Source organism: Phaethon aethereus, assembly GCF_964289735.1.
Source record: "Phaethon aethereus genome assembly, chromosome: 1".
NCBI classification, from domain to species: Eukaryota; Metazoa; Chordata; class Aves; order Phaethontiformes; family Phaethontidae; genus Phaethon; species Phaethon aethereus.
The window spans coordinates 99,461,724-99,605,902 of NC_138575.1; the positions used below are offsets into that span (position 1 = coordinate 99,461,724).

General features: G+C 41.0%; 1 protein-coding gene across 1 annotated transcript; it reads left to right on the plus strand.

The window, feature by feature from the left end:
- Positions 1–11,441: 11,441 nt before the first annotated feature.
- NECTIN3 (nectin cell adhesion molecule 3) lies at positions 11,442–115,092 on the plus strand (the record flags this gene model as incomplete). The annotated part of the gene is made up of 8 exons (XM_082007226.1): positions 11,442–11,658; positions 41,613–41,951; positions 49,048–49,344; positions 51,210–51,327; positions 54,174–54,325; positions 62,128–62,710; positions 113,866–114,160; positions 115,054–115,092. The coding sequence occupies 8 exons, from the start codon at positions 11,442–11,444 to the stop codon at positions 115,090–115,092; spliced, it is 2,040 nt and encodes a 679-aa protein (XP_081863352.1).
- Positions 115,093–144,179: the final 29,087 nt, after the last annotated feature.

Below are 144,179 nucleotides of genomic sequence, written 5' to 3' on the forward strand. Positions count from 1 at the left end.
AATGGACTTTTTCTGTGTATTTTTCTTTGAAATGTTGCATTTTGTTCTCAGATTATAGACCTCTAATTATTTTGTCTTCAAAAAATATAGACCACTCGGCAATGAAAAATGTTGTTTGAAAGGAAAAGCCAAAATGATTCATTAAAAAAATGTCAAAATAAGTAGTTGGTGTTTCTGAAATGAAACATTTCAGGTCTTTTTATACTGCTTCCATATTTTTTCAGTCGTAATTATTTGCCAAATTACACTCATTGGTGTGAACAATTTCAGTCACTTTAGAACCTTACTTTCAGTGACTTTTCCAGTAATTGAAAAAAAAAAATCTATCCCTGCTGTTATAACAATAAAGGATGTAAAAATATTCACTGTAAAATGGAGCAGGAACAATAGACACAGTCGTAACAGCTGAATAAGAAATAGTATTTCTGTTTCATGAAAGTAATCCAGTAGGCATTTTCCAAGCTGTCTACACTTAACAGTCGTGCACGGTCTATAGCTATAAGTAAAAGCAAGCCTCCTAGCATCCCACGTAAAATATTCCTTCATCTCCCAGGTTGAAGTTCCTCTCTTGTGTGAGTTAGATTCTGCATATCCCTGCATCAGTACTTCCACTACTTCGTTATCAGTGCTGATGCCGTCTTTCTCCGTCTACTGAGGATATCTAATGTAGTAAACATAATTCAGTAAATAAGGTTTTACATGTTTCAACTAACTTTTAGTCTTGGAGATTCTCACTTGCACCAGAAATCCAGCCTTTTTGAAAATGGTTTATACTCCCTTGTGGGAAAGTCTGATTTAAATTCACCTACATTTTCTCACTAATAAAATAGTTTCGGTGAAATTTGCCAATTCACTGTAATCAAGTTAGATCAGGGCTTCTATATTGCTGAGGTTAACACACAGGCTGAACTCTATATGTGTCAGTGACATGGTTTTGGTCACACCAGCTACATAAAATAAAGCGTATGCATAAGTCTTTGCAGGATCACGTCACTCATAAGACAAGTTGCATCTAATATACCTGCTTAGATAAATACATCCATACATAGGTAGATAAAAGCTACATATTGGAGTGATGGCTGGGTTGCCACTGTTATTGAATTTTACTTAGAACACAAGAAATGTTCCTCTAGTAACATATAACTACAAAACCTTAAATTACTGTCTGTCTTCTACCTCTGTGCCCTCAACTCTTAAAAGACATACTTACGCATTACTGGTCAGGGACATATAAATATTTAATGGCATAAATCTCTGCTCATAATACATCGAAATTAAGGACTATAGCATTTTTCCTCCTGGAAAGGAGTTGCACAGTACGTAATTTATACTGTTTTCCACACATATGAGAGAGAACGCGATGTCTTCTGTTTATTGACCAAACAGGCAGAGACAGCACGAAAATCACCCTTCCATCTCATATGACCTGCCAGAATGCCAACATCCCAATTCTTACGCAGGGTTCATATTCTTACAAGTGAACTGTTTATTATTGTCTCACATGAGATGGTTTCCTTCCTCATTTCTAAGATTATTCATAAGAGTATTATTAATAAGAATACAAGTAATTCTAATTTTAGAGAAGCTTTTTTATTCATCTGTGTTTCCGAGAGCTTATGACCTTGATGAAGGCTTCTCATGGCAAACCAAAGTGACGCGACCAACATGCGATGCAGCTAAAAACGGCTGTGAGGGTTTGGACAGAGTATTTCAGATTAGTCTCAGCCAAGGATCCATGGAAAATTTGATTACAATTGGTGACACATTTTGTCCTATCGAAGTGTGAATATTTTCTGTCCTGGTGCAAATCTGCTTGCTTTCTCATTGAAATTCTACATGTTTTGGGGGGTTAATTTTTATGTTGGCGTTTATCCTTGAATACCCCTTCTCCTCAACAGGATCTGTTAGAATCGCTATGTTCCTCATATAACCACAACTATTTATGCAGTTTATTTAAGCCCGGGGATAGTAAAACCTTTCTAAAGCACTGCACCATTATTCAGCTCATGGAAAACCATCAGTTTCTGAAATGCTCAGAAGAGTCAGACTTGGGGTGGCAGCAGTTAAGGATGATCAGGACTATCTGTTACTTCTCTGTATTTCCTAATTTGTTTATTGTGAGTTTCATTCAATCGATTGCAAGCAGAGGAAGAACGTAACTGATAAAATTAAAGAAACTCTAAAAGTAACATAAAATAGCCATTTCAGCTTGAAATTATTAAGTTAAATACCCAGCCCACTCAAGGTAAACGGCAGAAGTCTATAGCAGGAACATGGAGCCTTCTCTGAAAATGCCTCTCATGAACTGGATGCTGCCCTTCCTGAACCATGTGAAGTCATTTACACAACTAAATTGTAAATATTAACAAATTTTTGTGTTCGTATAACTATAAACAGGTAAAAAATGAAGAGACTAACAGAAAAATCATGCAGTTCCACAAACTTGCTTCTAGCCCTGCAGAACCACAAGATAATGGGGCTGATGGCTCTAACTGCCCCAAAAGTGAGTACTGCCACCGCCGTGGTGCTTCCTGAGCGGGGAACTCCAGAACAAAAATCTGGAAAGCAGGATTTGTCAGATTGGTTCTTCACGCTCATCAAATTGTTTAGAGAGCTTAGCTGAAGCAAAAAGTGAAACAGGATAGCAGCTGGTGCAAAAAGATCCTTAAACAACATTTGATAGACGACGTACATGAGAGAAAGCAAGGCTCTTTGGCTGAGGGAGGGAAATTGCAACAAAGACCTCAATTTATTTTGGCCATTCTACCTATTATACCTAGGATTACCGCAGAAAACAAAGAAATAATGGCATTGTTCCTTCCAAGTGCAAAGCGTGACTGACTGCATTTCATTCTGCTCTGTTCCTTCCACAGATTAAAGCCCAAGAGTTACAACTACGTTTTCACACAAAAAATATAGATACCTGAATAAATCGGTAAGTAAAAATGATCATCTGCTGCAGGGCAGATGTTAACAAAGCACTTGTGGTACAGAAGTGAAACTGATATCAGAAACATTTGCAAACAACTCTAGGATTGGCAACCATCAAAAGCCAAGACATTCATATTTAATGCTGGTACTTTTCTCTAATTCAGATGTATTAAAAAAGGAGACTCCATATGCTTAGGGGTGGGAGCAGGGTGGATATACCAAAGTAACATTATACAGAAACTATAATAAAATCACGGTTGAAGAATTGATCCCAGATGACATGCTGTTGAATGTACTTGGATGTAAATGAGCTGACAAAAAATAGATAAATAAATATATATTTAGGCCTTGGAACTTGCTATTTAAGGATAATATTGAGGATGCAACTAATTTCACGAGGCATTAGCGGGTGTGAGTTTGTGGGCAGAAGAAATATATTTTACAGTCTTTGTTTCTCAAGGTATTTACATGCATGTGCAATTTAGAGCAAGTTTTCTTTCTTTTAAATGGGTTCTTCTCATACTTCGAGTTACACATGTGTGTGTTTTACCAGTTAAGCCTGTATTCTTCCTCGATTGTGTCTGCTAAAGGATGACATTAGAAGAACGTCAGGTGTTTCAGTATTTCAGTACACCTCCCATAAAATATTCCTTTGAACTGATTTATTTTGTGTAAGGTGAAGAGAGGACTGTTGTATTTCTGTTGCAGGGTGGCCTGTTTTGGATTACTTAATCCTTTCTGAGTGGATTACTATAAATTAAGGGAAAAAAATTCACAGGCCTTGTGAACTCACAAATAAGGTGTAGGCACACCCTTTCTCCTCCCTTTTCCCCCTCCTCCAGTAATATTACTCCAAACCTCATTTTTCCAGAATCTCAAAGCATTTGTGAATTTGGGACAATTTCCAGCAAATGGCAGAATGTGTCATTCTGGAGGACTGAAACAATGAAACAGTAAATATTTCCAAAATGAAACGCTGATACTTCACATTTAAATGATGCTTTTGTTTATAAACTGACCTAATTTGAAAGGGTCAGAAATGTTTAGAAAAGCCAAAAAACTGAGCAATATTTTTTTTTTGGCACAACTGAAATCACATTTTTCCCATATTATGGCCGGATAACCAAAGGGAAAAAATCCACTATCCATGTGCCCTTAATCTACGCAGATTTTTTCCTTGTTACATAACAATTTTGATCATGAGATGGTTTCTAGGTAAACCAGTTACATAGTTGGAATTTACCTCTAGTTATTATCAATAAAGGTGCTCTTTTTCCTTATAGGAATAAGGGTATTCATTTATTTATAAATGCAACTTCTGCTTGTATATGGGAATAGTTGAAGTGGTGCAAGATATTTATGCAGATGAAGACTTCAACCTCAGCAACGCTTTCTATGCGCACCAGTGTACTTCTCTTCATGTAAAGACACGCCTTGGGACAGACCAATGAATGCTGAGGTTAAAGCAGAGATTTAGAGATCTTCTGTAGGCTTCTAACAGCATCTATTAAAAAGCTGTATAGAAATGAAGCACTCTTTGTGCACAGAGACTTCTTTTTTAAAGTTTAATAAGGTTCCTTCAGTTTACAAATTTTTTTTTCAAAGGATCAAAAGCGTGTAGGTGCATTCTGGGCTAGTCTTTTCAGATTGAAAGTAGAAGGGCAAATTCTGAATTCAATTATACATGTAAAAGTGTAAAAATAGCTGCCTAAAATTAATACGCATTCCTCTTTGCCACTCAAAGTTTTAAAAGTCTTGATTTGTATGTGACTTAAAAAGTGCTCAAAAATCATTGAGAGACTCAAACCTTCCGAGGCTGAAAATCATTCAGAGACTGAAAGTTTCAGGCTGACACTATTTTTTATAGGTATTTTTAAAATGGCATAATAGAAACTGCAATGTACACAGGCTTCGTATCGCAGAAACTTACAGACATAATAAGGCGACTTTTTCTTAGTGAACCATGGCATGTTTCAATCTTACAGTGGTTTTTGAATCCGTGGAAGTTACTATGGTTTCAAGTACAAAGCATGGATGTAAGCAGCAGGAATGAAGCATGTTACTGCAGTTACCTTGTGACTTTACCTTGATGCATCTTTCATATATTACATACCCAAGCCGTATCCCTAGGACACAGGCAGGCACAACCTTTGGGTTCGTGTACTCAACTCATCGTACTGTGGAAAACCCGCTGCATTTAACGCTCAATCCACAGAGGAAAAGGCAGTGGAAAAGAAGAAAAGCAAAGTAATAAGATGACACCATTTATAGTAGTTAAAATCTCGCCGAGATGTGCTCATTTCTAAGGATAAGAATAAGCACTCTGAAGGAAAATGAAAAGACGAAGGGAGGAGCAGTTGAGAAGATGAAGAGAGTACGTCTGAGTAGAAAAACCAGCAAGTTCCTCCGGGGAATTCTAAACTTGCTTCTTCTCCCATAATTAAGTGAAGCTGTTGTAACAGTGCTGATACTAAAAATGAATAAAGGTTCCCATTAAAATGAGTGTTAAGACTCCCTTTTCCTTGAATCAAGAACTAACCTCCTGCGGGGGCTGGGATCATGTCAGTGAATCGGGACAATGAAAACATCACTGTGAAATGTAGGTATGCACTGTAAAATTGTGACCTCCTTGGGATACAAATTTTTGTTTTCGGAAGTCATCGTTCCTCTTTTTGAGCCTAGAAAAGCAGATCCATTTTGGGGTTTTTTTTTAGTTATGAGACAACATCTACCGGGACAGCAAGAATCCTCTAACAGAGCTGAACCAGGACTGTCTTGGGTAATTACCTCTCCTCCACCAGCATACCACGGAGGGGCTGGATGAAGGGGCAGGTCAGCGTCTCCTTCTCATGCAGGGAAGTGTGGAGGTGTGCCTGGGGGCATCTTTTTGGCCACTGGAGACCAAGACCCGCTGCCAAGGGCAGGAAAGTGGGACGGCAGTATAGGGATGTCCAATTGGCACCCAAGCAGACTGACAACACCCTTGGCTTCTGGCTAATAGTTTTGGCTAGGGAGCATCCCCAGGGTGAATGACATGAAAAGTGAGATTTAGCATCCTCCCTTTGCTACACCAGCTACTCCCCAGCTATAGATCGGAGTACGGTCCTTTGGGTTTCTTCCTTCCTTTCTAACTGTAACACTACACTCCTGCTTCCAAAACATCATGGTAACAGCCCTCTCTCTTCTTCCTCTCTTCTCCCCCCCGTTCCCTTCACTTTTCTCTCTCTTGCCTTCCTGTGCTCATCTTAAGTATCTAATGCTTGTGCCTGGAAAGAAAGGTGGTAGTTTTAGAACAAAATAAGCAAACCGTGCATTTGTCCACACAGACACATACGAATCAAGGGTGTTTTGTATGTATTAGTATAAAATATCACAATTCAATATAAGTGTACATAAATAGTTAAAGAGGAAGAGAGAAAGGCAAGAAAACAGGCATACAGGAGAGCAAGAGACTACAGTAAAGGGAAGCAGAGCAGAGAGAAAACAGAGGAAGCATTGTCTTGCAAATATTCTTCCGAGAGGAATCCTTAAGTTTTCTGTCCTCTTTCTTAATGAGGTATGTGGCAACCAACTGGAAACCATACCATTTTGTCACCTATTATTTTTTGTCTGTCAGAAATGCATGAGGAATTTACTTTGTTGGCTGGGAGTCTTGAACTTCGTGGCTGAGACTACAGGAATCTCAGTTGCATTGTAGACTGGATGATATGTACTCCCGACCATGGGTATGAAACATCACATTGCAGGGAGATTATTGCCAGTAACTGCATTTGTTGTTTATTGTCAGTAACTGCATATTGTAAGTAACTGCAGAAGAGTTACTTCACAAAAGTAACTCTTTTGTGAAAAAAGCATGAGCTTTGGGAATTTTCTGAGACACATAAAAGTTCTTGCACAGAAGTGTGAGAGCAGGGCCACTCTGTTCAAGAAAACCAGTTTTATAATTGTACTTGGCAATGAAGAGGAAGTCAGTCACTCAGATTTCTCCTTAAAGGGATAGTTTTTGATTGAAACAAGATTTAAGTATGTCATCTCTAATAAGCAAAGTATCGGGAAAATGGACATTATAAATATCATATACCATGCCACTGTATGTATGTTATTCTTGGCGAAGCTTGCTTATGATTTGAATCAAAATATTTTGATATATTTTTCTACGAGATGACAACCCAGACCATTTTGCATTATTTTGCATCATTTTGCATCATACTGTATGCAAAGAGCTGGGAAACATGAGAACAATCCAACTTCACAATATATTCTTAATCCTAGTAATTTCTTAATAACAGTCATTGCTATTGAGCGTCCTTCCCCCCAAAATTCCTAAATGTATCCAACACTATTAAAAACATAATTTACCAGTGATAAGCCAAACTCTGTGCACTGTGGGGTGTTGTCTGAGCCCTTCCCAAAGATGTTCATGGATGATCAGAGCGCCGAGTCCACCGCTGGGTGAGGAGACACATGCACATGAATATGCAGCCCACGTTCTTTGGTCTTGCTGGAACTGCTGTCAATCATGCCTGCCGCACAGCCTAGAGAGATGCTTTTCCCTGGCTCTCTAGACAAGGAATTGGACAGGCACCTTTCTCCGTACAGCACAGAAAACAGTAACTCTGGCTGCCGTTTTCCTGAGGCATGCCCAGAGACACAACTATTCTGACTTCCGCAGGAGGAATGATGGAGAAACAGAACCACCTGTTCGCAAGTTGCAGAAAGGCTGTGTAATAACAGGCTAAATATCTCATCCAGCTGGAAGCGCGTGGAAAAAAAGGCAGGTTTTCTTTGGGGTTGGTTTGGTGTCGCTTTAGTTTAAAGGGTCATAACGAGTGGTGGTACGCAAGCATCGCCAGGGAGGCCCCGTCCCATCCATTCGAATGGAAGCGAGAGTTTTCAGAAAAGCACATTGTTCTGCTACAATTCTGTTTGCCGATTCACACCAAAGTGAATAGCCCTTCATTCCAGTGGGAATTTGCGCTGTCACTTCAAATGTTATGCATATAAGTTAATTTCACACTACTTCAGGACTTTGTTTTCAAATGACCAAAAGGGTTAAGAACGGAGAAGTAAATGCTTGCCAAACGCCCTGGTCTAAATTAAGGGTAAGGGCTTTTTTTCTTGGCGGGGGGAAGGGCAGGTGGGTGGACAATGGCCAGAAAGAGAGGGAAATATGGACTGGAAATAAAGTACAGTCTTTTGTGTTTCTACGGCTCAAAGACGCTTTTGAACAGGACTGCTGCCAACTGTGGAAAACCATCTTTTTATGGAAAAAATATGCCAGTAACAACGGATTTACAAGAACTGACCCAGTGTGTCCTATATGCATTTATTCAATATTATGCAAGATTAATTGTTTGGAGCACCATGCCTTCAGCAGTGTTCTAAGCATTGGGGAGCCAAATTTAGCCTTGATATCATGAAGTGAAATTTCCTTTTGTATCACAAAGGCCCCAGGATGCCTGATTACAACAGTGCTGAATCTGGCACTGGAAGATGTTACCTACAGACTGGGCACAGTTCTGTTTAAATATGACAAAGTGCATTTGCTTCCTTAGCCTGCATGAATCGATGTACATATTTCAGTGGTAGGCCTTCAAAACATTTTATTTTAAACAGACTTAATGGCTTTTGTTGTTTTGGAATGAGAAGAAATGAAAATATTATACCAGATGACAATTTGATTATAGTTGTCACAAATAGGATTTTAAGGGTTGCACTCTCAATTACATGATGGCCCCATTGTATTTTCTGCCCATCCTAGGAGTGCCTTAAACTTGGTGTAAATGTAATTATGAGATGTAATTTGCTTCGACTGTTAACTGTAAAGGGGGATTTATCTATCTAGGACTCGCCTATATAGGGAAATGGAATAATTACACCCAATTAAAACATCTACCTGGAATGTTACATCAGCAAAGCCATACCAGTATAAATTATTCTGCTACAATTATGCTCATCAATTTTCCCATGTAAAAAGGCTCTTAGCATAACTAAAAATTGGGCCCTAATGATTAATTCAGTATTATATTTATCCAGGTTTATTGGCATGGTGGAATATATTGGTTTCCACGGAATCAAAATGGCAAACAAAACAAAAGTAAAGGACCAGGCTTCAAAAGTATCTGCAGAGTGGGAAAATGTCCTTTTTTTCCTCTAAACAAACTGTCATACAAACCTGTTTACACACTTCTGGACAAGATCCGCTGTACCACCTGAGCAATCCTGAGTCCCGAACCCAGAGCAAATTGGCGTGAGAAGAGTTTTGTACTGGCTGAGGATTGGACTTCCAGAATCACAACGATTTCACAAAGCTTTGAGAGTCCTCTCAGTTATGTTGGTTTGCCTAGCAAAACGTTGCTGAACGTCGAACGTGCATCACAGCTAGCAGTTTGCCCCTAGTAACTCTTTGCCTGAACCGCGTTTTGTTTCACAGCTACAAATTAATGAGGCCAGTTAATTGGCAAACATTCAGTGTAGCTGAAGACTGGATGAGCGTACTATTGCGAGCATCTGATAAGCTTAGCCAGGCGTAGCTTTGAGAGAAACTGCTGTTCATGCCCACCGTTGAAGGAAACTATCAAGTATTAGACTGTGTTGTAGAAAATGTGGGCCTTATATGGAACCTGCTCCCAGTAGAAGTCTTGGAGCAGGTCTGGTACACACTGCTATTCAATATCTTCCTTGCAGTTTTGCAAGGATAGAGCATCTGAAATGAAAAAGCACACCTAGATTGTAAAGAAGCAAGACTCTCAACACCATTCTTCCGAGCTTCTGTATTTTGCTATAGAAAATGGGATTTGGGGATACATCCATTGACATTGTGCCCACACCACTGACATTCAGATCAGGGCTGAGACGCAGCAAAGAAAGTGTATTTCCTAGAAAAGTCACCTTTAATTTTGTGACCTGGTTACAGCCTGCTCTAATTCCGAGACAGCCCTTAGATGGACTCCTGGGACCTTGGGCAAAGGCATGAATCCCCTCGTCACCTCAGAGCGGCCACCTTGCCCTGCCATCTTACATATGGCATTGGTCTCTTGTCTGTGGCTGGGGCATCACCACTGCCTCCGGAGCGGAGCAGCTCTGACCTCATCCACGACAGCCTTACCCAGAGCAAAGCTATGTGCTGTGCCACAGCCAAGAATCCCTGCAGGCACTGGCGTGACAGAAACCCTCCCTGCTGCCCCCCGGACCCCGCAGGCCCCTCTGCCAGGGCTATATTTGGTATTCCTCCGTGAGTTCTGCACAGGGCTCGCTCCGCTCCCAGATGGTTTCAGACCCCTTAGCTCTGCCAGAGCCTGCCTTCGGGCACAGCCGTCTCTTGCGGGCTTAGGACGGGGCCCGCACCTTTCCGCACCCGTGCGCTCGATGCTCCGCCGAGGCTGCCGGGATGCCCGCACAAGCCGTGCTGGGAGGTGCTGGATGGTGACGGGGCAGCGCGTTACATGCCTCCCACAGGGGTTTGCCGACAGCAGAGCAAGCGATGAGGGGGCACCACGGGGCCACAGCCGAGCGCCCGCTGCCAGGGGCCCCACGGCCCAGCGCAGGACCTGCTGCGTCCCGGCCCCGCAGCGGCCGGGCCCCGCGGTGGAGGAGGGAGCGACCCGTCCCGCCAGGGGGGGAGCCGCGCCGGCCGGACCCCCGCGCCTCCGGGGCAGCCCGGCTGCGGCCCTGAGCGCCCGCCCCCGGCGGCCGGGCGAACGGGAACGCCCGTGACCGCACCCGGCGCCTGGCGGAGCGGGCTGCGGCCCGTCCCCCGCCGCCCCCCGGGGGACCCCGCCCGGGACACGCGCTGCAGACCGGTCCACAGGCCGTGGGGCAGCCACCGCCAGGCCCGGCCGCACGGCATCCCTCGGCCGCAGGGCACCCCGCTGCCTCAGCGGGGCCCGCGGCCGGCGTGCGCCGGACAACGGCTGAGAGGACGCGTGGCGAAGCCTCCCATCCCTGCAGGGTCGAAGCGGGCCGGGGGAGGAGGAGGCAGCCGCGGGAGGCGGGGGGCAGAAGGCGGGGGCGGGCTGTGAGCCAAGGCGGGCGGTCGGGTCGCGCGGCGCCCCGGACCACGCTCGGGGCGGTGGCGGGAGGGGCGGGGGGAGGGGGCGGGACGGGACGTACCAACAGCCCCCCCCCGGGGGAGGACACTGTGGCACCCCCCTACCCCACCAGCTGCCCGCGCCGCCTGCGTTGCCACAGGGAACCCCTCTTTTCCCCCCGGTGCGCGGGCGCGTCTGCGAGTCCACAGAGCGGGCCGAGAGAGGCGGGGGGCGAGGCGAGTTGCCCCGGGGCGTGTGGAAAAGGGTGGGGCGGGCAGGGGTCGAGGTAGACGCGCACGGCACACGCCTCCCTCCCCCCCCTTCCCCGAGGCGGGGTGGTGTGGCCCGCACTGAGGAGGGCGGGGAGCGGCGCGCAGCGCCTCCCTGCTCAGTGACACACGCACCCGGTGCGGGGCGGCGGCTGGTGGCGGAGCGGGAGTGAGAGTCGTAGCGGCGGCGACTGGGAGCCGAGCCCGGAGCATGGCAGGGGCCGAAGCTGCTGCGGAGGCTGCCGCTGGTTTCCCCCCTTTGCCGGCTCCTCCCGCCCGCCGGGAACTTTTTCCAGCAGCCGGTGGCGGTGCCTCCTCTCGGTGGTGGTGGCAGCGGCGGAGGCAGCAGCGGCGGCGGCTCCGCTCGGCGGTGCCTCCCGGGCCGGCGCTGGGGCTGCTGGGGCTGGTTTTGTCTCGCTTCTGCTGCAGTAAGTGAAACTTTTTTTTTTCCTCCCGTTGGCGGCCGGGGCAGGGCGCGGGGGCGGGAGGAGGAGGAGAGAAACCCGAGCCCCGGCAGCGCCGGGGGACTCGGCCGAGTTGGGGGAAACTTTGTGTGCGCGCCCGGCGGGGCGGGACGGCGGCGGCCTGCCGGCCGGGACGTACCCGGGGTTCGCGGAAGCTTCCCTCGGCAGCGACTGGGGAGGAGGGGGTCGGCGGCGGGCGTAGGGTCGGAGCCGGAGCCCGCACCGCGCCGGGCGCTTTCCCCACTCTCTCTCTCCGAGACACCCCCCGCTACCGCCGCCGCTGGGACGCGCCCTCGCCCCGTGGCCGCTGCCGGCCTCGCCGGTAGGAGCGGGTGCCGGGAGGCCGCGGTGGGGCGGGGAGGGTTGTTCCGCCGGCCGTTGGATTCCCTTGCCGCGGCCGGGCACCGTTATCCTGAAGTTTCCTTCGGCGGCCGGCTCCCCGCCGTCCGGCGGGGCTAGTGGCAGCCCGGGGCAGGTCAGCGGGGGAAGTTTGTCCGCCTGTGGCGGGGCCGGGGCTCTCCGCCGTAATTCCCGCCCGGAACGGCGGGCTTTCGCTTGTTTGCGGAAATGGAGGGCTGCTCCCCCCGCCCCAGGCCCTAGAAAGCCGGGGGGGGGGGGCGGTCCGCCTGTTCTCCGGGAGCGCCTCGGCGCTGGAGCGGTATGCTCCTGGCTGCGGCTGCCGTTGGCGTGCGTCGTTGTTTCCCCTTAATTAGAGTGAAATGGGTGCTAGTGACTCGAGGCTTTTGGGTTTAGATCGCTTATGTCTTCTTGAGAGGACGGATTTGCCAAGCCTGCATCACCCCCATCTTGAGCAGCTACTCCTGGGGGTGCTGCGGCGGCCCGTGTGGCTTAATGGGACCACCCGTAAGAAAATACCCACGCCACCCGTGCTTATTCCTGTGGAAAACAAGCAAGCGACGTAGCAGTTGGAAACTAAACCGGAACAGGATTTTATTTTACTGTAATTTTTTTTTTTTTTTTTTACTGCATACAATGTAGTGTGTGTAGTGTCATTTTTACGGCAGCGGAAGATGAGGAAACAAAGTGGACTTGGGCAAGAGCACATCGAAACATCAAACATCATCCTGCTGTTGTATTCCCAATGCAGTAATGAATAGTTGGCAAGGATATTGTATTATAGCATACACAGTGTCCTTTCCCTCTTGAAGGAAGGAGGAACAAGTTAGAGGAGGTAGTCTCTGGAGGCTCATGTGATAAAAATACTGAGGAACTTGCAAGCCATGCCATCATAAAGCAGTTGTATAGTATCTGAGAAATGCCCTTTCAGGGAGGCAGTTGAGGCACTGCTGCTGAAAGATTGTGCTCTTGCATGTAATAGTCTCCCCCGTCTGGCAATGATGTAGCTTTCAGAAAAGATGGTTATTACTAATTTAGGCTTAACACATGCATTTGCTGAAAGAGAACCTTGTTAAATGGTGTATGTTCTGTCTGTCCCTAAAGAAAGGCAAGTATGGGAAAGACAGAAAGGCGGATCTTCATGTACATAGGGTTTATTTCAGAGGAGGAACAATAAGTAGTTCACCTTCATTCCTTGTTCAGATGATGAACCTGTTACTATTTCAATTTACTGAGAGCTAACGTGCTCACATATATTTTGTTGAGGGGACAGATTTGGTTCTAGTCAAGCTAAATAACAACTGCAGTAGCTGTTACAGCACAGGAGTTCAGTGGGACTAGGTGACTCTCCTTAGCTGGAGATTACTGGGATGCTTCTTTTAAGAAGATTATATTAGGGAAGTGATCTAAAAGTTGAATTGCTTATGCAGAAATTTTTCTGTGTTGCATAGAGTATGTCCTGGCTACAGGATTAAGTCCCTAAATTGACATCTATCATATTTTTAATAGATCATCAGCTATTAAACTAAGTTGCTGTTGAAGTAACTGAAACAACATCTGTTGCCTTCCTGTATGTTTTCTGGAGCTGCTTGGCTGAATGTTTTTAAATGTGTTAAAGAGCTATTTTTCTTCCTCTTTAAAATACATCCAACGATTTCCCACACATATAACCATGGAGTTTTTAGTCGATAACAAACTCTTATTAGACAGTATTTGGCTCTATTTGTGGTAAATGGAGTTTTTCAATATTAAGAAGGTGCTACTTTTCAAAGTCTTTCTTAATGCTTGGAGACTTAGTTTTCATAGGGTTGGCAAACTTCTTGAAATAGCAGTTTTTTCTCTTCCTTTTGTTCAGGGTGATTTCTGCCCTTTTGCGATTAAAAAGGTCAAGTTGCAGACTTGACATAACCTTGCCAAGCTATTTTTACGTGTAAAGGTGAAGATAATAGTAACAATGAAGTTAAGAGCATCTGTGTGCTGTGTCATGCAGTGCCTTACTATTTTAGTCGTGATGAGTGCAAGTCAGATGTCCGTCTTCCCAGATTCCTTTTAGTTTATGTGAACTTGACTGATAATGCTTCAGAATATCTGCCAAAAGTAGGAATGTTGTGTTGAAATAACATCCTTTTTCAAGCGCAAAGTTTTGAAGTTTAATCTATGGATAAAGGGGAAACTTAAGAAACTACCAGTGACTTCTGGACTGTGAGATTAGAAACACAGGGAGGATGATTTTTCATCAATATCTTAGTTTTTAATTTGTTTTTTTGGCCCTGAAATTTCCCACTATTGTTTTTGTTATCTCTGTAACTGCAACAGGTGAGTGTAAAGGAAAAAAAAAAGTAATGATTATAGCTTTTAAGAGTGCTTGTAAATGCATTTTGAGCATGATTTGATGTTGACGGAGCCTGGAACTGCTGCCTAGTTTTGGTCACCATTCTTCCTACTGGTTGGTCAATTCCGATCATGCTAGCAAAGGGAAGAATTGAAAATGGCACTGCAAAAAAAACTCAACCAACCCTAGTAGAAAATCTTCAGTATAAAATCAAGTCAATTTTTATGCAATCATTTTTGATTTGAAAGCTAGAAATGATGATTTATTTGATCTATAATTCGTCAGAGAAACCCCAGCAATCTAGCAAAAAAACCTGAAGGGGCGAGGAAGAGAGAAAATGTATGTGGAATCTGAAATAACAGCAACTTTTGGATTTTTTAATAAAAATAATTAATGCTTTAATAAATACTATTCTCTTTAGGAGAACGAGACTATCAGGTTCAGCTTGCATGTGCAAGTAATTCTTCCACTTCTCAATCGAACAGTGTGTCATGCAGTGAAGTATGTACTAAACTTACATGATCAAATTCAGTGTAGCTTTGGACTAGGGGGGATGTATGTTGTTATCATAACCTTTAATCTGTAAACTAAATTAGTGGCAAATATTTTTCAGCTATGCTGTATACGAGGACCTGTGTGCTAGTAAATAGTGACTTCCTTGTAATTTCAGTGCCTCATTAGTTTGCAGACAGGGATAAAGCTTTTTACAAAGTTTTTTGGAATGTAAGCATGAATTAAAAACTAAGCAGAATTAAGTGAGGTGAATAGAAAGGAAAAATATACAAGATGCATATTTCAGGGACTTCATTGAGGAAATAATTTTTTTTTCGGATCTGAGTTGTTCATTATGCGAAGCTTCTCAGTAAGGCTACACACAGAAGTGGTTTTGGGGCATATGTTTTTAAATAACCATTGAATTTTTTTTTTTAAAGCAGCCTGGAGTATAGAACTCCAGACTGTAGTGGAGTGGGAAGGGTTGGATTATAAATATGTGGACACATACAAGTATACAGTCTACCGTATACAAAAATAGAGTTGCAAATAAAAAGGAAATTCCTAAGTAACTGTTGACCAGAACAGTCGATTTGACTAGAAACTTTTTTATGATGTTCAGGGTAAGTCATGACAAAAATGAGGTCAGGCACATCATGGTACTACCTTGGAAATGGGAAAGTGTGATAGAGAGTTCAAACAGACAACAGAATGTATTTTTTCCTCTTTGTATGTAAAAGGCAATGATGAAAGTTTAGAAATTCATGTCTGAATATGCATTTATTTTTTGAAAAGGGTACGGACATGAATGTACTTTTAAAAAGAGATTAGGTGAGCCAATACAACAGTTCAGAAGGAGTAGGAACACTACAGAAGGTATTGGAGAAGTTGGAGAGAATGAAATGTTGATGTAACTATGTAGTAGGTAGGGCAGCATATGAAACTGCTGTGTGAAGAAACGGAGCAACTGCACTGGCAGAAGAAATAACAGTGTAATTTCAAACAGAGGGAGAGTTAAACCTGAATTGTTTGGTAATTAGCCATAAAATGAAGACAGAAGTTTGACAAGCCAGTACTTCAGGATAACTCAATATAATATGTAGTGTGGTGTTTTGGAACGGTTCTTAGTTCTGTTTCATTGTGGTAGATGTGTTCAAGATCACTGTTAAACTGTGGTGCTCATGTAAAATAAATACAAAATGGCAAAATGTAGATGCTAAGATTTTAATAAAATATATTGTATAGGCTTATAATTCTTGACTGCTATTTAAATATTAGTCAAAACAGTTTAATTTTTTCTGTAGCATTGTATGGAAATAGTACAAGTTGGAGTTGCTCTGAAAGAAGTGGTTATAAAACTTGCATGGACAGGGTGAAAACAAGGTTACAGTAGTCATAAATTTTAGGATGGATGAAAAATGAGAATGCCAACTAACATTTTGGCTTCTAGCGTGCAAGAACTCCCATATATATGGAAGTGAAGTGTAATATTATTTGAGTTGTTAAGATCTGAATGCTTTGAATATTATAAAAGAATTGTGATGGTTGTTTAGCCACTTGTGCTACATAAAGGTTGAACAGTCTCTTAATTTAAACAATATGTTTTTCTTGCCTCCTTAAGTAACTTAATGATATTCCATGACATAAGACTGTTTGGTACTGAACAAAAGAAGGCTCTAGCAGGATTTTTTTTTCTTGTAAGATTAGAGTGAAGTATCCTGTAGAGAAATATGGTCAAATCTAGATTGTTGTTTCTCCCACCCCCATTATGTAGTAGTGCTCCCAGGGTGATACTGGGAAACAAAGGATTGTTCTGTATTGGGAGAAGAAAAAATATGTTGCCTTTACAGAGCATCTGTAACAGCTGATTACCCTTCAGGTGCTGGTGGTAGAGCTTTTAAGGTATGCAACATCACATACTTAAATGCATCTGCTGTGAAAAGGGAAAAGGAATTGGGGCTGTGTGGCTTCAGTAGGCAGCATGTGGGGCTAATAAGTAGCATTTGTGGATCTCAAAGAAAAAGTGAGTTAGAAGCTCTAGAATTAAAAGTCCAAATCTCAATTTTTAGAATCAAAATCAGTAGCGAATGGAAGTAGGGTAATAGAAATGCAAAACCTGGTGTACAAACTGGGAGGAGATAATCTTGCGAAGAGCCAACCAGCTGCAGTGCTGTTAGTAAATGTGGTCTGTTTTTAGTGTTGACTCAGTTATCGGTTGAAGAGCAATAAACTTGAAGAGTTTTACTTTCCATCCCATGTTGCACCAGCTTGTTGGAGGTAGTTTGACCCTGTCCTGTGGGTAGTTTGTTGTCCTGTGGTTGAATGCAGCCTTGTCCAGAGTTCTTTATCAAAACGTATGGCTACAGACTGGTGAGAAGTCTGCAAAGAAGTGAGAGTGCTGAGATTGCTTCTGTTGCCTGCTTACTATGGAGTCCTGATATATTGCCCCTTAAAGATGAGCTGTGTGATGACAGATTACTTTGCTCTAGCACTGTTTGTACTTGGACTTCTTGTTTCCAACTTTAAATAAATGTGTATGGAATCAGGACTATTTGAACTTTTTTTTTATCCTGATGACTGCTATACTGGCTATTATATAGTTATTAATGCAGAAGTTCCTGTGATGAATTTTCTTAGGGACCCGATAGTTGTATACTAACTGAATGGCCAAATTCTTGGTTGTGTAGAAAAACAGCTATAGGTGCAATTACTTATTTTTTTTGTTATGCCATTGTTGTTTTTTCTTCTTGTTTGAAGAGAGGGGTGTGTATATGATCTTTAAAGGTACCTTCTAACCCAAACCATTCTATGGTTCTATATGAGGTTTTGTATGGGGTTTTTTTGGTAGGGTTAGCTTACCTAAAACAAGATTCCTTCTTATTTGAAGGACAGTTACATTCAGTGCCTGTTGGAAATGCAGTAATGTATTTTTATTGAGAGGATATAGAAGGTGATGAATTACTGGATTAGGCATGAGAGAGGTTCACCAGACTTTCTTGTTAGAGGTAAAAGGGCCATTAAAGCTATTCTTAATTTCTGGTTAGAAAGGTGGTTTGCCTGGGAAAGAGTATCATGTAAGTATGGGAAGAAATCCCAAGAAATAGCTAAGAAGGAGAAAATTGGAATAGCTGAATATGGGTAAAATGCAAGGGAATAAATGAGGAGCAATTAAACAGCAAAATGTGCAGTAAAAGACTATGTCAGGGAAAATTATTATCATGTTTCTGTCTATAAAGTGAGGGGAGATGAAAAATTTGTTAGGTGGCAGCTTGTCTTGCTCCCATGGATGTGAAAAGACAGTAAAGATGTAAAATAGTGGGTTAAAATGAGGTGGAGGTATGTATGAGTAAGACTGTTGAGGGTGCTCATGGCCAATATTTGCCTTGGTTCTGGAAAGGCTAGGCCAGTAATTGCTCACTGAACAGCTTAGTACACAGGCTCATGGTGAAGGACTTCAAGGCATAGAATAGTAACTTCCAAGTCATAGTTAGAAAACCAGAAAAACAAGAAAACCTTTTTTTAAAATTATCCAACAGGTGAATGCTTCAACAGTTATTTTTCTCATCTTTCCATTTTTTTTCAGGTAACTTTTAGACTTGGGACTGCTTCAAATGTGAACTTGAAATTTGGTCTTTCTATCCAGGTACCAGTAGAATAAAACTAGGAGCAGGAATAAAAACTTCCTAAGCCTTGAAACTTAAGTTTCTGTCCTGTCCTTTTACCTGCGTCTTCCTCAAGTGTGGAAAACTGAGCAGGTAAAGTTTAACATCACCGTGTTATCAAGAAGGTCACTATTAGTTCAGGTAATGAAAAGTAATGAGCTTCCAGACTGTCCTCTTTAATCACTACTGCAATCTTCTGTTCAATATTTTTGCTTCTTTTCAGTTGTTTTTCAAGTAGTGTACAGAAGTAGAAGTGCTTTTAATTTCAATTTTTAGTATCTTAAAATAGTCTGTTCTGGCTTTCTCAACATGAAGGCTAATCAAGTGTAGCTTGTGTTGACTGATGTACTAGGAATACCTGCAGCAATAGATGGCTCTTACTAACATACCCCCCCCCCCCCCATCAGATTTTAATTATCTGGCCTTTAAGATACCTTTGTATGACTACAGAGGATCATTGTTTTCTCCTTTTCTATTAGTCAAGGCTGGTATAACATGATAGTTTTTAAACTTGTCTTTACTATCTTCCTGGGATTAGTTTGAACAGAATGCTTTCCTGAAGTGACTGTTGTTTTAAATACTTAGAAGGTGCTAGTGCTATCACTGTAATGCAGTGGTGTGTGCAGAATTTTAAGTCATTGAAATGGCAATCTACCAAAAAACCATACTTGTTAAAAGGTGAGTAAAGGCTAGTCAAACAGGTCTCCATAGTTGATGTGCATAGAGATGAGTGGAAGAAACAAACGGAGCTGGCTTGATCAATTTGTTAGTTACCTTTGGATCTGTTACTTTCAGTAGCCCTTGACTTAAAGACTACAAATTGGTGTTTGACTTAAATTTTTGGTAATCCTGTCTTGCGTGCGCATTCTTTGCCCACTTCTGTTGCAGCTTTTAATTTCTCCTACATCATCCGTTAGCCTTTGCCACAGTAGAAATATACTTAATCAACTCTGCTGAAGTTTATTACTAGAGGTCAGAGAAGCAAAGGTGAAGAGCTGTTAAGCTTAATTCCATTTTTGAACATATTTTTAAAGATTGATAATACATATATTATAAAACCCCACTGCTTGGCTTTTCACCAGTTATGCTACTTCTGTGCTTTAACACTGCAATGTACTTCTGACTTGAAAAGGTAAACTTTCTTGAAACGGAAGTAATTTTGATATGACTTCCTTAAGGTACTTGAACATTTAAAGAGGCACTACAGATCTAAAGAAATCAACCACAAGAATTTGGTTGTGACCATATCATTAATCACTTCTTAGGAGATGGAAATGCATCCTGTTGAATGTTTCGATGAGATAGCATAAAATAGTTTCCTCTGGTAACTACCAAGTGCAATATATGCATTTATACAGGATAGCCTGTATAGGAAGAAGTATATTAAGTTCTGTGTAGCTGTGTTTCAGCAATTGGTGGTATTGGAGGTAGTTCAAGCCTTTACATGTAGCTTATATGGCAAGGGGTTGGAACTAATTATTTTTAAGGTCCCTTCCAACCCAAACAGATCTATGATGCTGTATGTATAAGACTATAGTCAAAAGCCTTACTATTTTACAGCCATTGAACTTAACAGTAACCAGATTCATTATCACAGTTGATGCATCAGTGTTTTCACATGAACATTTAACTTATGTTACCTTCTGACAAATCAGAATGTAAACTGTCGAGAAAGTTTGTGTAAGCTTCATGAAAGGTCTCCTAAAGATTCTGCTGAGCGTGTTCTGCCATACAGGAAGAGGTGAGGACTCTAGGACTTTGTGGAGCTGTGAGTGAAAGGTCCCTCGGTGATGTCTTTTGAGAGCTACTCTACAGCTGTGTTTTCCAAGATTCCGGAGGCATGCCCTAGGTGTGATAAATTGATGTGGCTGTGAATAAGGTGAAAACTGAAGTAAGTGAGGAAAGGGAGTTGTGGTGTCTCTACAATTTGAGGCTGCTGTGGAAAGATGTCCTGAATTGATTGCTGTAAGTACGTAGGACAAGACTGTGGACAAAGGATGAACAGTGAGTGTTGCTAACCTTGAGAGGCTTTTAACAGGGTTTCCTAAAATGCCCTTGTAGCCAAATTGGTGAGCTATGGTTTAGGTAAGTGGATTAAGTGAGTGAAAAATTGTGTGTAATGCTGGACTTGCGATCAGCTGTACAAAGTCCACCTGGTGGCTTGTTACTGGTGGCATGCCGTTAAGGATTGGTGCAGGGGGAATTTGTCTGCATTTCAACCAATCTTCCGTGTCAGTAGTGCATTTGCAGCAAGGTTGTGGATGCAGCTGGCAACTGATGTGCTGGAGGCTGGGGCTAATGGAGTGGGATGTTTGTGGGCTGCAGAAATAGCTGGCAGAAACCTCATGAAACTCAACAAAAGCAAATGCCTAGTCTTTCTGGGGTGGAATGACCCCATGCAGCAGCATAGATGTGGTGCTAACTGGTGAAAAGCAGCTTTACAGGAAAGAACACAGGGGAGCTTGTGGGTCAGTATGTGCCTTTGTGGTGTAAAAGGTGAAGAGCATACTGAGCATGATCAGCCAGTTGAAGGAAGGAATTATTCTTTGCTATTGGGAGCTTGTGAGACTGCATCTGGAGTACTGTGCCCAGTTTTGTGCTCCTAAGTACGAGGCAGATGCGGAGGTGTCTGATGGAAGGCCACTAAGATAAGGAGTCATCAGCGCATGATGTATGAAGAGGGGCTGAGAAGTGAGTTTGTTCAGCTTTCAGGAAAGCTGGGGATCCTAATTGCTTGCTATGACTGTTTAATAGGAGGTGAGAGAGAACATGAAGACATGTTCTCCTTAGACGTGTGTAGGGAAAGGATAAGAGGCAACAGACATAAGCTACAACAAGAGAAATTCTACTAATGTGTTAGCAATATGTTTTCCCACGCGGAGAATGAAGCACTGAAATAGGTTGTGGAATCTCTGCCCTTGAATATATTCAGAACCTGGCTATGGTGTGACCCTGAGCAATCTGATCGGACTTCAAAGTTGGCCCTGCTTTCATCTGGAGATCAGATTGGATAACCTCCAGAAGTCCCTTTCAGTCATTTATGAGCCTCGTTTTGTGCATGGGTAGGCAGGAGCTAGTATACTGTAGTTGGTATCCCTAGAAGAAAAGTAGAAGTGGTTGGAAATCTTTTTTCTATTAAGATAAAAATGCCCAAGTGAAATCTGAAATAAGATTTTCCTGTAAAGGAATTTGACTGCTAAAAGCTTCCTTTAAAACTGGATCCCGTTGTTAACTCCTAATACAAGTAATGGGTTTTAAAGAATCACTTAAAGAGAGACTTGCCTGGCATGTCTTCTGTTACTTCACTAAGTAGCCAGTAAAACCAGTCCCTTACAGCACAGAGCTGAGTAGCAGTGTGACATATACTGAAAATGTAGTTTGGCAGTAAATAAAACAGCTAATATACAGAATTAATATACTTGGCTGTTTGTTACCAAGGCTTATAGTCCTGATGCAGTTCCTGGACCGAAAGGGTTAACTTGTTGGAATAGCTTGCAGTAGAGGGTGGCTTTAAGAGCTAAAAAAAAAAAAAACACCAGCCAGCAGTGTCAGCAATGCAGGCGGCAGCAGGCATCTGCATAACTTAGTAATGTAACTGGTAACTCATCGGATCTTATTGTGGACAGCTGAGATATAGGCATTGTATTTTATGATTTACTGCTCCTGACAAAATATGTTCATTTTCTATTTCATAATATGGCTGCAGTTGTTAAATATTGACAGGTAACATTAAAACTTTACAAGTAATTGAAAATGTGAAGTTAATGTTTAGCTGCCTTCCTGAACTTAGGAGACTGTTTATTTTATGCAGTGCAAAGTACAACCTCTCTTCTCCTGCAGACCTCAGCCCTTCACTAGAGTAGGAGTTTAGTGGGAAGAGAATGTACAAAAGGTGGAGGAGTGGCTTACTTAAGGGAATAGGGGCTTTCCTAGGGATTGAAGGTCTTGTTCTTTCATCTGTGACATCGCACATGTCGTGGTGTTCTTTACCACTTTTTAATGGTTTTCTAATTTCGGTGTAGGAGGTACAGTTGTGGGGGCAGGGAATGCTGAATGCTTACAACTGTTGCTTTATGCTTAGCAGAATTTGAGGTCTGTCCTTAAAATTAATTTAATGAAAAAAAACAAAACCCAAAAACCAAACCCCCAAAATCCTGATAACTGGATTCTTACTTTAAGAAATTCAGAGTTTTTACTTGTACAGATTTTTTTGCTAGCATATCCCTGAGCTTTCTGTAAGGAAAAGTGCTTATGGGCAAGGATGAGGGGGAAGGCCAATGAGGCAGATATCTTGCTGGGAGTCTGTTACAGACCACCCAACCAGGACTAAGAGACAGATAAGACATTCTGTAAGCGACAGGCAGAAGTCTCTCATTTGCTGGTCCTTGTTCTTGCGGGGGACTTAAATCTACCGGACATCTGCTGGAAGTATAACATGGCAGAGAGGAAAGAGTCTAGGAGGTTTCTGGAATGTGTGGAGGATAACTTCCTGACGCAGCTGGTGAGTGAGCCCACCAGGGGAGGTGCCTTGCTGGACCTGCTGTTTACAAACAGAGAAGGACTGGTGAGAGATGTGGTGGTTGGAGACCCTCTTGGGCTTAGCGACAATGAGATGATAGAATTCTCAATTGTGAGGGAAGTAAGGAGAGGGGTCAGCAAAACTCCTACCATGGACTTCCAGAGGACAGACTTCGGCCTGTTCAGGTCACTGGTTGAGAAAGTCCTTTGGGAGACAGTCCTGAAGGACAGAGGGGTCCAGGAAGGCTGGACAGTCTTCAAGAAGGAAATCTTAAAGGCGCGGGAGCAGGCGGTTCCCATGTGCCGTAAGAAGAGCTGGCAGGGGAGGCGACCGGCCTGGCTGAACAGAGAGATTTTGCTGGGACTCAGGGAAAAGAGGAGAGTTTATCACCTCTGGAAGAAGGGGCAGGCAACTCACGAAGAGTACAAGGATCTCATTAGGTCAAGCAGGGACAACATTAGAAAGGCAGAAGCCCAGCTAGAGCTCAGTCTGGTCACAGTTGTTAAGGATAATAAAAAATGCTTCTACAAATACATTAACAACAAAAAGAGAGGCAAGGAGAATCTCCATCCCTTACTGGATATGGCAGGGAACATTGTCTCCAAGGACGAGGACAAGGTTGAGGTACTTAATGCCTTCTTTGCCTCAGTCTTTAATAGCCAGTCCAGGTATCCACAGGGTATTCAGCCCCCTGAACTGGAAGAGGGGGATGGAGAGGTCAGTAACCTGCCCATAATCCAGGAGGAAGCAGTTAACGGACATGCTAAACCACCTGGACACTCACAAGTCTATGGGGCCGGATGGGATCCACCCGAGAGTACTGAGGGAGCTGGCAGAGGAGCTTGCCAAGCCACTCTCCATCATTTCTCAGCAGTCCTGGTTCACAGGGGAGGTCACAGAAGACTGGAGGCTTGCCAATGTGACGCCCATCTACAAGAAAGGCCAGGAGGAGGATCCGGGGAACTACAGGGCTGTCAGCGTGATCTCCATACCGGGGAAGATCATGGAGTGGTTCGTCTTCAGAGTGCTCACTCTCAAGAGTGGCATGTGCAGGACAACCAAGGGATCAGGCCCAGCCAGCATGGCTTCATGAAAGGCAGGTCCTGCTTGACCAACCCAAACTCCTTCTATGACCAGGTGACCCGCCTAGTGGATGAGGGAAAGGCTGTGGATGTTGTCTACCTGGACTTCAGTGAAGCCTTTGACAGCATCTCCCACAGCATTCTGCTGGAGAAATTGGCAGCTCATGGCTTGGACGGGTTTACTCTTCACTGGGTGAGGAACTGGCTGGATGGCTGAGCCCAGAGAGTCGTGATGAATGGTGTTAAATCCAGCTGGCGGCCGGTCACAAGCGGTGTTCCCCAGGGCTCAGTTCTGGGGCCAGTCTTGTTCAATATCTTTATCGATGATCTGGATGAGGGGATCGAGTGCTCCCTCAGTAAGTTTGCAGATGACATCATGTTGGGTGGGAGTGTTGATCTGCTGGAGGGTAGGAGGGCTCTGCAGAGGGATGTGGACTGGCTGGATCGATGGGCAGAGGTCAACTGTATGAGGTTTAATAAGGCCAAGTGCAGGGTCCTGCACTTCAGCCACAACAACCCCATGCCATGCTAGAGGCTTGGGGAGGAGTGGCTGGAGAGCTGCCTGGCAGAAAAGGACCTGGGGGTGCTGGTTGACAGCCGGCTGAACATGAGCCGGCAGTGTGCCCAGGTGGCCAAGAAAGCCAACAGCGTCCTGGCCTGTATCAGGAATAGTGTGGCCAGCAGGAGTAGGGAAGTGATTGTGCCCCTGTACTCGGCACTGGTGAGGCCGCACCTTGAATACTGTGGTCAGTTTTGGGCCCCTCACTACAAGAAGGATGTTGAGGTGCTGGAGGGTGTCCAGAGAAGGGCAACGAAGCTGGTGAGGGGTCTGGAGCACAAGTCTTACGGGGAGCAGCTGAGGGAACTGGGGTTGTTTAGTTTGGAGAAGAGGAGGCTGAGGGGAGACCTTATTGCTCTCTACAACTACCTGAAAGCGAGTTGTGGCGACAGGGGTGTTGGTCTCTTCTCCCAAGTAACTAGTGATAGGACGAGAGGAAATGGCCTCATGTTGCGCCAGGGGAGGTTTAGATTGGACATTAGGAAAAATTTCTTCACTGAGAGGGTGGTCAAGCATTGGAACAGGCTGCCCAGGGAGGTGGTGAAGTTGCCATCTCTGGAAATGTTCAAGAAACATGTGGATGTGGCACTTCAGGACATGGTTTAGGGGACATGGTGGCGCTGGATTAATGGTTGGACTTGATGATCTTGAAGGTCCTTTCCAACCTTAGTGATTCTGTGATTGTGTCCATTCACAGCAGCAAATGCAGCAGGCAGTCTTGAGTGTGCCGTGTTCCTTTCTCCATTTAAAGTTGGAGCAATGTCTGTTTCTGCTTGGCTTAAATTTTTGCTTTAATCTTCCTCTGTAAAAGCAATATCCTATTAAAGACAATTAAACATGTTAATGTAACAGTGTTTTTCCATTGGTGGTCTTGCCTCCATGATGGCTGAAATGCCCTCTGTAGTTATTTTTAAGTTGCCCTAAGTCAGGAGATGATGTCAGTGCTTAAAACTTCATTCTTGATGAAGTTAAATAAGAATTTCATAAACACTGCATTTCACAGAATGGTAAGGGTTGGAAGGGACCTCTGAAGATCATCTGGTCCAACACTGCTGAGGCAGGATCACCTAGGGCAGGTTGCACAGGAACGCGTCCAGTCAGGTTTTGAAGGTTTCCAGAGAAGGAGGCTCCACAACCTCTCTGAGCTGCCTGTTCCAGTGCTCCGTCACCCTCACAGTGAAGACGTTTTTCCTCATGCTAAGGTGGAACTTCCTGTGCTGCAGTTTGTGCCCATTACCCATTCTTGTATCACTGGGCGCTACTGAAAAGACTGGCTCCATCCTCCTGACAGCCACCCTTCAGATATTTATAGGCATTGATAAGGTCCTCTCTCAGCCTCCTCTTCTCCAGACTGAACAGCCCCAGGTCTCTCAGCCTTTCCTCATATGAGAGATGTTCCAATCCCTTAATCATCCTCATAGCCCTCCACTGGACTCTCTCCAAAAGTTCCCCATCTCTCTTGAACTGGGGAGCCCAGAACTGGACACAATACTCCAGATGAGGCCTCACCAGTGTGGAGTAGAGCGGGAGGATAACCTCTCTCGACCTGCTGGTCACACTCTTCTTAATGCACCCCAGGGTACCGTTGGCCCTCTTGACCACCAGGGCACATTGCTGTCCCATGGATAACTTACTGTCTACCAGGACTCCAAGGTCCTTCTCCATGGAGCTGTTTTCCACTAGGTCAACCCCTAACCTGTGCTGGTGCATGGGGTTGTTCCTCCCCAGGTGCAGAACTCTGCACTTGTCCTTGTTTCAATATGGCACGCCTTTAAATGGCCATAATTCTGGCTTGTCAATACCAGCCAGCATTTCTAGTGGTATCTGTTTTGTTTTTTTTTTTAAGTTGTTGAAGTATCTTGTGTTTATACTGAATGAAGTTACTTGCCTAAGACAAAGGAGAGTCATCTGTGTACTCTTAACTTAGACTTTTTTGGCCATTATTGACTGAGCAGTTACAGAAATGCTTCTCCCTCCTACACGTACTTTTTTGGGTAGGTAAAATATGGCTTAGTTCTAGGAAACTCAAGTTAAACAGGATCACTCTTTATTAGATCTTCTGTTTGAACATAAGGAAGTTAAACAGTAATTGTGAAATCCAGAAATTGATGCTTAATTGTTTCTGAGTCCATAGATGAAGGCGAAGTTTTAACCTATTGTTGATCATGTGTGGAAAAGTGGAGTCAGAGAAGTGCAGTGTAGCATGGGAAGAACTGAAAGTACGTAGGTATGCGAAGTTAAGTTATTGTATAAGAAAATCATAAAGTACTGCTATAGTATTGCACATGCCTATAAATACAGGCATGGAAATAGACTAATTCTTGTTTTATATCTTTATTGCTTCTTGTAGCCAGCTGAGTTGACTGTCATTCCAAGAAGTGTGCTGTGCAGTCTTAGAGTTAATATGTAGATTCTGGCTGACCACTGCAGCTTGCTGGTGTAAATACTGGGAAATGCCTGAAGGATCAGGTATTAATTCATGGTCACAAAGACTTAAGCAGTTACTATCCAGCCCAACTACTTCAGTACACTGTTACTGTCTTGAAGATACCTGCTGTAGGATTCCCGTAGTTGCAGTGTGTGTTTATAACTTTGCTAGGCACTGAAACCTCAGACAAAACTGAGAAAGGAAAACAGTTTTGTTTTTTTAAATTCTGGACCTTTATGTAATATTTTGCTCTAATGGCAGAAAGACTTGCTTATGAAGATGCCTCAGGCAGCTATTGCTTTTGGTAAGATGCAGGATCAAATTTTGATTTGCTAATACCATATGTCATGCATTCAGCAGTAGCTGCTAGGCCTATGAGCATAGTGGCATCTTGACGGCCTTTCAAAAAAGGTATCAACTGAGATGTTGTGACAGGGCTTTTTTTTTTTCTCTTTAAGAAAGCTTATTAACTTACTAGCTGCTAGCTGGTATTTCTACTGCTGAGGGAGTACCTAAAATTGTAGTCTTAGCATGTCTAATTATCAGACAGAGGGCACTACTACTGCTTAGTGGTTTTGTCATATGTTTGTAGCTAGTTCTGTGCATATTAATGGTTCTCGTGTTTTGTGTGAACGACCTAGTATTGTTGCAAAGGAACAATATTATTATCAGAGAGTTTCCTGTGATGTTTGGAGGCACCCTGTCTGCTGACCGGATTTGATGTCTTGAGGTCTTTCCCCTTTCAGGGTCATTGGATCCAGGATGATATGGACAGACTAAGTATGGTCTTTTGACTACAATGTTTTGCATATATCTATACAGTCACCAGTGATTCTGACGGGTAACCCTGAAGGTTATCAAGAGAGACTAAAGAACTCTGAGGTCAAAGGTGAAGAACATGAGTGCAGAGCCCACAACCTGGGTGCATATCCCAGTGAGGGAGAAGGACTTGGGTAGGAGTAAAAGCATCTAGCTGCTGTTGAAGGTAGGACTTTTGACTTCTCTGACCACTGAGCTATTCTTGAGCAACAAGAACTGCTGAGCCAGAGTCAGGGTCTACCTGACAAAGTAAGATGGGAGTTTCTTTTCCAATAGTACTGTTAACATGTGAGGAGGGCTTTAAACTAGGTATGGTGGGATGTCCTCATAATGAGGACAATGAAGAAGTGTCTAAGTGTCTGAGGGGACATGGTGGGAGAGGGGTTTTTTTGCTGTCCCGTTGCAAAGGCAGCACAAACGAGGACTGTGCATAGCTGCAGACTTAAGACCGCATTGGGGTTCTGGTGATGTCGTGGGATAGCTTGCGTGACTGGAGTAGTGCAATTAACTGCATTCCTGCTTTTCAGGAAAGGCAAACTGAGAAGGTGAGAAAGGTAGTGCTATATAGAAGAATGGATAGAAGGCATGGAGCTTTGCCCTTGAGCAGGTGACAAGCCAGTTAAAAGCTTATGGGTAGTGTTAAGAGGCTAGACCAAAATAGGTGACACTATTAAGTGTCTGGTACTGCTGGTGTGATGAAAAAGTAGATGAAGCCTTCTTTAGGCACCTGGAAGAAGAAGCCTCATGATTGCAGACTGTGGTATTTATGGGAGATTTCAGCCACTCTGGCATCAGCTGAAAGAGCAATAGGACCGGACACAAACCATCTAGAAGATATCTAGGGTATATTAAAGACAATTGGTTGATGCAGGTGATCATGGGCTGACTAGGGAAGATTGTCTACTTGATCTCTTAAGCATAAATGAAGAACAGGTTGAAGATGTAACAGTCAATGGTATTGTTGGCTGAGGTAGCTTTGAGACTCGACTTTGAAATACTGAGTGAAGTGGTCAGGACTCATAGTAGAAACATAACCCCGACTATAGAAGAAAAGATTTCACCTTATTTGGGGATCTGCTTGTAATGTTTACGTGGGCAAGCTGCTCTGGTAGCTGAATGGGCAGAGGAGAGCTGACTGATCTTCGAGGGAAACCTCTTCAAACTACAGTACATGTCCCCTGCAATGTGCAGGAAGTCCAACAGGTCTGGCAGAAGGCCGACATGGAAGAACAGGAATTCCTCACGGATCCTCAAATGTACAAAGCAATTCCACAGAAGGTTGAAGCAGGAGGAACATAGAGATAGTATCTGAGAGCGTAGGTATAGAGCTGGGAAAGCTCAAGCTCAGCTGCAGATGGAACAAGGAAGGGGTGTTAAAGGTGATGGAAAAGGCTGCTGTAACTACACTGTCAGCAAAAGAAAAACTAAAGAAAAAGAATGCTTGCTGCTCAGTGAGGCAGGGAACCTAGGGAGGAAGAACATGGAAAATGCCAAGATGTACAATATCTTGTTTGCTTTGTTTTTCACTGTTAAGGCCTGCCCTCTGGCTTCCCAGTTACTTGAATCTAGTAGCAGGATCTGTGGGATGTAGCATTACTCACTGCAGAGAAAAATTCAGTTTGAGATTACTTAAGCCATTGGACATGTTCAAGGCCATGGGCCAAAAAGGATGCTTCTGAGAGTGCTGTGCACATTGGCTGATGTCATGTTCTGTCACTTTTGAGAAGTCAGTGACTGGGGGTGGTTCTTGGTCTCATTCTTTGGTGGTATACAAAACTTGACTCGACAAGTCCCCATATCAGACTTCTCTGATTATTATGTATCAGACTACCAAGCAGTCTGATGTATAACTGGACCTACTTTGAGCAGGACTAGGTGGCCTCTAGAAGTCCCTCGTCTCTTAATTGTGTGAAACTATTTTTCTCTCGATCAGCATTAGAGCTTGTTTGCCTTTGCCAATGAGAAATGCATTATTAAGAAACCTATACCTACAAGTTCAATTGCATTTGTGGTAATTGGTAGGTGTCTTGGCTGGAAGTGATGAATATAGCTTGTTACCTGTGTCGGATTACCTGTTGAACACTTTGGAGACATCACAGGCTTTCTGTGAATGAATTTTGTCTATGACCTGGTACTGATGAATAGTGATTCCTGGGACTTGAGCATTTTGAATGCCTGGGTATGACAGATGGAGTCAGAATGACCAAGTGAACGATGTCTTGCTGCTAATGTTGTACTCTGGGGTATACATGGGCTTTTTAGGTAATCTAGCAAGTTACACATTGCAGTTACGCTTACGATTAGTATGGCAGTGTATGTATCTATTGCGGTGTAGCAGAATAAGGCTTTCTACGTTACAGTGAAAGATGGCAAACAATGACAAAAATCTTAAACTGATCACTTTGTATTGCATTTTTTGATTCTGATTGCAGTTGCCTTGTATTTCTGTTATTCTATGTAATGGCAAGTTTGCTATATGGTAGTGCTGAAACAACAACCATGTAAGGGTTTGTTTCGAAGGGAGTTTGTTTGCAGGACTTAGTGTATGACTCCTGGAGTACCAACCCACGTTTCTGCAAGTTTATGGCTAGGTGGAAGAGGCTATGCTGCTATGTCATTGATAACTCCCAGATTTTTGAAATGAAGCAGGAGTGAACAACAATAACTCTTCAACCTTTTGTGATATTTAATGCCTGATCCCCCACCCCCAACTTTTTTCTTCCTCTCAAAAAAAAAAAAAAAGCTGGCAGGTATTGATAACATTAAATAGCATTGAATTGCTTTTCCAAATAAGGAGTAGAGAAGGTTGGAGTCTGGAAGGAAGTGTGGGAGGAGATTTATCTGACCAAACTTTGAGTTAGAAGTCACTGTGGTCTTGTTAGGACCTTTTTCTGGAGATAACTACAGCCTCCAGCATGAATTCTGGGTGATTCTGGAGGGTAGTAGGATCTTGCTGATCGCATTTCCTGGCGTATGAGATGCCCTAATTAAACATAACTACTTGTTGCTGATAGGGAGTTGGAATGAAGATGAGTTAGAGTTATGGAGGACCTTATGAAACTGAGTGATTGAACAATGAAACAAGCTAATATGTAGATAAATATTCAGTGATGGTCATGAGGCCTCCTTTGTGGAGGGGAGGAGTAAACTTAGATTATTGCTTTTGAGCTGGTTATTAGTATACTTGGAAACAAAGCTTTGGGTATGTGATGGTCAGTTCTGTGAACTGATGATTTTCGATGTTATGTTTAAAAGGGTGTGGAGGGCAAATCAAGTGTTGGAATAAAAGAACAAACCAGAACATACTGTGCTAACATGTAAATTGCTCGCCTGTTCTTCAGATACTTTGTTCAGTTTTGGTTCCTTGATCTTAAAAGCAAACAAAACACCCAAAAACACTAGGTTTGGAGTAGTTTCAGAGGAGGGCAGCAAGCATCAAAGGTATGAAAGCAGGCTTCTAAGTGAAGTTGGCTAAGACTGAGTTGAGAAAAGACGTGATTCCTTGGGAGAAGGCAAAGAGAGGGAGGAATAGGGTGGGATTTGTGAAAGCGTGAGTGATGTCAACAATGTGCATACAGATTAACTCTTACAGTGCAAGAAGTAGGTGCTCATCAAATGAATCTAAAAGGAGGCAAGTTTGAAAGCCAAGAAGGTGTTTTTAGAACTGGTGGCAAGATTGCTGGCACTCCTTGCCATAGGATGCTGTGGATGGAGAAAACTTGTGAAGTCAATAGCAGATGGATTAGTACTTAGAAATCAAGTGAGGGTTAAGCTGACAGGTCAGATCAGGCTTGGGACAACTGAAAGTATTAGGGGTAAATGTTTGCATTGACAAACCATGTTCTGCCCTCCCCTCCCCCCCTGCCCCCAGCATGTTATTGCCAATATTTCTGCATGTGACTTAGTAATTTTTTCCTTGGTAGAAGCACAAATCCTTACTATGACAAGCTATTCTGTCAGGTTTCCAGGTGATGGAAGTATGTGGAGTGCAGGGAAGGAATCTCAATCTAGAACTGCCATCTTGATCAAAGTATCTACCCTTTTATCTAAGACTTATTGAAAGGTGAGGCTACAGAGGTGATTAACCTACCCCCCACCCCAGTCTATAATAATTCATATAAAATGTTTAGGTTACACGTTTTTTTCTGTAGTCAAATGTCAGTCTTGTGCTTTCTTTTCATCTATACAGTCAACTGTATAGGCAGTGCTGCTCAAGTTGGGTGTGTCTTTGATTTAAGTGCTGTTCTCACTTGTAGGAAAACCCTACAGTAAGCCTTGTCTCCACTGGATTGTCCTTCACTGGCACAGCTACAGTTCTGAATGTGGTGGAATAATGGTGACTTAGAGCAGCTTGAATGTCTCATGCTTATGTCTGAAATTTGGACTGTGGACTGGAAGCTGTTTTGTCTTCTCAGTTTTACACTCTTAAGTGGAAAGACAACTACCTTTTGCCAGAGGTCTTGCATTAAGGCAGCTGCGCATACAAGGTATGAACTAGGCTGTGTACTGTTTTGAAGCATGTCCTCTGTCATGATACTATGTTGGCATCTGCTTTGAACTTAAAGCATAGTAATGCCAGTTTTGGAACTTCTAGAGTTAGCTCTGAAAAGCATACTAGAATTGAAACCCTTTAAGTGATGTCCAGAAAGTGGTGGGTTTTGTGTAGTGTACGTAATTGTCTCTGTGTATTGTGAAAGGCAGCTGGTAGTAAGTGATGGGGTGACGTAAAGGCAAATGAAGCTCTGTGTGCTTGATTTATGGAAGGCACAAGAGCTGAAGCACTAGGTGACTACAGGTGATTAGGTGTTACTCTATCCCCTGAGTGGAATTTGTGTCATTGCCTTGAATTCACAGTCCTGCAAATAAATGAAGAAATGGAGCTTTTAAAATAAACTTTAAGCAAGCAACACTAAACTTATGTCTAAACGTCAGATTATAACACAAGTTACTAATGAGCCTACTCAGAATGAGTTACTTTTCTCAAAGCTGCAGGCTGTCATTTCTTCAAGTCTTACTTGTGGTTGAGAATAACAGCCAGTCTAAGTGATTTGAGTAAGTTACAGTGATTCAGTTGAGGACAAAACTGATGCAAATAGATACTTCCTGTGGATTCATATATATAACTTGGAAGAGTTAAAAGCTTTTTAAAAAATACATGGCAAAAGTTGAATATCTGCTTGTGGATCAGAATACAAGAAATAAGTGATAGAGAAGACTGATAACCTGCTGTGAGCTGGTTGTCCTTCTGAAAACCTTTACTGACAAGAGTAACTGGAAAGGATACAAATAGAAGAAGCAAATGGTGAAAAACATTTGGTGAGAAAACAGCTATCTAATTGAACAGCTTGAATATAACATTCAAGCTAAACCCCAAATACAGTAGGCCTGAGGATGAAAAAAGTAGTTGGAAGTGCTCTGTCTTTGTAAGTATGTGCTATCAAAAGTACTGGTGCTCTTGAACACAGAACTTTCAGTTTCATAATTTTTTTTTGAAGTGCTACTAACTGGGCATTAAAAATCAAGAGAATTTGCTATCCTAAATGTTTTCTGAGTTAATTTCTTCTTTCTGTTTTTGGTAATTCCTTCATACATAACTGTTAGTTCCTTGATTTGCAAAGCAAGTGAAGATAGTCTTGAAACACAGGTGGAAAAAATCTGAATCAGCAGGTTGCTAGTAAGAGGACTGGACAGGAGAACTTCTAAAAGCCATGTAGTCTGAAATCTTCTCAGGGTAGTGAGGTCTGGGTGAACCAAATGGTTATGAGAGAGCAAGTGAGGTGTATGGAATGGATTCTTGCAAAAAAGCTCCTGAAAGGAGAGCTTGTAATTGAGTCCATCAGCATGTGTGTCATATAGGCTAACCAGAGTCTGAAGGAAGACCAGATTATTACTTAAGTAAAAATGTCTGTGAATACTTTTTAGAGTAACTAGGCTGGCAAAATCCTTGAACAATATATCATGTTTGTATCCCAGTGTAGGATCAGCTTAGGTTAGCTTAGGTGTTTGTTGTTTTTTAACAAGTAAACATCAAACTTTTCTTAAAGGTCTTGGAGGTTTAACATTTTGGCCATGGTGTTCATTTGAGCAATTCACTTTGGGTAGCATCAAAGGTTTTCTTGATTTCAGTGGGTTTTGTTGTTGCTTGCTTTTTGGTGGGTTTTTTTGTTGTTGCTTCAGTTTGATCTTCTTCCGAACCTCCGCAGGCATACTTGGCAGTGCCAGCATTCTCTTTTTGGAATGTAAGTACTTCAGGACCTTTCCTGGGTTGCCTCCTTTGAGAACAACGATCAGTTCTTCCAGTCCTTCCTTGTAGGTCATCTTTTCTAGGCCCTTGAGCACACTTTGTTTGCTTTCAGACTCTCTAGGAGGCTAACATCTGAAGTATCATGTTCAGGCTGAACAACTCCAGGTCGAGCCTTACTTGTGTTGGCTAGAGCAGAGTTTACTTCTATATTAGCATATTCTACAGTGGCACTTGTAATTCTTGAAACTTAATCACCATATACTTATAATTGCCGTAACTTGAAGAACAGTCTTTGCTCTAACTGGTTACTTAACATCCTGTATCTATTACTTAACGCTTGTTTCTGCTGACTGCTGTTCTTATTTGGACCCAGTAGAACTTGAAGCTTTTTTCAGGCTGACTGGGAAAGATTTGTTATGTATAACTTCACTTGTTTTTCTGTATACATGCAGTTAGTTGGCAGCCTCGCCAAGATACAGAAGCGCAATGACCCTTTTGACTTCCCATATATATCTGTTAGATATTTTGATTATGTGTCTGAACAGGATGTCACATACGAGGACTTTAACTTTTTTTTCTAGGTCAGTTTGTCAGAACTATTCACTCATATTTTGTGTTTCAAAAGGTTTTGAAGATCATCGTGAACTCTTTAAGAAACTTTCCAATGGAAGGTTTGAGTTATGAGTAACTGGTTTTTTGATCTCTTTTCTTTTAGTGTATTTCTACCTATTGCTCTGATACATAGGCATTTATATTTATATAAAAGGGAATGGGAAGCATTTTGTGGTGTTTAGGGAGAGGAAGTGTTATATATTTTTGTGGGTAACTTTTAAACTACTTGTTTAATCTTACTACTACTTCTTTGAGGGAGTGGTACTAAGGATGAGATGTTCTCCAGTCCTGCGTTTGAGCCTGACCCATTTGTTGGAAGGAGAGTCTCATTGTCTTGCTTGCTTCCTTTTAAAGGGGGTGGGATTGGAAGGCCTGTCTAGTTAAACAGACATTGGAATGTTCATTGCAGAAGAAGGCCCAGCTGCTTCATAGCTTGCCTCACTTATTAGTTAAACATGTCTTGTAAACATCTGAATGCTTAGCATCAGGATAAACACCAATGTCTTTATTTGCTCATATAGCTTATTTGCTGTATGTTAATATACATAGGAGATTATAATGTGAGAGGGTGTAAAACAGTGATGCTAATATGATTTGAAATTCCAGATGAAGTTTTAATGTTAATGGGACTTTGTAAACATTCTTGGTGAGTAGATAGATTTAAAGCTTTAACCTTATAAAAATTGCTTTCTAAGAGTATCTTTCACAACTCCATTTGAATCATGAGCCTAACCTTTTTAAACTTTCCTCTAGTGTCTTAGATTGTGTTTAGTTTCCTGCTGCTTGATATTAAAGGTCTGGGCAGCATGGTAGGAAGCAGTATGCAGGGGCACAAACTCTGTCCTGTGTGGAGGTAGTGAAACTAGAACAGGAGCACCAGTTAACTTGTGAAGAAAACGGCATATTGAAATACGAATAGCGGGTCACAGCCATGCCTGACTTGAAGTGGAGAGGTGCAGAGCTTTTTCTGAAGCTTCAACTCATGATTGTATGAGTTGGGCTCAAGCTATGTTAGTACTGAGTTTAACTACTTTTTTTTTTGACGTTGTATTGCACTAGAGTAAAATAGCTCTTTCTAATCTGTTTCTTTGCTTTCTGTGATGAAAATGTCAATCTTGCTGATAAAAGCGAGCGCCGTACAAAACGGGGAACTTGAGCTAAGTCTAGTGAACGTAATGCTTATAGAAGTCAACCTCATGCCCTGTTTCTGTTCACAGCCCACTCCTCCACCCTATTTCCTCCCCCCCCCCCCAAACCAAAACCCAAACCCAGACTGGTACTCTGCTTCAAACAAGGATTGTGATAAAGCAGATCCTTAGGTGACAACAACACTAGGTTATAACACTATCTCTTTGTAAGTATGGTTTTTTTCCTAAGTACTTGCCTAACAATTCTAATTGGAAGCTAGTGTTGAAGCCTTTTGTACGTAGTCTTTTCCATTCCTTGGTTCTGATCTTTTTTTGTCACAGTAATTTGATCGTGCTCTGGTACTCAAAAGACACACAGTGACTGCTTCCCAGTAATTTAAGCGTATATTTTTATAAAGCCTCAAGTTGAGGTTTCAGGCTTGTTTTCTGTGGTGTCCTTAAGTGATTTGATTCTCTAGTTAAAGAAATCTTAAAATGCCACTAGAATGTGCGGCTGTGCTCTTGTTGCTTCTGTTGCATCACCACTTGTGATTGAGCAGGGAATGAGCCAATTCAGAAGGCTAAATCAGGAAGGAAACAAGTGAGTTTTTGTAGGCTGGGCTCTTCTATGTACCTGATATGAGTGCGCATGAAGGAGAGGGAGAGCTGGAAGAATGAGTCGAAGCTTTCTGATGTCAGCAAAAATTAAACTGATCTAACAATGTTTAGCCTGACCTTGAGAGTGTTGCAGGGAAAGTTCTGCAGACATAGCAACTTGCTGTCACCAAAATGGGACGTTCTTGTTCTGCTACGTTCATGATTGGAACTCTTCTTAGTTTCCAGTGTTAGTGTGTGCTAAGGCCAGATACACCCATGAGCTGAATAACTTGCTGATGTAGGGAAAAACTTGTTTTTCTGCTCTTCTGCAGTTTGGCTTTATTGTCTTGTGGAAGCAGTTGCCAGCTAGTGCGAAATAGGTGGCTAGGACGTGTCAGTGTGGTCCCTCTGTCTCGCCAGTGGTGTGCTGTTAAGCAGGCTGTGGTTCTGTAGCATGTAACAAGATGGACTGCTTTTGTAACTAAACTTGTATGTGGCTGTTGCACATGTAATAAACAGCAGATTGAGATTTTTATAACAAATAACAAGGCTGTAAGTGTGGAGACTACACTCTCATTTCATAGCATGAGCACTTTGTTGTACTAAGAAGGTCATTATATTTTCAAGACCTTTCCTCGGTATTTTTTTTCAGTTAGTGAGAGAAGTTTATGAATAACTAGTGAACAGTTTCCATTATCACAGTCAGTATTTGATAGTTCCTAGATCTGTGGCTTTTAAAACTCACTGCTAGCATTAGGGATTTTTATTTTGCTTTGTTTACTCTTCAGACAAATTAAGTGTGAATGGTAAATGCCTTGCTGTTTTGAATAAGATTCTTGCATTGGTCTGAAATTGGACAGCTAGTGAACACAATGTAAATCTGATCAAAACTGTTTGGAAAAAAAAAGAAATTTCATGGTTATCTGAAATTAAACAATATCTATTACAATTTGGAATGAGATGCATTTGCAGTGCGGGGCATTTGAAATCTGGTCTGTGTGGTGATGTGAAAGATGGGTGGGAAAACAGAGATAATGCTGCTCATACTGGGGAGGGAGTAGGGTGTGTCAGGGAACTCAAAGGGCTAAAATCATGTTCCTCTTGAAGGTGTTTTACCAAAAATATTATAACAGGAGGTTTGTGCTTTCCGTTCCTCACTCTCATTTGAGATAATACATTTTTCAGCTTTGAAATTCTTTTATCTTAAGACTTTTAATTGAGGTAGGACAGTGTCATGGTATTAATAAGTAAATGTGGAGCCATGAATAGTAAATGACTGCTTTTTAAAAAGTTCTCTTAAGTTGGTAAAACTAGAGATAGAGAGGACGTGTTGTGGTTTGTGAGGCCGAGACATGGACTGTCAGTGTCTGCATGCAACTAGCAGTGTTACCTATGAAATAGGTTGAGCGCCTTATTGCATGTTTGCAAATAGATTGGAAAATAGGTCTGTTGAGTAGATCAACTAGGGGGAGCATCTACCTGCTTAACTTCTGCTAGCCTTAGACATGAGGTAGTGTTTTGATAGATGTGGCTGTGAAGTATTACCAGCATGGGTTGGACCACTGCGTGATGAAAAAATCAGTTAGTGCATAGGGACTTCGCTAAAAAGGAAACATCTAAAAGTACTGGAGATAGCAATATCAGGCTGAATATGAAGCAGTACTGGACAATCTCTTTCTGATCAAAACAAGGTAAATGTCCTATCTGTTGCCTGTGTAATCTGAACAGTAATATGAATGGTTTCATTAAAGGAGGAAAGTCTGGCTGGTACAGCAAGGACTTCCAAAACATTTGTAGAGGCTGAATGATAGTTAGCTACAAAGCTTGGAAATGAATGAGATTGCCATATCACAATACGATAGTCAAGTAATTACTATAACCCACCAGTAGAAGTCATCTGACAGTGTCTTCAATTAAGTGGGTTGTGTGAGAACCTCATTCCATGTCTCAAAGCCATGCTGGAATATATGATCTTTCAGAGGACGCATGATAGAGGAAATGAGAAGGAAGACATAAGCTATTTTTTCTGTCTTCCAAGTGAGCAAAAAGGAAAAAAGAGATGTAAAGGCTTTGTCAAACCTAAAGAAAAATGTTAAGAAAACTTTGTGATGCTGTTTTTTTACCTTGAAGTTATAAAATAGGGTATTGATTAGTAAGTGAACACAAATTGTTTCCTTAGGGGATGTGGAGAATGATAATAAGCAGGGATTTCCATGTTATAAAAGTGCAAGCTAAGAATGTCAGATTTCAGTATTAGATTTGAAGAGGAGGAAAGCTAGGCTTTATTAAAACAGTAAATGTGTGCTATGGATCAGTACCTTGGATCAGTTAAGGAGATGAATAATGTGGCCTTGAAGTGTCTTGTTCTTCAGAATCTTGTGCATTGTAAGCCTCCTTATTTTGGAGTAGACATGTAGCTCTTACTCATTATTCCAAGTACAGTCGTTGAGCAAAATACTGACTCTCAAGTGGAATTATCTATGTCAATGGAAGTAACTATCTCAGAGTTCTGAGTCTTGGAGAGCCCCGAATATCTGCATAGTAATTAACATGCTAGTTTGCACTATTAGTTTGGTTGCTCAGCAATCAAAAGGAATTAGTTCAATATTAACGACTGCCTGAAGATTAAAATAGGAGATGTTATTGCAAGGGAAGTATGTGGTTGTCCTCATTTGAGCTTTAAATTATTTTTAAAACTTTAAACAATTAACTATTTTTAAAAACTTTAAAAACTCTGTGTAAGTTCAAGTTAAATGATTAACTTAGACCAGTTCATTTTTGTCTTTGGAGTCTGAGCATGTGTTAGAAGATGAGATAGACATGTAAAATTTGCTGTCATGATCTGTTGGCTCTACTTCCTTTATTGGAGAAGGTGAGTGAACAGTAACTGATGAATGTTCTATAGCTGTAAGTGTGTGTGTGTGTGTATATATGAGGCCTGCTCAGTCTTGTCTGTGAACTTTGAAAGTAGCAGCAATGAAGTTTGACTTCTGAAAATATTCCTGCAATTCATGGGAGAACAAAATGTTCTCATGGCAAAAATGAGCTGTTAAAAGTATTCCTTGATGGAGAAAATGTTTTATTTTCACACCTTCAAAAACGGCATGTTAGTTGAATATTGACTTTTTAAACATACTTCGCTCATCTTTATGTAGCGAAAGCCTCTAATTATTGGAAGTAGAGTTGTCAGGAAAAAAAATACAATAGTTTCTATGTTCCACTAGCAGTAGGATGGTTTTCCAATTCAGTTTGCTACCTTGCTAAAATTCCAAGCAGCTTTTGTAGGTTTTTGGTAAGTTTACTTGTAGGGCTCTTCTGTTCTAAGTTTGTTGGAGTTGTATGCAGCTGATCTTTATGTTAAAGTTCAGTATGGATTAAGATTCAGTAGAACTAAATACTGCAGACGTATGAATTCTTGAAAAAAAGTGTGTTTTCTCTCCTTACAGAACAATCTGTAATGTTACTTATGTTCTGAAATACATTGCAGAAGAATATGTATTAGCTCAAGACGCATGAGGAGACTAAACGAAATGGTCTTTCATGACTGGTGATTGAGTCATGTTAGGTACTCTCTATCCGAAACTTACTTATTAAGTTTTCTGGCTGTTTCCCTCCCCACCAAGCCTTTCTTAGTGACTGACGTACCAACAACCTTGGTATGAAGTTCTGGCTTAGTTGGATTTATTTGTGCAACTTAACGTTTTCGTATTATGGGCATTTGTCAATAGTTTTATACTGAAGAAACCCATAGCTGAATCTTTAAATCACTTGTTTAGGTGACTTCATTGACTTAGTTATAGTTTGAACACTGAATAATCAGTTGATGGGAAATGGAAAGCTTTCAACAATGGACTCGTATGTAAAGGTATATAGAGAATGTTTTCCTCAACACAGGGTTTCTCTTTTGTGGGAACTTGTTGACTGAAAAGGCAGTTTATGTCTCAAGTTGAATGACATCTTTATGAAAATTGGGCTACTAAAATTTAGACTTGAATCTTGTTGCATGGGTGAACTTTCTCAGTAACAGCTTGAGTACTGATTTGATAACTGAAGAGAAAATCAGAGCAGTTGAAATGCTCTGGTAAAACTTGAGCACAGTAAAAATAAATGCAGTGTGGACTAAGACTGTTTTTCATCATGTTAGTTTATTCCAAGAGAATGAATGATTGAAGTCGCTGGAGCATCTGTTTGGTGAAAGAAATTGTGAACCTGTAGTTTCATGAACTGCTTTGTCCTGATGGATTTCCTTTCTTGAAAAGAGGTGGTATAAAATGCTGAGATCAGAATGCAGTTGCTACTGTGGAAAGTATTTTAGGTATTAAACAGAAATACATAGAATCTTAAGCAAACACTGACTATACCTACACTTGCATGTTTACTGTGTTAATACTGAGGGAAGACCAAGTGTGAAAATACAACACTAGAGCGTAACAGAAAGACTCTGTATGTATTATGGCACATGTCTTTATCGGAAACTAGAATACCAAAGCTAAAATCAGATTCTTTGATTGACTGTCATGGTTAAGATGGAGCAGTTTGTGGCGCTTTTTTTTGCAGTTTCATCAATTGTTGCTTTGCTTTTAACGTAGGTACAGGTATGATAAGTGGTAGAAGTTTCACTTGGGCATTTCTCCTTAAATTATCTTTATTAGGAGACTTATTTTTTGCAAGTAGAAAGGAGAGTAGTAATTTAACTTAAACTTGGTGGTCTGGATCAGTAATCAGATTGCTAAAGCACCTTGTGTGTTTACTGCTTTTACAGTAAACCTGAATATATGTAATGCTCATATCTAGTTAAATTCCAAAAGGTTGATAAACCAGTTAGACAATTATCAGGTCAGTTTCATAGAAAGTTATGTATTGGTGCTAGTATTCTCTAAAGAATGCTTGTTCTACACCTAGCTTTGATGTTTCTGCTTAAAGCATGCTCTTGTGATGTTTCCACACTGCTGTGAATCAGCTAGAATATAGTTATTCAGAAGAAGGTAGGAATTAAAAAAGGCAAGGTAATTACTGAAGAAGGCTTAACGTGAAGACTTAGAGGCAATAACCTTCTTGTGTACCAACTAATGTTTGCTTTGTTTTTAGGTGCCTTAGCTGGACCAATTGTTGATCCACATGTGACAGCAGTTTGGGGGAAGAAGGTTGCACTGAAATGCATAATTGATGTAAATGAAACGATAACACAAGTTTCTTGGGAGAAGATACATGGTAAAAGTTCACAGACTATTGCTGTTCATCATCCTGAATATGGAATATCTGTTCAGGGAGAATACCAAGGAAGAGTGTCGTTTAAAAACTATTCACTCACTGATGCAACAATCATCTTAAAAAATGTAAGCTTTTCTGATGCAGGAGAATATATTTGCAAGGCAGTTACATTCCCACTTGGAAATACACAATCGTCAACAACTGTTACGGTACTAGGTAAGTCAACTCCTTTATGTAAGGATGTGAAATTGATAGCACAAATGTGTTAATGAAATTCTGCAAACTTACTAATATGTTGTATTTCTCTTTTAACCCAGTGACAATACAAAAAGTGTATTTGCCCATTTTTCATAACAGATGTCTTGGTAGTCTTACTAACATTACTGAGGAGACTTCTTTTGGGTCTTGCTGCTTTAGAATTTGCTCTTTGATTGTCCAGATGTTAAAAATAAATAAGCAGTTTGTATTTATGTTTTGTGCTAATTGAAACATTTGAACAGTGCTGTATAACTTAAACTTGGCAATGCTGATACTAGGGACCTCTGTGTCTGTGCTGAGAAGCTGCCAAAGACAACTTTAGCTACCACCTTGCCTAAATTCTCTCAAATATGTTTCAAATATGATAACTTAATGTAACTGCTTGGGGTTGATGATGTAAATTGTTCTGTGCACAGTATAAATGTAAAACAAAACTTCCTAGGCTACTACTGGGAGTTGTGGGAAGAAAACAGGCCATTTAAGCCCTTGACTGGTTGTGGATAGTCATAATGTGAAGCTTATATAAAACTCAGTTTTTCAGCGAAACTAATTCTGTCTATCTTGTTGAGGGTTCAGTATTGCTGTCAAAAGAACTAGTACTGAATTGCAGGTAGACTTACGTGGTAGTGCAGTATGATGTAAAAGGATTAATTTATCCTGAAACTTCAAAACCTATTGACTTGCCCTCTCCTGATGCTGTACCTTCTTATAACAGAGTAAGTTACTTCTGTATCCACTGCAAGTAGTCAAGTGATATTTTCTACATTCAGTGAGTCCTCAATGACTCTACTTTTGCAAACAAGTGTGCTTTTTAGGATCTTGGTCTTCAATGTCTGCTTTCCATGGTAGTAGAATGCTATATGAGATTAATCAAATGGCTGTAGCACAATATGTAAACTGGTTTTCACCACAAGGTGGGGCAAAATAAACACATCAAAGCAAGTGGCTTAATCCAACTTGAAACAGGTAACTTGGCCAAAGAAATTACATGTGATATAGAAAGCATGTAGCCTTATGGCGCTCTTTTCAACCCGTCTTCTTTCTGTACTATAAGTGACTATTGCTGTGGCTATTGTCGCAATCTTTTGATTTCAGGTTTCAGCTATTCTACTTTATCAACATATAGTGGGAGGTTCTTCTTCTTCATATCTTCTGGTCAGTCTCTATTGCTAGGATTTAGTAGTTGTGTCCATTTTGCCGTTTACGTTTTAGTTTCATGGAGAACGTGAGGAGAAACTTGGAAAGCAAGTGTGGCCTGTGTGTTTGTGATTCTGCATTTGAAAATGTAGAAGGACCATAACTTGATATGATACATATTATCAAAATTTGTGGTTGGATTAGGTAAAGAAGTATTTGTCAGGCATACAGTGGTCCTGATCATAGTGTTTCTTAATAGTTGATGATGTGAATGGTTGCTGATAGTTGTAAGCCTCTGTGACTTGTTGTCAACCTCTGAATTGCCATACCCAGCTACTACTCGCAAAGATGCTTTTCCATCCTAGTTAGCAGCTGCTTGGCTTGCACATACAGCTGGGTAACCACTTTCTGTTGGACTTAAATCGTATCTTCTGTGGCCTCAGCAGAGCATTTTCTGTCCCTCTGAAAACCTTTTGTTACACTGACATGTAGCCTTAAACAGTAAAAGTACTGGGGAAGTAATGGTTTTCACAATATGCGTGTAACAGAATAATTTTGGAGCTTTCCTGGCCTGGGCTTAGCAGTCCCAAGCTCAGTCTTAAGGCATGGAATAGCTCCAATCAAAATTGTCATGTGACTAAAAATCAGTTTTATTCTGACTGCATTCTCCCACTGTTCTAAAAATTTCTCCCTTAAGTGAAGAGAGAAAAGTTCATGTCCTGGGGCTGAAACTGTTTATAGTCCAAGCAAAATTGCCTTTTACCCTACTCCATGTCAATTCCTATTTAGCGAAGAATGTGTCCTTCCTATGTGTAGTGAGCGTATTTTAACTTGATCGTGTAGTAGATGCTTGTACATGGTGAGGCAGAGGCACTGAAGGGAAATGGAAGAAAAAATAACTGTAGGGTAAAATGTCCTGTATTTTGCTGCAGTACACTGATCACTTGAGACCATGTTTAGAACCTCTGCCTTACGCTACTTGTGCTTAACAGACTTAGTACATTTGATGACATTGCTCACTCCCAGTTTGCTTCACTTAGTGCTTCAGGTTGTCTTAATGGAATGCACTGTAAAAAAAAGAGACAATGAAAATACGAAAATGCTTTTTGAGTCAAACAGGTGTTTTGATCTTACCTTAAAATCTTGGTCTTCAAACTTACCTTGTTAAACTAGGGCAAAAAAAGCTAAGAATTGCATGTTAAGCTGTTTCTTTGTCAAGATGTTGACTAAACTGGCCAAAAGGGTGTCTGAAAGTAGAAGAGATGGTGTGTGACAGGGTAGCTTGCAGAGCTAACTTAACTTTGTTACTGGTTTGAACACTGTACATGACTATTTGAAATACTTGGTTTGGCTCCTACACTCCTGCTAAGCTAGATTTCTCAGCATGGGTATTGATTTAGTAGACCTTGTTCTCCTGCAGGCTAGCTCTTAGCAATGCTACAAGTGAGGAGTATGAGATGCCCAGATAGGAAGGGCAAAGGCAGATGTAGGTCTGTCACTGTGAAAATATCCCAGACACATTAAGGTAGAAATTCTTAGAATACAGAATTAGAGGAAGATGCATGTCAGTGTGGAAAATGGATCCTCTCAGACAGTTCTGAGTAAGTAATGGTGTTTGAAAAGTGCTAGCTGATGAGATGTATGCTGCCTTCTTAACTGCCACACAATACTCCAGGCCAAGAAAAAATATCAGATGAAAAAATAAGTGAAGTGGCTGGTCTTAAAAAAAACAAACAAAACCCCAACCAAAACCCCAAACAAAAAAAACAAAAAAACCCCTGAAGTCACTAATAAATGATTAGCTAGTGGCAGGATAAGTTACATAGAAATGTAAGGCTCCTGGTCTTGAAGGGACAGCAAACAAAAAGAAGAAACAGTATTTTGGGAAGAAGTTACTCAGATGAATGTCAGTTGTGATGAATAAGGGGCTGACAATTCCCACTGTCATGCTGTTACCAAGGAATTAGTGAATTTAATGGTAAGTGGAAGTAATACTGTTTGTGTAGTAATCATGCCAATTTTGTCCAGACCTCCACAGTGACAGAAGAAAATTAGTTCTAAAGCTAATATTAGCAGTTGAAAAAGGCTTTTTAAGTGTTTAAACCAAGAAGAAATTTTGAGGCCTGGAAACTTAATGCAATAGGTTTAAAGTGTTGGTTTTTTTGTTTTCCTGGGTTCTTTATTATGTGATTTTTCTATAAAAAAGTGTAAGGACTTGAGGAATGAGATATCTGATTGTGTATGTGAATGTAAGGTGAAGCTAGGTTAAGTAGGGTTAAATTAGGTAATAATCATGAATCAGTAAAAGCGCTAGCACAGATGTGCAAATTAGTTGAGTTTTCCTAAACTGCTGCACATCTAGCTTCCATATTTCAACCACTATTTCTTGTAACTCAGATATAATTCATGTTGTAATACTGCTTTGGATTTGCATGACTGTTGTTCTCTTAAGATACATAAAGGAGATGATCCATGCACGCTGACCTTTTGATAACCTCTGTCCATTCTGTTAGTCTGTCAACTCTGTTGATTATTTAAAGGGAATGGGAGAAACAGACACTGCCTTTAAATTCTTACATTGTGGAAGGAGGTCCCTTCTGCTTTTGGATCTCTGGGATTTTGTGGCTTCCTTACACAAATTAAGTGTTGTCTTCACTGTGTTTTTCACTTGACCTGAATAGTGCATACTGTTCCTACTGAATGGGTAAAGTAGCTTTTCTAATGCTCTCCCAACCTCCTTCATGTGTCCCCCACCATGACCACCACTGTGAACAATGGAAGTCCATAGGGCACGCTTCAGTGTGATTCATGTGGCACACTAAATGGTCCTGGGACAAAAGATGACTGCTACGAGAAAGAGTCTGTATTTAAAAGGTACACTTCAAAAAAAAAAAAAAGGCCAGCCAAAACCCCACAGAAAACCTCTTCGAAACATTATAGACTGAGTAATCATTTTTCCAAGTTGAAAACCAGTAAAACTGTTTCCCATTGTGAGAGACAAGATGCCAATGGTCCTTTGTAATTAGGGATTTATTCAGAAGATATTTATCTTGACCTATGAGTGAAACAGCTAGAAAGGCTGTAGAATGAGTACCTGGGTTTCTGCTGGTTTTTCTGTTCAGTTGCTGGGACAAAGTAATCCTGAAGGATAGACTATAGCAGTGTGTAATAACATCTGCTTTCTACTTTTTAGTATGTGGCTATTTGTTTATCTTGTAGTGCTCAAATCACTAGTAGTAACCTTTTCAATAGCATGTGGTCCAAGAATCATGACTTAAAGGAAGATGTGGCAGTAGGAGCCTAACCATTTGTGAAGTATAAAAAAACCCCTAAGGCACTAAAACACACTGGTCTGGGAATAATTATATTTTATGAAATTGAATAGTTTTGAATACTTCAGCTTTGTGTCTTTGACAAGTGCAAAACAAGGAATTACACAGTGAACCAAAACTGGCCTATCTCACAAATTTCAGTTATCACTTGAAAGAGCAAAGTATGCTTTTTTCCTAATAATTGTAATTTTAAGAGAAACCAGGCTTTTCAAACCAGTCTATCCTGTTCTCTGGCTGCTACTACATACTTGAAGACTTTTTTTTTCCTAAAAGCACGATATGTGAAGCAGTATACGGAGTAGTTTGCTTTGGGTCTGGAGATCTCTGCTACCTTAGTTAAGACTTCTTCTTGACTTACGTGTCATTTCACATAAGGGGTGGAGGAAGAATTCTGGAGTTACGTACTCATTTTTGAGAAACTCAAAGGAGTAGGTTATGAAACATAATTTCCAGCTGAAATTATTTGGATCTGTAAGTTCCGGCATGAAAACCTAATGATGCCTGCTAATTTAATTGATTTCACTGAGATCTTGGGTGAAGGGAGAGGGTACAGCAAAAATTTGTGTCTTCATGCTTGTAAGACACTAAATGTAAATTTGGGGGTTTACTTCTGCATTTCAGCAATACGACAGAAGCTATTGAGAAGGTTACTACTAGTGATTTGGGCATAACAAGGCAGTTATGTTTAAGTTAAATCAGGAAGACCAAATTGTGGTCAAATAAAAGCTATATAATGTCAAGGTCTCTGTACTATGTTTTAAAGGCTTTTTTTCGTATTATAGGACGCTTCACAGGTACATTAGTGGAAATATCCAAGCTTATTGCAGAAAGCTTTAGTTGTTAGTGTTGGAGAACAGGGAATCAAATTTTGAAAGAAGCTCTGTTAGAGATGATTCAGATCTGGAAGAGTTAATATAGGACTTGGAGGAAAACCCTTGCTGCTTTTTTTTTTTTTACAGTAGGGTCAGTAATAAGTCACTGAGGGCAGACATTCAGAGAAACAAAGTTCAAAATAAACCACTCTAAATACTTGCTGAAACAAACAACCTTTAATTTGGGCATGAGCTATAGTCTTTAAGCACTTGATGGAGTTTAAGCTTAGAACAGAAAACACATTTTTATAGGGTTATCCATTTAGGAGTTGCCTTTCCTTTCAGTGTAATCGAACAAATAATAAACCACTTTCTTCAGACACTGAGCAGGAAAAAATGTAAAAAAACTGATTCTGGCAGTGAATTCACTCAAGCTGAAAATATTTGTTACCCAGTTATCCCTTGATAGAAGAATTATCTTGGCAGGTATTGTGGACTCTGTGAACTAAACTTCTCGTTATAGGATACTGAAAGGCACAGAAGTTTTAAGAGTTGTCTCTGCTTTGTGATCAGTGATGGCTAGTCCACTGAGGTGGATTCTGAAGCATTACGGTGTGTAGTGATGACTTCACTTCAGAGGACTCGGATAACCTCACTAGACCAAAAGACAAGGATTATGTAATAGGCTAGTATGCTACTGGGCAAGGTGTATTTTCTAGTATTGATGATTGATAGAAACAGGCCATCTTAGAAAACAAAACCTTGGTTTGTATCTGAAGCACCAGATGGTATTTCTGACTTAGGCTGCAATTGGTGGATGGCTTGTACAGGGCCTGAAACAGACTTCTTAAATAAGAAGGAAATCTTCTTAAAATCTTTTCAGTCTGTGGTCCTCAACAGTAGACTTGTATGTTAGGAACTCAGCTTCCTTTTAGAAGGAAGTGTGTTCTCTAAGCCTCTCAAATTTTGGGGTGAATAATGGGATTACAAGGAGGTCAGATCCTTCTGCTTGTGGATTTCTTTAGTCTTGGATTTAGTATTGAGTTCGAATTTTTTACTTAAATAGGTGATGGCCATCTATATATATACACACAGAGTGTTACTTATGTAGAGAAACAATTCATTTGCATATAAAAATACACAAATTTTATAGAAAATGTATATTATGCATATTTGTGTACATATTAGATGTTTATATAATGTATGTGTATATAAAATAAAAATACTTCTTTAGATGTTAACTGTTCTTTCCAACATGGAATCAGTCTGTATTGTACTGTTCAACAGAAGCTTAAATGCTTAATGTTGGGTGTTAAGACACTGAATGAAGTAACTTTGAAATGACACAAACTGACAGTATAGACTAATACTTGATTTAAGTATAGTGCTTGAAAGTGCAGCAGAATCCAAGCCTCTTTGAAAAATCACAATATAGTTTCAGCCTAATATCTTAAGCTGTTTGTCAGACACTGCAACTGGAGCACTGTGGTTGGTGTTTTGAACCCAGCCACTTTAGAATTCCCTGTCAATGCATTAAATGTAGTGAATGAGCAACATTCAACTTTGTCCACTCATTAGAGTGCTGTATCAGCAGGCCAAAGCTTTGTAGAGCTATCATCTCTGATGGGACGTGATCTGATTTCTAGGATATCTATTAGCCATGGGCTTTTGCAAATGGATTAGAACTTGTCTAACGCCTTTACATAGTAAAGGTTTCAAAGATGTGGATTCTTTCTTGTTTAAATTTACCTTTTCTTTTCCCCCCTTCCCTAGTTGAACCTGTTGTAAGCTTAACAAAAGGACCAAGCCCTCTAATAGATGGTGCAAATCGGACAATAGCAGCCACTTGTACTGCAGCCACTGGAAAACCTGCTGCAGAGATTGACTGGGAAGGAGGTCTTGGTGAAATGGAATCCAGCTCTACTTTGTTTCCAAATGAAACGGTGACAGTTGTAAGTCAGTATATGATTGTTCCTACGCGGTTTGCAAGAGGAAGACGTATAACTTGTGTTGTGAGGCACCCTGCCTTGGAAAAGGAGATAAGATACCCTCATGTGTTGGACATACAGTGTAAGTATTCTGTAAGGCAGTTACTGCTTGGTATGTATCTTATAACCACTCTCTTTATTGGTGTATGCTTTCCACAGGAAGGAGATGAGCACTTACTGTTTCAGGAGAGAAAGGGTATTAAAACTGTATAGAAAAGCGTGTAATAAGAGGTAGGTCAGGCAGGCGTAAAAACCAAGGGTCTCTATTAAAAGATAAAAATCTAGTCACAAAGCTAGAATAGTGTTATTTTTCTAACGTTTGTTTTGAATATTGGCTCATGTGTAAACATTATTACCCATGTTTATATTTAACATAAGAGATGATGAAGTAACAAACTCACTTGATCTGTAAAGTGTTAGTAGTGCATTACAATTTCAGCAGCTTCAAAGAGTTCTAATGAAGATTCAGCATTGAGATAAGTTGAAAATAGATCTTCTGGGGGTTAGTAAGTTATTTTCAAATTGCTTACTAAGCTTTTTCCACTGTAATTTGCGTGAGAGAACAAGAACATAATACAACCATTCCTAACATTTGTAATTCAGCTTCAGGTTGCTCCTGTAATTCAAACCTCTATCAGGCTTGTTGAACAAATTTGTGGCTTTAAAACACATGACTACACAGTGAGATGGCTTACAAAGCTGCTTAGCTAAAGCCAGTTAAGATAAATAAGCTTGAGGCATGTGATCCATTTTTTTGTTTGATAATGTATATATGACCAAAATGAGCTATTTTCAAGTTCTTCCTGTGGTATCCTATCTCAGCTGTGTGCTGCTTTAAAGTTCTGAAGTCACAGAAGGCTGTCAATTCCATTAGAAGAAATGTAGTGGCTGGAAAAAGTTAACTTAGCTATTTTGGTTTGACTAGTATCGCTTGTGGGTTTTTCTGTATAGTAAAAAACCACTTATTTGGGCATGAAATAGTGATTAGTACTGGTTTATTTTGTCCATGTTGAAATGAAGTTCTAGATTGAAGTGCCATTGATACAGAAGGGGAAGTAAAGATTATTTGTCCCATTATTGTTTCAAGCAGTGAATAAGAGAATGAAGTTCAGTATTTCAAGTGAAATAAGGGGGCAAGTTGGTCTTATTTTTATCTGAAATTAGTGCTAAGGCATATTTCTTAACTTCTAACAAAGTTATAGTAAGCAACACAGCAGCAAGTCAGAAGCAGAGATTTTATGTCCCTTCTCTAGTCTTCCTTCAGTCTTCCCTTAAGCTTATAGTTTTCGCAGCGACTCCTCCATCTCCGTTGTAGGAGCTTATATCAAATCATACTGGTTCTTCTGTGTTCCAGGTTCTGAGTATTTCAGCTAGGTCTCTGCTTTATCTAAAGTGGTCTCCTGGCTTTTTAGAGCCATAACAACATAATTCTACGTTATCATGCCAGTGGAAGACTGTTAACCACTTTAACTGGCATCTGTGAACTTTTTGATGATTTCCTAATTACCTGGCTGCTCAAATTGCTGTTTCTGATTTTTTGCCGCATCTTGTTAGTGAGAAGTAGCTCTAAATTACCATTCCTCACTTCCAAAAAAACATTCAACTGATTCTTTTCTTCTAAAGTCCTTTCACTTCCGCAGTGTGCTGTAAGTTTGCTGAAAGCACACGATGAGGCGATTGCACTGAGTAAAACAACTTTGTTCCTGATCTAGTCCACTGCTGCATATTGTGCTGTAGCTTGGAACTGTATTGGTGTTCTTGGTGTATGTTGTTGTTGTTGTTGTTGGTTTCTAAATTTAAAAACAAACAAAACCCAACAAAAAACACAAACCAAACAAAAACCCCCGAAAACAAAAAAAATCCTTCTGCTCCACTGAGCTGACGGTTACACACAGTTTGTGTTTAAAGAAACTATTGTGATTGATAGGTTAAATCTTTTTTTGTCAGATGCCCCAGAAGTTTCAGTAACTGGCTATGATGGAAACTGGTTCATTGGAAGAGAGAACGTTCAGCTCAGATGTAATGCTGATGCAAATCCATTACCTATGGAATTTATGTGGACCAGGTAAATATTTATAAAAAGGGGCTTGCCACATGGTTGAAGTGGTATAAACTCTTAGCTTACAGTGAACACCTGTTTGAAAAAAAAGGAGTATGTGACTTGTATTGGGTTGTAATGGTATTATCCGGCCTTTTAAAAGGAGGATAAAAGATGTGTGTATGCATGAATACGAGTGAGTGGATATCTTTGTGAATTTACAAGCTTCAACAGTTTGTCACTACTCAGGATAAAATTTTTGGTAGTTACTTAATAAAGCAGACTAAACTGTGTATGTTGCAGTATGTAGAGCAAAGACCAATAAATCTAGTATGGATCCAACTGTTACTTCATCAGTTCTGTTTTATTATTACTTGAAGTAGATTGTGAACACTTGAACAGGCTTTTATGTATCTGCTTTTTAAAATCTGGGAATTACAGCTGAGATGGCAACTACTGCTTACTGAATTACAGAATTTGTCATCTTTTTCAAAAGTGCTCGAGTAGTTGCCAAGACAGATAAATGCGTTGTTTCGCATAGTGATAGAAATGAGGCCTTGGACATATCTCCAGGGCGGGGAAATCTTCCATAATAACTTCACTTCATTAATATATGGTTTCGGTGGGCCCTACTCAGGTTTACTGCTTTGCTTTTGCAGCCGTGGATGTACTTTGGGCAAGAGACAGAGGAAGACAATAAAAGCAAGCGTAAATCAAAATCTGTCCTGTGAAGAAAAAAATTAAATAAACCAGCTGTTTTCAATTGATTTGTTGCCTGTAGAAACAAAGGAAATAACTGTTCTAAGGACAGTGTAAAATTATGTGCGGCTGTGTTACAGTGCTTCTGTTGGTAAAATCACAGGAATCTTTATTCATGTGAAGCTGTAATCCATTTCCGTACCTTCTCAATGGTAGATATAACTTAGCGTAATGGACTAGTACTCATAATGTGGTTTGAAAATGTTGTATTGTTAAGTTTTGTGTTGTTTGATGGCAGTTTCCCAGGAAAACAAAGCATTACTATAACTGACTCGATCCTAAAAGCAGCCATTGAAATATTCAGTAAGTATTGCAGCTAACTAGTCAGAATGGCATGGCTACATTAAAGTAGGTTTTGTAAAATGTATGCTTTACCTGCGTGCTACAGTAAGCTTCCATCCCATGCTTAGCTCAAATTCAGTGTGATGAGAGATTTTAACACATAAAAATCCCTATGTTTAAAAAAAGCATGCCAGGCTCTCAACAGCAGTACCACTTGTTTCTTCAGCTAAACTGCGTTCTCAGTTCTCTGATTTGGATTTGAGGTGTGTGTAAGAACTAATCATTAAAACCTCTATTTCCAATTCCAGGAGAAATAGATATATTTAAATATATGTAAAGCACTTTAAGCTTCAGACGTCACTTTTAAACTTCCTAAACTGAACTAACTTTTACGAGAAAAGCTTAATTTTCTGGAATAAAACTAGTGTACATCTTTGTTTAAGCAACAACAAAACCCATCTCAGAAGCTGTAGTACTGGTCAATGAACTATTTCAAGGGGGGAAAAAAAATCTATACAAAAGAAGCATAGCTTGACTTTTTAAGGAAATGGAAACTAGCAGTATTGAAATTACATTCTATCTTACTGGTTTCAACTTATTATAGCTTCTAGAACTACTATACCAAAAAAACCTTTATCCCTCGGAAGCAAAGGTGACATTGTATTTGGTAGGATAGTAATATTTTCATGGTCAATAATGTATTAAAATGTTGCACACATGAGAACTTTAGAACAGAGCTTTCAAACCAAATGAGTATTTTATAATGTTTTTTTGAAATAAATATTTCTGATACTATGAGTTAAGTAGTACATGCTTACTCAGTTTCATCAACTTCATATGACTGAAGCAATTCTGGGCAATAATCATTGTCACCAAAGCATTGGGAATGTTGTCTTGAACCTACATTTGTTGGAGATGTTTACTGTTAGCTGTGGGTTTTTTCAATTTGAGTACCTCTTCTAAAATGTCAGGGGTGGCCTTTTGTTTGAAAGTACTTATAAAATCACACTTCCTAAATGCTTCCAAGATGCTGTGAGACCTGGTGATCACACTTGAATATTGACTTAATTAATATCTTTTAATAGATACTTAGATAAAAGCAAAATGGGATGCAATGGCATGAAATTACACAGGTGTTTAATGGGCGGTTGGCAGCTCTGTTAAAATAGTTGCAGTGTGTCTGCCTTTTCCCTTTCTCTGTTGGGGTACAGAGTTGTTAATGTTATCACATGGAAATGATACATGTGGAAAAGCGAACTGATTGGAAACAATCCTTTTTTAACCAGTTGATTCCCCAAATGTGTCACTAAGCACCAAATTTGGTTTCAGCACTGTAATTTGCATGGAGAAGTGATAGGGGATTAGAAAAGGCAGGTTGAGAGGGAAGGAACTGCTTGAACTCTTGCGCAGAAAGCCTAGTCAAAATGTCCTGTAAATTGTGTGCTGACAGAAATACTTATTGTGATAGCTCAACTGGATGCAAAAGAACAGGTAATCCTGACAGCACTAGAAGAGCATCTTAGTTTGTTAGTTTTTAGGGCTTGAGTTGGACTGCTCCTCCAAGTATTATATTTTGAGATAATGTTATCTTGTACTAGTGTTCATTTGTGGGCAGCTTGCTAGTGCCAGCAGATTTGACATTTAAAGGACTTGGCATAGAAACTAAATACTAAGTGTTCAGATGGACACTGAGAATATCCAGTGAAAGCCCACTGACAATGTCAGAGCACAGTGAAAAGTTCACTCTAGAGTACTGCAAACATGATTTTAAACTAGTTATATTTAGACTGTAGTCAGAGATTCACAGTTGAAATCTAACTGTTTTGGTTTAGGTTGGATGGACAATGGCCTGAAGGATTGCTATCTGTCAACAATACTCTGCAGTTCAGCAGCCCATTGACTTACAACTACACTGGGACTTATATCTGTAAGGTGACTAATGCCCTTGGCCAGAGAAGTGATCAGAAGACTGTCTACATATTAGGTAAGTCTTACTTCTCAGCAAAGACAGTATGTTAACTTGAAACCTTTTTTGGTCAATGATTGAAATAGCAAACTGAAGAGACAGTTGATGCATAAAACATTTACACCTTTTAACTGTGTGAAAAACTATTGAAAGTACAATTTGAGAGCTACAGTAAAACTTGATTAAACTTATTCTTCAGTAACAGCAGCATAAAGTGGAAGCTCATAAGGTTGACATAGTGGTTGATGGTTGGACTTGATCTTAAAGGTCTTTTCCAACCTTAATGATTCTGTAATTCTGTGATTCTGTTGCCATACTGCTTCTGAGATGATTACTTTCTCTTGGTAGGTGAACTTTTTCCAGTGTTAACTGGTGTTTTGGCAAGACATATTGACTGCAATAAACAGTACCATGTCTGTAATAAATTGAAAAAAAACAGATGTTATTAAAGAACAACTACATTTAATAAAGACAAAGATGCTCTGCCTTAAGGAAGTCAGTGTTACATTCTGAATGTGTGCATTGCACTTGAGTTACTGGTTTTCTCCTTTTCTCGGAATACAGATACCAGTAATCTTAAAGTTTCTCATGCAGCACTCTTGCTGATGTACTTAGTATAATATGGCAAATTTGTGTGTCTTAAGTATTGCTGCTGTTGGAAAACATCCTCATATGTATTAACACAATGTAGTTCATGTTTTACTATGACGTCTTCTTGGTGAAAGAACAGATTAACTTGGGGTATATGTGAGTAGTGCGAATTAAAACTTCGTTCTGTTGCATGATGTTGCTGCTCTTCAGTAAGTTTTAGACATCATTTGTTCCACAGTGTAATTAAGTGTAAGAGTGCATGTTGGCCATATAAACATGATAACTTCTTCATAAGAACTTAAAACTAAATGTGAGCACTCAAGGATTGAGGTGAGAATGGAAACTTAAGACTAAAACTGAAGATACAGGATATTTGAAGGTGCATCTGTCTCAATTCATATTTGATAGTTGTCTGCATGTTTAGAGCAAAGGATGGTGTTTCAGACGGACATAACTGTACTGCAGGCCATGGTGGAAAACTAGTAAGTTCTAATTGACTACTTAATGAGCTAGTTAGCTGGAGACTTCAAAATAGTTTGAGACAGTGGAATTATTTGTTAATGACTTAACAGTCTTCTAATAGCTAGAATTTTATATAATTTAAGTGCTGCAAATTATTACAGAAGTCACTTCTGTGAGCTTACTTTTGGGTGCTTGGTTCTAATGCTTCCTTTATGGAGAACTCATGGCTGTGTAACAGTGTCAAAACAATTATGAAGACTGTGACATTGTAAGAAATATCAAGTGAAAAAAATTAGGATATCGTCGTTAGAGAGGGTAAAATATTCTGCTGGTATGTAACATTCAAATACATTTAAACTGTATTGTTTTCTGAGTGTAGCTCTCTTCTCAACCCTATTCTAACTGCAAGGAGGGGGGAAGTTTTTTCAAGTCCACCACTTCTCAAGTTGTCAGTTGTGTGACTGTGGTCCACTGTAAGTAGAACTCATGCTTTTTACCGTGACTGTCATGTGTGAAAATATAAGGCTATCATTCGAATTATGTTTGTGACTAACAGACTAAGATGGGTTAAGTAGGAAATCTTATACGATATTTCCTAAAATAAATGACTTCTTCAAAAAAAAAAAGCGAAATAGAAATACCCGCTAGTTGAGCTGTGGTGAATGGCGTATTTTCTAGCCTATGGCAAATGCAACATAACTTAAGTTAGTTTACTGCAAAGGCACTTCAGTTGCCGAAGTTGGTCTTTGGTGTGGACTGATGGATACGTTTGCTGCAGTAACTTCACTGCAAATAGCATAACTTCGCTGTTTTCAGGGAGTGCCAAAACCCAACCTCAGCTAGCTAGAGATCATACAGAGTCATGGTTCTACAAGTTAGGTGCACCACTAAAAACAAATACTTCAGTTGACCGTAAATTAATTTCAGTTCTTAAAAGCTTCACGTTAATCTTGGAGTTTGTAGCCTCACCAACATATAAGAAAACACAGGTGATTTGTAGGCAACTTGGAATAAACCTGGTGCTGTATCACTATAACTAATGCTCAGGCAAGTCTTACACTTCAGTTTAACACTTGAGACAAGCATCCAGTGTTCTGCTCTAGATACCTTAGAGAAGATTATACCAAACTAATTAAAAGCGCTGTATATTAACTTTTAGTATATGGGAGACTTCATTAAAATGAGAGAGAGAAGGCAATCAAAATACAGCACCTGTATTGTTTTCAGAAATTAAGAATATGTTATTGTAACAAAGACTAGCTTTGCAGTGTGACTGGCTTGTTAAATAACTAACATGCCCTTAAAATGATGCAGGATGGGTAAGTGCCTATGAAATAGCAAAAACGTCCATCTTAACCATTCAGGTTTATTTACAGCGGGAACATAGAGATTCACATCAGGAGTACAGAAGATATGACTGAAGTAGTAAACTTTAAGTCAAACTGCTTACCACCTTAATTTTTTACTTGATTGAGCAGATATTATCTAGTAATGGTGAACATGGCAGTGCTGTACTGGAGAGCAATCATTTAATTAGCTTATTTTTCTGTGTTAGTTATTCTCTGCTATATAAAACTTGGTAAAAACATGGAGTTTTGTCTGCAAGATGCAAAGCTATATGATCACGCTATTTTTCAAATTTCAATTATGAAGCCGTCAAAGAGGATTTATGAAGTTAATGTTTCTGAACAGTCACGATGCTGGTGGTTGTAAAGCTTTTTAACTGCTTGGAAAAGTAACTATTAAGTTGAAATGTGTTGTAGGATTGGAATGTAAGCTGAGCAAAAAATGCTTTTGGTCCTAATTGCATTGTTAAAAAATAAAGCTGTATTTTTAATGAATTATGTTGTGCTTCTAACCTTTATGTTAATATTCTTAAAGTGGAATAGAGAAATATAGGAGAAGTAGTTGTCAGGGACTAAGTGATAGATTCACCAGCTTTTAGTTACAGGAGATGATTCAGCTTTATATGGATAACGAAATACTAAAATGGTCTTTGAAGCTAGACACTTTTTCAATACTAGTTTTAAGGCACAGCTGTTTCCTACTTGTTCAGTGATACGAAGTTAAACTTCATTTGTGTAGTTGTCCAGCAAAAGCAAGTCATGCTCCTCATGGAGTTCAGAGGTGATCAAGTGTTGTTGAAGCTCCTGACAGTCCTACAGCAACAGGTTTTCCAAAACACGCTCTCAGCTTGATTATGTAAAGCACTTCATCTTGTAATAGAGATTAACTGAGCTTTTTTTAATGAGGAATTGAACTTTTATTTTCTTCCCTCATCCTCATACTGTTTACTGAGGCTTCCCCCTTCTCCATTTGCAAGAGAGGTGACCTGTGAGGCTGACATCCAGATGGGAATATATTTGCTTCCTTTGTCGTCTGTTCGAATGACTGCCTTTGGAAGAGACTACTTTTTGTTAAAAATAAAGCCAGCCTTTGTTAGGCAGCAATCCTAGCAATTCTAGGAAGATGTGACTTGTAAGTACAGTCACCTTCTTGTAGAGTCAATATTGTCAGGGTTAACATAGCAGAGGCTATTCGTATTTTTTGGTTTTGTTTCTTCATGTATAGACCTCTTTTTCTGAGATCACTGTGAATACAGGCAGTCTTGTATTTTCTAAAGTATATATTGGAAGGGATATTGATAAACTGCTTTTTTTCTGTGTAGAGGAGTGGGTCTCAGGATAACCTAACTGCTGATTTGGATGCTGCCTGGTATAGTAGGCTTTGAACTTTAAATGTTGTTCCTGAATATTCCTTGCAAGCTTGAGGTTATGTTAATGATAACAGTTGTACTCTGGTGTCCCCAAGAAATATGAAAATGTTCTACTTGGTGCATGGAAATCACAGTTAGAAACTGCAGAAGTACACTGAACTTTGAAAATGGAAGAATGACTCTGAAAGAAATTGCCGGTTGCTTCAGGCTGATTTCAATCTTCATATCTATCATGCTGCCAAAATGGGAGGGAGCAAACTGAAGATAATCCTAAGAAAAATGTTTAACTCCAATGTGGAACCTATATACACAAGACACTTTATGGAGAGAGGGTTACACACTGTCCTTGCCCGCTACCTAACTTTAGACAGGGAATGGTTGGAGAAACAATGATAAGCTTCAAAATCATTTTTTCTCAGATATTCAGAAAGCCTTTTATGGAAAGGCTGCTTTCCCTGCTCTTATAAAGGAGTTGCAACATAAGCTTTTCAGCAGTTGAAAGAAAGGGCTGCTTTTATAATGTGCAGCTACATAGACATATCAAGTACTTAAATTATTAGATATTTGGCATCTAAAGGAAATTTATCGATAACAGCAGGTTAAGAAGCAGAGGTAAAGATGTCTGTTAAAACATATATGTAACAACTACATGGGCAGGCACTTTCACTCAGTAAAATGAGAACTGCAGAGAGACAGACCTTATAATTTGTGCAAAGCCAACTCACTTTTGCATTTTAAGTAATTGATAACAGGTCCCTGTCTTGTAGAGGGCAAAGAAAGGGGTGTGGGAGTCAGTGTCGTTCTTGAATCGTGTGGGGTTTGTTTTTTTTAAATGAGGAGAACTAGACTTTATCATGGCTTTTGAAATTAGACAGACTTTCATCATATTAATACACAACTAGCCAAGGCACCATCCCTTCCAAAACTTTGCTTCTTGTAATGCTTAAGTGGTGAATCTTAGCCCAAGGGGATGTGTGCCAGTGGGAAATGTTGTTCTTCCTTGTTATAGAGCTGGTCACCTTACCCTGATATACTTCATAGTGGACTAAAGACAAAGCAGCTTGCAGTTTAAAAATACTGTGTTCTCTACTTGATTGTAATAATGGTGTGCTTGTTGATACCAAAATGAGACTTAACCTAAGTTTTTTTTAAGCTAATGGCCTGGTTCTGAGGATGATCCGTCCATCCATCTCTTTGCCCACTCATCGTTCTGACACTTGGCTTCTTGTTGGCTTTGAATTCCCACGGAAGCCAAGATGGGTCCTGGACATTTGAACAAGTATGTACTGCAGGGGAATTGAGGAGGTGAGGTGCAGTATTTGGTGACATGAAACACATCATGTGGTCAGATGTCTCTACTAAAAACAATTGTAGAAGTTCATCTGTCCAAGATAAGTTGTTTGTATTGCAAGAGTTGGGAAAACTATATAAAGAATAGTCATTTAAGGGAAAAACAAAAATATCAGACTGAAGCTGTTGAAAGTTGGTACCAACTTTCTTGGGAAACATCTGGAAAATAAGTAATAGAGGAAAAATTAAGCGTACTGGAGCGTAGTGCCTTTGAGAAGGTATGAGAGCTTCATTTGAAGTAAAGAGCAAATCTTGCTTTTCGTGGTAGAAAAGTATTAAAAGCTTTGAAACAAACTAGGAAAACTTGGCTTATTTTATGTATGGAGGGAGCTGATGGGTTTACTCTTCCATACCAGAAAGTGGGTTTTTGTGTTCTTCAGTTATGTGTCCTATCCTATTATAATTATGTCTTCGATCCTATGCTAGTGAGGGTGGTAGCTACATAATAGTAAGGAAACTTCTTTCTTTGTCTTCACTTGTCCTCATAATTAGTACAGGGCATATGTAATAAGGATTTGAACAGGGTTCAGAGCATAGAGACAAAAAAGGAAATCAAGATTAATTTAACCAAAAACAAAATTTTCCAGAATTTCTGCCACTTTCAGCTCCCTGGTCTGCATGGATCCTTTGATATGTTGTTAATAGAATATAATTGCTACTGTTGTTTTTCACATGCGTGGTGGTTAAACTTGCCAGGGTGCAAATACTGCGTACTTGTGAAAGTGTATTTTATGTTGTGGATGTGGAGGATGAGACTTCAGCCATCAGTATCAGAGGGAAATAGATGAACAATTACAAAGCCAGTTTAAAAACAAAAACAAAACAAAAAACAAAACAAAAAACAAAAACAAAGCATGTATAGCATGGAAGAAGATACTGCTAGTATTGTCTGAAATGGTATTTTAAGCTAACAAATCTTGTGTCTTAAAAAAAACAAACAAACCCAAAAAGAACCCCAAAACAAACAAAAAAACTTTTTCAAGGAAGCGGGTTTTGAGTTTAATGTCTTGACCTATCGATTTGTGGGACAGGGGAACCCTGGTAAACTTGGATTCCTTAATCTTTACTTCTCCATTAAATTATTAAACTCACTTTAAATCAGTTTTTACTAAAATCATAATCTGAATTCTTCTTGTTCATTTTAGTAGTGCATCTTCCTTGTTCAGTTTCCTGTCTTCTGTCAAATTCATTTCATTTATGTATAGCTCCCTAACAAATCACCACTTCTACATAGTCAAGTAATATAATTATGTGCTTTGAAAATCTGTGTAAAACTTTACTTATGTCAAGCTCAAAATGTTGTGTTCAGTGGTGAGGTGCAGTCTGAGGTATGATTTGTAAGGATCATGACAAATGTGGCAATACTGCCTAGTATGAGAGAACTGTATGGCTGTCTCGAACAGTAAGATTAAAAGTTATGATTTGTCAAATAACTGGAAACTTGACAAATCTCCAGTTCTATCTATTTTACTTTTTGTGGTGGTAAATTTAGGGTGCCTCTAATATGGCAGTAGTAGTTCCATGAATCTTGCTTATGGGCATTCAACTAAATAACATGACATAATGAGCTATTTGGCTGTCCATGTAATATTATCTCTAAAAGATTCTAGCTGTAAAAACATGCTTACTGTTTGTTGCTTTACTGATTTTAAAGTTATCTTGCATTGGGCGAGGCAAAAAGCCAGTTTTGGCACAGAAATAGAAACTGGAGTTGCATGTAACATTGCAATTGACTGGGATAATCTCAGCAGGCTTTCTCGGTGTCATCTGCCCATCATTTGCAAACTTGTCTTCAATACAGATGCGTACATCTCCAGTAGACCTAAAGAACAAAAGAAAAAGCTGAGTGCTGGAGAAGCTTGGTATCTGGCAATCTCTCGTTTACTTGCATAACCTGGCATGAAATCAGTTGATATTTTATATTGAGGAATGAATATGGAAATTTGTTTGTGCGTGAGGGAACAAAATGTATAGAAATCATTTCTACAAATGTTCCAGTTTTTTTATTTTGAAATCCTGAAAGCTCCTTGCTCAACCTAAGTGTTATTTTGAGATTAATACATGCCACTTTTAACTATGCTTCTTTCACTAATCCTAAGGTGAAGCTGAGTAAGTTGTATTAATGCAACAAATGTTTGTGGAGACAATAGCTTAAAAATAAGTAGTTCATGTGCTGCTGACTGAGCACACAACTCATAGTTTTTCATTCTTATACTCAGTGCCGGGACCCATTTCTGAAATGGGAAATTAATGTGGAATAATTGACTGTGTGGCATAATCAATTAACTTGATCCAGTATTCCTGACTGCTAGCTGGAAAGAGAGGACTGCTTGGTTTTTTTTCCGAATAGACAGCATTCTTCCATGGGGGAGGTAAATAACAAGCCATGAACAATGAACATCTGAGCAGAAAAGCTGCATCTCTTTGAGAAGGGCAAAATATCTACTTAAAGATTATTTTATTTTCTCGCTATACTACTTATCCTGCTGCAGCATAGCTCAAAACCACATACAATGAAGCTAGTTCAAAGCCTGTGGGAAGTGTAAGACTTTTTGTAGTACCATGAACCTGAGAATGAAAAACTATTCTTGTAGAACATACCCATCAACTTTGCTTTCTTATAAACCCTTAACTGATTTAGCTTGCATTGACATTCTGTGCCTTTTCTGTGTCTTGTCTACTTCTTTGCTCTTTCCATTAGATCCTCCCACTACTACCACTCGACTGCCCACGGTTCCCTGGCATCCTTCGACTGATGGCATCACAGGTTTAGCAACAGAACCTAGAATAATAAATTTCCCAACTTCAACCTTGCCAGCAATGCAGGAAGACTCTTGGGGTACTGTCATCGGTAGTGCGGTGGGTGGGGCTCTCTTCCTCATACTTGTCAGTGTTCTGGTTGGAATTATCTGCTATAGGAGAAGACGGACGTTCCGTGGTGACTACTTTGCTAAGAACTACATTCCACCATCAGATATGCAAAAAGAGTCTCAAATAGATGTTCTTCAGTCAGATGATGTGGATTCTTATCCTGACAGTATAAAAAAAGAAATAAAGCATCCAATGAACAGCTTAATATCTAAAGATTATTTAGAAGACCCTGAAAAACCAGAGTGGAACAATATAGACAATCTTAACAGGTACCAGGAACGTTACGAAAGACCAATGGATTACTATGGAAGCGGAACATTGGGAATGAAGTATATGGGTGGTGAATGTTACGATGACAATGAAGAAGACTTTGTTTCTCACATAGATGGCTCGGTAATATCTCGGAGGGAGTGGTATGTGTAGTAACCACTGAAAACTAAATGTGTACCTACAGTTCATTTCATTGGCTGATCACTTTCAGATTGTTTATACTTACACAAGAGGAGGAATAAACTTTTTGAAACTTTTTTTTGGAAGGTTTTTATATTGTGACTTGACAAATGAAAATATTGAATCTGGGGAAAATGTATTTGAGCTGCTTTTTTTTTTTTTTCCCAATGCTGTACTACTGTTTAAGATTTGACTTTTAATGCAGAGTGCTATATTGGTCTATGTCAGAGGTAAAAAAGGCTAAATTAAAGTTGCCATTCAAAATTGTTTAAAAATAAAAAGTGGCTGTCTTGGCTTTCTGATATAAAAAGAAGTTTACCTAAGACAAGGATAATAAAATCTTTGGGGGCATTTACTTGACAGATTAGGCCAATTATTCCAATCTAGATACTATCCATGGTAGACTTAATGCTTCTGTATAGTAAATACCAATTAAAATGAGTTACAGCAGAATCAAAGCTTTATTTTAGGTTTTTCTGCACAAAAATGAATACCTCTTAGCATTTTAATGAGCCTTCTTGTAACTACGTACTTAAAAGAAGTCATTGCACTGAAACTAACTTATGAACAAAATTTTGAGGAGTAACTGTAAACAGGTCAAAGGCTTGTCTTTGAAAAAGATGAAAAATTATTTTTTATAGTCATTGATTTCTAAAGCTTATACTAGTGTGTATATATACATACAGTAAGATATTTTGTTAGGCCTATAATTGGCAGGATGTCAAAGCTCATCAATGAATAGAAGACTCTTCTTACAAGTACACAGGGTACAATTTTAAAGACCTATTTCTGAGGCTTTGTGGGAATCTTACCATTGAATTTGAAAGCTGGAGAATTGGACTCAACGAAGAGAACTGTAATAGTTATTGAAGTTGGAGGCTAATGTCAATTTGCTTATTTTTCTGGTGCCAATAAACATTAAGCATGCTAAGAGGTGTCAAAGCATTTGCTAGAATTTTTATGACCAGAAGTTAAAACAGTGGTTTTACGCTGCTTCGGAATAAATTACAATGCTTGCTTTGAAGAGGGTAACTAGAATTTCAGATTATTAGTAGGGAAGTGAGCACTTGCATTACTAATTCATATAGTGAAAACACACTCTCCAATGGTACAATTACAGAATCTATGAAACAGGAGTTCAGATAAATTGTGCAGTCTGTACCGCAGTGGATTTGTTTTCCCTGCAAATAATCAATACTGATTTAACATGTTGTTCTTCAAAATGACATTGTATGCTTTGTATGGTAGGACATCTCGTTTGACATCTGAAGTAGATCTGCTTAGTCTTGAGCAGTTTCATCAAACTAATTCTGCTGATTATGTAGGGAGGAATGAAATAATCTTATATGAATTAGAGAACAATGATAAATTCATAATTAGAGTAGTAGATCCTTTGAAGTGACATTTTTAAGTGTTTAGCTCAAGAAGATGAAGCTGATAAGGCTTATTAGTATTTGAAACCTGAAAAGGGAGACATTTCTGCTACCTTTAAAATGAAATAGGCTGCATAATTACAGCTGCTTCATTAGCATTTATGCTGGAAGTTCTTTTCTAACCTCATGATCTTTGTTAGCTTACAGCATTTGGAGCTTCACAAAAATAGTTGTATTGAGCGTTGTAGACAATACACTGTGATTGCATACGACTGCATGTCTTCAAAAAAGATTAAGACAACAGCTTTATTTGAAATTCAAATGGAAAAGCATCCCTAAACAACTTAAGTTCATGTTTGGATTAATGGAGTACTGATACATGATTGACCACAGTCTCAAAAACAATAGCAAATGATATTGTGTGTGTCTGTAGTTTGAGTGCAAGCACATGGAAAGGAGTTAGATTTCTAGCAGAAAGTTCTGATCCAAATTATTTCTGGAATAAAGAGATCATACCTCTCTTGAAATAAAAAATACTTGATCTATCATCTTTAAAAGATGGTGTAACATGGAAATAAACATAACCGTAAACCTGTTCTCCACATGGGATATCTTGCTTTTGTCTCTGTGGATTTTTTGTTTTGCTTTTAAAAATATATATATATTTAATTCCTATGGATTAAGAAGTTGATATGTTTTGAAGTTGATAATAGGGATAGGGCTTACGCGTGTTGCAATGTTTTGTACATTATGTCTACTGTAAAAAGAATTGATTGTAAGTACAAATGGCTGTTGTGTGAATAAACTTTTTGTTACATTCTGGAACATAGGTACTGTTCAAAAATGTTTGATGGATATATTCTTAAAATTTAAGGTAAAAAAACATGATAAAACCGGAGGCTGCATAGAAGGAATTGAAGTATTTAAGCTGTTTAAGTTGGGCTTTTTAGCATTTCCTCTTGGAGACCCTAGGCTTATAGAATAGGTGTCTTTAGAAACAATTTTAAAAAGTATGAAACTTGAGAATGATACATGTGGGTAGTTGCTGTCTGGGTACTTTCACTTTAAGCACAGCTGATACACTGTCTAGGACTCACCTTCTTCAAAAAAAAAAAATTTTTTTCTGTTGCTGTAGCTGTGCTTTAACCATATTTCTTAGAGTGAATCAATTCCCATCTATTTCTGACCAGCTAGTGGTTCAAATGCTGTGTAGCTGGCACCATGCATCCTGGGTGTTCTCTGGCTTGTTAAGCTTGGTATGGTATTCTGGGTTTCTGATGATTCTTCTGGTTAGACGTCTAGTTTCTGTGCCTACTGTTTTGCCGAAGTGATTCAAAAAAGCAAAATACATGAGCCCTGTGGTAATTGCATTTCAGTTCCTGTATGCTGCTACACTTCCTGGGACATTGATGTTTACCTCTGGTGTTCAGAGGTAAATGGGTGACTATTGTCATGTCACCTAAAATGGGATTCAATGGCTGAACTTTCATTGACAGTATTATACTTCATGATGTTTCAATATTACAGCAGAATTTACCACAAAAAAAGACACTGTAAAGTTAGTACAGTATGAAACAGTCAAGAAACTCATCTGGTGAAGTTGTAATCACAAAACTAAAGCATCTTCATGAATTTTGGACCTAATGGTGTATATTAGTTACATGCGACTTACTTAAATGAGAGGGCACCCAGTGTACACTAAGCTTAACCCCTGCATTTTAGTTGGCTTAAGTGAGCCTTCTACTTACTCATGTGCCTGTTCTTCAGGAGAAAATAGGAATTATGTTTCTTACGTATATAGACTGGTACTGACAGACGAATGGAGCTTATATGAAGAAAGCTGTTTTGTAAAATAAAACAGTAATTACTGAAGATGATAAGTAATGTTGATCTAGAGTGAATTAGCTTCCTGTAAGCTGTTAATCTATGACTTCATCCCTTCGCTTTAAGAAAGTCACCAAAAATGCTTATTTCAGTTTTGTTCAATCTAGGTAGACATACCTGCATGACTCATCCCGGGGGTATTGCTGTCAGGTCTTTCATATGCAGTGAGAGGACAGGAATCGCTTTATTAAATTGGGAATGATGAAGTGGGTTGGGGTTGGGATTTTTGTTTGTTTTTCAAAATAAGGGATGAAGAAAAGATGCCGTTGTTCAGCTTTCTGTATAGGCAGAACAGTATTAGAATAATGAGTGATAAAACAGATTGGATAGTTGGTTTTGTTTTGACCTATGAATAGAATATATAGCTGGAGAAGCTCCTAAAATTTCTTCTGCTAAGAGATTAAATAGAAGATGGTTGTGTGGTGTTTGGATAAACACAGCACATGATTATTTCTAAAGGAAAATAGCTGAAGTAAACTGCATTAGAAATATGTTACAAGTAGAGAGCTGTGTTAAACTCCCTTGCTGTGTACCTTTCTGATCTAGTAATCAGTGTAGATCAGAGTATTATTTCTGTATGGTACCTGTATTTTACAGGTAGAAGTGTCAGTGAAGCTAATGTTAGTAACTCCGATTGTGCAACTTGTTAACAAGCCTTTTGTTGCAAGTTTGAAACTGTGGTTGAGCATACTGAATTAAAGTATGCTAACAGGTGTCACAGCTTTAAGATTTAAAACTTTGTGAAATCCTAGCATAGTGAAATGGGTGACCTTTAAAGACTGATAAGTGTGTTAATTCAGTATGAGCATTGTAAAACATCAGGTCTGACAATGCTAAGGGCAAATGAAAAAAGTGGTGTTTTTTTTAAAAAAAAAACTGTTCTCTTTGTTAAAAAATTACGAAAGAGACTGTTTCTTGTAGCTTGAAGTGTGAAGTCCTGGAGATGATAGATAGTCTTAGGGGTTGCTTTGATAAGCATAAGCCAAGTATTAGTGAGTTTGCATGTTCATTGCTCTGAGTAATATATTTTTTTTCCCCTGGATTTTAAATTTCCCTTATTCCTTTCTGCAGACTTCAGTGACTTTAAAGAAAGATTGCCAATAAAGCCATAGTTGTCTAGCTTTTTGAATTAACACCTCATTTGCTCATGTAAGTGCAAAGCATGTGTTCTGTGACTTCATTTTGTCTTGAAATGGAAAATAAAAGCATGCAGCTAGTATTTATTAAAAGTGGTCAATGAAAATTTTACGTTTTACTAATGATCCATGGGCGCTCTCAATTCAACCATTTTTTTCGTCGGGTGGCCGGAGCCAAGACTGCAAGAGTGCTAGTGCAGGATGAGGCTTTCTGTTTAGACATGGAAGGAAGAAACATTTCTCAGAGCAATGCTGAAATAGCTTATATGACTATTGAAAGTATGTGAACTTCTGAAAGGTGTAATCTATGCTATCACATTACAGATGTGCCATTTAAGCAGACATCTTCTGTTGCTGTAGCAGGGGCTGTGATTGGAGCAGTCCTTGCTCTTTTTATCATTACCATCTTTGTGACAGTGCTGCTGACCCCAAGGAAAAAAAGGCCATCCTATCTTGACAAAGTGTGAGTATGTTGGGTTTTTTTTTTTTTTATGAAAGCAATATGCAGAAAGTGTTTGTTCTGAGCAGGAATTGAAAAGTTTGAGTTTCCTTACCAGCTGTTCAGCTGTCCTAATTTCAGGGCTGTATTTCCAGAGTAGACAAATGTAAAATCACTTGCGTTTCTGAAAGAAATGAGGAAGCGAAGCATGACTTCAGAGGGTGTAGAATTCTTTCTCTTCAGAAGTGTTTTTTGGAAGAAAACTGCTCATGGATTGACCTGATCAGGCAATCGGTTCTGAGGGAAATAAAACCCGACAACAGGGCAGAAGTCCATCTTGACTGATGCCACAGACTACAAGTTCATCATAACTGTAGGTCTAACGTAGAGCAAATTGACCATGCTTTGCAGAAGTGGAAGTCCACTAAGATTTATCCCGATACATATGCAAGCATCCACAAACATATGTGCTTAGAAACAACTGACAACCAACATTCCAGGAACCACTTTGTTCCTTCAAGTCTCTGGCCCAGACATGTGGTTTACTTTCTTAAGCATCCAATATTGTTGAACAAAAACAAGCAAACAAAAAAGTCTGAAAAGATTTCATCAGTTCAAGTGGATGATGTCTAGACCCTGTTTGGAACATGCATAAGAAGTGATGTTGGCTTTGAATGTCTGTCAATACAAGTCTTTTTACACATGCATATAGTTAATGCTTAAACTGAATGAGAAATTGAAATGTTTGTTATGTCTGTATGTACTTAGTGAGGAGAAGAATAAAATAACTTAGAGCATTTAGTGTGAAATAACTTTCAGCATTTCAATCTATTGAGCTAGCAAGATGAGTAAAGCGTTTTCTTACAATGGAGTCATTTCTGTGGTTAGAAGTACTGTTTTCTTGTTTATTTCTCTTAAATTCTGTAGCATATTTATATGACTAATCTTAAACATTTTAATTCTTTTATAACCCTTTGCTTTCACTGAGAAAGTTACAGTAGAGAAGTCTTGCAGCTAATTGATTTGAAGGCATTCTTGAAGGCTTTTCAGAGAAAGGTTGTAGTAAACGTTGCTCAAGCTGCATCTCATAACCTGAAAATGATGATAGATACCAGTAGTCCCTAATCCTACTTGGGGGGGGCAGGGGCAGTTCAGTCTACTTATATGTTATAGGACAAATAACAAATTATAAGGCAGTGCTTTTCTACAACAAGTGTATGGTTGAATTATTGTAAGTGGTTGGTGTGTTAACATTACGATATTCCATATACGTGTCACTGCTGACTGAAAGGTGTGTGTCCTTGACTGTGAGTGTTGGATGATTTGGCATCTAAAATAAATAAATAGTACTCAATATGCTTCAATTGGACTTCACAAACATGGGATGTCATATTTCATTTTTTCCTTACTGTAGGATTGATCTTCCACCCACTCACAAACCATCATCATGTGAGGAGGGAGCATTCCCCGTACCACAGAAAGAAGCTATGCTTCAGGTGAGTAAAAGGCTATATATGTATCTCAATTGAGGTAGGAAAAGTGTTAACTTACCTTTATTATGTTAGTTTAGTCTGCTTTCGTGGCACTGTATGGAGTTTTTCCTAAGAGGTTTCCCTACATATGTGATACCTGAATCTTACGTCCTTGCTGTTAAAGACATCCTTAAAGGTCAGGAGACTGGTAGATAGATCCTTTTTGTATCTCTAATAGTGTTTGACAGACCCTGCTCCTCTTAAAGTAGAAAAATCTATAGTTGAAATACTGTGGTGATTAAGAGAATATACATAGCTTCATAAAACAATCTTCATATGGGGGAACAAATATACTTGGTAAACTTCAGAAGTGACTTTAGCATCTTCATCATCCTGGTAGTTACAACTGCCGTTCTTTTAAGCTGTTAAGGTTTGAGTGGTGGGGATATATTGGATTTGGGGCTTCAGCGTGGCTAATTTACTAAAGCATGGTTTGTTTCCCAGTGAAGATCACTAAATAGCTTTTAAATGCTTTCATTTATGTAATTTGTAATTTTATTCTTTTTTTTAATTTATCGGTCTGTAGTAATTCTGTGTCACATAATTGAATTTTTAGCATGCTCTGACAGGTATCTTCGTGTGATGTCAAGTAATGCTGTCCAAACAAGACAGCAATAGGCAATGAAGTTCCTTACCAGTTTCTGTGAGTGTAGTCCAATATAACAGGATTATAGAGGTGATATGCTGGAAAGCTACTTATAGCAAATGAGACAATTAAAATAAGTGGTGACAAAGGAAGAATAGGACTGTTCTTAGCTACAGAATGGGTTTGCACTGGACTGGGCTGCTTGTGAAACTCTGTGTGAGTTTGGAAGGCTTCTTTTGCACTAGACAACACAGAAGGGCCCTCTTTATGGGAGACAGCTTCAGTTAACAGCATTGATTGTTACACTTCATATAATAAAATAGTCTGTTTATGAAAACTGTAGAACCTGACTAATAGCCCGTAAAATGTGATTAATTTTTTTGTGTGGTATATATTAAATCACTTGGTCTGATTTTTAGATTTCTGCTTATGCTGAAGAGACCTTTAATCACCTATCAGTATCGGTGAGAATTACAGCGTAATTGTTCTTAATGGGATTTTTGTTCCATCTTCAATACTTTTTATAAATAATGTGATTCCAACCACTGATGTGCTGAATAATAAGACTGAGGTAATTCAGGCAGTTATTTGTTGATAACAAATACTGTTTCTCCAATACTCTGGTGTACCTTTGCATCTTTAATGACCTATAGAAGCTTTGGGTTTATGATAAAGGGATGCCCTAGGAAAAAATCTTCACTCATCTTCAAAGATGGATTTTGACAGAGTAATGCTGAAAATACTCTTGCAAAGTTTCTTCATGTCATGACTGGTTACCAAAGCTCACGAAATACGAGTTGCCAATAAAAGCTTTCCTCTTCCTCATTAAAGTAATGCATGAAAAGAATATTGTGTATTACAACTATTATATTGAATAGTAATTGCTAATGTTGTTGCTGAATGAAGCAAGAAATTTTTCTGAGATACATTGCTGCTTTTAGTAGCAGCCTGATGATTATAATATGAAGGTATAAAACACTTAGTTGGCAAAAAACGTAATAGGTTTTTGTCTTCTGATGTTGGAGGTGGTCTAACACCTAAGGTGACACAAAATAAACAATGCTTTCTGTGCTAACTATGTAGTAACTGTTCTGTCACTACGATACTCAACAGATGCAATACTGATGGATCATGCTTCTGCTAATACATGAAGTGTATTTGTACATATACTTGAAGTGTTATTGTAAAAGGTTATCTTACAGAATCAGAAGATGGGGACTATTTTGTTATTTGTGCATTTGTAGTGCTGCTAGATGGCAAAATGACAACAAATGGAAATGCAACTATTTATCCTTTGCAGAGCTATTCATAAAGTGTATACCTTACTGTTTTTTTTGTTCTGAACTCTGCTGTCCTTGAATTCTTTCTCTGTTTTGATTACTGTTCGTGAATACTTAAGAACTAAGAAAAGCTGACTGTAGTTTTCGAATGGTAGAATAAAATGTTTTATTTAAATATGTTTTCTAAGTAGAGAGAAGACCCTTAAACAGACTGAATCTAATACTCATTTCCCTCAAGCTGGATAAATACAGTTTTAAGTTTGTTTTGCGAAGGGAGGAGAGAATCATAGAATCATATAATAGATTGGGTTGGAAGGGACCTTAAAGGCCATCTAGTCCAACCTCCCTGCAATGAGCAGGGACATGTTCAAGGAGATGAGATTGCTCAGAGTCCCGTCCAACCTGACCTGGAATGTTTCCAGGGATGGGGCACCTACCACCTCTCTGGGCCACCTGTGCCAGTGTGTCACCACCCTCACTGTGAAACATTTCTTCCTTCTATCTAGTCTGAATCTACCCTTTTTTAGTTTAAAACCATTAGCCCTTGTACTGCAACAGATCTAGTTCTTTTTCAGCCTAGATGTTAACTATGCTTTATTTTAGAAAACTCCAAAACTGAGAACTGGAGCTGGAGGAGAGTCTTCCTAGCTGATACTACCTATAATCAACATGTAACCTCTGTAATGCTCGAGGCAAGAACTTCTGCTTTATCTAATAGAAATAAGTGTCAAAATACTAGCTTTAGCAAAGAAATAATTGGTTGCATTGTTTTGTTGTAATAAGCCAACACTTGAATAGCTGTGAAGAGGTGAAAGAAGCAAGATAGCAGTTGGTCACTGTCTTGTCCTGTTTCATGAAAAGTCTATACCAGATATGAAGTTTATGTTCCAAATGCTATTTGAACTGCATTGTCTAGTCATAAATGAAAGGCATGCTGGTGAGCCTCTCTAGATAGTTCTTCTGGTTACACTGAAAGGAACTGCAGGTGAAGTGTTGCTGCATTGACAACAGCAACAGACGATCAAATTCTATCTGTGTGAAAATGATAGGCTGCACAAAGGTGCAAAGTAAAGTTAAAGGAGCATGAACTTAAATGGTATCTTCTCTATACGTGCAATAACTGACGATTGGAAGTGGATTGATTCAGTTCATCTGATTCTGGTAAGCTGTTACGTGTAATGTGCAAATTTTTCAATCATCTATAGGGTTATTATTCAAATCATGCACAGTAAGTATTCTAGATACAACTGAACAAGCTTAAATTCTCTTGTTTGTCTCCCAGCAGTCAATATTTAACTAGATTTTACCCATATCTGAGTACAAGTGTGGTATTAAGATGAAGGCGGATGTTGCAAACATTTGATAATACTGGATAGCCAATGTATTCCTTAGTTACTCCTTAAGACTTGAAGCATTAAGTATACTTTAAGTATACATTAGTGTTTACATACTAATGTTAAATAATAAGCTACATCTATGTGAAAGTACTGTGTAACAGAGTACTCATAATAATTTGTCTATACTGGTATTTGCAGATAGAAGTTTATGTGTTCATGTGAATCATTTCAGAATTGAGAACTGCTTCACCTGTGGCCCTAGAAGAGTGAGGCAGAAGTCCAAAACATAGGAATAATAAGTGGAATGAATAAAAAATGGCAGTGTAAATAGTTTTATTTACTGTGAAGACTGTAGGTTCGTCTTTATCAGCTTTTTCAGCAACAAATCTATTGCTATTGTCTTGCTGGGTTTTTTTAATAATCCCTGTCACGGAAATACTATTGTTACTCAGAACAGTGTTTTTCATGTAATGTGAAAGAGCAGTGAGCAGCCTAAAAGTTGTGTCCTCGGTGAGAGAGGAGTCTCTGCATAACAACTGAGTTTTGAGGCAAACCAAGAGGAAGTTGAGCAATAGGAAAATTCCAGTGACTTAGAAGAATTCCTCTATTGCTTAATATTTGTAAAAGGAGTGGGAGAAGGGGGCACTAAATTCAGGCAGTCCTTTGAATCATTAGAGTTACTTGGACTATATTTCAAAGAATACATCTTAGAAGAAAAACAACTTGCCTAGAAACACGACTGAGATGGACAGACTTTGTCATTGTGAAAGAACTGAAGTTATATCTAGCTTGAGATGCTTCTGAAGGAAAGATGAAAAATTGTTGTTTTGTATAATGCAATGCATGAATGTTCACAGTTCGTGAAATGTGCAGAAATCAATAGGGCCTATTTGTAGCAACAGAAATAAATGGACAAAGGAAATACAGCCCAGTAGGGTAATTCTAGCCATGAGAAGACTGACTTTAGACTTGCAGCCTGTTAGAATACCACATGTATTTAGCCAAGCAACACTGCCAAATGCTAAAGCTCTTTAATGGTAATATTTGTATTGCTATTCAAAACAGGAAAGATGATGGTGAAATTGTATTAGCACAGTTAAAAGCATATAGCACCATTTACTGAATGATGATATTTCTGGATCAAATTTTAAAAGATCGCTTACAGCACTCTTAAACCTAGCATAATATTGATTCACTTATTGATTATGGTGCGCTCAGACTTTTCTAGTTCTTTTCCTAATGGTCTTTATACAGATGGAACCATCTCTTCCTTGCTGAAAAAGGAAGTGTTATTGTTGTAATTTGCCTCAAACTGAAGAGCTGTTTAGTCAAACAAGATTGAATGGAAGGAAGCACAAAGTGTGCATAGATAAACTCATCTGTATTGATAAAGGATCTTGCAATGGGGGGAAAAAACCCCACAACATGAACCAGATGGGAACTAGAATGAGGCACAAGCTTTTTATTAGTAGACGCTGTTGTAATGTGATTTCTAAATTGGAAAGGATGAGGAAGTGTAAAATCAAGATGTTGGTGAGGTAATTGGTTTAGGCTTTTAAAGGACTGTTTATAGAGATGGAGCATGTTTAGACTAAAAATCAGTGCTTTAATGAAACTCTGCAAAATGTAAAGGTAAGACAATGCAAACTACTGTTAATATCAAAGCACAAAACCCCAGATACACTGTGTCCTCCTACATAGAAACACTAGCTGAGCACCAGTTTTCTTTGACAGAGCCTGATGATTTTGGATCTATCACTTGCTCCATGGCAGTAAAAGGGACAATTCCTTTCTCTAGTAAAGGTGGTGTGTTTTCATGCCATGTAAGATGATTTCCTTTGTGTCTAGCTTTAATAGAATAAATGAACCCACTGGAATTTCCTGTTCTGGTTTCCAGTGTTTGTCTAAATCCTGTTTAAGTTCACTGTTGATAGAAATTCTTGAGCAGGCAGATTATTTTGCTCACAGAACACCAGCCTTTGGCGATGATGTGGGGGTTCTTGTTCCCCACATGCACTTTGCTACCGTGTGTGGTAAATTCATGCTTTTAGCTCAGGTATGAAAGAGCGATGCCTCCTGGTAAGTGGTAAATTGCATATTCTCAGAATTGGTCTGCAAATTGTATTCTAGGACTTGAGAAGCAAAAGCAACATTACTTCAAGGGTGGGTGAAAGTTTTAAATGGAATTACAAGGCAGACAACGTAACAAACAAGTTGGAAAAATAAGCTTGTGAAGACGGTGGAAAAGAACTTCTGGAGGAGTGGAGAAAGTAGAAAACATTAGATGATTTTTTTTTAACCCATTTCACAATGCATTTGCAAGTCATGTTAGAAGTTAAAGAACTCAAAATTGCTTCAGAACTTGAACTAAATAACAAATGTGGAAAAGTATAAGGTTAAGGGGAAGGTGGAGAAAAGAATGAAACATTACTGAGATGGAGTTCCTTTCAAAAACGTTTTTGAAGGTAAGAACATGGGTGTTATGATGGTTGCAAATGTTACCTACCTCTGTGAATACTTCTTGGCTAGTGGTGATGTTTCTGCTGTAATACCAGCAACATAGCTACTTTGGTGTTGCTATTGCTGTGAGGTTGTTGGGAAAAGCAAGAATTACAAAACAAACAAATAAGCAATAGTGCAAAAGCTGTTGCTTTAGCCTGTTGTGCCCCTGTACTATTAGCTAAGTATGGCGTAGAGGGAAGAACTTAATTAGGAGTGCTGATACCATAGTGTAAGCTGTGTCTAAAATCATAATTCTCAGGTAGCATTCCTTGGTATGATGAAAAATTACCATTCTTTTACTCAGGCAGTTGGTGACTAACTGCATGTTTGGAAATAGCCTGTTTCGCTAACAAATCTGCTCCTTCATAATAGTGGCAAATTTTTTGGAAGGAAGGGAAGTTTTGAATCTTCTGTGTTAACTGACATTATCATTTATACATTGTATAGGTCTGTCTAATGTAAAAATTGTGGTGTTATATTTAACTAATCTACTACTCATGTAGAACTATTGTTGAAAGTTAAGATTTTATCCAAAATTTCTGCCAATATGTCTGAAATAGAATATCAGTGTCACTGATATGGTTCCATAGCTCTGAAAGCTGCTTGAGGTATGAAGGGATAAGTGACCTGACTGGTGGAACTGGGCAAATGGTGGATCTCTTACCATACGCCTGTTGATTCATTCTGTGGTGCCTGTGTGAGGGTTTGTTTCTGCTCAGTGTGAATAGGATTTTTTTTTTTTTTTGCATGGAGACTCCATAGGGACGACACATTCATATATTAATGAATCATGTTGGCTTTTGAACTGCACAGGGTAAGAAGCACCTTATTAAATTCAAAGCAAACAGAAATCAAAGTGTTACTTCTGAAATGATTGTGAGTATTGTATTTGCTCTTGATAATATCACAAACGTATCGAGTCATCTACTATAGTATTAGTTCAATACATGCAGACCACTGTTTACATTGAAGATTTAACCAGTAAGGGTTTTCAGACATTGCATCTAATATTCAAGAAAAAATGTTTTTATGTTTGTCTTGAATGAGACTTTAAACTATGACTTAATACAACTCTTTCGCTACTGAACTGGAGGGGGGAAAAATTCCTATTCTATAATGTCTCGTTTGTCTGAAGGTCTAGAATGTTATGCTAGTTATAGTAGTAGTTCTGGGGTTTTTTTCCCCATAGTGCCATTAGGCAGTAGTGTAACTGTAAAAAATAGTGAGTTTATGCTCTTGTTAGTGAAGTATTACTTCCCAAAAAGGTTTAAACAACAGATAGCGATTGGGATCAAAACTGGCCCCTCTGACAGTGAGCTGGCTCAATTGTAGGAAGGTTCACTACTCATAAGGAAGTGTTTTTAGTTGTGCTAAATCTTCTGTGCAAAAAAATACCTTTATTGGCAGAGATGTGAATGTATACTGGCATTACATGTGTTTCCTTTTTTTTAAACTAAGGTTAAAAAGCAAAATAAGTGCAACATTTGGATACTCTTCACCACTTCAGTTTAAAACCATAGGTGCCTAACAAATAACCGAGTTCCTTGGGATGTGAAAATATGCCTGCAAGTGTGCTTTTTAATGTGTGCAGTGTATGTATTAGAGCCTGGTAAAAGGGCAAGGAAGCATTTCTTCCTGAAATTGTGGTACTTGGTCTCCCAGATACAGTCAAATTAGAGCTAAGTATATAAACATACATAAAATTAAAAGTTGTGTTTTAATGGGTGGTTTTGTAAATAAGTTAATTGAGTTTCAGTTTAGCTGTTTGGTCTGCTTGGAAGGTTCTTGTATTGTCTGTCCTGTGGAGGATACAGTGCTCTGATCGTGTTTTGTGCTTCGGTTGGTGGTTAGGGGAAAATCAGTGAGGCAGTTCCAGGCCTGGGCTCTTTTGCTTAGTCCAAACTCTAACTCAGTTTGCATGCTCAAGATGTGTATAGAAGCTGATCAGTGCTGTAGTTATTAATTGCTTGGAAATATTCAGCAACTTCATGTATGCAGGCGGCTGTTGAAAATGATGACATGTTCCGACTTAAGTAGTGAAGAAAGTTATATCCAATTATTTGTAATCTGTGTAGTTTTATTATGAACGGTACACAGTGCAGCTTGTTCGTATTCAGTTCTGATACAAATGCTGTTATAGAAATGAACTCTTACATATGTGATGTTTCTTTCCTAGTTTTGATCAATGATTTTTCTTCATGCTGTTGCTCTTAATGCAGTGCAATTGCCCTCTCTTCTTGGAGACAGTTACAGGCACTGTATGTTCATCCACTCTGTCTTCCATTTTGTCCCATAATCTTAAAACAGTTAGGACTGTGTTCTGCTTGTCTGTAAAGCTTCACCTTTAAAGTCATCACTCTGATATCTCTCAGACCAGTGACTACATAACCTCAAGGTACAGGTTTGTTCCCTTTGTCTATACCTGGGCCCGTTCTCTTCAGCTGCTGTAATGTTATTTCAGCTGCATGTAACTCACTTTTCTTCAGGTGTGTGCAATGAGTTTTTAAAATTAGTGTTAAGCAGTCTGTAAAACTATGCTGATCTTGGTGTTGAGAGTATTCTTTGGGAACAAACAAAGGGCAAATAACTTCAGAATAAAGTGACTTTCTGAGGTTCCTTTTGTAAGTAGGAGAGGAAATCAGGTAGCAGGATCTAGCCAGGTGGTAGGTTGGGGGTTTTTTCCTATTCTAGCTTAGCCAATGTTCCAAAGGACTAATCATAGAATTATAGAATCATAGAATCTTTGGATTGAAAGGGACCTTTAAAGACCATCCAGTCCAACCCCCCTGCAACGAGCAGGGACACCTTCAACGAGCTCAGCTTGCTCTGAGCCCCGCCTAACCTGACCCGGAATGTTTCCGGGGATGGGGCATCTCCCCACCCCTCTGGGCAACCTGTGCCAGTGTCTCACCACCCTCATTGTGGAACATTTTTTCTGTCTATCTAGGAGAAATCCACCCTCTTTTAATTTGCAACCATTAAGCCCTTGTCCTGTCACCACAGGCCCGGCTAAAAAGTCTGTCCCCGTCTTTCTTAGAAGCCCCCGGGAAGTACTGGAAGGCTGCAGGAAGGTCTCCCCGGCGCCTTCTCTTTTACCAGGCGGAACAAGCCCAACTCTCTCGGCCTGTCCTCATAGCAGAGGGCTTCCAGCCCTCTGATCATTTTTGTGGCCCTCCTCTGGACCCTCTCCAACAGGTCCGTGCCTTGCCTGTGCTGAGGGCTCCAGAGCCGGACGCAGCACTGCAGGTGGGGTCCCACCAGAGCGGAGCAGAGGGGCGGAATCATCTCCCTCGACCTGCTGGCCACGCTTCTTCCGACGCAGCCCGCGAGGTGGTTGGCCTTCTGGGCTGCGAGCGCACCTTGCCGGCTCATGTCCAGCTTTTTGTCCACCTTTACCCCCACCCCAGTCCTTCTCGGCAGGGCTGCTCTCAATCCCCTCACATCCCCCAGCCTGTATTGATAGCGGGGCTTGCCCTGACCCAGGTGCAGGACCCTACCTGTGGCCTTGTTGAACCTCATGAGACTAATGGGCTTAATGAATCAAACAATGGACTCCTAGTTGAGTTGCAGAAGAGCTTACTGCTGTATAAGCTATGTTTTTAATAGCAAGCCATGCTGAAAAGTAGAAGCAGACATACAGTTAACACCAAGATGTAGGGTCTTCAATGCGATATGCGTTTGGGGGGATTTTGGTTGCTATTAGCTCTAGTCCTGTGAATCAGTTCCTGATGTACATCTACCTATCAAGCCTTGATAGACCTCTGAAGTAATGTTTTGGAGAGATACACTTTGAGGAATGGGTTTTAGGCCTCAGAGCAGGTTAATGGTAAAAAAATACCTAAGCAGGGTGGACTGTCAGTTGGAAAATTGGTCAGCAAAACAAACTTGAGTAGACAAGTTGTAAATATGTTTTTATAATTATAGATTTTTATATATTAAAAATGGAAAAATAATACTAGTTTAATTGTACTGAAAAGCATTTTATTCTGTTTGTTTTGGGTAGTCTCATTAGAAGCTTTAATTTTTTCAGTAGGAAGTAATTTGTTTTATCAAATTGAGAAATAAACACGTACTTCGTTCTACTCTCAATAACGTACAGGTAAATTACTTGTCACTTCAATACTTTTGTGCAATATCGGACTCAGCATTTATCCATGTGACGGTTGTGAAAACTTCATACTTGATAACTGCTTTTGGATTTTACTTCGTTTTTAACCTGTGTCTTATCCAAAATGAATGGCATGTTAAAATAAAGCTTTTTGATCTTTCTCGAACATGCTTATGTTTAAATGAAGGAAGTCAAAATAACTGCATAAATAACACTTCTTAAATTAACAATGGCTTTTTTCTGCCAGCGATTAGCTTAGAAGAAGTATTCTAAATGGCAGTTAAGACACTTCACAAGGTAGAGTGTATTTTGTGGTGATTAATGTTCTTTGTATAAACAAACCTGTTCTGCATTGTTGAATTTTGACTTGTTTCCACTGTAACTTTTCTTTCAGAAAGAACATTTTGCTTTGCAAAGCCAGTGCAGAGAGAAAGATGTTGGAAACTTGCAGCACATGGTAAATAAGATGGCTTGTATTCCTCATTAAAGCTTTGGTTTAATCTTGTTCCTTGAAGGAAGTTTTTAATGAAGAGCAAAATATATGTCCATCCTAGTCAATAACTACTGGATCTGTGGGTTTGCTATCCATGAAGTGGAAAGTGTCAATATCATCTTAATATCCTGTATTTCCTGGGTAGTTTTGCTGACTAATTTAAATACAGAAACACTACAGCTCTGACGTTTTTGTTGACTAAAATAACAAAGCAGAGGAGTGCTGGCAGACACTTTAATACTTTGTGATTTGCTTTTTAGATTTATTGAGCCTCAAAATCTAGCTTCCTTTGAAACAAAAGTTTGAGGTTAACTCTGAGTGTTTACTAACACTTCTGTCATGTTTGTTAGTGATTGGAATTTTTAAATTCATGTTTCAGGATTCATGGGACTGTTTTGGAGATCATGCACCTTTTATTTTGCTTAAAGCTTAAACAAGAATAGTAATTTCAGGTTCTGTACATGAACTATGGAACTGATAACTTCTTCTGTGTTTAGAAAGTTGTGAATGGAAGGCACCTTACTTGTGAAGCTGAAGAGCCGCAGGAACAAGAAGGTCTTCAGCATGTGTATCCTGTTTATCAGCAAACATACTACAAAAACTGGAGCAGCAGATACCCACAGAACTCAGGACCTGGAAGCATCTACATCAATCCAAGGGAGCATTATGTATGAATCTATAGCAAGATGTTTTAACTTAAAGATACAAGGGTTTTTATACCTGTTGACTGTATGAGGAGTATGTCTTGTTGGCTTTCATCTCTAAAATAATTGATCTTTTTTCCTGTGGGAAGAAATTGCATGGATAATTTTATATAGGTAAACCCTATGGAATTTAAGACTTCATTTGCTTCTAGACTTTGGTATGTATTTGTTTTTTGTAGTTATCCTACTAAAAGAGGAGAGCCATTTAGCTTTATTAACCTTCACAGCTGTAAGATGTATAAATTAGATTAATTGGTTAACATATGTCAAAATGTCATTAAGCTGTTTCCCTGGTTACTTCTGGGAGCATTCTCTCCCTGAAGGAATAGTTTATTGTAAACTTACCTATGTAAAAGCGACTAAATATGAGCAAGACAGCTGAATCTCTGGCAATATAAGAAGTCTCAGGCAAAGAGTAATTCTTTTTCATCTTGGGAAACGTGGGATAATTATCATGTTGACTGGCCTTAGCTATTGTTTTTTCTACTAGCTCTACCTCTCCCAGTCAAATGAGCAACTAGACTACCTCTTAAATACTGACTTGCTGTTTCATAACATATGTTGTGTGTCTTCCCACCTTGTTAAAAGTGAAGCGATTTCCTTAAGTCAGAAATTTTTGGTTTATATAGATCCTAGCTGTCAATTGATGTACTTGGTGGTTGTAATTTCACAGTAGGTCTATATGAAACTTAGCTGCGGGAAGTAGATGACTAGACAGACAAAACTCTTATGTGTAGCTGCATCTTACCTACAAATTACTATTTCGCCATTTTTCCAAGTATGACTCCTATGGTAAGTGTTGCAGAGTTTATCTGTCTTGGTAATACGTACATTTCATGTTCTTTGGTTTCTTCTCAGTTTGCAATAAAACTGCCTATGATGTGTTCTTATGTCTTAACAATAAAAGGAAAGCTTCAGATTTCAGGTAGTTTTCAGCACTGTCCTTTAATCTTAAACAGTAGTGTGAAGTAACTGGAGAATGTCATTATGTTACCAGTACTAACAGTATTCTACATGAAACTCTGAGCGTGGGGTAATGGTTGAAAAATGTGCTCAGGATCTCTTTAGTAAAATAAGTTTTCATTCGGAGTGAAAAATAAATATTCAGCAAGTGAAGAAAATATATATAATGTGTTAGTGCTGAAATGAGCTCACAGGACAATCTTAAAATATTTTAAGGCAGCAGGAAATAAGACACTGACTTAAATTTTCTGGAGAAATTTAACTTCTGTGTATTTGTACACATAAATACAGAATAATGATTTTCAGTCCGATGACCTTAAGACAAAGCGTTGAAAAGAATGGCTATGTCATACTGAAGTAGCTATTGATACAGAATTAAGCATTACTTCTGTGCTATTAGTGTTTTCTTTGCAGATTTTCCAGAGGGAAGAGTCTCAGTTGTAGAAGCAGTAGAATTAAAAGCTAGTATAGTTAAGTGTGCTGCAGACAGTATGCTGTTATAAAACCTGCATTCAACCTGCCTTCATCTCTGTCATAGTAAAGTTAATGAGATCCCTGTCCACAGTAGGACTACTTCTAGTTTGTTATAGGTAGTAGCTAGAAGATTATGGTTTAGGTGCCCATGTTCCGGACACTGTACAAGTAGACACTAACTGTTCTCTCGCTAAGCAATTTTCTATTTATATGACGTGGATGAAGTTGACAGCTGAAGGAATGGCAAAGAAAAAGGTTGGAGAGAACTGTTTCTTGCCCAGGGAGGTGGTGGACTCGCCGTCTCTTGGAAGCGTTCAAAAAACGTGTGGATGTGGCGCTTCAGGACATGGTTTAGGGGACATGGTAGTGCTGGATTAATGGTTGGACTTGATCTTGAAGGTCCCTTCCAACCTAGTGATTCTGTGATTCTGTGATTCAGGAGCTTTCTTTGAACCACTGTCAACTTGCTTTTCTCTTAGGCACTGAGCACATTCATGTAAGTTGAGCCACTGTTTTAAATTTTAAAGCCTCCTGCTGTATTTGAGACCTAAAGAAGGGCTTGTGTGCCCAAAAATGTATTTTCCAATAATACTGGTTTGAGCAGCTACCTCTTTCCACAAGTGTTGTCTCGCCTATGCTTCCATTACTGCAGGTCCAAAAAGCATCTATTGCCAGAACATGAAAAGAAAACACTGTCTTGGCCAAATGTAAAAGCAAATAGAATGACAGAACATTGAGATGAACTATACTGCTTGAGATAATTTGACCAGTATCATTGAGCAAAATTTCATACACAAGATAGTTGGTTATGCGTTATAGGGTAGTTCAAAACTGTTACTGTGATAATGTGTCTACTACGTTTATTAGTACAATGTGATACTGAGCAGGTGATCATTTTGGTTGCCATTATGTTGGCAGATGATGTAAAAACTAATTATTTTGGTTTCAGACCTCTTCTACTTCTATCTATCTGTAATTGCTTTTTTGAATTTGTAAAAATAGCTTAAAGAAAAATGTAGTCCAGCTATGTTGCCCAAGTTACATACCAGCAAACTACAGAAAGCTTGAACTGCAAACTATCCATCAGCACATAGTTTGCTCTAAAGTCATTAGGGAAATATGTTATCATGGTTATTAACTGTGAGAAATGTGGTTTTTGTAATCTGTTCAGGGACATTTAGAGTGTTAGATTTTTTTGAAATGTTACTTGTCATAAGTGTGGCTGGATTTTGGGGGAGGCGATTTGGCATCAAATGCTCTGAGAACAGAAAAATGTCTGCTGATTAGGATTTCCCACAGAAAGGAGTGCACATATAGAATTAAGTTCGATCTGCTTTTTTAAGAAGTAGAAAGTGTCCTTTTTTATTTTTGTACATCTTCAAATATTTGTATTTGTATATTGATTGAATAAAAACTTTCAAAATACAAGCAAAATGTTCTTTAGATTTAAGATTGCCTAAGGTATGGAAAATGCATCCACTTCCTATGTGTTATGTTTCTTCCCCTCTCGTCGTAGATGCAGAGAACGTGCATCTTTCCTAACAGTGACACTTTTGAATATCTGTGGTGTGTGATACTGAAACGAGACGTCTTTTCAACACTGGTTTTATTTGAGGGGCGTATAACCCTTTGTGAAAATCCAGCACCTATGTAAACTGAACACCCAGAATCACTGTTGAGGGAGGTAGGAATGGAGTGGAAGAGTCATAATTCACATCTCTACCTCTGATATAAATTGCCCTCTGCTCAAGTATGTTTAAATTCTACAAGCTAGTCTAATTATAGAAAATACAATTTTTTTGCTGTGTCCAAAATGTTTGTGGCTGTAATAGAAGAAAACTAAGAAAATGTACTAACTAAAGAGAAATGCTTAACAAGAGATCCTTAAAAGACTGCTGCTGTTAGGTTACAAAATGATCTAATGTATTGGGTATCCAGCCTGAGGAAAGCCCAATCAGAAGGTGTGACTAATTCATGAAGAGTGGAGGGAAGGCTTTCTCATTCAGAGTTCTTAACTTCAGCTGCTTTCTGGCAGTGCTACTGCAATTTCCTTCTCCAAGTGATGCAAATTTGAGTGCAGAATGCTGTAATGTTGTATGAGTACTTAAAATATAGTATAGTAACTTCTTTGATGCCAGAGACCTAAAGCTACCCACTCTATCTGAACCACTGTATTTGAAGGCTCTTCATAGGAGTGCTGTAGTAACAGAGCAGGTGAAACTGTTCTGACAACTTAGGTCACTTCAGAGATCACTGGAGAGCAAAAGCTCCAGGCAAAGAAAGCAAAACGGCCTTAGTTGCTCAGGTGCCTGGTGGGAAGATGGCCTGGGCGTTTTTAACCACTTCTGGTACATATCCCCAGAGTATTGGAAGGCTGGGCTTCGCTTTGGGAAACACATTTCATTCCAGTAGCAAAGCTAATGCTTCATGGCTGCTTAAACATTATACCACATCTTACCAGTATCATCAAAACATTAAGCTTGAGATTAATCAAGCTAGCCTGCATTTTTAGTGGTGTTTCAAAGCTGTGTTACCTGGTTTTATGCAATTGGTCGTATAGATTCTTTGAATACTGGGGATGCTTAGAAGAACCTGCTTGGTATGGAAAGACATAAATGACCTGGCCAGTTGAAGGTGGGTAAAGATAGTCTTGTACAAATGAAGTGCTAAAAGATTATGTAAATTTATGGGAAACATAAGGTGGTGACCACTGGTAAAAAGCAAAAGCTGACGAGTGGTTGAATCTCAACAGAATAATACACAGTAAATGTTTTGCTTTATTCTCCTGTGGAGGTAGATGATGTAGAAAATTCAGCAGCATTAAAACCTATGAAGTTTTTTCCGTGCTGTGCAATTGAGATGATCTTTTTTGAAAGTGTTTGAGCAGTGAAAAATTGCTATGTAGAAGTGACTTTGCTAAGAAAGGACCTAATTGGAGAGTGCTTTCTATAAGAACTTTGCCTTCTGTAGGTTAGGCAATTTTTAGGCTATGCTGTTCAGCTCTCTTCTAATATCACTGCTGCTTTGAAAAGTAGTGGCCTATGACTTGATCCTTAACCAAAAACTGGACTTGCAAAGGAGCCTACCTGTCAAAGTACTGGTTCAAAATTCTGATAAACCTTAGAGTTCTATTCTGACAAAGTTACGATTTGATGTTTCTGTATTTATTAAAAAGTATGGCATTGTTCTTTGTCATTAGCTTAATACCTTTTAGCTGAATGATGCGGAACGAAAATGCACAAAAATGGGTCATGAATCCTAGTAACAATTATTCAAACGATGTGAAACCCAAGTAGAGATGTTAGGCATTCTAATCTGCACTGAGAACCCCTCAGTGCAGTTTTTCCTAGTCTTGTTTTGTGATCTTACTTGAGTTGACTTCATGCTATATCTAAATCTAGATCCTTCAATTGACTGTAGAAAATAAGTTCTACTTAGGAGCCTACAAGTCAAGCTGTGATTCTTCTGCCCTTTGTGTGACTAATAATCAAGACTGTACAATTGGAATTTAGCTCACAACTTTGAGACTGAGTTGGAGACAAAGTAGACTCCATCTTGCTTACCAGCTTACATGAATTTGAATTTACTGTGCAGGGCTACACATAGAATGCATAGAGTATGTTCAGTATATTAAAAAGTCATTTTAATTTGAGTTATCCACAGATTTCTTATATTCCAACTTTAAATATACTCTTCCACTGGGATAAATTATAATGGTAGTCTAACACAGATTTACAGGAAATAACTTTTTTTAATGCCGATTGCCAGAGGAAGAAGCTTAACTATTTGCTGTTGTACCGCACCTGAAATTGTTCTGTTCTAGTAAAACCTTACTTTAGTGGGGTCTGAATTTTTATGATGCCTGTGACAGCATAGTATCAGATACATTAAGAGCAGTAAGAGTATCTCGATAATGTAGATGTCTTCAGACAATCCTTGTCTGCCACTTTTGCCTCTGGTTCCAATCCTGTTCCATGTCACTTGGGTATGAATGCTGGGAAGTAACTTCATTTTTGCATCTATATGAAAATAATAATCTGGCTGTGTCACTTAAGGATTGTAAGCAAACTGGTAAGAGATGTTATAAAGGATTCTGCTCTCCTTTTTTCATTTGTCCTTTTCCCCATGTTCAATTTTATTTGTTTATTACTGTCTTGGATCTCTGAAATTTTGCTCCTAGTGGACTTGAGGCATTAGATCCTGTCTCTAGGGATGGTGTGTTTGCAGTTTCCATCTTCCTGATACTTCATCTCAGGTGTCCTACTAAGAAGTTTCGTATAGTTTCCTGACTTGAGATATTCTGTGCTCAAACAGCTCCTTAGTTGACAGCAAAATATTTTGGGACAGTATTTGTTTGTTTACACCATTCAACTTGTAACAAACTTCAGGAAGTGAAGTTTTTCTTGGTGATTTATGGCTTCATGCTGTATTATGTCATGTGCAGTGCAGCAGTGTACCAGCAAAAAGTGCTTCAACCCTACTGGCTGACTGCTGGCTGGTCAGGGGAGAGACAGACACCTATTAAAAGATTGTGTGGGTTCTCCTGTCATCTTGGTATATTATACTCGTAAGTCCACTTATCTACACAATTTTTCTGAACTGCTCTAGTAATTTTGGAATGATTACTTTTGGGTATTATTTGTGATAAAAGCTGAAATCCTTGTCAAGTGTGATGAAGACAGGGTTGGATTTCTGTCTTCTGTTTGACTAAATTGGGTTTTTAAAGACCAGACTTCACCTACTGATGTGACTGCTGTTAAGCATAAAAACTGAAGCTGCCTGAGTTTAATCACAAAACTAACAAAGTTCTTTCCTTTTGATGTGAATTGAGAAGAGAGAGAACTTCCTATGGGCAAATAAAATGCCGTTGTATTGATCCAAGTAGCTTTAAAATCCAGATTGACTGGATAGCATCATTTGTAGATTGGTTCATCCAGCTAGGCTAAGCAAATGGACTAAAGGCTTATGGTTGCCTGAGGAAGACTTGCACGGTTTCTGGGTACAATGCTGTGTTAGTAATGCTTGTGACTTGACTGTGTGTCGCTGTCATCTGGATCTGTTTCCCGTGGCCAGGAATATTACTAGAAGCCCTGGATTAGTAACAAATAACAAATACTAGGTAAGGCGAAAAGTTTCACATGTTTGGATGTGTTTTGTGTTGGCTCTTCAGGCACTTTGAAAATTGGCTACTAATAAATTGGGTCCTAAGAGTCCCACTAGCTTTAACTAAAAAGACAAGTTATCTGCTGCCCTGGAGATGCCATGTGGCGCAGATGTGTCTACATACACCAAAGCTGAGCGGTCTCTAATTTTCCAGAGTTGGCACGCCATTATCAAGGCTTGTGTCTGGACAGAAAGATGACTTTCCAGAATATCTCACTGTGGGATTTTTTCACTTGATAAGCCAGCAAAGCGCCTGGTATCCTCTGACTTTGTACACTGGATGGACTAGCCTGTACATAAAGCAGAACCTGCATGTTCTGCCTGCCCTCATTTCTATTCTGTAAAAGGGAGCTTTACAGGTTCACAGTGTGTTTCATTCAGTTCCATTCAGGGTTATTAAAGTGATTGAGATAGAAAAGGTCTCAGACACCTTAACCCTACTTTGTTTTTGTTAATTCTGCAGCTTGTCTGTCTCTGCCTACAGATGTAGAAGGAGCAAGGGTGTAGCATTCTTCTTATCTCTTCTCATTTTTTCCAGCAGGGAGAGGCAACAGTCTCTCCCCTAGGATTCCCGTTCTCTTTATATTCTTGGCTAAATATTTCCCGTTAATATACGGAGTTAGGGCTTTATTAAGGAGAAAATATGTAATGCATTTCTAAGATGGACAATAGGTTCTATGTTACACCATGTCTCTTATCCTTCTGCTCTGGCTTCTTGGGACAGTGTTAACTAATTTTCAACTCTATATGGAAATGGTTGAGATTCAATGTTGCATAATTTTTTTTCTATAAAAGCATGAGGGATGTGGTGTATATATATGTATGTGTTTGAAAACTTCTCACAGTTAAAGTGGAAAATGAGAAACTTCGCAACATCAACTTTCCTCTTTTATAACGAGAAAAATGAAGACGATGCAGCATTGCAAATGGTTAAATTACTTTACTTTCAGGTGATATATAGTGTCATGGATGAGGCTTGAGCCTATGGATGCCTATGTGAAATAAAATGCCTAGTGGACACTTGTGTCTGAAGGTGTTGATTGTACAGTAAGTATTTGGGTTACTGTATTGAGAAATAACTCAGTAATTTGGAATTAACTAAAAAAATAAGTTCTCTTTAAAAAGATGGGGCGGGGGGAGAAACTGCTGTCAAGATCCCAGAACACAAAGTGGCAGTTTAAAGTAGAAAACAACTTAAACTACAACTGAATAACCATAGCGAGTAGTGACACTGGTTCCTCTTGTAATGGAAGCTTCAGTTTTCACATAAGTCTCTCTTGCAAGACTTAAACAATCTCATCTGAAGATGATTCAGAACTTTGCAAGCCTTTCTCTGAAAAAGTCATCAGCCTTTTCTGTCTAAAGACAAAGCTGTGGGAGTGGAGACATGCAGATGGAGATGAATGGATGCTATAGGTGCTCACTGCACCCTTGGCTTTCAGCGCTCATACTGAACTGTGTTCCTCTTCTGCTAGGGAGCCTAGTAACTTAACCAGAAGCACTTCTGCAGTTCAGGTTCTCTTGACATCAGCAGTTGTAGTTGGTACCAAATTTAATTCTGGAGTTTTTTCTCCCTGACCCTTCACCCTTTCCCTCCCCCTATCCCACCCACCAACACTTCTAGCAGTATTTTGGGGAAATTTTTTTTAAATGGTAGTGTTCTAGAGTTGAAGGAACTGATGTTGGTGTACTTTTGAGATGTTGATTTAAAGAAACTATGCTAGAGCAGAGTGTGATTATGTACTAGCAGGCTAATGGATGCCTTGAAAGTGTTCAGAGCTGCTTTGGACCTACTCCAGCACCATTAGACAAGTACCATCTGAAATAGTCCTGACTTGCATTAGAAGGAAGAGCTTCCTTATGAAACCACATGGAGTTGTAAAGGTGCTGGTGTTTTATTATGGTTCACAGCATAATGTTAATAGATAGCATCTTTGCTGAATACATTCAGTTCATGCCTTCCTGTGCCTGAGCAGACTTTCAGTAAAGGAGTGGGGGGGGTGGGGGTGAACTGGAGGTGATATGCAAGTATGAATCCGAAATGACCCCATTAAGTGCTATACTTTGTTAATGTGGTTTATATGGGAGCTGAACTGTGTTACTCTCTAGGAATTTTAGACAACAGTCTTGGAAGCTGGGCACTTCCCATCATGTGCCCAGGTACAGATATGCCAAACTTTGTAAAACATGGGAGGACACTTCTTAAAAATTACATACCTTGAAGTCACCCTAACTCCAGTAGGCAAAGTTGGTGCTAATGCAAATAAAAATATTTCATAGTATCTGTTGATACCACACAGTAATAAATCTTTTTAAAAAAAATGCAGAGAAATAAGTGAAAGAAAAATCTTTGTAAGCTTCCTACACACAATTTGCATATGGCAAGGTTCTGTGCCCCTTTGTGTGTGTTGGTTGATGGAGGTCAGGAAACCATCTGTTCCCTGTCACAAATGCAAATCTTTGCATTTCTTGCAAGTTGAATTGTATCAATGATAGCACACGCCAACATGAAATATTTGCTGGCTTTTATAATTGGAATTTTGGAACCTTCTAAGAAATATAAATATTAATAATATTTCCCCTGAAACTTACTTACTATTTCCCCTTACAGAGATAGGCTTTCTGCTCTCTGAGTTTAACTAAGCATTGTTGTCTTTCCTTCAAGATGGAAATTTCGTTTTGAAAGATCAGAGTTTGTTGTCCATGCTTGACTGACATAATTAACAAGTCCTAAAGAAGAGCCCACTATTTTGGGCCTTTTAATGACCCCTCCCCTTTTAACCATGCTTTGTATTTTCTGTATGTCTGTGCATTTAACAAAGTGTATTTGTTTGGAATGACAGTTGATTAGACTTACTGGCATGCCTGATATTTTCTGAAGATACTTGGTGTAAACTGAAAAGAAGAAAAAAAAAAAAAAACCAAAACAAAACAAAAAACAAAACAAGACTGACCAAGCAGGAAGCTGGTCAAAAAGTGTCAAAAGCCCATTTTAAAGGCTGTTGCTGAAGTCCCACTGTGCTTTACTGGAGCACTAAACAAGTGAGGCTAAAGAGAATAGGGATTGTTGAGGACTATGCATCTGGATAGCACTCACTCTATCTCGGGATAGCTTCAGTTCAGTTAAAGAGCTTGTATCTTGCCCTGATTAGTATCAGGGAATAATTAAGATATAATCAGGAAATAATTAAGATACAATTCAGCTCTCTTCGTTAGAGATGTTCTTGAATCCTTTGAAAGCTGTCAAATAACTGTGTTCAATACTGAATGTTCCCATAAATAAAGTAACAGGGTAATACAGCCTTTCAGTTCGCTTTGGGGTTTTTTTCATGCACGTCGGACTCCTAATACTAGCATAAGCACACACTTGTGTTGCCAAGGCAGATGAGTGAAAAGTTCTGGATGTATATACAGACTCACAGGCCAGCAAGGGCAGCTCTTCTGTAAGGCTGGAATTCCAGAAAGTCGCCATTTGAAGTCATAGATGTCAAGGTATAAAAAATGGAATTGAGCCTAAGTGTAAAATGTGTAACTCGGAGTAGCTGGCACATAAATACAGGTGAGCTGTTTGCCCTGCTGTTTGGCTTTCCCCTAGCTGGTCCCCAAACTTCAGTCCGCTATTTAGGCAGAGCCCATCAAAGGTAGTGTTTTCTGTGTTTCCCTTGGTGAATTGCTTGGCGGTTATTGAAATGCTTTTTGTTCACAAAATATGTGAAGTGAACGCATGGGGCTAATTGCTGTAACTACCTGTAACGTGTTTTATTTATCTTGAATTTAAAAGAGTACCAGGACAAAGTTCCGGTATCTCTCCCTGTAGGCTTGCGCAGGCAGTTACAAACACAAGCTGCCTGTTTCTGCCGGGGATGTGGTCAATACTGCAACCCTCCGCAGCGCTGTGATCGCCTGGCCTAACTACTGAGTAGTTTTCCATTTGTGCACCTGTAACATCTAAAGGACTATAAAATATGACCATTGTGATGCAATGCTGCTGCACCCTTTCAAGTGAACTTTGTCTCTTTGAGCGTAGCTTTTCTCTGCTTTTTCCTGTTTGAGAGAACACCACGTGTACTCTGAAGTTGCTTAGACCAAACTAGCACACCCTTTTGTTTCCCAAATTGTAAACATCTGAAACAACGCAGGTGAAATTCTAATTTGAGCTGATCTTAATTTTTTTTCAAGAGAGCCTAGGCTTCCTTGTAGAAGTCTGAAAATGCAAGGTTTTATTGTGAAGTGAAGCAGTGTCGTGTCTCAGGGTCTTGCACAAATTCTGCATATCAGATTACAAGGAAAAAAGTGTCCTCGAAGGGAAGTAAACTTCAGTTTTACTTCTGTACTATTTCAAGTTTGTGTTCTTTGTCAGTACCCTCCCTCACTTATGTTTTTGCCTTTTATAGCTGTGCCTCAGAAATATGTTCCGCTGTGACATTTCTGAGTAAGTCAGAAATTTTTCTGAATTTGTTTCAGTGGATTTTTTGCTGGTAAATGAAAGTAATAGTCTAGCCAGAGAATAGATCCCTCTTTAGCTATACATCTGTTGATAATGCTGCTTCTCTCAACTTGTTTTTGTGTGGGTGCATCTTAAGATGCAAGGGTGAACCGAGGAAAGAAAATAAGCCTTTTGCATCAGGATGGGACACGTTCAGCAGCTGAAAATAGTATTGCAACAGACTTGTGCATTAAAACGTGCTCGTGTGTGTTGTGGTCTGTCGCGGGTATAGCAGTTGTGAGGCTGCCCAGTAAGTGTGTCTCTAGTTGGTAGGATAGAGGTGGTTCTGGTGAGTGTGTCACCAGTGTGTGCCATACCGAATCCATATTGTTCATCCCACAAGTCTCTGCTAAACCCTGAGGCGGGCTGTCAGTCCCAAATCTACGCCTGTGCCTTTGAAGCTAGCCATATGGGGTGTGAATGTAATTAAAGGACTACTTATATTGCAGTTGCCTGCTGTCCCAAGGGACTAAAAATGCCCTGAACACTCAAGGAACTGCTTAAAGAATGAAGATCATTTTGGTGAACGCAGGGAAAACTGATAAGATGCTCTTCTTATATAGGAGTACATATGGTGCCAGAATAGCTTCTGGAGACTGAACTGGTGGACTGAGTTTAGAGGTGGGGAGAAGGTTTTCTAGGCAAAGAAGTGTCCTACTTGAGCTCCAAAATATATATGTATACTTAAATACTTACACAAAATATATATGTATACTTGCTTCATTTTGGCAGTCTGGAATCTTTGTCACCCCGAGTCACTGCGGGAGACTTGGCGACTGCTGTCTTGTATTGGGAGGGCCAAGACTAGGCGGAGGACTCCACATGGAGCCTCCCAGATCCAGAGAGAGGGAGGTCATCGTTTCCCTCAGCTGTGGCTGACGCAGCCCGGCATGCTGCTGACTCACATCCAAGTGGTTGCTCACCAGGGCCCCCAGGTACTTTTCTTGCTCTCTGTCTCGCTTCCCACGTTTTAGAACATGCGGGTCGAGTTCAGCGCCTGTGACGGAGGGGCTGAATCTCACGGCGTACTTGGTTTAATGCGTATGTGTACTGTGAGTGTAGTTGTGATGGGTGGTGGTCGCTCGACTTGGGCCTTGACAAAAATGTTGACACTCTTACAAGGTGAAGATTCGCTTTTGTGCGTTTGGTCACGCCGTGGGTCTGTGGTTTAATTGTTGTCATGCTGCAGGGGCACGGCTCGCTTTTTGCTGCCATGGTGATGAAGCAAAGGTTATCTGCAAACCAGACAGTTGTGGTAGGTGCAGCTGAAGATGAGCTCAGTCTCTTAATCGTGTCATTAATACTACTTAATCATTTCGAGAGACCTGCTCCAGCTAAAACATTTTCTTTACTAAAAAAAAAAAAAAAAAACAACAAGCAACTAATTGTTTGTGGGTAGAAAAAGGAGCAATGGTGCAGTTGCACTTTATTGCTCCAGTTTTTTCATATATTCTGTTCTAAGGACTGAATCACTTCAGTGAGTCATCATGTAGCATGGCTTATTGTAACACATAGCTTTGTAACAGGATAATGTCTAGTAAAGATAATTGATTTATGACTAACTGGTCTTTTGCCTTTACCACAGGTTTTTATTGGGGAATTCATTCGTAACTAAGACTTTTTATGCAACTTTTCACAGTTTTCAGGAAGGTATCCCTAACTTGGTAGGCATTTAAAACTCCTCGTACAATAAAATGATCTTTTACCCTCCTATACTGGAGTCTGCTGGATTGTTCTCTTCAGATCTGGAAGGGGGAAGTATTTGAAAGGCAAAGTAGCCTGACACAGTGAGCTCTATCTGTGATCCTGCAAGCATCCTTCCCGACTGGCAGAACTTCACTGTAAACTGGTTTAGGTTAAGACACAGGTGGATTTTGCTGTCGGTGTCACTGGAGCACCCAGATTCAGGGTTTATGGAAAAGAAAGTCATGTTGATGGCCAAGGGTAAGTGAAAAAGGACATGGCTTTTTATTTGTCAGAAAAAAGACTGATGTACTTCTGTGTGCCAAGTCTAGTTAAAAAAAAAAAAAGCCATGTGCTATATTCACACACTCATACCCCACTCTCTAAAAACAACCCCAGGCAGCAGCATGGTGGGATTTGGTAATGAATAGAGTTACTTGGTCTCAGAAACAATTTAGTCAAAGGGGAGACATGTTCCTCTTCAGAACTGTGTGATTTTGAACTCTGCTTTTCATTCTGCAGCTTCTGAAAACACAAGATTTGATCTTCTTCTGTCTTGACTAGCAAGGAAAGTTCAAAAGTGCTGTTTGCTACTTAGTGTTACTGGCTCAGTCTGAACTAGACATTTTCGTCCCGTTTGTAATGCTAGCAGCAGAAGTTGGCTGTTCCTGAACTTTACTAAGGCTGGCTAAAACTGACAGTGCGATCAAACTTGTAAATGATGTGATGAACAGTGAAAGAGGGATGAGGACTAGTTTTATATTGCTGGTCAAACATCCTAATGTCCAAACAGACTTCTGTTGGAAATTCACTTACGGACAATTTATGAACCTGGGGAAAAAATGCCGTCTGGATTGACAGCAGCAAATTAAAGCATGTCTGCTGAATTACCAAAGCTATAAATTCAACCACAGAGGACAACAGGCTACTTGGTGTTTTAGGTTTAACAAATCTTACACTAGGTACCTCTCAAGTCTTACAAAGTGCTCATTGCACTTCTTGTGTACTCCTAGGTACTTTTTTCTGTGGAAAACATATGGACATAGCAGCTATGCTTCCCAGAGAGCTGAAATGCTTTCATTTTCTCGTTTTAGACGGTAGGTAGATCAAAAGCCTGGAAGGTGAACCATTTCCCTGTTTTGGCAAATGTTTGAACTCTGAGATGTTGGTGACTGGGGGAGGTGGGTATGTGACAAGTGTCCCGGTGAAATCTGCTGGGACATATGGAGTACTTACATGTAAGGCTAGAAGGATATGTCAGCCTGTGAAAGTAAGCTTCCCTGCTGTCACACCTAGTTGCTCTTATGTTCACTTCCACAGACTGGTGTTGCTTCATCTGTAAAGCTGTTGATTTGTGAAAGACTATTTAGACACTCAGTAGCTCTGCTGGCTAGGGAACTCCTGATTTCCAGCTTGCAGGCTTATTTGGTAAATCTATACTACTTAATCGTAAGATGAATTGTCTTCAGTTTGGATTTTTCCTTTCTGGTGTCATGGTTATCACCTCTCGGTGCATCTTTACACAGCAGCAGCGTTTCTCCCTTGTCCTTTGCTGGGCTGGGTTAAAAAAGTTGAGCCCGCTGGTAGTGCCCGACTCTTGGATGTAACCACCAAAAGACAAATAGTTCCTGAGCCGCCTTCTGTCCTGCTCTGTTGTGAACGCTTGTTACTTAGGCTTTCAAATCTCACACCGAGTACCCCATCAAATTTCACATATAACATCCATGTTTTAGTCAGTAGTGTTATTTATTAAAGTGTAAAAGAGAGGGGTTTTTTCCCATCCAGACACATGGGAAACAGCATGGGGTTCCTTAGCTGCATGTGGTTCCTTTGCCACATGTGGTGGCATTGTAAGAGTTCCTAGTGGCTGGCAGAGTAATTAACCTGGCTTTAATTATTTGAAATGCTATTTTTGTAGGAGGAGGATACATAATATGAACATTGAGGCATTAGGATGAAATTAATTCCGTCAGAGTGGTCAGGAAGTCCTGTAGAGCAGACTTCTAGTGCACTTGAAATCCTACCAATTAGTACTGTGACCTTCTTGGGCACTGCTGGTGTTGCTGGCTGGTAAGCTGCTAGTTGAACAGGGCACCTTAAGTAAGTCAGGCATTGCTGGAACTGTAATTGCCTCTTTGCTCCCACCCAACGTTCTTCTGTGTCCTGCACAAGGGACTGGCTCTCTGGGGGGGTTAGTTAATGATTTGTGCTGCTTTTAAAGCCTGATGATTTTTGCATCTGAAATAGATACTTTTTTGTTCACCCGCGACAGGGTTGGGAAGCTGGTAATCGTAACAGCAGTGATGCCTTTTGGTGAGACATCATCTCAACAGCATCCAGCAGAAAATGACTGTTGCTCTACTGTAGCTCCGTTAGACAGCTCTGCTGTTAACAGTGCACAGGGGCCAAATGAGCTCCCCCCGTCCCCAGCATTTTGCACAGCAGAGGTACGCCCAGCGAAGAGCCAGGGGTTAACCTGCACGGCGAGGGTCTGCAGGCTTCTGTGGTTCTCCCTGCTGGAGATGGGGAAGGACCCACAAGGCCAAGGACCCCTCTGAAGTGGGAAGGTGTCTCCTGGTGGAGATGTGTTGCTTTATACAAATAATGATGTTTTTGCTAGGCAGGAGAGAGAATCTGCCACCCTCATTAAGCTATCTGGTGGGCAGAAAGCAAGGGTTCTGTCCCTGCTCCGGTTAGTTTTTCGAAACAGAGAAGCTTCAGTAGGGGATGTGGAGAGCCAGACTAGACCAGGCTGAGTAGTCGTTATTAATTGCCGTTTTGAAGCATCCCCCATACAACAGAGGCAAAAAGTGCTTGAAGATGAGGATTTCAGGTTGCCTTCTTTGAGCCACCGGTAAGAACTCTCACTTTGCTTGTTAAGTCTCCTAGGATTTTGTGTCGTCTTACAAAATATCAGTAGGTCCCTGACTTACTGAAGAATGAGAAAATACTGGCGACTTATAACTTTTTCAACACTGATAACTCTTTCCAGCCCAGGTATAATCATGGTAATTCTGTCTCACTTTGCTATGTCAGTTTAATGCTTTTGGCTGCTTTGATGTCTGCTGCTAAGCATGTATTGCTCTGCAGCTCCGAGGTGTCAATATTTCACTGCACTGCAGGGCAAGTTATTAGGTGCCTTGTATGTGCTTCACCCAATGCACAGAATATCTTAGGACCTTCCAACATAAAAGACAGTCTAAAGCCTAGGCACTATTTCTTAATATTACTATGATGTAGTAGGTGTTAGAGGCATGATTGAGCTAGGCAATGGGGAAAATTTAAAAACAATCCAGATGTAATGTGATGAGAAATAAATGGCACCTCCCCAGTGGCCCAGCTCTGTTTAAATGAGGATGGAACCTGACTTCTTGTACAACCCATGCCATTCCTTTTGGCTGGTTTTATGGGTGTGTGTTTTGTTTTTTTTTTTAAATGGTGAGTCAACACATGACTAATCAGCTGCAAGCCCCATAGCAGAGGGATGGCCAGACACTGGTCGATGCTAAACTTGCCAATCACTGAAGCACAGCGGAAGTTAGACAAACAGCTACTGTCTCACTGGATTTGCAGCCTGAGTGCTCTTGCTGCTGGTGTTGCCAGCTATGCTGAAATCGGAGGGTTTGTGGGTTTCTTCTCTTTCTGAAAGTGAACTCCACTGATCAATGTTGCCATGGAGAAGTGCCCTGTAATCATCAAGGGCAGCTGATGAACTAATTAATTGTTGAAATCTGACTGCAATAGTAATAATACCCCTGGGATATAAAACAGTTACCATTAAATTCAAATAGCCACTTTCAGGGAAGCAGTATTTCCTTTGATATATGTAGTGCTGGCTGATCAACTGTGACACTTGAAAGTTTAGGCAGTGATAGATGTGTAACCAAGGATGTGGATGCACAGTTAGTTATGAGTGAACAGGCACATCTGATTTTTGTCTTCTGTAAAGATGTGGGCATAGGAAAGTAGAGAAAAGGACCACTTTTTTTAGCAGCTAAATTGTAGACTGCTTTCTTAGAAAAAACTAATTTGAATAACCTGTCACTGATAAGCGGGAGACAATCTAACAATCAGAGAAGACAACAATATGAGAGATACATGCATATTTCTAGGCAAGACTGCTTGGGTCACAAACTTGTCAACTGAAGATATGTACATTTTTTTTTTTCATTGTTTGCCATTTTATTATCGGTCTACAGATGATACTTTGATGAAAAGAACTTGCTGATTACCATGGGATTTCTACGTAACTGTTCTTTTTTTTTTTTTTCCTTCTTCACCCTATTCAGTTTTAGGAAAATCCTTAGCGCTGTCTTCCTGCTTGGTGAGGAGCGTTATTAAGGAGCAGCATGAAACGTGTTTAAATAGAGGTGTTACTTTACTAGAAGTGATGAAAAACAGATAGTTCACAAAATGCATACAGAAGTTAAATTTGGGGAACTGCATATAAAGTGTGTATTCTAAGGATTTTGAACTGTGTGAGAATGAAAACACTGAGTCTCATATCAAGGGCATAGCAAAAATCTCAAAAGGCTGGAGAAAGAGGTAAAAGATCAAGTTGTTTGCAATTTGAAAAGGAATTTTTAGTTGTTAAGGAAAGCAGTTCGGCATAGGAGGCAGCCTGCCTTGCTTTGTGATGGCTGAGGGAAGAGGAAAGGGGAGATGCTGCAAACAGCGTACGGCTAGTGTGTCAGAAGGGAGCTAGGATGCCCTTTCGGTGTACTGTTTGCAGCTCGATATATTTAAGCTCATCAGTGTAGAAAAGGGCAGAGAGCATTTCTGACTCGGTGTTCAGAAATGCCTTTGGAGCAAAGACCTGGGCTTTTTTAGAAGGATGCAGGGATGTGTCCGTTCTGGGTATAAATCTACAGTGGCACATGTTGTGCTTGTCCAGATCTGGTTATTTCCCCTGAATTTCTACTCCTGCACCTCAGTAAGAAATGTCAATCTGTAGTTAGTGGAGCCTGGATCAGCAGCATGGAAGAATCTGAAAAACAAGTGTCCAGACCCATTACTGAATAATAAAGAAAACTTCAACTCATCAGAAGGCCTGCAAGAGATCCTTCAGTGCTATGGCGCGTTGAGCAGCCCGCTTGTAAGGCTCTTCCAAGCGCTGGGTAAACTGCAAATTTACCCGTACTGGCCAAAGGTGCATTTCTGCAGCCGCTCCAGTGTTTGAGCTTCATTTTCAATTCTAAAGGCGGATTTGTAAATGCCTAATGAGATCTGTCTGGTCTCCAGCTGTGTGTGCCGGTTACAAACAGCGCTGACCTGTCTCGGCTCCCTGATGGCTGTAAGGAGGAGAGCAGCGTGCTAATGAGGGGGCTTGGCTGTGCTTCCTGCACCCCTTCCGCAAGTGGGGGGCTCCCGGCTGGGTGAGGAGGGGTGCAGGAAGGGAAGGTGGGTGCTGTGGGGTGGTCTTTGCTTGAACATAGAGAAGGGGGATGGGCAGAACTTGGATCTTAGGGAGGAGGATGTCCTTCTGACTAGCATCTCTAGCAGGTGCCTTGATTAGACTATTGATTTTGGGGAAGCATATTCGGCAGGGAGGGCAAGTCCGTGATGCGCGGACACTGCGAGGCTGCAGTTGTGAGCCCAGGATTGAGTGCTTGCAGGCTGACTTCAGGTGGCAAACCTGTTGTGCTTCTGCATGTATCTGCAGTGGGAGGACATGGCTGTGAAGTTACTGGGCTGGGTTAACCAATGGTTTGAACTGGTGAAGCAAAAATGTTGCTTTCTCAAGGCTGTTCATCATACCAGTGCTTGAAAAACTAGTGGGTTTGTAGTGAAGTGGGGCTAAGGGGGCATGTGGGGAGAGCTGGCATTTGCAGAGCAGCAGACCTTCCTATTTACAGGTCATCTTACTTCTAATAAATTGCTTTGACATGGAAGAAAGAATAGCAGCTGCCTCTTTGTCATAGTTGTCTGCTTTTTTGCCCAGTTGTTGCAGTAGTGCCTGAAGGAAATGCTGCCAATGGGAGTTCATTTACACAGGATTCCTGTTCCTTATCTCCTGTAGCAAGGAGCTCGGGTATTAGAGTATACACTCCTGGTACAACACTGAGAAGGATGATGCTTGGGAACGAGTGAAAAACTAGTGGAGTCATTGAAACACTTTGGGCCTATTTGGTCACAGACAACACTTGAATGCAGATGTGTAAATAACACAACAAGAAATCTGCAAGAGGCTGCTGCTTGTGTTTAAAGAACAATGAAAAGTCAAATTAGCATAGAAATGAAGACTAATAGATACAAGGAAATGAGGAAACTAAAGTTGCACCTGGTTAGCTTTAACCACCTCAGTTAAAGCTAAACCGAGCTGGTAGGGTTGAGTGTTTCTATTGACCATGAAATAAATAACTCAGAGTTCCAACTAGTGTGGTGTTGGAAAGCACGTACCTAGAGGCTAATGTAGCCTTTGTGCTGCCGGAATAGCTCTGTTGGATTCAAAGCTAGGAAATAGCTGCCCTAGGTGAGCTCCTTGAGAGAACAGCAATAGAAATGCTGAACACAAGTCATACAGCACCACATGGTAATGCAGTAATGAAGGGAGGTAGCAGTCACTGCTGTCGTCTTGCCCAATAAGACTGAGAGGTTTGTACCATGGTGACTTCCAGAGGCTAAAACAAGTTCATCACTGTCTCGCTGCACACCAGAGTTCTCTCCTGGAGACCTTCCCTCTCCTATCCTGTGCCACACCATGTCTAGCTAGCAGGCTCACAAAAATCTTCCACAGGAACTGTGAGTCCTCCAGTGTGCTTTAGATCTGGCCTTGCATCATATAGGTTCTTAAAAGATTGTTCTCTGCACAGGGTAGATTTGTACCAGCAGGTAGGAAAACTTGCAGAGTCCTGGGCTAGTTTGTATTAGCAGAAGGAAATTCTTCACCTGAACAGGTGGAGTCACGAAGATGTTACGGTACAGATGTGGGGTGGGTTTTTTCCCCAGTTAGCAGATGATTTATTTTGGCTCTTGGCATAATTTTCATAGTCAAGTAACATCTTGAATTCAAGTATAATTGACTTCTCACGCCTTTTCATGAAAAGCCAAAATAGCTTCTTCAATAGAGAGGAGAAAGATACTTGGGTGGTGTGTGAATAAGCTTGAATCTTAACACTTTAATCATAAGCACTGAGGTCTTTGTCAAGTGGGGGGTTTCTGAGTTCTGATGCTCACCCATTAATACATCTATCCAGTTTCCAAATTCTGCGTACTTGTGAAAAGATACCCTTATCTCATTTGATTGTGGGACACGGAAGTTGCTATTTTTTCATTTTGGAAAACCCTGTTTTTTCTAATAGAGAATTTCTCACCATGTCAAGTGCAATTGTGATCTACTCCATGGGAATACTTGGGACTTAGGCGTATTCTCAAATGTTTTTACTTCATGTAAAAGGCTTAGACCAAAATTAAAGCTGACAGGTTCATATCTCCCTGTAGCTAACCAGCTCATTATAGATTCTTTCATCCTCCTGTTCTACCTCCTCCCTACTGTTTCCCCAGCAAAAAAAAACCCAAGCAAATTTCTTCAGGAGATCATAGTTTTACCAATCCTACTGCCAGGCCTCAATTCCTTGCAATGACAAGCTGGAAACATCTTCCCTTTCCTCTCCATTTGGTGACTTAGCACAACATGAAACCATTCATTTTAACTCAACTGTGTAGCAGATGATTTTTGAGAGGCTGTACCAGTCTCCCAGCTGCTTGCTTCCACTGTGCATCAGATCCAGCAGTTCATCTTGTCTCGCTGTCAGGAAGCTGACAGATGAGTCAACTCCAGTCATGGTTAGTTTAGGGGGGTGTTATTTTTCGGCTTCATCGAAGATGTGCATTGCAGCCATGTGACTGCTCAATCCAGCTGGTGGGAAACGGTGGGCATATTTAGGTAGGAATGGGAGTACTGGGGGAACCAGACCACCCCTTTGGCAGTAGCCTCCAGTTTGGCTGGATTAGGCAGGTTCAGTCTGAAAACTTTAACCATTGAAATGTAACACCTTTTTTTCACATGAAAATTAAAAGACATGATTAGTAAAACCATTTCAATAAGATAAATGCAGAGACTTCATTGCTGCTTCTTGATAAGTCCAGACAGAAACTAATTAATCCTCATTGGAATGACTGGCCCTCAGAATCTTTCCTCTAGGGAGACCAGTAATTACTGAAAGAAAGAGGTAGAGTATGGGCCTTAGCAATAAATATCTACAGAATTAATCTAGTTAATCTAGTTAAGCTTTCAGGAATTAATCTCTGTCTCTGCTAGAATTTGAAAATACTCCATACTTTGGCAATTCATTAGTGGGCTAAAAGTGGAGCTGCTTCTCAAAGTAAACTAACTTCATTGGTATAATAGTTTGTTTGGATCTGTGTTGCTGTACCCAAGATGAGAATCTGGCCAGGAAATGCAATGCCTTGTGCTAAGTGCCATCAGAAGACACCACACAGTGCACAGACAGGTGGAAACAAGACTATGAGATGAGGAGAAAAAGGAAGTTTCCATGGGCAGTTCTGAACCTGTTCAGAAGTTCTGATTTGTGTCCTCGTGTGCTTGTTTTGGCTGGGATAGAATTAGTTTTCTTCACAGTAGCTAGTATGAGGCTATGTTTTGGATTTGTGCTGGTAACACAGAGATGCTTTTGTTATTGCTGAGCAGTGCTTACACAGAGTCAGGGCCTTTTCTGCTTCTCACGTTGCCCTGCCAGCAAGAAGGCTGGGGGTGCACAAGAAGTTGGGAGGGGATGCAGCCAGGACAGCTGACCCCAGTTGACCAAAGTGATATCCTGGACCTTATGACATCATGCACAGCATGTAAAGCTGGGGGAAGGAGGAAGGTGGGACGTTTGGAGTGAGGGCATTTGTCTTCCTAGGTCAATTCCCAAGTCTGTCCCAAGTTTTGCGGGACGGAGCCCTGCTTTCCTGGAGATGGCTGAGCACCTGCCTGCCGGCGGGAAGTGGCAAACAAATCCCTCGGTTTGCTTTGCTTTGCTTGCGCACGTGGCTTTTGCTTTACCCACTAAACCATCTTTCTCTCAACCCGTAAGTTTTCTCACTTTTATTGTCTCCCCCATCCCAGCGGGGGACTGAGCGAGCAGCTGTGTGGTGCTTAGTTGCTGGCTGAGGTTAAACCACGAGACTTCACAGTGGGTGAGTGGCAGAAAGCTAAGCATGTCAGTGGCTGAGACTTATTCCCCATGAAGATGTTAAAAGTTCACTGGAAATTACAGAAAAGCTCTTCAGAGGACAATAGTGTTACGAGGTGATGTATTCTGCTGCATAGATGTTGGTTTCAAACATAAGCATGCTACCTGTAGGAGCTGGATTTAAAATCTCCTTCCCTACTGAAGAAACAAATCTATTTACTTGATTTGTTTAGGCTTGAATCTGTAACAGTTCTTATCTCTCCCAAAGCTTAGCAGAATGATCTCCGAGCTCAAGGCAATTCAGTATGTGATTGCTGCTGTACAGGACATGGTGGACCCCATGGGTGGTGCTCATGGCAACAGCGCAGCATTTTAGAAATGTGAACATGCAGCCGTGCACATAAAGAGCTGCTTCTTGTCAGCAGCACTGAAATACAAGTTAACCAACTTGTCCCTTGCACAAATCATTGGCTGGTAGAAAACCTGTCCTCGTGAAAGTTTTCCCATAATCTCCAGTGGGCCTTTCTTTCTTAATAAAATAAATTTTAGCTGAATGGCACACTTGCCATCTCTCCTACTGAATTATTTATTGACTTCCAGCACTTAACTTGCTCATTTGAAATCCTGTTCTGTCATGTATTACCGATGAAGCTGTTTTTTAGTCTGAGCAACTGCTCAGACTATCCATATCGAAGCAGCTTACCTTGGAAAGAGGATGTTTTAGCAGAGGTGATCTTCCTCCCACCCACCTCCTTTGGCCCCTTAGTTAGATTTGGAACTGATGAGTAAAGCAAGAGGAAGATATGGTGCAGGAAAGTGATGGGCTTGGGCTCAGAATGGAAATAGCAAGTGTGGAAGCATTGGATCCTGTAAAAGGCTAAGGCACTGGTAAATCCATATGTGTCCGTATTCTCGTAAAGTGGTTACAATGGTTTTATAGAAATGCCAAGGAAGGAATATCTCGATGCATGAAAACTTGCCCTGATGTCACACTTGAAATCATGGCTTGGGATTTGGCTGATGCTGGTGGTAAACAACTAACAGGAAAGTCTTTCAGGATAAAATTGATGATGCTGTTGTGATTTCTGTTGTCCAGTGCTGTATTACTGTGAGGGTGTCCCAACAATTTTTGGACTAACGCCTGAACCTGCTTTCTAGTTTTCTGCTTGTTTATGACTTGATATAGGTCCACTTATTTCCATTCTGGCTGTATTTTTCTTTGTTCGTTTAAACACTATCTTAACAGCCCAGGTGCCTGTTCCAGAATCTCCCATTTGTGAAGACTGATGTGATGTATTTTCCCTGCACGTCAGCCATGTCCATCCTGTTTCCTTTCCCTAAATCAGCATGTGGGAAGGAGGGACAAATTTTCCATAGTGTATAGGTATGTCCCAAAGGACAGTGGGTGTCCCAAAACAGGAAGATGTCCAGCCTGTCACAGGAGTGACGTTGCGGCCTGAGAACCTCAGGAAGATGTCCTGAAGACTTCAGTAGTGTGGAGTACTCTGTGTTTTGCAGCAAGGTAGGTCTGGGATTGAGCTGCACCTTTTTTCATCACCCTGCTGCCAACTTCTGTAGTACCATCAAGGACTAGAGTAAAAAAAGAGCTTAAATGACATAGTTTGAAGAGGGACAAAAAAAAAAAAAAAACCACACACAACAGGCTCTGTGTTCTTGTTGCTTCTCTGCTGTCACTTGAGCGTGACTGATCCTTGCAGGCATTTAAAACTTGTGTGGGCTCAGGACACTGGTCTGGGGAAGCTGATCTGCAGACTGACAGCCCATGTTGACATGGAGACTGTAGATAGCCCTGGGTTGTTGTGGTGTCAGAGGGTGCCAGGAACACTTGTAGATGAAGTTAATACTGTATGAGCTGGTGAACAGCGAAGAGCTCAGCTACATGAGTAGGAGTTAAAAGGGGGGCATTAATAATCAACACTGTCAAAAGTGAACTCTTGAAAGATGAGAAATTTCAGACTTCCAGCTTTTTTTGAAGCTTTCCTGCCTTGTTGGGAAAGACGAGGCCATCAATTAAACACTGGCATTCTGAACGTACTGCTTGGTACACTGGGCTTGCAAACAAAAATTTCTTTGTAAAGATACTGGTTTAATTGCCATTTGAATAATCTTATTCCAGGAAAATAGTAGGGTGATATATTGTTCTTTTTATTGAGCTAAAAATTATTCCTTGGTAGAAATGGAAATGAGGAAAAATTATACTGGCATAAAATCATCCTAAAATAGCCTCTGCCTGGAGTTAGAAAACTTACTGGTGTGCTAGGTAACAATTTGCCTTGCCAAATTGTAGATGAAGCCTGCCCGTAAACAATGCTGGAAGCTGGAGGATTGCCTCTTGGAGGCAAAACGCCCCTCAGCAGCCGATGAGCAGTGCGTTGCCGCTAAAGAAGGCAGGGCTCCTGGCTAACCTGAGCTCAGAGCGTGTCCAAAGCTGGAGGCTGCTGCCTCTCTCCAAATGCCACAGCTTCCCCCGGTGCAGCATGTCACTCCAATCTTCTCACCAACTGAGGTGAGAAGATTGTCCTCCAATCTCAGGCTATGTTGGGTAGATGTGCCGGAGGCAGCCAAGTCCAGAGGTTGCTTTGACTGATCTCTGTTGTGCAGCTGTATCAAGAACAAACTGTAGAGTAGGGGAACTCACCAAAAATGCAGATCTTGGAGCTCATACATGTAGTTGCCTGTGTGGTTGCAAAGTCAAATAGATATGGACACTTTAAAGAAACTCCTTGGAGAACTGTTGCTCAGGCTGTGATGAATTTTCCTGTTAAACCTTAAAATGAATTTTTTGAGAGAAAGGTAAGCTTTTCAGTTAGTGTAAATAATGATACGGAAATCATAATAGGTGATTCCAAAGTCCAAGCACATGTTAAAAGGGATGAATGTGTCTGGCTTCTTAAATATTATTGTATTAATGTGTATTGACATAATCTCCAGGATGTTTTCCAGCAGTGTTTTATCTCTAGATTTTTTTGATCAATAGAAATGGTAAAGCTTTTTCTCTAATGGCTACTGCTGACTGGCTCAAAAAGGATTCCAGTCAACTAACTTTATTCAGAAGCCCTTGCCTCTAATTCTAAGATGCTGATTAGTTATAACAATATGCTGCTGAAAATTGATGAGTCATACCAATAGTCAGATCAAGATGTTTGAAAAACAAATCTAAATATAGTAAATACAAAGAACTTGGAGAATCTGAAGTCCATTACCAAGGGTCTTGCTAGCACAGCTGTTGGAATACATGGGGGAATATAATAAAAATTGTTTGCAATATGAAAATGTCAGTAAAGCCCTGTTGTTGCCTCTTGCAGTGATTGATCTGACAAATAATTTGGAAACTTCTTATTCAAGCATGCTTTTACGTGTGCAATGCACACTAGTGCCAGGGTGCTTATTGCATGTGAAGTTCTATTTTTGCTGCAGAAGGTCGGATCGGATTCATAAAAAACTGTTGTCATCTTCCCCTTTTCTATTCCATTTTTTCCATTAGTAGAAGGGGGCATGAAGGCTCCTTCTTGAGACTTTCCAACCTCAGAGCATGTGTCACGGTATCTGGTGTATAGCCATGAGCAGTTTGTAGGAGGACTTACTGGCTTTGGCACGGTTCAGATGTTGAAAAGGGACACTGCATCTGGACAGCAGCTCTCTAGAGTGGCAGAGGGCCGAGGCCAAGGTATACAGATGTCTTAGCTGTTGTAGGTCACAGTCAGATGACGGAGACTGCTGATGGATCTGTCGCACACCATCTCATAGCCTCTAGCTATAGAAGAAGAAAGAAATGCCAGCTGCAACAATTCAAGCAAGAAGCCTGGAAGAAACAAAATCCAAATGTCAGTTGGTTGAGAGGAGCAGCAGCTGAGCTACTGGGCCATCTGGTAAATAGAACGGTGAGAGGGGGCCCTGGAAGGACTGTAACTAGTGTTAGTGGTGTACTTGTGGGTGCGAGAGGCTGGAACACGGAGATGCACCTCTTCCTCTAACAAAACCACTATTTGCCAACCTGACCAAACATTAGGGGGATCGATATATGTAACTGCTGTATCTATTAACTTTTCTTGACCTACGATCTATTTACTTTATCTGTTTCTTTGCCTATATCTATAAGTGAAGGGGTTTTGTGGATCCAGATGATGCCTTTGGTGCCACTTCTTTTATACATTTTACAGAAAAGCTAAGGGCTTCATATGGAAACCTTTTTCTTGAAAGTCAGAGTGAATAAATGGCCCTTAAAGTTAATTGCACAGCTCCCTTGGATGTTGTTGTTGTCTGTCAATGCTCAGCATTATTGCAATAGAGACAATGTTCTAGGTGGTATATGAACAGTGAAGAGAAATCTTGTTTTCAGGAATTCTTATTTCTTTTCAAGAGAAGATCCGCATCTAATTTGTTTGGTGATATACCAACCTTCAAGGTGTGAGTATGGTTTTTCTGGGCTTTCTGTAACCCACTTTTAAAAATAATAATTAAAAATCACAACTGCTCAAATTGTGAAGTATTCTTCATTGCATTCACCTGAGTTTGCACTTTCTACAAGTTATTAATCTTGTTTTGATTCATTAGGAGTCCCCTTTAGATCCTTCTCTACAAAAGATGTCAGATGGTTTACAGCTCTCTTCTGGAGTCATGCCTTCAGCTCTCAAGTTACCTCCTTTATTCCTTGTGCAAGCTCATCTGCTGATAGTTGTGTTAGTGTTATAATGGGAAGGAGGAAGACTCAGGTATACCCTGAGTGCCCTGCAGCTGCAGCAAGTTTCACAAGGCACGCATCCATGTAAATACTTCCATTTCAAGTTCTTGAAGGAGGTACCTGTATCTAACAGCTTTGTAAAGGACAATAAAGTAACGCAAAGGTTAGTTTCCACATAAATTTAAAGCTTTAAGAAGTACATGAGAAGTGCAGGAGAGAAAATAATAAAAAATTTGGAAAATATGATACTGCTCCTTTTAAGAGTCTATATCTGAAACTGTCTTGGCAAGTAAAAATGTTGCCATACAGTAGCTTCACACTTTTGCTTATATGGCTGCAAGACAAACATGTGGCTGTGGAAAAACTTTGCTGTGAGCATGGTCCAGCTCAGGTTATCCAGGATGGGCCCGGGGTTTGTGCAGCCTCTCTGGGAGGGCTAAAGAAGCCCCTCTGCTTTAAGAAAATATGCCAAAATAAGTGTTTGACGGAACAATGATTCTTTTAGCTCTAGAAGAAAGGGTTGCATCCCTCTAAGCTTCATTTAGAGAATGGGACTTGCCTGAATTTGAGCCTCTGATTTTACTGCTGGAGAGTGGTATTTCCATGCCTTTCTTCCCTCAGCTATAGCAGCTGAAGTATTTGGGCAGGATCCCAGATGAATCAGAAGTCTGAAGTGGGGCTCTCTGCGGAAAGAGTGTGTCTCTGTGCACAGGAACTTGACTCAGTTACGTGAATGTGGGTGCTCTGGAGGGTATCATGGAGTGCAATTAACTGGCTGATGCTCGGGTGTTGCTGCTCCTGAAAGGCAGAGCAGATTCTCTCAAGAACCTGTGGCCCCACTATAGATGATGACTGTTGTATTGAAAAAAATGCTACATTAAAGAGCAGATGAAGCAGGTCCCTAGGCACTAAAGCAATGGGAGGTTTCCTTGCTCAGCCCATTGGTTACATGCCAAGTGGGTCAATGGTTTATTGTAGCTATTTCATGGCATGTTGTTCAAACAACTGGGTTATACGAGAGAGATGAGGAATGATGACAACTTCTACCAAATTGTTTTAGACCATGGAGGAATTACTTTGGATGTCATCTGAAGTTAGAAGTTCAAAGGACTTGTGGGTGGGAAGTGTGATAATTTCGACACCAGAGCTCCACTGAAGGGAGAGAAAGCATGCTCACTGGATAGCCATATGCCTCAGTAGGTCAGAAATATATTTGTTTGATGTAGATAATGTTTAGTTTTGTAGATAGAAGGAAAAAAAATAGTACTAAAATATTTTCTTTGAATGTTACATTCAGCACACATGTTGCCTTGTATAAAGAAAAAAGGAAGATGTTAAGGCACTAAGACAAATGTTAATCATAATTTTCTTTCTTGGGTCGCTGTTAATCAGCTGTCTTATTCATTGCTTCATTTCCACTAGGGGCAATGAGTTGGAGTTACAGTACTCTTATAGCTGCATCTGCCTGAGCCCACTTTGGAAATGTTAGCTCATTAGCGGGAAGCCGCCCTAAAATGCTCCACCTTGCTTGTCTCTGGCTCAGCACAACCAGCATGCAGAGAAAGCATGGATTTTTCTCTTGGATAGAGTGAAGAAAGGGCTGCTGTTGAGTTTCATGCACATGGGTCATGCAGTGTGGACTTCGGACCTCATGGCATGTGATGGATTGCAGTCCGGTTGCAAGCCGTCCTGGAGGGCCAGTATTGTCTGTGTGTGGGAGGATCCACATAGCTCGACTGGAAACTAAAGATCAAACTGTTTCATAAGGTTTCTGTTGTTTGCTTTTTCCAGCTGGGCTGTTTGCACTAAGAACTCTTCTTTTAGTATTGCAACATGTGTGTTTCCCTCATTACTTTCCTTTTCCACCTCTTGAATCAGCAAAGATTTGTATAAAAATGAAAAGATAATTAACTTGGCAAGTACTCAAAGGCTCTTAAGGTTGAAGAAGGAATGGAAGCGGATGTTCAAATGTGAGTAATCCTGCTTTTTGTCCTTTGTCAGCAATGGATGTTGTCAGCCCAGTGTTGCATCTGAGTCTGAAGCACGGGAAACAAGCATAGTGTAGGCATAAGTCCACACCAGCCGCGGGAGTTTTTGACTGAAATGCAGCCCCTTGAGGGTTGCCAGGTCAAGGCTCAAGGTGGTTTCATTTGCTGTTGGAAATTTCAAGACATGGTCCCGGCTTCTGGATCAAGAGGTTACATAATTGCACATGAACCAAGCATGCAGGCCCCCAGGTGTTCTCAGACTCACAACAGTAGTTCCATACAGGAGACTATGGGAACAGTATGTCAGATGTAAGGGAGGCTTAGCCAGCTTGTTGTGTTGAGAAACTTTCCAACTGCTCCCTGCCATTCTTTGGAGGAAAGTAAATTATACAAAATATCTCAAGGACAAGCAATGAGCGTCAGCTGTAGCACAGCACACTTGCTAATCCAGCTGTCTTGTGCCATTGGTCCCATGTGACATTTGCATCTCTTCTGGACATAGACGCTCACCGCAAGTGCTCGCAGAAAAGAGGACTAGCTTTCCTGCTGCTAGGCACCTTCGTTCCTAGGCTCAAACCGCAGATAGTGCCGGAAATTGGTTTTGCAGACAAGAACCTGGGAGTCCTGGTGGGCAGGAAGATGACCATGAGCCAGCAATGCACCCCCATGGCAAAAGCAGCCAACGGCACCCTGGGCTGCCTCAGGAGGCATGTTGCCTGCAGGGTGAGGGAGGTGACCCATCCCCTCTACTCAGCACTGGCAAAGCTGCATCTGGAACGATGTGTCCAGTGCTGGGCTTCCTGGCAGCAGACAGACATGGATGTACTGCAAAGAATCCAGCAAAGGGCCACAGAGATGACTAGGGGCTTGGAGCACTTTTCATACAAGGAAAGGCTGAGAGCACTTTGACTTGTCAGCCAGAAGAGAAAGCTTGGGGGGATCTCATCAATGTGTAAAAATATCTGATGGGGTGAGTAAAGAAGACAGAGACAAACTCCTCTCAGTGGTGCTTAGTGGAAGGACAAGAGGCGGTGGGCACAAACTAAAACACAGAAAACTCCATCCAATTCCATAAGAATAACACTTTTTTACTCTGCAGTTGTGTGAACACTCTCACAGGTAGCCCGGAGATGTTGTGGAGTCACCGTTCTTGGAGCTATTCAAAGCCTGACTGGACACAGTCCTTGCAACCTGCTCTAGCTGACCCTGCTTGAGCAGAGGTTGGACTAGATGATCTCTGGCGTCTCCTTCCCACCTCAGCAATTCTGTGAAAACAGAGTTGGGTTGTGTCTGACATGGAAGCTTGAACGAGGACAACTTCTTCATTCAAGTAGAATTTGGATTAAGGTGAATAGGTTTAGCTCAAAACAGAGCAACAATTCTGGTTTTGTGAATATATGTAACAGTAGAAGATCTCCTTACAATCTTCAGTCTTCTACAAGCTGCACTCCGTGTCGTGCTTGGCATAATGAGGAAGTAGCACTGCAGACCCTGCTGAGCGTAGAAGGGTGTGCTCTTCAATGGCTTCTTTCTTTGGAGGTCTCAAAATATAGCTGTAGGCAATTGCTTTCACAAATTGGACTTTTCTGGGTTGCACCAAATATTCCACTGTGCAGGCTTTTCAATACGTATTAAGGGGCTCTTTTGCCTGAAAATGTGGCTTTTTTCTCTGCCAGAAGGTGGTAACATCTGCTTCTCTACACTACATTATACTTGAAAAAAAGCCTATTTCATTTGGTTTCTGCTGCCAGAACTTGACTGACTTTTTCACAGCCTAGTAGATTAAGATCTACTATATTTAATCTCTGTGAAAGCCAGTTAGTACTTGCAGATTTTTCTCTCTTGTGCCTAGACTTTCCAGACTTCAGATATTGTCCATGAAGCATTGTATTCAGCAGCTTCCCCTCCCACTCATACTTAGAGATGGACTTTGAGGGGATGCTTGAAAAGTGTCTTAGGCTTGGTTTTTTTGTGCTCTGCCACAGCTGCAGTCTTTCATGGCATATTTCAGAAGAACCTATGACAATTTTGACTGAAATTTGGCTGCAAACTTTTGTAAAGTGAGGGCACGACAAGGTGATAAAACTTCTGTAGATTAAACCTTGTCATAATGAACACAAATGAGAAATGCATTGATAAACTTTCAAGACCTTGAATCAAGCCATCAGCGGAGAACAAAAAGCGTAATCGACTAACAAGTGTAATAGGCATGCAGCCAGGAATAGCATACATCTGACTGACTTGTACTAGAACACCTACTTTTGAGGAGTTGCACAATTTCCCCATTTCCAGCTGCTAACCTCACAATCTCCATCACCTTCGGTGTGATCTATGTTTGTAGAAACAAAAACAAACCCAATGATTTTCTGGAGCAAAGGTTGCTAATAAAAGAACCTGGTGTATCCTCATCCATTTATAGTTGGATCTGGATTTTTTCCCTAAATAATCTTTTAATTATCTCCCAAGCATTTGCTTTGCCTATGAAGGAACATAATTGGCCTTATGGGACTGGAAGCAACACAGAGAAGTGCTTTCCAATGGCCGCAACTGTGCCCAAAGCTTGAGGACACTGACACTTGAGTTTTGATGCCTGGGGAAGAGCGGGGTCTCTTGGTCAGTATAGCTCTGTAACCGGTTACTTTGTAAGCTTAATCACTTTGTAAGGCCTCAGGACTGATTCTTACTAGGCTTTGCCTGATTTTGTTTTAGGCAGCCTAGAGCTTTCTTTTTGTTTAGCTGCAACAACTTTTTGGAGGAGGCTATTGCCTGATCTGTTTTGCTTTTGCTTTGTTTTGTATAAGCATGTGGAATTTCCATAATTTTATATAGGCAATTGTAACAAGTAGTATTAGAATGAAGCATTTATGGCCATAACGTAACATGGGGTAATGTAGGCGTGGTATGACAGCAGAGGCCAGCAAAGAAGTCACGGGATGTGGTGGAGAGGAGTAGACGCACAGGGTGACAATGGAAAGGGCAAGGAATAATACTGGAGGCTTTAGGGCTATCAACAACTCCACCATGTTCAGTTAAAGAACTGCAGAGCTGGACAAGACCAGATTTAGTGGTAACAAAGAGAAAACGAACAGGTATCTATCTGACTTATGGAGAGAGTTTCTTATCCATAGCAAATCTGGATGTAACATAAGTTGTACATCAGTGAAGAAAGATATAAGTGTAGAATTGTGCTAGAAAATGTATAAAAATACTCAAGTGTGGGCTCTGGAGGGAGAAGGAAGAAACCATTGACAGCATACTCCTCAGCAGAGGAAGAAACCTCATCATGAACATAATACTACTTCTAGGAAAGGACCGGAGATACTAAGGACTTGTTGCAACCCCAGTCCCCTGTCCTTCCCCCGCCAGCTGATTCTTGAGGCTGACTTGTTGTCACGCGTCGGAGCCAGAGGGGCAGGGTAAAGGAGAGCATAACACCAGAGAACGCTTTTGTATAGCAATCTTTGACTGTATTACTGAGCTGTGCATTGTATTGTTCAGATAATTGGGACTCTGAAGGTTAGTATCAATGTAACTGCACTGTAACAACAGTTTATTTTATTTAGGCTGTTAAGATTTTAATTAGTCTAACAATAAATTCTTGGCTTCCCAAATGAAGTGTTTCCCCTTTTGCCCATAATAAGGCTTTCAGTGTAATAACTTGTCACATAGGTACTACAAGGATTGAAGAATGATGAGTGTGTTCACAGAGACTGTGCTGATGCACCAAAAGAAATCATGGAGAGAAGCAGACAAAGCCAGAATGATCTCCATCCCGATGACTAATGATAGAATACTTGCACTGTATTACTTGTGTTATTTTAGCAATCTCCTGAGAAACCCAGTGGGAGGTGTTCCTGGTGATGTATGAAAGAAGCCAAAAAAAATAACAGCTGTCTGAAAGAATTTTCCTGCATTAGGTAAAGCAGGGATATGATGAGGGGGAAAAAAATGTTCAGTTGAGATAGCTTGCATAATTCATGCCAATTTCTGCTCTTAGTTTAGTTCACAGTTGATTTGCTTCATACTATTTGCAGGGAGGGGATGCACTAAAGGTCTGATTCTTTAATGTTCCCAGTATATTCTTGGTAAGTTTTTTTCCAGCTGGGTAATTTCAGCTGTGTGATGGAATTGGGAAATTGCCATGAAGTTGGCATCGACTAGAGCCAGCCACAAATCTAATCGAAGCCAACTGGCAGGTTAGGTACAACACTGTAATAAGACAGTAAGAAGATGTGGAGGAGACTCAGTCCGGCACAATCCATATTGTTTCTTGACCTCCTTGAGAAGTACTCCAACTTCAGACCATGCATGTTTCTCATGAAAGCACTATTGTAAACAACTTACAGTACCTGTGATGTTTTAGGACGATTTAGGTCATACACATCTGTCTACCTGGTGCTGGCACCTGAAATTACTGTGTAAACAAGTATGTCAAACAATTTATAGCTACGTATTGTGACGATTCCTAAGCAGCAATCAAAGCCTGTTGTGTTACTTGGATGTAATATAATGCCTTAGGCTTCTCAGAGAAGCTAGTTTTATGCGTTAAAGCTTTACTGGCCTTCACTGAGACACTTAACGGAAACTGAAGATTGTTACTTAAGGCCGTAGGGGGTGAAAGGTTGCTTTTTTACCTTGCAAATATTTGGAGACTAATATTCTCAATATCTGATCTTGAATTTGGGGAGTGTTTTATCCATAGGGTATAAGCTTAAAAACAAACAAACAAAAAAACCCAACAAACCCCCGAAATACATACATACATACATACACACACACACACACACACACACACACAAAACACCCAAACAGGGTAAAAGTAAACAACTGAAGACTAATGAGAATGTATTTGCTGGTAAGTGAAAAAGGTAAATTTGGAACTGTAACTTGCATAAACACTTTGACACTTTCTTGCTGCTTGTAGTTAAATGAAATATCTCATATTGTCTCTCTAAATATATTAACGTTTTTAAAAAATGTTAAATTAAAATGAAGATTTTTTTTTTCTTCTTCATGGTAACATGGAGGAAGAAAGCTTTTTTGTATTGTGTAACAATTTCAATTTCTTCTGAAACAAATGTTAGGGGGGAAAAAATTGTTAAATCATTTGATTTGCTCAAATCTGCGTTTTTCTGTGTTCACCTCCAGGAAAATATTGTCCATGTTACTAGCAATACGAACCACACAGCAGTGCCGCAGTGTTCACCGCTTCGAGCTTTCAGCCAAGGTTAACAACACTAGAGGCACAACAGCAAGCTGTGACCTAGCCGCCAAGCAAGAAGAAAAACGAGGTTGGAAACGGTACCAAAAACTCCTGCGGCTCTTCCACAGCACGCCGGCGTGGAGGGAACCAGTTTGGATCAGGTTCTTCGCGAGCATTGCTTCAGACCTTGCCTTGGCGCTGGCCGGGGCGGCTCGCGCTGGTGATGCCCGCGGTCACGTCGTGAGCAGTGCGTCGGGCAGGGACCGAGTGCCCAGCAGCTGCTCTTGGACAGGCAACACGTGTGGTTGGGAGAGACCCGGGGGCTTGGCTCTCCTGCGGTGGGCAGCGGCTTGTTTTTGGGACGTGTGGCAGGCAGCATCCCTGGGCCTTTCCTATGGTGTCATCTAGAGCCCGGAGCCTGCGGCAGCGGGGAAGGACGGGATGTGGGAGGAGGGACTGGAGCAGCAGCTCCAAGTGCAGCAATGGGCTTGTCCTTCGGGGTGCTGGTGTGAGTAGGGCCAAGAGCCCCTCCTGGCTGCAGTGGCAGCCCCTGAGCTTGGGGCAGGGCAGGGAGACCCCCGGAGCATCGCTTCCCCCAAGATGGGGGATGCCAGTGTCCCCCCAGCAGTAGGGGTGGGGGCATCCCAGTGTGCTTTTGAATGCTGAGCCTGCGAAAGGGAGCAACCCTGGATCAACTGCAACATTGGCATCGCTGGGGCATACGGCAATAACAGCGATTAGTACAAAAACCTGGTGAAGACCCTGGTGCTGGGATAGAGCTCTGCATCGTGCAGCACCCTGCATGCTGCAGGGACCTGAGCTCCACAGACTCAACACTTCAGGCTCCTTTCTTGGAGCAGGAGGACTGCTAGGATATAAAATTCTCCTCTTTGCCTACAAGGCAAGCGTTTCCCTGAGGCATGAAGGAATTGATCTGATCTAGCAGCAGGAGCTGGTCCTTTCTTGTGCTGCACAGCAAAAAATCTTTGTTCAGGGTGTGTGTGTATGGAACAGGGTCAGACAGACCTGCTTCACCAACTGGTAACAAAAAAGAAAATACCGATTTCCTTTTGTGTTATACCAAGCTCCATGGCATGCGGGGTTGTGTTTTTTGTTTGTTTTTTTCCCCTTAGAAATGGGAGATGGACTCTCAGGTTGAAGCTGTGAGGTAAGCGCGTGCTGCTCTTCCTATGAAATGAGGTCCTCAAAGTCTGGGGTGAGGTGATCTACAGGGTGGCCTCCTCATGAATTTTCTTTAATCTAGAAAAGAACTTTTGCCTTCCAGTGATGCATCTGTTTCGCTTTCCAAAGTTGACAGCCACACTGATCAAGTGCGTTATTTGGTGCTTCAGGAACGCAGTTTAAGAGAAAAGGGAGCTTATAAATGATTATTAATCCCTCAGCATCCACAGGTGCAGGTAGGTGGTAATTTGGTCTCCTCTACTGCATGAATTATTCACAGATTTGTTAGAATTTATAGGTAGACATTGCACGATACTTCTGTACCCAGATAAGATGAGTGATTGAAACAAACATAAAAACCAAGAAAGAAAAAACACATGCCTCTGCCTCAAAGTGAAAAATCATATTCTTCTAATGATTTTGGTGTTTATATCTTAAAGCTTTGGTTCATGATAACCTGTCTAGCGAATTTGAGCAAGGGGAAGGGGTTTAACGTGATGGAGAAACACTTAGGAAAAATATAAAGGAAAATTTAACGGGAATAAATGAACTTGTTACTACTTGGAGGTTGGTCTGACATAGGTATATATTCCTCCTGCAGACAGTTTCTTGGAGAGAGTCTATTTTAGAGGGAGGTGGTTAGGCATAAAGTATAGCATTAAGTCTTCAGCCTTGGAGGTATCATTGATTTATTTGGAAATGATGACTGATTATGTTCTAGTGATGTTTTGGAAGACATGAAATGGAGTGCATTCCACTATGTGGGTGACCCTTGGCTTTAAATTCCAGCAGATGACAGTTAGTGGGCACGTCGGTGAGGGGACAGAGGGAAACGGGCATGCTGTGCCGGTGTGAAGCTGTGTCATGTGTCTGAGTTCAGTAGGAGATTGTGCAAGAAGCCAGAGGAAGCTGTAACTAAGGGGTGGGTGGGAATAGATTAACAGAAACATCTTTGATGTTCTCTATAGAAGTAGCTTTGATATTTTTAAAACTCCTGGTCTTTTGCTGAGAAGCTGGATCATGTGAGGTATGATACCTCATGTGAGGTATCTGTTCTGCTCTTTGTCCAGTTTTTTTGTGATTCATTCCTTCTGGTCTGTGATACATGAGTAGTTTGGTTACCCGCAGTTCAGTTGCTGTGCCTCCTGCTAATACTGTTGTGGTGTTGCAAGAGAATCCACAGCTCTGTGGCTGCTCCTCTTTCCCACATCACTTTCTGAAGATAAAGTTGCCAAATAAGCACTAGTCGTGATTCTTGGAGACCTTTGAGGATGTGTTAAATCAGCGATATGCTTGAAGACATGGATTTCCTTTCAAGATACTTGCTGAACACAGTACTAAAAAATCAGACATACATCTTGTAACTCCATCCCAACTGTGTGACAATGAGTGGTAGCAAAATTTGGGAAGTTTTCACTGTTGGAAGTCATCTCTCTCCGACATGAAGAGATAGCATTAATGAATCAGCTTGTTGAAATACTGAGAGTCCTTTTAAAGTGTGAGGATAAGAGCTTTTTAATCTACCTCTTTATGGTGTGAGATCTGATTTCAGGTTACGCAGATCTGTTGTGTCTTCACTGGCACTAATTGCAACAGAGGTGCAATACTCAATAGTGTAACCAGAAGTATTATCTGTAAAGATGTTTGATGTTAGCTCACCTCTCCTCTTACTCTGCAACAAAAGTACTATATCTAGATTTAAACATCACACTTTCAGAAAGAGAAGGATCGATCGGAGGGAGCCTTGAGGAGGAAAATGAGAGGACGAGGTTTGGAAAACTTGTCACCCGCAAGCACCTGAAAGAATAGACTGATGGGGAATGTAATAGTAGCCTTGAAATGCATAAAAGGTTATTGCCGTATAAAGGAATACATTTTTTTTCTTCATGTCCTTGGTGGATAAGTGGGAGCATATACTGCAACACAGGAGATTCAGGATGGGCTTCAGAAAAGCTTGGTAATGATAAAGACAGCAAAGCCTCAGCAAAAGCAGCATGCAGTGGAACAGCTGTGGAGTCTACATTAATGAAAGTTAAAAATCAAGCCAGGAAGGGGTCTGTCTGGAATAGCTATAATTAATAGGTGGTGTTAACTCTGCCTTGCTGCCTACAGTCCCTTCTTAAAATTTGATATGGTATTTCTGTGTTATATATAATGTATTTTTCTGTTAGAGCATTGTTAGTAGCTTGTGTGTGTTCAATTACAGTCATTTGTCAGTAAATTACCCTTCCATGTTCTGTTAGTAATAGTATTATGCAGCTCTAATATCTGAAGGCCATAATATATACTGGGAGTTTTAGCAGGCTATAAAAGCCTGTAGGAAGTCCTCATGCTAACAAGCCTACAGCCTGAATAATAACCAGGTGAAAAGTGTGAGACAGTATAGTAATTTTTGCAGAAGGCCATGTTTTCCCTAAAAAGGTGTGATCTGAAAGATGTCTTTTGAGTCCAGGTATCAATGTGCTGTTTATGAGTGGAAGGAACTTCTAGTAAGGTTGGAGATGGCAAGTTTTAAAGGGTTTCTATCTGCTTAGTGACGGATTATAGCTCAAATATCTTAGCAAATTTGAGCTCAGAAATTTTCTGTTGAGAGAGATGAGAGAAAGGAGGTTTTGCTTGTAGCGTATGAGAAAGAGAACAATGCAACCCAGCCATGTGGGCTTTGTGCCTACACGTGGTTTGGCTCTGTGGGGGACATCATTCTCCACCCTGTCAAAGCTCAGCATACAGCAGAAAGTTCTGGTGTAACTGATATTCTTTTTATGAGCAATCAATTTGTCTGGAGCCCGAGCCTTTAAACCTGGCTGACAGGAAAAGTCTCTATTGAGAGTTGACTGGCAGACAAACAGTACTGGAGTTTTAAGTATTTCTGATATCTCTGAAGGATTTTGGTTTCCTTTATAATACCTTAATTATAAAAGCTATGCTTTTAGGATTGCTCTTAATTAAATATGCTTGTTTAGTTTCTTCCTGGCATGTGGATTTCCCAATTCCAGCCAACACTGGCTAGCCAGAGGAGTTCCCTGCAGACTGAAAATCATTTAGATAGCTTATTTTACTATGTGCTTAACTCTTTGTATACCAATGCATGTATCAGCTGATTGATTTGAATCTATCAAATGGAGATATCAAATGTAGTTGGACTCAGTGATCCTTATAGGTCCCTTTCAACACAAGATATTCTATGATTTTATCTTCTGTATAGAAATGTCAATAACAAGGTTGACACTTAAAAGCTGGGCTCCCAGCTCCTCTTAAATGCTCTTTCACTGCTTGAGATTCCAGCTCAGAAAGATGGAGGTGAAGATCAAGACAACCTTTAACAGGAAGTATTTGCCTAATTTGCAAGCCCTTACAGCGCTGCCGAAACAGCACTTGTAGGAGGGTAAATAAGTGCAGCCTATACTTGAGACAAACACGGCCGCTAGAATCAAATGTTCATGGTGTCTTCACTTGGCACAGCTTCCTCTGCGCTGGCACAAACATGTGATGAGCAAATGTCTCTAATCCCAGGGGGGGAATTTCCATCCCATCTGGTGCAGCTCCACAGCCTTAACTGTGAAACAGGAGTAAAGGTTGCTGAGTAGGGATGACTTCGCCCAGGGAGCTTTCTTGTAACTCATTTTACGTGTCTTGCTACGCCCTCAGAAAAGAATAACCTCTGAAACACATTTTTACAAAGTCCTCTGTGGAGGAAGAAAAAATGTGGCTTTGAACAAATGTCTTGTCGCAAGGTGGAGAGTTGCTTCTTGTTTTGATCGCACTTTCTGGCCAGTTTAGAGGTTGTATGCAGTTCTGATGAACATGCTGCTTTAAGTCCATCTTAGCAGGGGAAATATAATAACAGTTTTGTCTACCCATCAATACATTGCTGATGAAAGATGTATTTGTCTTTCATGGTTGAGCATGCATGCTGAAGCCTTGACTGAAAGCTTTTTGTTCTTGCTTTAAACATGGTGAAGGAAACAGAAGATGGTAACAATAAAGTAGATTTGATTGCATCAGAGTTGTGTATTTTTACTGCTTTGATTTTTTTTCCCACAAATTGACCAAAGTAAAAGGAAAACTGGCCGTTTTCTAACGTGGTCGTAAATCTGCAAGAAGTTTCTTGAAGTTTCAGACTTCAGGTAGTGAATGCACACAGAAGCTTTGGAGTCAGTCGTTCTTGTGTGATATCTCTCTGCCCTATTCCACAATGAAAAATAGTAATAAAAAAAATAAAATCTAGAATTCAGTGCTGCTTTTGAGGCTTTTCCTTAGCTCTGAATAGGGTACTAATTGCAGGGAGTTGATAGCTCTTAGGCATTCATAACCTGTACTTGCTCTTACTCTAGATGTTTAATTTAGTTGGAAAATAATTCTTACTGAATTTGTTATTGTAATAATGACCATTAATAACCCAGAAAGGTAGTTGTCCTTTGGCATTACATGGGGGCAAAAGTGATAGTAAGGTAACTCTTGTCTGAAGACTTAGAAATCTAGAGAATATCAGGGGATTGGGGGCAGATGGGGGGGTGGTGAGGAAGAGGAATACCAGAAACAAGAAGTCATGACAGGCATCTTGGGGTGTTTGCAGTTGGGATTTATGCAATAGACTTATGCAATTTGACTGTACCTCTCTATAGAGGAAGAAGACAAGGTGTCAGATGCAAAAGAAATAATAGGGAGGATGAGGAAGATGAAGGCAGAAGAGTGTGAAATGACAGGCAGTTGGGAATATTTTGGAAGCAGAACAAAGTCATGTGCTGAGAGTTATATCAATTGTGGCTCATGTGACAGCAGAGCAAAAAGTATTTTTCTGTGGGTAGGCTGCCTATTTCAGCTAGATGAATAAGTTAGTGTGATGCTCCAGACAGAGAAATGGGCCTCCTGAAGCAGTAATTCTGGTAGTAGCTGTCTCCCTTTCCACTGATGGTCTGCTCCTGACGCAGTGACCTGGTGGATGGCACAGAAAGAAGCAGTGACCTTGCTCTGAGGGTGCAGGGCTGCCCCAGAGTGAGGGGGGCCCTGAGCTGGGGCAGTGGTGGGGTCCTTCAATGGCCCCAAGGTGATGCCAAGGGACCCCAGTCAAGGCAGCAGAGCCCAGGGCCAGGCACCGGTGTCCACATGGCACTGCACAGGCTGCCGGGGAACCTCTGCTCTGGGGCCTGGAGCCCCTCCTGCCCCTCCTTCTGCTCTGACCTGGGGGTCTGCAGGGCTGCTGCTCTCACACATTCTCACTCTCCTCTTTGGCTGCAATTGCTGTGCCCTTTTTTGGGGTTTTCTTCCCCTTCTTAATTCTGCTACCCCAGAGGCGCTACCACCGTCACCGATGGGGTCAGCCTTGGCCAGCGGTGGGTCTGTCTTGGAGCCGGCTGGCACTGGCTCTGTCAGATATAGAGGAAGCTTCTGGCAGCTTCCTACAGAAGCCACCCCTATAGCTCCCCCAGCTTCCAAAACATTGTCATGCAAACCCAATACACCTGGTCTGGATGGAGATCTGCTTAAAGTAATTTCTGTCTCTTGATTAGAATGGAGAAGGATCTTTCCTCACTTTTCAGTGGAGCTGGAAAAGTATCTACCTTTTCTTCTTCCTGAGAGCAGAATTTAAATTCTATTTTATTCTTTAAAACAAGAGTTTGCATCTCATTCGTAGAAATTACAAGATTCACTCAATGAGGAAAAAATTCAACTCTGCCTATCCCAAGCTTTCAAAGTATGGAAGAGCAGTATATAGAGGTAGGTACCAGTAGAAAGCATTGGTGTCCAATTGCTTCAACACAGACTAAAAGGGAAGATGAAAGTTATCTATTTCTGGTGCTGCCGTTGTTTCATTTGTCGATAAGAAAATCAGCCTTTGGCACTTCTTTTGGCTGTGAAGGAGTAGGATTGATTAATAAATGTGTGTTCTTTTGTAGACAATTGCAGAATGTTGAAGTATTTTTGTAGCAAATTCTTACTGGATAATCTCAGAAACCTTTTTTTCTTACTGATACGAGTGGAATAAAAGTATATTTCTACACTCCTCAATACTCTGGGCTGCTAAAGTCTCTGTGTACTTTTTTCACTTGCAGCGCAGTCATTTCAATATGTGACCTCCAAGATCTATACAGAGGTTGTAGCTTAAAAGGAGCTATATCCAAGGGAATGACAAGACTGCAGTATGTACGGAGCAAGTTAGCATAAACAATTCACTGGGTTTTCAATCCAAATTGATACATTTGTGAACAATGGAAAGTCAATGGTTTTGATTCAAAAAGGTTGCAATCCCTTGATAAAACACTGTAATGAGTCACTCATTGATGGTCTGGAATACACATGCTAAAGACTTACTCTGTTTAGTATGATTTTCTTCTACCTGAACAAATACTGCCAATTTGCTCTTGGACACATGTAATTTACTTCCACATGTAATTTGCTTCTACTCAATTTCTCTTTCTTTGCTTCTACCCCACTCTGCTATATGTCAAGCTTCCCTTGATGAAAAGGAGTACTTATTGACACAAAAATGTGATCAGGAATGTAATTCCTTCAGGAATAAGACTATGCTATGGGAGAAAGTTTGAGCAGATCAAAGCAATGACCTGTGTAATTGCCAAGTCAATCAAGCCACGAAGCAGAAAGCAAAGGCTTTGGTTTCTACTGCTCCCATTCGCAAGTGCACAATGGGCTGTCATTGCCTCAGCTGCTTCAGCTCCTGTCCTTAAAAGGCTCCTCTTGAGCTGCATTTTGCTGGTGATTCATACTTTAGAAATAAACCTGCAATAAGAGCTTTAAAATATATTTTGAAATCACACTCATCAAACCATTATTCAGATAAAGAAGCAAAGTTCTAAAAACGAAACTTTCTCTCCTGGATGTCTGACAAGAGACACCTTGTGTATATTTGTAGGCTTTGATATTTAATCAGAAGAGGTACATTTTGTTTTCTTTCCATTATTTTTTTTCCCCACTTAGACAGTCAATCTTCTCAGTTTATTTCTCCAGGTTATCAGGGACACGTTTAGAGAGGGCAGTTTTTGAAGGAAATCTAGATGTAAAATTTGCTGCTAGTGGCTAATCTTTGACATTCAGATTAACATCCATTACAGGACCTATCTTTACCTTTAGAGTGATTCCTTTCACTCCATTATTTATTTTTTTTTTAGTTCTGGTGAAAGGAAAACATGACAAGTTGGTTAGTGATCCAAAACTAGCTCAAGTCAGCAGAAAAAGACAGCAATTACTGCTTGACTCCTGTGATCTGTTTTAGCCCTAGCTAAGTTTTTAAGAAGTGATGTGAAAAGTCTTTAACATGGTCATGTTCTGGGATAGTAAATCTGCTCCTGAGCAATCTCACAGAGTAGATAAAGACTTTTTAGTGACTAGTGAAGTAAACCATCACACTGATGATTTAACAGCTTATTGCCCCAGATGGGAAGGGGTAGAGTTACAAATCTGTTCTATTCACTCTCTGAGAAGAAATTGAGGTTTTTGGCTGTCAGTCTAGGACCTTACTAAAAAACCTGAGACCAAAAGTTTGCTTTCTCAAGGTATGAGGAGGGAGTCACTGCAGTTCAAATGAGCTTTGGAAGCTGTAGATATCCATTGCTTGGACCAGAGCCACTGGACTAAGGCAGGCAGCCTGCAATAGTGCTGCCACACGGATATGATTTTGCTCATTACACAAAATCGCACAGAGAAATGTTGAGGTTGGAAGGATCCTCAGGAGACCATTTAGTTCACTCCCCTGCTCAAGCAGGTTGTCCAGGACTGTGACTCCAAGGATGGAGAATCCACAACTTCTCTGGGCAACATGCTCCAGTGTTTGACCATGCTCACAGTAAAGCAATTTTATTTCTTCTGTTCAAATGTAATCCTTTGTATTTCAGTTTGCACTCGCTGCCTCTTGTTGCCAAATCTTGACAAACTTCTTGCATGTTCTGATGCATTTGCTGAGACTTACTTTTATTTCTTAGGTCCTAATTTTTCAACAAAGAAATTTTTTTTTTTTTTTGCTACTTACACTCGTAACCTTTTATTTGATTTGCTGATTCCACTTGTTCTTTGAGGCTCCAGTCTTGTAGCTTTAAATTTCCTTTGTTTTTCTGGGAATTTCTCGCCCTGTGAGGTGAAGACCATAGGGTAACAGAAACTGTAAAACATACTTTTTCCATGTGCGAGCAACAGAACTTGAAGGCCTGGGGGCTGCAAATGAGTTGGTAGCATGTAGGAAATAAATAGCCATCTTGGTTTAAGTCCTTAAAGCTGCTTTTTGCCAATGTGTTGCTGCTTGCCCCATGTTTTTACTTTTTTTTTCTTTATTATTTGTCTCTCTGTCCTCCCTATGGTTTGATCTTTCCATATGACCATCCAATTTTTTTCTTCAGACTAGGGGAAATTTTTAGTCGTACTAGTGCCATGGGGTGTACCTTTAAATTTTCCGTATGTGACGATATATATTTTGAGAGGACTTCTAACAGTGCATAGATTGCCTTGAAGACTGAGCATTCCAGGAAACTTACCCTCATATAATAAAAAAAAAAAAACCCCAAAACATTCAGTTTAAAAGAAGTACCTGGAAAAATCCTACTTTTGCTCTCAAGAGCTTTTGGAAAATAGTTGTCCTCTCTTAGAATAGGGTAAAAAAAAAATTCTTATTTAGATTTTTGGATTTCATCAGAGTAATTCTTCAATGTGCTAAATATTATTAGAAAAGCAGGAACATAATAATTCCTTATTCTAGGAATTACCTCACATTTAATGCATGTAAAATTATATATTGATTTTTTTTTTAAAAAGTAATTATTCTTGCAGAAGCCAGAAGGACTGCTGCCTTGACTTTGTATCCTTTAAAATCCTAATTACAAATTTGAACCACCACTCCGTTTAAATTAAAGAAAAATACTAAGCAGTTAGCTTGGAACTACATTTGTGTTTTCTAGAAATGCTGGGTTTTTTTGCAGAAAAAAAAGCAATAACTTCTCTTTTTTTTTTTTTTTTGTGGATTAACTAATATTTCCCCATCTGTGCTTTGCTTCTGCGCTCCCTTTGTGGGAAAACTGAAGTCACAATCTGAACGCCTGGCAACGGAAGCAATGGGCTTGATATTTATATTAGAACTGTAACACATGGACATCTGTTCTCTCTACCCTTTAAAAGATATTGCTTCCAAAGACTAATATTTGGCTTTTTCAGCTGTGGGCTGTTGCTGTTAGACAAAGTTGGTGGGAGCCTGGGAAAGGACTCCAGTGTAACCCATGGGGTGGCCCCTGCCCAGCAGATGCCCCAGGGCGGAGGGACAGGCAGAGGTGTCTGTCCAGCCCCGGGGCTGAGGCAGCGCTGGGTTGGTCTCCTGGTTAGCGCTGGGGTAGAGCTGAGTGACCCAGAGCCCTCTTTTAAATTTTCTGTTGATTTGCTGAGAGATGTCGAGGTAATCCTTCCTTCTGCCTCTGTTCCTTTACACATTAAAGGAGAATATTGAAACCAATCTAATTTGATCAGATATTTTGAGCTCTGCTGAAGGAGATGTGCTGATGGCAGAGCCATTCATTAGTAATGCGTGCACATATAAAAGACAGAGGACCAAAGGAATTTCAGTAGTACAGAACGATAATGACAGGGAGGATGGGTTAAACCAGAGACTGGGTATTCACCCTTAATAAGTCTAAGTGCCTAATCAAGATAATTATTTTCCTCCTGATTTAGGGTGAGATTTTTGTGGCAGTCAGTCTTCTGTTCAAAAGCAGTTTTGAATGAACTGGTGGGTTGGCATGTCGGCGCTTTGCCTTTTCCTTTGGGAGCTTAGCGCCTGTTATCACAAGGTGTCAGTACCCTGTGTTAAACATCTTCGTAGGGGTTAAGTCTCCCCAATGAGGGAGACTTCAACTCCTAAACACGTGTTCACATAGCAGTTGAATTACAGGGAGTTGCAGATGTGCATGTTACACTATTTCTTATCTTCCTTCTCAAACGTAGTTTAAAGTCTTGAGCCCTGAGCTGTGATGATAAAAACGTCTCACGGCTGATGCCAGGGTGAGATGGAAATACCTCGTGGCTACCACTGAAACTCTGCTGCCTGCCCTTAGGGCCAGTACGGCAGGGAGAAGCCTATTCTCTTGCTAAAGAGGTGTTGGATTTTTTTATATATCTACTTCTGCATTATTATGTGGGGGTAACAGGCTTAATTACTCAGATGCAAAACAAAAGCGGTGAGAGGACCCTGTGCGTAGCCCATTTGAAAAGGCACAAAAGTCAGGCTGCACCCAAACGGGGCACTCCGTTTCTGCCCTGCCACAGGCTGCAGATTGATTTTGGCTTCTGGAAGTTTCTTTGTGGCATTTCTGCTTAGGTAAGGGTATTTTTCAAGGGGTAGGCTGAGGGGTAAGAGGTAGGATGGGGAAGATGGGAAGAATGGTTTCACCCTGTTTTCTTCCCACAACTATTTAATTTTGTTTTCAAATGCCATCTAAGACAACGTGAAGGATTGTGATGCCAGAATATTTGTGTAGCAGGGGTTAGCTTGCAATGCCTGTATTCCTTCCCTCCTAACTCCAGCACTGTACATTTCCACCACCTCTGCAGTACTCCCTGCCTGAAAATGGGAAGCTGTCAGCCTTGAATGGGCTGTATGTTAATGCGCTAAGCACGGGGATGAAAGGAGGCAGAACTATTTTATTTCCATGCACTGAGAGGTGGGAAAGGTAAACTGTTCCTGTATTATAAGGCTTGCTTGCAATGCTCAGGCAACAATACAAACAGTAGTAGGAAAGAAAAATGCTGCATTAAAAGTGAGACAAGGCATTTCACAAGGGCTGTGGTTCAATGATAACCTCGACCTGAAATGTTTGGGCACTGACTCATGGATCCGTGACTCTCAAGTCAACAAGCAAGCACACACACAAAGAAAAAAAAAAAAGAGATTCAGGTTGTCCTGTGAGAAGTTGTTGAAAGCCTTGGTGTGCTGCTTTTCACCTTGGAAAAGCTTCTTCTCCTCCCTCGTACACACCTATGGCAGCTGGCACTAATTGCCTGAGCGGGACATGCGCCATAGCCTGTCACCTCGCAGCCCTTCGTCCGGTTCAGAGGTCACTGGTCCCTAATCGACTGTCCTGGAAAGTACAGCAGGCGATGCAACAGGCGCCGGGGTAGCAAACTGGTCCCTTCCCAGCTCAGAGCCTTGGGGAAGGAGGAGGCGGTGCCGGTGAACCAGGGTGCTGTAATCGTCTGTGGAGACTGAGTGACAGCTCTAGCTACGGCTCCCTTGTCAAGGGCAGACCTCAATTCATATCCTCTTCAGCATGCAGCAAAAGGGCTCCCATGTTTCCCACAGAGTCCTCTAAAGCCGGGCCAGAGAGGGGAGAAAGGGCATCGGGCATCAAACTCTTCCCCTTTCTTTTCTTTGGTAAATAATGTTCATGGCATTTTAATTGCATTGTATGGATTAAAATCATCAACATGGAAACAGAGCAGTTTACTTCAGCACAAACAAAACTAACTTGTTTGTCTTAATTTCTTTTTTTTTTAAGACAACAAGATAATCATTCTAATTAGGGAAAAAAAAAAATCCTTTTTCTTGAGTTAGCAACCAAGCTAAGAAATCAATTATTTCTGTAGCCCTTTTTTACATCATCATTGACAGTTGGTGCCAAGCTGTTTTAGTTCAATTTCATTAGCACAGAGTGTGATCTTAGCCATGTTAGTCTTGAGTTTGCTGATTTTTAAGTCTCTTTAGTAATTGGTAAAAGTCTAAGGAAAAAGCCTATGACAGAAGCTTGCAATAAATTTAATTGGTTTCAAACAGCTAAACAAATCTCTTCCTGTAACAGGTAAAGCTTGTGATAGTAAATGAATTTAAGATGGCGAGTGGGAACTGTAGATTGGCTAGTTCGGCAGCTGAACAATTTAATGAAAGAGTTAATTTAGAACTCTGTCCACAAAGGCTTGGACTAAATTATCATAGCAAATCTGCATTCATTGATGGTCTTGGTGAAATGAATTTTGTTGCTTTGTAGGGTTGAATATCTGATGAACAAAAGGAATTGAGCTGATACAGTTTGCTTGGGTTTCTCTGAGACATTTGTCCACAAATGCCATATAACATCTGAATTTTGTCCCTGAACAAAAACTCCAAAACAAAAATAACTTACATATACATATATATAAATAAACCTTACACTTTACATGAACTTATACTTTCATAGAAGGTATTACCTCACGGATAAATTCAAAACTGGTGTGCTTACTGGCATACCTCAACACACATATCAATGGGAGGACATTTGTGAGTTCATAACAATGAATATTTTCCTGATTCAGCGTTGCTGAATATTTCTGACATTTTGCCAATGATTTGAAATCTGAGGCAATATATAACTTGCAAATGACAGACTGAGTAGCCAACATTAAAGATGAGGTTACTGAGGGACTAATCAAGATTGTCTACTTGTATGGCTGTGTTTGGTGATGTGCCTCTTGATTTAGCCAAAAGCAAGGTGATATGTGCATGTGGGAACTGAGAGCAAAGGTCTGCTTAACAGCTGATACTCTGCCTTGGAATGCAGTAGGCTAGAAGAAGATAAAAGGGTGCTCAGGGAGTCCTGTCCTAGCTGGAGCTCTCAGGGAATACCTGTGGCAACTAGAGGCCAGCAGGATTTGTAAAAAGAAAGAAAAAGAGATACACCAAGGAAGCTGCCTTCTAAAACATGTGAAGGTTTCTTGCCCAGATATCTATCCAGCCTGTGGTTCAGTGTTTCAATTGTACTGGACAGCCCAACAGTGCTCTAGATAATTTAGGGTGACATAAAAATCTTGCCAGTGAGACTCAACAAATTATTTAGTGTCATCATTGGAAGAAGGTGAGAGATCTGATGTCAGAGTGCAACAAAATCCAGTGGCTGAAGGTCCCTTTACTTCACGGCTCCAAGTGAAGCAGACTTTTATGTACTGCCCTTTGGTATGCTTTTAACTATTGAATCACTTCATCAAGGTAAGGGTCAGGTCTCCCAGGCTCAGGGTTTCAAATGCTTACCTTCAGGAGCTAATTCCCCAATGTAGACCTTCCTCTGAAACACTATGCATTGGCTGTGGCTGGAGATGGGATGCTGTAGAGGAAATAGTGGCTTCGAATAGTAGAGCATCCCTTCCCTTTAGTTCTGCAGTTGTACATTTGCTCAGAGACTCTGCATCAGACAGAGACACTAGAGCTATGAAGGGATTTTCTGCTAGGGTGTCCTGACAGTGAGCTTTGGGGTCATTGATTTCTTCTGCAGTGTGGTATGTAACATACACTGGGATCAGGTCAGTATATTTAGTCTATTCAGCTTTCTGTCATTGTTGGCCCTGTGCCATGTCCTGCCTTTGCCTTCAACCTTCCCTCCTCTTAGGGACTGACTGAAGATCTTGGTCTTCTCTTCCCCTCCTCACGTGGAAAAATGTTCAGGAAAGCTTACCCGTGTTTGCTCATCAAAGTGTCACTGTTGTATGGGTGCCTGTTGGGGGATGTAGAGAGCAGATAAGGGTTACAGATTTCAGTTCTAGGCAACCTTTTGGAATATCTTGGCATTATTCTTTGAACACTTGCTTGATTTAGAAATAATATGTCTGCTTTGTGGGAAGAATTCCTCACGTATCTTGCTTGTGACATCCAAAATCTGAACTCTGCTCTCTTTGTCTCCAAAACTCCTGCGAATGCCTAAGATGAAGGAAAATTCTTACTTTTCTGCAAGTAGCAGACTTTGTAGGCAGCCTAGAGAGAGAAGCAAAGACAATGCAGCTTTGTTTAAAAAGGTATGATAAGTTTGGGGATTTCTCCTTGCTGTCTTGTCTCCTTCCCTTCCAGTGATCAAAACAAATGTTTCATGAAATAGGCTGATGACTGATGGCCGAAAAGAGATCAGTCTTTTCTTTTGAGAAAGTAGATTTCTACCCACTTACTTGAAGTTGAAACTGCACACCTTTCTGCCTTTTTATTTCAACAGCTGTTGTAGGTAGGTTATTTTAGTGAATCACTTGCTAATTTTCTACAGTGCAATTGTGACTTGATTGATAGAAAATATTTTTTAGAGGGATATGACCTCTCTAAAGCTGATGACTGCAGCTTAGGACCAGTCTGTTGCTGTGACATGTGAAATACATCCTAGTCCATTAAGATCAAATGAATTGGGCACTTGCTCGCAGGGGCAGTGTCTGCAGCCAGAAGTATTTATACTGATTAACTGCTTTTTTAGAACCCTCTGCTTGAATTGCTAACCTTCAAATAAGTCACCCCTTGGGAGATCATTGATGACACAGCCACTTGTCTCAAAATTCAGCCGCTTGATCTTTATTGAACTTGATGAGCAAACATTTAAATGATAATTGAGACACTAATTAAATGCTGTGCCTGGACTCCTGGTTCAGGATTGAAAGGAAAGACTAAATTATTTAATGACAATTTGGGGAATTACAGGTCAGCAGACTTGTAAGAAAGAGGGGTTTGTTCCGACGTTTGAACTCTGCTGCTGCTGCCTCCTTCTCTGAATATCCCTGTTTGATCCCCTGGCTTTACAAGGGCATCACTGGGATCCCACTCACCAGCATTTCCTAGCCAGTGTCAGGACATTACATTTGCTCTGGTGAGCAAAATGGAAGTGTGGGACCTTGGTTTCATTCTGTGTTTTCTTGTCATCCTCATTGTGCAATCTTGACACTATTAATCCATGTCTGCATTTAGAAGTTCATCTACCTTTGAAAAACATGATCTGGCTCCTGATTACAATTGAATTTTTTAATTTTATATTTCAAATTCTTCCCTGTTTCCTTCATTTCCATCCCTTATAAATTAGTCGCTTCTTCCTACATTTCCCACCTTGCCCTTTATTGCTGTTCATGTACATCCCTACATTTCTGCTCTTTTTCTCTACAGACATACTTACAGCATCTGTTAAGGTAGTTAGGGTATTAGACCTTATCAAAATGTCTCAAGCTCTTTAGTAAGTCACACATAACTCTATTCTCAAATGACAGTAGATGACTATTCCTCCCAACTTAGTCACGTATCATTGCTACCCTGTCCAGGAACCAGAGAAGTGAGAATCATGCTTGGCACTTCCACAGGGATCTCAGAGGTAGGCAAAAATTTCGTCATTGCCAGTGATTTGTGCTCTGTGCGGAACAGATTTGTTCAATAGGGCCTGCATAATACTTGCGGACTTGGTATAGCGCCAGTTTTGCTTCCTCCTTGCCTATGCTTTCAGTACCGACGGCATGCAGCAGATCAATTTCCTTCGCTGGGGGGAGTCAGGAACTGCTACAGGAACAGATGCTAGGGCAGCAGATGGGGCAAGAGTTGATTTGGAGCAATGACAACTCCGTAACCTTTCGGCATCAGCCTGAGATTGCAGCGTTCCCTGTATTCACTAGCAGGAGGCGAGTCCAGGCGGAGGCGAAAGGGCAGGTGTAGCGCTGCGCTCGAGCAGTGGTAGCTGGCAGCTGGGCTTCTCGAGCGTGGCATGTTGGCCCTGAAAAGGCAGTTCATGGTGGAGCAGGACTTTTTATGTCTTAGCATAGAATCACAGAATGGTTTGGATTGGAAGGGACCTTTAAGGTCATCTAGTCCAACCCCCCTGTGTGTTATATAGCAGCCTTTATTGCAGCGGGTACCTCGGGCTCTTTAAAGAGTTTAGCCTGGCAGCGATGTGAACTCTTGTCTTATACATGCTAAAACACAGACTCTTTGAGAACTGACCAGAAGTTTCTTCTCTAGTAAGGGACATCGACTCCTACACTGTTTTGAAAACTTGCGTGAGAGGTGTGTGTCCAGGCCACCCAGAAGGCGAGGGGCACAGCAAGGTGTGAAATGGAGATGCACAGCCTCCCAGCCACGCAGTCAAGAGGCAGCTCCCCAAGTGGAACATCACTGGGCTCTCCTCCATTTCCACAGGGGCAAAGGCAGTCGGGGGTTTTGTTCCTGCTCGTCTTTTGTTAGAGGGCAGGGGGATGTTTGGTGTTTGTGTTTGCACATTTTGGAGGGGGAAAAAAAAAAAGAACGATCTGGTTCTCCACTGCAGTTTGTCTGGATCCTTCATAGTATAGTGGAGAACTTTAAAAGCCTAACCTGCCTGACAAAAAATTCAATCTCATACAGCATTTTAGATGCTCTTCTGAAACCTCCATTGCCACAGCTTGCAAAGGTGTGCTGTACATGGTACAGAGGAGTCATGAAACCGGTCTAAGGAAGTAGGCCTTCAGTAGCCAATTTAAATTTACTCTTTCAGCTGGGTAAAATCCCATTTAAATGTACTCAATTGAAAATGGGCTTTTAAAACATTTAATAAGGCTACAGGGAGTTCCTTCTTTCAAAGTATATATCCCAAATTCCCTGAGCAGTTTCTTCAGGATGCTTTACAAAGGTTTATTTGCGGCAAACTACGGGGTTAAGGATAAATAAGGGCTTTTTTGGATCACATATTTCTTTCTGGTGACTGATGAACAAGATTGTGAAGAATGAGGGGTCTCCTGCCTTTTTATTTAAAAATGTTCTGCAGACCTGGCCAAGTGACCATCAAAATAATTTATAGTTTTTCGGTCTGAGCTTTATATTGAAATCAGTTTCAGGTAATGGAATTTCTTCTTCTTAAGTTGAATGACTGTTAACATAGAATCTGACTCAAAAGCTGCTGCCTTCAGCATGATTTTTTTAGCAGGGAGCCAATGATAATATACTTGAAGATGCTTCATCCCATTGTGATGAAAAGACTTGAAAACAATGGCATGGATGTGATGGGACTGGAAATGAAATGAAACATAATTGTACACTCAGTGCACTTGTTTACAGAGCTCCCAGAGATTTTCTTTATTAAGTGAGTGTCACTTGAGAAGCAGCAGGAGAGCAAAAATAGATGGCTTTGTACAGCAGATCTTAGTTTGCCATATTAGTCTTCAGCATAAGATTTTACCTTGTGTCTCAGAACCACATGAATGGTAGTGAAGGGATGCTGACAGCTTCCTAATGCTCCTTTTACATGTGCCTATCCCCTTTTCCCTCCCGTCATCCAAAACCAGAAACAAAACTAAATAAAAACCCAATCAGGTACTTGGCTGAAATGTTTTTCTGTATAACTACTTAGACCTAAACCAGCAATTTTTTCTATGGTGCTGTGTGTTGGGTAACTTCGAATAAAAATGTTGTCCAGCTGATGACTTTGTGCTGGTGGTACCTGTAGTCCATATCAAATGTCAGTTTTTTTCATGGTGCCAAGTGGAATGCAAAATGTGTCTGCATGTGTTCCCAGCTGTCAAGCTGAACTTGAGAAGCACAATTAAGGTACCTCACTGCCAGAAGCTGTTCTGTCAGCTGGGTCGCAGGGTGGGGATGCTGCATTTTTCTGCAGTGGACAGAGGCCAGGCTCCCCTGAGATGTGGCCAGAGCAGAGCTCTGCAGCCCACTGCAGTGGTTGAGGTCCCTAACGTGACACTTGTCACCAGCCAACTAAGAAACCATCTCCAAGATGGGAGAACAGTTTGGAGAATTATTACAATATTATTACAGTATTACAATATCTGGCACTGTCACACATTGTGCACTGTTGATTTACAGCTTTAAAAATAACTTAATATATTGCGTGAGGAGAAGGCTGGTATCAGCTGATAAAGTCTGTGTTGTTCTGAGAAGTCCAGTCTCGTCAAAAAAATTATGGAGGAGCAGGGATGGGTCAGCAGTTGGCTGTTTGGAGAAGAAATGTCACAACCTGTGCATCTGTTTTCTTACATCATGAATGCTAGGAGACAAAGATGAAAACCAGCCGGGAGGTTAAAGGCAACCTTTCCAGAGGAAGTGCAGGTTGTCAGAAGAGGGAGGCGAGCAACGCCAAGGTCCAGAACTTCTTTGGGTGCTGCAACCACCTGAAAGCTCCTGAAACCACTCACCCCACTCAAACCGCTTTTAGTAAGCAGGTAACGAAAATTCAAGCTCTTCCTCTATAAAGCCTGTTGATTTCCGAGAAGCGAATCACTGAAAGCTCACTGGGGCCGTACTCTTCCAGGATTGCTTCAGCTCCTTTGCGAAGACGCCCGGGGAGCAGCTCAGCGTGCTGGCAGGCTCTAGCAGCCGGGCGTTTACTTCCGCGAGTGTCACCTGCTCCGTTACGGCCCTTGTCTCGCTGAAGTCGCCAGCATCTGTCTGCTTGATCCGCAGGGTAGCTCCCTCGCGTTGAACTTGGCCGCTCTCTTATGAGAGGAACAGTTTTCTGAGCCTTTTGCCTAAGTAGCGCTGGGCAACCTCAGGGAAGCGAATGCGTTCGGTGGGGCGGCGGCGGGCACGCGTGCGTTCAAGGGGCACAACCATGCGGTGTTACCACGCGTGTGCCTCCGGGGCCCTCGCTGTGCCATTGACATAGCCCTCGGGCATCCAGCAGCGGGAGCAATTGCCACAGGAGGTTCAGCGAGGGCATGTATAACAGCCAACATCGCAGGCTGAATTGAGGTGGCGTGGGGGAGGCCGGCTGTTACGTTCCAGCTCTTTTTAAAAACAGTTCTGAGACTTATAAGGTATTGCGGTGTGCTTGCTGCTGGATTTAAGGACGGTGAAAGGTCACTTTGTGCCTTCCTCTTTAAGACAAGTCGCTGCTGTTCATATTAACAAGGGAGCAGCAGTGCTGGCGATCTCCTGGCACGCTAACCCGTGTCTCTCCTGGGGAACAGGTCTCTGACGGAGTCCCCTGGGCCCTCTGTGCAAGTTGGAGAGCTGTATATCGTGTAGATGTCGAGCTCGATCAGAGCTTCCTTGTCAGGAGGCGTTAGGGCAGCTGTCTGCAATTTGTGTGGCAGCGCACATCGCTGCCAATAAACTCCTTTTGCTCTCTGTTGTGCTGCTGGGAAAGCTGCCGGCGAGAGAGAGACGGCAACTGCCTGCACGAAGGTGGCTGGGTGGCTCCTCTTGTAACCCGCGTTCCGCACGGGGTGTTGGTCAGCGTTGTGGATGGATCCCGGGGGGTGAAGATGAATGTCACATGCCAGAGCATGATGTTTTAATCAGAGACAGGTTCAAATCTTGGGAGCAGCTGGGGTAATGTCTACCTTAAAAAAAAAAAAAAAAAAAAAAATTGCACCCCAAAAAACCCCCCCGTATGCTGGTTATTGCTTAGGAATTATATGTAGTTAAATGTAGGATACAAACGAGTGGCTTGTAACAGGACTGAGAGGACTCTGAAGTAAAGCTCTAGCAAGAGCAAATCAGTGATACAAGTTAGACGCTGAAACAAGCTTTTTGCGCATGCACGTGCACACACCGCGGCTAAGGAGCGGAGGCTGCTCAGTACAGCACCATTCCCACCTGCCAGCTGTAAAATCACTTGGCTCACAGGACAAAAAGGTGTTCGTGCTGCAGGAGACGGGGCTGGCAAAGAGCAAGAGAGGTTTAAAAGGAGAAGGTGGCTGGAGTTTTCTCTGTGTCTGCAACAATACGGAGTCATGAGAAAGACGGAGCTCCTACGGGGTTGGTGTGCCAGCTCGCCAAACCAATGTCTCAAGCAAGGGTTGAAAAATGGCCACCCCGGAAACACTGGGGAAGGTTATCCTCCTTCCCAGCCTGTAACATGCAACGTAGCAGAGGAGTTCAGCCTTCCTGCAGTATAGTCTGAGGGTCCCAGAAGAGGTCAGTTAACCATGAAATTCTGTGTAGTAGGTTACTTTCCACCTGCAAAGCAGAAAGTACCACTTATTCAGGTCCAGAGGCAGACTTGAAAGGACATTAATCTGCTGTTTGCTGGAGTTCGACTGAGCAGCAGTTTCTGAAATGCCAAAACAGAAAGAGTCACAAAATTTTTCCTAAAGCACTGCCTGGTTTCTCATTGCTGGCCACCTGCTTTCGTGAAAAGAGGTAAGAGAAGCAGTTCGCACAAGGGCAGCAACTGTTTCCCGAGTGAACAGCACTTAATTCAGAGCTGGAAATGACCCTTCGCTCACTGCGTGGCCACACAGACCAGGGGCTGCCTGCCTGACTTTGGAGAGCGGGGGATTTAGCTTTTCCCGGTAGAAACAGGGCAACTTGACCAGTTATACTCTGCTAATAAAAAGAAGGAAAGAGATGAGTCTCAGAGAATGATTATTCCCTGGGTAGTGACATGGTTGACGTGTTTTCTTGTGAAGAACCACAGTGGGCTATAGCTATTAAGTAGCAGTAATTTATGTAATTCATGGCCAGCTTTATCATTCAGCTTCCTTCTGTCAATTTAAAAGTCTGTGATTTTATTCTGACTACTATACTTTAAATGCAGAAAATAATAGAAGCTAGGAGAAAAACTATTTGTTCTTTACATTCAGTTACCATTTTACTGTGTGCATTTTAACACTCAAAATGTACTGGCTGCTGGCTGGTGGTTCCATCATGCTGGAGTGCCTGTATTCCTCTCATGTTTCTAATGAGGGACAAAGTATAGAGAACATAAATGACAGGAAAAATGCTACAGTTTTTTTAATGACCAAAATCATATATATTTTTAAGCTCTAGCTGAAGGCTATAGCACAACAAAGCACGCAAAGTCTCCTTCATCTGCAGTTTATTTGGAAACTAGGACCAAATTTCTGTCTCCCCAGGTGACAGAACACAGCAGAGAGTCTCCAGTACAAAAGCAAAGACCCAGTCATGTACTATCTGGCATTGTGGAGTCGATGTGAGTTATCTTGCAAGAAGCCAGTGATACCTTTCTTTGTAGGAATAAAACAGATACGGGCAGGACACTCAGAGAGCCAATGAGACAAAACAAAATGACTGAAAAACTAAAATGAGCCAATACTGTGAAGCTCTTGGAAGAGGGTGTTACAATATCTGATGTGAGGGACCTTAATTGGGACACACGTAACATTTTCCCCCACCTCACTAGAGAAAGGGCTGACCTGACTTTGCTATCAGAAATTATGAACAGCATCAGTTCTTCTAAGTGCTTAATATACATCGCACCTTTTGTATGAATTTTTGGCAGAACCCTAGGGCAATTTTCTGAGATGAGAATTATTTTTTGCCACCTGCAAAATGCTCTTTTGTGAGAAGCTGAACTGAGGAAAAGACAGGCGAGACGCTGGTGGGGCAAGCTGGCGCACCAAGGCTGCAGGGCTGACAATGAGATTTCTGACAAGGAGAGGTGTAGAGAAAAAACAAAAAGAACAAAGTTCAATTCCTGGTGATTTTAAGAGACTGGTGAAATTGCAGGCTGTCATCAGGAAAATCCTGGTTTTCAGACACAGATGGGCAGGGGACACTGACATGAAAATGCCAGCGAGAGTCAGTCTCTGAATTACGTTGTTAGGTGTAAGTAAGCTTTACTCGGGTCTTGGCAAAGGGCTGGGAGTAGGGTTTCTCGCAAGGACACTGTTACTGCTTGCATTTAGAGGCATGTTCAGGACCCATTATACCAACTGTATTTTTCACCAGCAATGTATATCAAAGGTATTGCGTACATATGCATATATACATACGTATGTGGTGAGGCCCTCTGAGAACCGTAAAATCAAGAAACGGAATCACAAGAAATGGCTCATTTTCCATCTGGGGAGTTGCGCTTGAGAAAAATTAAACATTTATCTTAAAGCTCCAAGGAAAGCGTGACAAAAGCCAGGAAAAGTTTCTCACCCCTTGCCCCCTCATCCTGCATGTTTTACCAGAAAGTATTGTTGGAAACCTTCAGTGGCAAAGGGTCTGTGCAGTTTTCAGGGCTTGTCTGGCACTTTCTGTGCACGGCAGAGTTTCTGTACGATGATGGAGCAGGAGCAGCCCAAAGGCTTTTTGTACTGTCTGGACACAGGGAGTCGGCGTGCAAATTTCTTCCTCGGTCTCGATCTTCTGTTAAAAGTCAACTCATGCTGGAGTACTAAAAAATGTAACAAAAATCAGTTTGGGGAAGGTGAAACTGATAAGAGGTCTGCCGCTGCTGGGAGCGTGAATCGGGCCTTTCCTGCCGCAAAGGCGCAAACGTTACCTGAACGTCGAGTGCACCGAAAGGGCCGATCACAGGGACGGTGAACTTCTCTGCTGTGTTGCAGCTCTGGTCTGACAGTGGGGAGTTCCTATTTGTTTCAGTACTTAAGCAATTGTCTGCAAAATAGCAACATAAGTGAACTATCCCAGATGCTTTTGATAACTTTCAGGCAGGCCAGTGTAAAGAGCCTTGCAGCTATAGGCGCATGCTCTGATATTAAGCAGTGCTTTTTTGAGATGGTGCGGCGGATTGAGTTTATATTTAAGCAATGCCTGGGACTATCACTTCTAAGATGTTTTCATGTCTCCCTTTGATCTGAAACGTGTTAATCTAACGAGCGGGTAGAGGAGATGAGTTACTATGGGAACAAGGTCTTTCTCCGGCTCGCCGCCCCCGTAGGCTGCTCTGGCAGCCGAAGCAGGCCGCAGCGCGGAGCAAGGCCGCCAGAGACAAACGCGCGTTTCAACCTTAGGGGGAGCTTCCGAGGTCAGCTTCGGGGTACAGAGGGTAACAGCAGGCCTCTGGGAGCCGTATCGTGTCTTTAAAGCAAAACCAGAGGAGAGGGATGCGGGAGCTGCGATCCAGCCCTGGTAAGGAAAAATCCTAACAAAGCGAGAGTCGTCTGGCGGGAAGGAGACAAAGGCTCTGCTGCTGCGTCTCCTGGGGTGTAATTGATAAGCGATTAAGGACAGCTATTAAAGCTCTTAAATCTGTTCTGGTGATCATTAATAAGGTCCTTCATCGTAAAACAGTTCTTTGAGTTGCATTTTCTTCCTGTTTTCTGCTGTAGACTCACAGAAGGAGCCATCAGTACTGGAAGCGTGGGTGTGTCTTCCTCTGAGCTGGAGAGTGGTGGTACCCACGGTGGTGGCTGGTGACCTCTGGGGACACGCTGTTGGCTGGGAAGCAGCATCTCATATTGGTATCATGTTTCCTCTGCTCGCACCTCCTTAAAACCTACTGCGCAACATGATGCGTATGGAGAGGAAAAAGCTAAATTCCTTATTATAGCTCATGTAATTAAGGGGAGGATTTTTCTCTGAGTGGAAATGTTTTCATCCTCTCTTATTTGATTCCTCTCTTTGGCCTGTTGCCTGGGCTAGGCAAAGGGAAAAGCACATGGCCGTCCTACCTCCCTTTGCCTCGCTGGCTCTGAACAGCATGTGAGCATGGGGTGGGTGCTCACTCCAACTTCAACACTAGCAGGTGAGCAGGAGTTATTTCCTTTGGGCAGTTTGTTTGTCTGATACCTCCATTCCTCACTGCGTAATGTGTGTCATTTATTTTGCCTACTCTCTCAGGCGAAAAACTGTACTATTTAGATGGTTAAATCAGGATCACAGTAGTTTGATTTACTTTTTTTAATTATTAAATGAAAAGTAATTAAAGAACAATCAGTGAAATGTGTGTTCAGGATCAATATCAACAACGTAAATCACAGTACTAGACATTAACAAAACACTAACAAATTCCTACAACTTTCTGAATTTCTAAGTGGGTTTCGACTACGACTCTGCTACCACTCTCCTACTCCAGTGTCTCTCTCTCCAGTCACAAATTTTTGTACCTTTATTTCATTTCCAGCTGACTCCTGCTCTCAAAGTCTCTTGGTAGTCCCTTGCTGCGTAATCCAGATGATGGTCAACCTAAGGAAGGTTCATCATCGGTAATTTCCTCCCAGCGCTATCAGGTTTTGGGCAGATGCCCTCTTAGTCACTTGTGGGTCTTACACTGATCCCAGGGTTATGCTGAGGTTGCTCTCCCAACCCCCCCCCACCTGCTGTTATCCAGGCAGCATCACTGGGGGGGCTGTGCGGAACCCCCATGCCTGCCCCCAGACCCGTGCCTGCCTCATTTTTGTCACCGAGGCCGTGCTGCCCCACCTGCAGCCGTGGCGCTCAGATTTATCTCATTTCTGGGTCTTTATTCAGCACCCCTACAACTTGAGCTTCACCTCTCTGGTGCTGTTGCTGCAGTTTAACATTCTGCTTGCTACTTAATTCATTTATTTGCTAATTTTGTGTGTATTTCTCTCTGTTGGAAACCTCAGGGACTCACTTAACTTTCACTTCACCTGCCCATAAGCACCTAGCTGAGGTGGGCTAAATTGCTTTTTCAGGCATGTGTATGTGGTGTGGGGAGGTCTCTCTCTGACTGTCTTTTGTACCACAGTCACATCCTAAAGCCAGGTAGGGTCACACTCCGCATAAATATTTTGAAATGAAGATTTAAAACAGCTGAGGCTTCCTTTCTTCCATTTTGAGCCTCATGGATGAAAACAATAGCAATACCTAAAGCACCCTGAGCTTGGCATGTTGCAGCACCTGCTTTTCCAATCTGCATACCTGTAACAGCGGCATCTCCCTACCTGCCTTCGGCAATGGTTCCTCTCCACCTCTGGCGCATTCCAAAGCTCTTCTCCAGAGAGCTTTCAACAGTGCAAAGATGTCAGTGATACAAATAATTAATGTCAAGTGGCTGTCAATAACGTCTAAGTCTAAAAACATAACACATGTAAACCCATATTAATTAACTGCATCCCACTCTGAAATTTAACCAGTGAGCAAATTAGGAGGAATGGTATGGTGACAAGGATCAATGCTTGTTTTTTCCAGGGAAGACTTAAGAAACAGAGCACCTTTGGCACAGTTAAGTCCTTACTAGAGTTTGTTTTCTCCCACCTTCTTCTGAAAATTGGCTTTGTTTTTATATTTGATAGTTAAGAGTATATAATACTTATAAGTAAGCATATACTTACTCTACAGAAAGTAGAGGTGTGCAATCATGATATTAAAAATTCTTTTAATGTGTGTATTTTAAATGTAAAAGGAAGAATTACATAGAAAAGCAGGAAATGAGAAATTATATTTCATCTCAGTACACAGTTTTTGTTCCTGTGGCCTGATCCACGTTCCTGCTATTTATCATTCATACTTAGTCCTTGCATCTGGTGTGCTTAGTCCAATCCAACCCTCTGCTCCAAGAAGCATTTCTGCATCTTCTGAATGAGGTGGAAGGACAGGGACCTCATCCTGGCACACACACACCTTGAAGGGGGTTATAGCAAGCAAGGTGTGTCAGAGCGAGTCTCCAACACCACCGTGCCAAAAAGAGCCTGTGTGAAAGATCTCTTTCATACAGGCATACTGATATTTGTGGGGTGGGAGCTGTTGGTTTTTGTGCAGCAAAAACAAGACCCTTTCCAAGGGCAGTTTTTCGGAGTGGTAGGTGACCATGAACGTCAGTGCAGTTACGGGGGCATGGGGCTGGTGTGGTGTAAGGAAGCTGGAAGGGAGCGGGCTGCCAAAGGCAAGGGCAGGGAGATCCTGGGCTTGTGCTCTTGATGACTACCCCATGCTGGATCTGGGGCTGCATGACCTGAAACCCTTCCCTTATGCAACTGCCAACATAATTTTTTAAGAGCAGGAGCAGGCGGCTAAGGAGAGAGGAGGTGATGAGATGGCAGATCTTGCCCAGCCACGAACGTGAGGGAGCATGTGAAACATTGCATTCAAGCACGCCAGTCCCATTGTAAGGGACGTGGCTTTGTCAGAGGACGGACTGGGAATCACCTCAGGTTTTCCCACGCATCTTCCTCCTGTTCTTCCCTTGAACTCCTTGGCTTCTACGCAGGGTGGAGGGGTAATGGCAGATGTCCAAGAATGACCTTTTCTCGGCTAGTGTCGCTGTGAGAAGCTGAAAGCTGAAAACCTCTTATCTGGGAGAGGAAAAACGTAAAGGAAGAGCAGGAAAAGGAAATTAAACAAAATATCTCTAAGTTGCTATGAGTTAAGGAGCCTCGTATGTGCCACTGAACGGAAATTAACTCCGTTGCTATGAAAATAAGGGAAGTTCTTTGAAGCAAGCTGCTTAATTTTGGTTGTGCTAGATATTCTTCCAGCCAAGTAACACAATTTGTCAGGCACAACAATTTCTCACAGATTACTCTGCGGAGTCCCTTTGGATGATGAGAAACTGAGCAGTTAGTTCTTCAGTCTCTGGTGGAGTAGCCAGCGTTATCAAAACGTGGTGAGCAGCAGCGATTCCTACAATTATTCATGACTGATTTATCACTTGAGTGTAGGAATTCAGTTTAAATAGATTTTTTCCCATCTCCTTTGCTCCCTAATTGATTATTTTTTTTGAATGCTGAATCTTTGACTTCCTCTCATAAAATAGATTAGAGTCATTATAGCTGCATGCTCTTTAATCATTCTGCTGCATAATTACTGTTGCTGCTGTTTTCTTCTGGTTTACACTGTTTCTTTATCAGCAGCTTTTATTGCCAGAAGCTTTAAATGTTTAATAATCTGTCAAGGTGGTAATTTGGTTTTTTTTCACTTGAAGACTTTTTCAGTGATATCTTCAAGCATCTGGCCTGGTCAGATGCTTTAATATTCGCTTATCTCTGTCTAGTTGGCCTCATGTTACTTTTAATTACCCTTCTTCTGTATAACCAAAGTTTCCCGTTCATCATATAGAAAAGGTAAGCAGGTCACATGCTACTGTATCAGGCAGTAGGAAAATAGACCCTTCAGAAACAGTAATGAGGCTGATGGCCAAAGATGACACATAGGCAAGCCTTCATCTGTTAGGACTAGCAAAAGGGCCTTATTGCAGCCTGATCCAGCATTCATAGTAAATGCAGGCTGTAGTGGTTTCCATAACACAGAGGGATTATAACACCATTTCTTTTTTTTAAGACTTTTTGGGGTTTCCATTTGGGGTTCCTGCAGAAATACAGTCATCCTTCTCCCTGAGCTCCTATAGGCATTTCCTACACAGCATGCCACCTCTTGGAGCAGTTTGCCTTTCTCAAATGCCAGATAAAGCCAGACAGTTCATGGGGGGTATTTTATCTCTGTAAAAGGCTCTTGGATCTCAGTTCTCACTGACTTGAGCATTCCTTGCTGGTCTGTGGCTTCTCGAGGAGTCTTGTGAGTCTGTTCCCCAGCAGCTGATATGTCCATCAGCCTTGGGTCATCACTGATGGGCAGGACTGCTGAATGATGGCATTTTGCCACAGTGATGGACAGCAGCCTCCCATGGGGCCAGAGCTGCTGGGCAAACTAAAGGACAAGAAGGAAATGCACAGGCAGAGGAAGCAGGGACAGGTGTCCTGGGAAGAGCACAAGGACGCTGCCCAGGGCATAGGGATGGGGTTAGGGCCAAGGCGCTGCTGGAGCTGAACTTGTCAAGGAACTCAAAGAATAAGAAGGGCTTTGACAGGTATGTAGAAGCTGAGCGCTGCCCAGCTCACATGAAACACGGAGCCAGGACACCCTGTCTCCCACCAGAACCAGGCGCTGGTGGTTCAGCTGCAGTGGCTGCTCCTTGCCCCAAGCACCTGCTGGAGCCAACAGCCTGGCTCCCACGTGTGCCCCCTGGCTTCGCATGGGCACGGGGTCTCAGTGGTGGGGCAGCACTCCGCAGGTCAGCTTCTGTGTCTGGAGGTGATCAGGGACTGGAGGGCATGGGGAATGGCTGGGAGAAGTGAACACACAGCACATATTACTAAAACTGGGGACTTAGTGGCCTGTCGGTAGGTAGGCCTGATTTCCTTGCTTGACCAACCTGATCTCCTTCTATGACCAGGTGACCCGCCTAGTGGATGAGGGAAAGGCTGTGGATGTTGTCTACCTGGACATTAGTAAAGCCTTTGACAGCGTCTCTCACAGCATTCTCCCGGAGAAATTGGCGGCTTGTGGCTTAGACAGGTTTACTCTTCGCTGGGTAAAGAACTGGTTGGATGGCTGAGCCCAGAGGGTCGTGGTGAATGGTGTTAATCTGGCTGGCAGCCAGTCACAAGTGGTATTCCCCAGGGCTCGGTTCTGGGGCTGGTCTTGTTCAATATCTTTACTGATGATCTGGATGAGGGGATCGAGTGCTCCCTCGGTAAGTTTGCAGATGACACCAAGCTGGGTGGGAGTGTTGACCTGCTGGAGGGTAGGAAGGCTCTGCAGAGGGATCTGGACAGGCTGGATCAATGGGCAGAGGTCAACTGTATGAGGTTTAATAAGGCCAAGTGCCAGGTCCTGCACTTGGGTCACAATAACCCCATGCAATGCTACAGGCTTGAGGAAGAGTGGCTGGAGAGTGGCCTGGCAGAAAAGGACCTGGGGGTGCTGGTTGACAGCCGGCTGAACATGAGCCGGCAGTGTGCCCAGGTGGCCAAGAAAGCCAACAGTGTCCTGGCCTGTATCAGAAATAGTGTGGCCAGCAGGAGTAGGGAAGTGATTGTGCCCCTGTACTCAGCACTGGTGAGGCCGCACCTTGAATCCTGTGTTCAGTTTTGGGCCCCTCACTACAAGAAGGATGCTGAGGTGCTTGAGCATGTCCGAAGAAGGGCAACAAAGTTGGTGAGGGGTCTGGAGCACAAGTCTTATGAGGAGTGGCTGAGGGAACTCAGGTTGTTCAGTCTGGAGAAGAGGAGGCTGAGGCGAGACCTCATCGCGCTCTACAACTACCTGAAAGGGGGTTGTGGTGAGGTGGGTGTTGGTCTCTTCTCCCAAGTAACTAGTGATAGGACAAGAGGAAATGGCCTCAAGTTGCACCAGGGGAGGTTTAGATTGGATATTAGGAAAAATTTTTTCACGGAGAGGATGGTCAAGCATTGGAACAGGCTGCCCAGGGCGGTGGTGGAGTCACCATCTCTGGAAGTGTTCAAAAAACGTGTGGATGTGGTGCGTCAGGTCATGGTTTAGGGGACATGGTGGCATTCGGTTAACGGTTGGACTTGATGATCTTGAAGGTCCTTTCCAACCTTAATGATTCTGTGATTCTGTAAAGGACTGCAACAGTGAGAAGATGCTCAATTCTCCCTGTCCTTGGGGAAGAGGACAAAACGTAATGAGTTTCTCTGGCTTAGAAGTAAGAAAAAATACTTCTCGGTGCAGAAAGATGGGGAAGCCTGGGAACAGACCACCTGGGGACCTGGTTTCAGCTTCTGGCAGTTACTAAAGAGTGCACGAGAGACAAGTCTGTCAAAAGCGACAGAGAGATTAGGGGGCCTTCCCTTCTGGCAAGGCAGCAGGTCAGGCTGCCTCTTAATTCTCTTTCCCCTCCTGCTTTCTTTGCGTGGAAGTGCAAGCCAGAGGAAATAGAAATGCTGGGATTTGCATATGCTAGTCTCCCCAAAAGCTGAAAACAAAAACACAGAGTAAAAG